Raw genomic sequence first — 144,179 nt, 5'->3', positions numbered from 1 at the left:
AGCTGTGTTTCATCTGTGTATTAGTGTATCTTGATGTTACTGCTGACGAGGAACTCCCACTTGAGTTCTATGTACAATTTGAAGATTACATGAGACAGCTCATAGCCATGTTGCAGGTTATTGTGTGGTGTCAGGATCTGTTGGGACCCATTTAAATGGTTTGGTCTCTGTTGGAGATATATGAGATGAACCTGTAATGAGGATGTTGAGGAAGCATACATGGCCAATAGTGTCAAAAGAAGCAGAGAGGTTGACGAGGATGGTTTGTCATGTGTCTCCTTTGTCCAGGATGTGTAGCGCATCATTGATTACTTAGATGTTGCGGTCTCTGTGCTGCAGCATGGTTGGGAACTGAATTGGTAGTCCTATGGAAGAATGTGCTGTGTTATCCTTTGTGCAACTGGATGTCGATGGTCTTTTCGATCTCTTTGCTGAGAAAGGGTAGATACATGATCGGTGATCATTAGCAGAGGTAGGATCTGTCCCATGTTCAGTGCTTATGGGAAGGTACCTTGGGTGAGGAATTCAATGAAGGCATTGAGAAGTGGTGTGAGTGCTTCACCTTTGATGACCTTCACAATGTAGAAGAGGCATATATTGTTTTTGTAGTTGAAGGGTTTGAGGGCCGAGAGTGGTGGCCAGTTCTTCTGGAGTAATGGTCTATCTTAATATGTTGCAGGCTGGTGTGGGTTGGATGTCTGTGGTTTGCGTGGAGATGTCAATGTGTTGACTTATCTTGTCTGTGAAGAAGCTTTCGGTGGTGTTGCATTTGCAATTTGACTGCGCTATTGCGAGGGCTGGTAACTGGCAGCAGGTTGATGGAGTACTTCATGGCTTGATAGAGCACTCCTCTCTTGTCTGACGCTTTCATGATGTCTGATGTGTTATAGTTTGCTTTTGTTGTGGTGATGGGTATCCTATAAGCTGATTGAAGGTTTCTATGGGTGATTTGGGTGATTTGGTGGGATTTTCCCCAGATCTTTTATTTTCTGTGGATAGATGGCCTGCTTCTGTGTGTACAAAGGTGTGTCAGGCTTATGTTTGTAGAGTCATGGGTTCAGTGGTGAATGAATGTTGTGGTCTCAATTAGGGTGTAGTTGTGTAGTTGAGTGCAATTAGCTAGGTGTTAACATTCTCCAAGCGGTCCGACGTGGAGGCCAAGATGATGAGGTTAACTTCCAATGAGTCCATGTGCAAGGTCTTGATAGATTGGTGAGATATCTTAATATGATCGGGTTAGCCCCAATGGGGAGAGGTGTGTGATGGAACTGGATAGGTGTGTGGTCTGTCCTATCCACAGGTAGGGGAGAAGACATGCAATGACTGGAGAGGTGGTGAATATCAGGGTGGGTTCGTTTCCTTTGTTGTAAGTTGGTTCTGTGATTAATTGCTTGATATCCATGGGGTCAAGTCTCTCCGGTTTTCCTTGAAACTTGGCTCCAAGGCAGGCTGAAGTCTCTGAGGAACTTGTTAATTTTGTTGTTGACAGATGAAGTTATGATGATGTCTGTGATTTGAAGGAAGGCCTTGTTGGTATGGGCTGGCCGGTAAATCAGTTGAAAGGTACTTTTCTCAGTGTGGGTGAGTGAGAGGTGGCATGTGAGGAGTTCTATTGGTGTAAGTATAGTGTGCATCTGGAGGGTGCATCTCCATGAGAACTTGTGGATAAATGCAAGCCTCTCCAAGTTTTCCTATAACCGTACATGTGTTGGATGGTGCAAAAACATGCAGGATGTGTGTGTGTGTGTGTGTGTGTGAGTGTGTGTGTGTGTTTATTTGTGTGTGTCTGTGTGTGATCCATGTCACTGTGATAAACAGTAAGGGCCTCATTACGACCCTGGCGGTAAGGGGTTTACGCCAGCGTTAGCTGCGCCGACCCCTTACCGCCAATTACGAGGTCCCTTAGCGCCATGAGGTTTTAACACCCGCTTTTGGCGGGTGTTAAAATCCATGGCGCTAAGGGACCATGGAGTTAATTACGCCACCGTAATTTACGGTGGCGTACTTAACGCCTTCCCCACTCCCATTATGCCCTATGGGGCAAAAATGGGAATGGGGAAGGGTAAATGGGGATTGGGGACTTACCGCCCCGCCAAGGTCGGAATGGGGCGGTAAGTCCGCCAACCACCATGGCGTAAACATAGTTTACGCCATGGTGGTAAAGTCACGGCCCAGGCGGTAACTTACCGCCTGGGTCGTAATGAGGCCCTAAGTCTATATTGTGAGTGATGATGATGTCAGAAATGTCTGCCGCATGTAGTGCTGTGGGACAAGCATAGATAAGCATGCATTTGCATTTGTGTTTTGGATGAGGCAGATGAGTGGTGATGCGAGGGATGTGGATGAGGTCCTGTGGATTGGGAAGGTGTGGGAGTGGGGTGCGGACTGTGTGTTTCTATGTATGGATGAGGGCGCACATGAGAGGGCTGAGTGGTGTGTGATGAACATGCTGCTAGCTTTCAGGGCCCTAAGAGGACTAAACAGGAATTTCCCTTTCCCTCATCTGTCCTTCAGTTCAGATGCCTGGGCAAGATATGTCCTGTGATTTAATAGTTAACAATGGACAGAGATGTAAATAAGACCAACAAGTGTAAGATTAGCTTGTGGGTGGGACAGAGGTCATGTGACCCAGATCCACTTTAACCAACTGACCAACATCAGATAAAAAAGGCTTGAAGGCAGCTTAAAAAGGGAAAGAAAGTGTGCTGATTAAAAAAGGGTTCTGAAAAGTTCACAAAAGAATAGTAAAGGTTAGCCGGTAGGTGGGACAGAGGTCACGTGACCTAATTCCACTTTAACCAGCTGACCAATTGAAAAGGAACACTGGCAAGAAGTGTAAGAAGAGGGAGAAAAGGGTGGGGCTAAGAGAAATTAGAACCCAGAAGTGCACTGAACGATTAGCAGTGATTAGAAGGTGAATGGGACAGAGGTAAGGCACAGCCATAATTGAACTACATAAGAACACAGCCAGTGGAGAAAGCCCATCGTGTGAATTAATGGATGTTGAGTGCAAAGGGTAATATCATCAGTGGTAGCGTTGGAGTGCAAAAGTGTAGAGGGGCAGCCGCATGGCTCTGTATGAAGTCCTGCCCCCTTGCTGTCTGTATGTTGGAAGGCTGAAACTGTACCATGTTTGACACCAGTAGTTGTGCCTATTCCAAGGAGAGTCTTTGAGAAAAGGTATCCATTAAGAAAGCCATACCTGATGTATCCCCGTAGAGATGACAATCCCCGAAGGAATATGAAGACAAAAGAAAGAGAAGCTGATGAAGTCACACGAGATGATCGTGACGCACTGAGAAGAATGGCTGAAGAAGAGAATGTATGGACCTTATAGAAACTGATGATGAAATAAGGAATTGAGTGAACATCCTTATGTAGAAATGAAGATTGCACGTGTAAAGAGCACTGCAGAAAATCCAACCAGTTTAATATCTGTACAGATGCAGCAACGCAAGTAGATCAAGCAATCTTAGAAACTAGCTATATGTAGTGAATAGGCTGCAGACGAAGCCGCCATTATATAGTGTCTGGACATCGGTGTCATCATTTTAGTAAATTGAAATCCACAGAGAAAGAAGGATCGAGAGCTGTGTGTGTCGCAGTGAAGAATTAGCTCAAGATTGCAGACTTGAAGGGTGAAGCTATTTGGCCTGGTGTCAAAGCTGAAGTAGCCAAGAACTGGTTATCTATATATAAAGAACAGAAATCATGAGACATTGAATCATCTCGTGTTGAGGTGCAAAGAAAGAACACCACACGTGTCAAGTTTATTAATTAAAGACAATTAAATGTTGCAAAACAGTCTGAAATACGGTCTCCTGTCATGTGAGCCAAGGATGGAAATAGGAGTTGAGCATGCAGACAGAACTGTGATAAGCATGTGCCTGTATTCCCTTTTATTCTCAAGAGAAGAGAATCTACTGCAAGGCCAAGTTCAAAGACAGTCTGCATGGCAGAAGGCATGGGTGATGAGAGATGCTGGTATAATTGGGTGGGAAGCAAAAGTCATGCCCACTTCCCGGCACCTGGTTATGAGCTTACCTGCTGCTAAGGAGTCGAATGTTCCATACATGCACAAGAGTGCCAACCAGTTATAGAAGGCCGTATAACAAAGGGCCTTATAGTTTAATAGCCAATAGTATTCTATGTTCTAAATAAGTATTGAAGATGACTTGCTCTAGGGGTGGGCATAAAATGTCCACCTGGCTGTAGAGACCCAATCACAACCCGTTCCTATATAGAAAGTATTCTTAGATGTTCCCCTTAATCCAACCACAACACCCCGTGGGTTTCTCTTATTTGCCACATAGTATGACGTCACTTACGACGAATTTTCAGTACTTAAGTGTATTTTATGTGATTTGCGTTGAGAGCTCGAGCAAACATCCATTGTAACTCCCTGTTTTTAGACAATTGATATTAAAACAGTCATATGAGACTTTTGCCAACTTCCTGAGTCGGTCTGATTATTTGGTGTAAGGGTTATTCTGCATCCCATACATGCATGACATATTGCTGAATAAGGACTTTGTCTTCAAAAGCATCTGGAGAGCCTAGATGGGGAGTTACCCATACAGGCTGGCTCTGGTTAGGCAGTCAGCAGAGGAGGTGGGTGTTTCCATGAGGAGTGATATAGAACCCCTTGGCCATATTTTCTGGGACAGTATAGGTTTTTTTCTAATGCCGCCATAGCCACACACTCCCTGGGAAATGCTAGGGACACATGATTAATCCTCATCTCTGGTCATGGTTAATCCAAGTGGAGCACAGATGTCCTGTTAGTGGGACCCATCTATGCTGAAGTTGTGCCCTACAATATTCATGCCTTTCTCCTGAGAACAAAGGGATGGGTAAATGGCACTATATATGTATATTCATGTGTACAACCCTAATTACTGTGAGTTATGTATCGCATGCGGGATTATGCAGGTGATATTGTGTAATGAATGTGACCCTTTGCTCCAACATGGGAGCACAGAGAGATGCCCATGCTAGATGCTGCACCTGAGATGGGAACCTATATGCAGTTTGGTCCCTGGTATTGGCCTAGTCACCTCCTGCAATGAAAGTGAGGATGGACTAGGTCTGGGAGAGTCAGTGAAATATAAGACAGAGATCTTTCCCATTGGCCATTCATGTCAGGTGGTCTATGACCTCATTCCTATTGGTTATTTTCACTTCAGGTCTTATTTTTATTAATTATCTTGTGAGAAATTGGGAGGATGAGCATCTCTGAGAGGATGGGAAGAGCTCAGACTTCCAGAGGGGAAGAGTATTGCTGTTTTTCTCTTTATCTGCTCAAGAGACAGCTTTGTTATCTCTAAAAGGAGGGACTTGTACTTTCCCACTCAGAATTAAGGATGCCATCATGCAGTTTACACACCACAAGCTATATTAGACACCTGTTTAGCCAGTAACTAGCTTGAGCCAGTAACACTGCCAATATTTGGAGAGTCATTCCACCCTGAGAAAAAGGGGATCTCTGGGCCAAGGAGTTCCAGGTCAGAAGTACTGCTTATTCCATTCCCTGTGCAGTGATTGTTTTTTCCTGGGGAATAGGGAAACAAAATGTGGGTGCTCACCTGGCAGAGTACATAATTCCCTCATAGGCCGAACCTTTATTTGTTTGTTCTGCTAAGAGTTCTTGAGCGTGAGTGCAAATATGTCTCCAAATGCTAAGGAAGATTATGTTTAGATGAATCCCACCCCTGGATTTTACTACCTCACCGGGTACTGGATGACATTTATGCCTGGAGTTGTAAGGGGATATTCCATACCCACCCATTTGAGTGGATAACCTGCATAGCATCCTCTCTTAGAGCCTACATTGACACCTCAGCTGCATGAGACTGCCCATCTACCAACCTTACTTCCTTTTTTCGGGTGTTGTTGCTTGCCACACTGCTTGCACCCTGCTCTGGTACTGAGTCATTCCTGTATTTTACTTGTTTGCTATTGACTAACATCTAGCAAGCTACACCTACTTGATTCTTTAACGCTCAACTCGCCAATCGATTTGCCTTTAGTTTCAACAACATGTAAAGCACATCAACGGGTCTTGCATTGGGGAACTGAGGGTTTGATCTCTATGAGGGAATGGTAGCATTTAAGCTACCTACCATATTGCTACAACTTCCTTTATGCAATGCTCATATTGTTGGCACCTGGACACAAATGTTTATGTTTGATATTTATTTTGCCCAAATTAACGCATGCTTACACTGTGTTTATCTCAGTTCATTGTCTGCTTATGAAACATGGTTTATCTATGGGGAAGCATGCCCAGTGAGTGTTAGTTCCTGTGTCCTGCTCTATTCTCCTGAGTCTCAGTGATAGGTGTGTCTTTATAGAGCAGATGAGATGCACTTTCCTACTAGACGTAAACCACTGGGGAGCGCCATCTATAAATATTGCTAATTGGCCACTGTGCATTTTGCTACTGTGCCACACACCCACTACACTGGTGCTAGCATACATATGGTGTGTTGCCAGATTAGGTGGGTGTAGAGAGCACCACACACCCACTACACTGGTGCTAGCATACGTATGGTGTGTTGTCCGATTAGGTGGGTGTAGAGAGTGCCACACACCCACTACACTGGTGGCAGCATACATAGGGTGTATTGCCGGATTAGGTGGGTGTAGAGTGCCACACACCCACTACGCTGGTGGGAACATGCATAGGATGAATGGTCAGATTAGGTGGGTGTAGAGGGTGCCACACACCCACTACACTGGTGGGAACATGCAAAGATTGTATTGTCAGATTATGTCAGTGATGAGAGCGCCATGCACCCTCTACACTGGTGGGAGCATACACAGTGTGTATTGTCATTTTAGGTGGGTGTAGAGAGCCCACACACCCAATACACTGGTGGGAGCATACATAGGGTGTTTTTTTTTCCGATAAAGTGGGTGTAGATAGCGCCACATACCCACTGCACTGGTGGCAGCATGCATAGTGTGTATTGTCAGATTAGGTGAGTGTAGAGAGTGCCACACACCCACTACACTGGTGGGAGCATGCATGGGTTGTATTGTCAGATTAGGTGGGTGTAGAGGGTACCACACATCCATTACACTGGTGGGAGCATGTATAGAGTATATTGTCAGATTAGGTGGCTGTAGAGAGCACCACACAGCCACTACACCGGTGGGAGAATACATAGGATGTGGTGTCAGATTAGGTGGGTGTAGAGAGCGCCATATACCCACTACACTGGTGGGAACATGCATAGAGCGTATTGTCAAATTAGGTCGGTGAAGAGAGTACCACGCACCCTCTACACTGGTGGGAACATGCATAGAGTGTACTGTCAGAATAGGTGGGTGTAGAGAGCGCCACACAGCCACTGCACTGGTGGGAACATGCATAGAGTGTACTGTCAGAATAGGTGGGTGTAGAGAGCGCCACACAGCCACTGCACTGGTGGGAGCATGCATAGGGTGTACTGTCAGATTAGGTGGGTGTAGAGAGCGCCACACACCCACTACACTGGTGGGAACATGCATAGAGTGTACTGTCAGAATAGGTGGGTGTAGAGAGCGCCACACACCCACTACACTGGTGGGAACATGCATAGAGTGTACTGTCAGAATAGGTGGGTGTAGAGAGCGCCACACAGCCACTGCACTGGTGGGAACATGCATAGAGTGTACTGTCAGAATAGGTGGGTGTAGAGAGCGCCACACAGCCACTGCACTGGTGGGAGCATGCATAGGGTGTACTGTCAGATTAGGTGGGTGTAGAGAGCGCCACACACCCACTACACTGGTGGGAACATGCATAGAGTGTACTGTCAGAATAGGTGGGTGTAGAGAGCGCCACACAGCCACTGCACTGGTGGGAGCATACATAGGGCGTATTGTCAGATTAGGTGGGTGTAGAGAGCGCCACCCAGCCACTGCACTGGTGTGAGCATACATAGGTTCTATTACGGAAAGGTTGAGGAGGAGTAGAGGGGTGGCAGTAGATAAGGACAAATCTCTGGGCCCATCATATTTATTTATCTTTTATTTGCATTTATAAACACAATCACACAACCCAGGGGCATTGAGGCGCTGTTACAGGAATACGTCTAGGTATCATTCAGGAATACGTCTTAGTTTCAACACAGAGATGGGCGAATTAGGTTACATTAGCCCGCAGATAAAAAACATGCTCCGTTAACAAATGTTAAGGAGAATGGCCTGGTTACAGTTGCCTTCATTGGTTAGGTCAGCGTGAGAAGTTCTGTCATTACTGTGTGTGAGCCTGGTTACATTGATGAACATGTGTAGGAAGAAGCAGGGTTGCATTTGATATTCGATAGTACAGAGAATATTTTAGACAGTCTGGTTTTGATGGCCTTGCGGAAGGCGAGATGAGAACGTTCAATTCTGATGGCATAAGGTAGTGAGTTCCAGTGATGCCCGAATGTCTCAAATGGTGTGGGTTTATAGGTGGGCGTGAACTGGCCACGGTCAAATGTGGCGTACGAGGCGAGTGGAGACTCTCGCCACAGACCCAGTACATGGTCGCTTTCAAACATGCATTTGTATCGCAGTACGTGCCAGCTAGCTCGCTTTCAGATGCTGTTGGAGAGCATGTGAGGAAACAAAATTACCATGGAACCTGGTGCAACCCATAACAAGTTTTGGCAAAGCCAGCGATTTTGGCTTTTGTGTAGGCATGGCAAAATCATTGCCAGGCACTGCCTTAATGGTACTACCTGGCCATGAGAAGGCAACAGGTGGAACATTGTGTGATTACTTGGGCATGTGATAGCATTTTCTGGCAAATGCTAATACATATACACAAATCAAAACTGTTGGCTTTATCAATGCTTGTTTTTCACAGGACTTCCATGCACAGGCCAGATCTAAATCGAGGGGAAAGATAAGAGTGTGGAATAGCCATATGGAGTAGCATGGCCATGGGCAGTCAATGGGTGTGTAAATAACCAAATAACACAGACAAGCTGTGTGTCCCTCTTTTCATTTCATCTCCCACCTAGATTTACTCCAATGCAATAGTGTCAGCGTATAGATGGCACTTAAGTGTCACCAAATAACAAAACTAAAAATGGCCCGCACACTGGAGACCAGCCACATCACTGCCACCTTCTTGCATTTATCCCATTAAAAACGGGGGTACGTAGTCCTCAGAATTGTATGAAGAGGGTAGTGTGCACTGTCACACTACCTAACAGTTTACTATCCAGTCCCATGACTGGGATCCTTGCTGAATTCTTCAACTCTCGAATTAATTACTCCACCTTCTCTCTTACTGTTCGCTCTCCATTCTTTCCTGCTCTCCCATTTACCTGTGTTCACAACCCTTACGATTCCCTATCCCCTCCCCACATTTTCTCCCCATTTCTGCTTCCATCTTCCACACACCTGCCATACCTCCCATATTCCTTTGTTTTCTTCAACCCCCTCTTACCACTGGAATTGCCCTGAAACCCTTGCTGTAATAATCTAGTGGCATCCTCCACGTACCTCCTGCTGCCTCTGCCCAAGCTACTCTTGTTCTTCTGTGCTAGCACGTCTATTTTCTCTACTCCTTTTTTCCACGTTGGTTAGGCTCTGAGCTTATTTTTTGGCATCTGAATCCCCAGCTAATTATAGATTTTGCCTACCCCCATATGATACCTCACCCTCCCCTCTCTTACATTCCATGCTACCAAACTACTAATTTCCTCGCTCATTTTTTCCCGCCTCTTTTACTGCTCCTCTCTATTCTTCGGACTTCCCTCTTCTCAGCTTGCCCCTCTTAAATCCATATACCACTCTGCCATTCGTACCCTTTGTCTCCTTACCTCCCGCGACTCCATCTCCTCTTTGCTCTCTCACCTTGGCTGGCTACCTTTCCACCTACAACTAAAATTCCACTTTCTCAGCCTTGTTTTCAAATCCCTCCATGGACTTGCTCCTCCTTATCTCTCCTCCCTTCTCTCCTTCTACTCCCCCTCTCGCTCCCTTCGTTCCGCTGACTGCTTCCTTCTCACTGTACCTCCTTGCCCCTGTGCTTCCTCCCGGTTCCGCTCCTTCCAACTTCTTGCTCCTCTGCACTGGAACTCTCTCCCCCTCCCAATCCGCTCTTCCTCTACCTTCACCTCATTTCGCACTTCCCTTAAGTCCCTCCTTCTCCATTCCCCACCTTGAAGCCCCCCCACCCTGTCCATTCCCCCCCTGTTTCTCCCCTCTTGTAATTCCTCTCTCCCCTCTCATTCTTTCTCCCTTTCTTCTACACTTATTCTATCCTTCTCCTGCCCCCTCAACACTCCTATCCCGACTCCTCTTCCCCCCCTCTCAGTTAATTGCTCCTTGCACTGTTTTGAAGAATGATTCAAGTTATACTCTTTCTCACAATGTTAATTGTTGTTATTTCTCTGTATTTGTTGCTCCATTGTACAGCGCCTTGGTGTAAGGCGCTCAATAAATCAATAAAACTAGACTGCCAGGACTCCCCTGGTGCTACACATAACTCCATACAGTGCTGATTATAATTGTTGTTTTGTAACTTAATACCAGGGAGTGTTTTCTAAGCGTGGGATCGGGATTCGAACCTGTGTTGTGCTGTGTTGTCTTGCTGCTACGACGAACGCGTTTCTCCTGAGCTATCCTTCCACAGCCAGCGCATTGCTGCATCATACGCCATGCCAGGCATCTAGTGTCAGACTAACAGTACTACACAGCCTAGTCTGGTAGGCTCTTAGGTAGCAGGACCTTGACTGCAAAGTGCCCACATACTAGTTGTGCTGAATTTCTTCTGAAGCTCACTACTACTGCTCCTGGAGAAGAACAGTGTTGCTCTCAGGCCCGGATCTATCTAAGTGCCAGTTGAACCTCTGGAAGGACACACCGGTAGCAAGCAAGGATGTTGGGTCTTTAGGAGCGCCATCAGTCCAAGAAGGGGGTGTGTCACTAGGGGATAGGATGTACCTATTGTTTTAATTCACACCTATCAGTGATAAATCACTGTTGGTGCCGAGAAGGATGCCGTTTCGCGTGTCCCTCGCCTGTAGTCATTGGCAATCCTTTGGCTGGGTGAAGCTAAGTGTTGGACCACAGAATGGAGGACCACTACAACGAAAACGTCAGACCACATTCTGTTCGGAGGCGGATGGTTGCTTGTGATTTGGCACAGGCGTACATGGGATCAGGAGAGGGTTACAATATTGCGTAATGTAAATTTAATCGGAATCTGCAAATATGGAACGCATGGTTTATGTTTCATGAACATCGGTAGTATTTTCTAGCAAAAAGCGACTCTTGATAGGCTCGGAGGCAGCGTTAGGGTGCAGCCGGCCATGCCACTCTGTGGCAAGGCAGCCCGAGGACTGTTAGAAGGGTTGAGAGGGGATTGTCCATATTGTCGGTGAGTGCAGAGAGCATGTCCCAAAGCGCCAAGGGAGCATAAAAAATGGCAGCAGCGCACTGTGGAAAACCCAGTGACGTAACATACATATATACAGTCGCAAAAATGGTATTGCCAGATTAAAAGGCCTCAGGACATTATAGAGGCCGCTAGTCCCAGTCAAATGAACTGTGATTGGAAGGTTTTACTTGAAATGCATATCCGTTTGCCATATTTGACAAGTTAGTTTGTGAGGGGATGGAACGGCAAGGATGGGATTTTTTCTAAACTCAGACCACTTGCTTTTGCATAAAGTCAAGGCTGTATCTGAGCTGCGTCACACCATCTTTTCCCAAAGATATAGGGAGCCACTCTTATGGGCAAAATGGATGAACTACCAAAAGAGGAGAGAAAGAGACTCTAATCCCGCATGACATGGCTGTTAAACATGGTTATAATTCCTCTGGTGTCTTGTAAGGTAGAATAGGCCGTCTTCATCACAAAGATCACGTGACCAGAACCTTCTCTGAACCCCCATTCTTCCAAAGCATAAACAGAGGTTATTTACAGCTCCCACACTTGGCCATTGCCTACTTTGTGGGCCTTCATGCAGCCTGGTCCACATGCCAGGGAAGAGTGGATGTTCAAGGCAACATAACTCCTAGACAGTCAGACTGGTGCCAGGCAACCTCCTGCAGTTAGCATGTATGTCACACTGACATTACTTCCAAGGTAGGAAAACAAACAGACGAATGGAAAGTGAAGTGGGAGGGTTGTAGGGGGCTTGGGGGGGATCACAGTTCACAGACTTCAGCAAGAAATTCAGCCATGGGAAACCTCTCATGTCAAGGGAGGCAGAAGTCTTCAAAGAGAGCCGTTCTTTACACTTAAATTTGGAAGGACGTGCTTTATGCGATTCTTATCTTGAAAGAGACAGATTTATTCTGAAGAGAAATGCCTAACATTTCTGGGAGTGATTCATCAAAGAAGAAAAAAATCTACGAGAAAGCTGGCAAATCCCGGTATTAACAGTTCTTTTGTGCAGGCTCACATTCCAAGGAGGGTCCGTGCTTTGCCTACCTTGCAGGCCACTGAGACACTCCGCTGCCACCAACAATGTCCCTCTTGTCCATGGCATCAGAGAAGAAACTCCGGGCAGACATTTGTCTCAGGTTAATCTTCTGAAGAGACCATTTTATTAAAACAAACAAAAACAAAAAACGTCCTGAAACGTACCCCCGCCAGCCCAACCCTTCTGGCTAGGGAGGCGACACAGAGCACCACATGTTCGATCCCCGGGTCCGCCCTTAGAAACCTCTGGGTATTAAATGTGTTATAAACAACCTATCATATCACTTCTTGCCTTTCAGGTATTTTCTTCCTACACCCTTTCACTTCATTTTGTCAAAGTTCAAAAGACAGGCCCTTTAATAAAGAAAGCCACTTTCTCCTAAAATGAGTAGCAGTGGCTATGTTATGCAACGGAATCCGAATGAGAGTAAAGACATTGATAAGAGAATGTTTTAGATAAGACAGATAAGTGCTTTAAAACTGTACTGCTGTGATCCTTTTCTTCTACAATGTCCTTACATGAACTCTCTTCGAAACCAGGCTCGACCTGTCCTCTAGAGCAATGGGGCAAAATACTGTTGTGAGCCAGTGTTTGGGTCAATGTGGGACAGTTTGATGAGTTACTTCACTATGCGGCTAGTAGTTTTGACCAGTGTTGCTGAATAAATATTCTTCAAAATGCACTATTTGCATCAAATTTGAACAACTGTGGGCCTCTTTTTCATTGTTGCCTGAGACAATGTTATGCCCCAGTCCGACCCAGCTCGAAACCATCTCCCCTAAACTCCTCTAGGGCACCCCTGTTGGGCCAGGTAAAGTGTCCAGAGTTTGTAACCCGTGCTACATGTGGAAGTTGTATCCAGAAGCGGTAGTTGTCTGTTGCAAGGAATGACTGGGGATACCCAGGCCCTCTCCCAGCCTCTGCCGGTGTCATGCTCGCAATTCTGCAATGAAGTATAACTGGTTGCATAAGGAAGCACAGAAGGCCTTGCTGTCTGCACGGCTTTAGACATGTTTGGGTTTTAGGATTATAGTCGTGTGCAGTCCACCAACATGTGTATCGCATGTTAACCCAAAAGACACCACTGTCAAGGCACAGATGGCATTTAAAGGTTCAGCTGAGGGGTTGACCTTGCCACCTTTCCTCATATACCTTTCGTCTCAGGAGGATAGCTTAGGGCAACATGCTTGCCTTGGAAGCAAAACGACACAGAGCAACACAGGTTCGATCCCCGGGTCCGCGCTCAGAAACCTCTGGGTATTAAGTGCGTTATAAATAACCTATTCTATCATACATCCCCCATTTCACATAACTTGGGCCATTGTACTTGGCTAGGCACCACCATTGAAGGCAATTAGGCACACAAGGATTATTCAGCCATAAAGAAGTGGCAAAAAACATACAGTGAACAGGGAGAGTTTTGAAAAAGGTGCCAACATGTACTCCGAATATACATTTATATATATTTTATTTATTTATTGGATATTCATAAGGCGTTTATACAACAAGATAGTATTTCAAAGAGCCACAAGCCGCAAGGCAGAATGGAAGGGAACAAGGGAGAAAACAAAACAATTTAAATGACAATTAATAAATAGAAACCAGCGGCGGTCCTACTAGGCCTTGTGACATTCGGAGCGTGCAAGTGCAGTGAAAAGAAGAAGGAAAAAATATATAACCAAACATGTCTAAAGCAATACAAACAACAGTGTGTCCATGGCGTCCACACCCCGAGCAGCCAGTCATGCTTCCACTGCAAAATGTCAAGCATGACACAGGAAAAGGGCTCAATAGGGCTTCAGCACCCAATTCTTCCACTAGCTATAGTACTGTCTAACCCCATTGTATCTGCCCAATTTGCTCTGTTCAATCTTAGCCCCTGCTAAATTCACTTCACTTTTGCCCTTTCTCTTTATCTCCTCGACTGTGGTCTGTTTACCACGGGCGGGGCACAATATTGGAACATCTCAGAGTTTACTAGCAGATGGTAGCGAAATGTGGTCCCTCCTCAATCCTTCAGCAATTAATATCTCTGCAAATGAGACAATCCAGTATATTATTGCTCAGAACAAAATGAAGGAGGCAATCGTTCAGGATGCAGCGTTTGCCTTGATCCATGCCCAAATTCACGCACCACATAGCAACGGACGTGAAAGGCCATCCCCTCCCATACATTTTTTTTAGAACTACGACCTATCTATGCAGAACCGTTTCTTAGGCAACCAGGAGAACATTGTGCAGGTACGTTCCGATGAGACCACCCCTGAAACATAAAATCGTTCTATCTCTGATGTATCTATGATGGCGCCCGCTGTCATGGCAGAGCTGGGAAAACATACACGGCTCTCTCTCGGACCTTCCACTCCAGCTAATGGAATTAAAGGAGGGATTGAAGATGTGCATTGATATAGCAACAGACATACAGAGGGCGCTAATGCATCTAACACTCTGCATGGCGGGACAGGCAGCTCAATGCATCCGTCTGCATCTTTACGTAAATGTACCCTTTCCAATGAACTACAAGGATCCAATGTAAACTCTGAGTTGGCACAGACTCTGCGAGCCTGCTCGAGTCCTGCGCATCCTAAACAGCTGGCTTGGCTTTAACCACTCATGAAGCCTCACATTTTGCTTTTCCAGGCCATTCACCAGCAATGCATAACATCGAAAATGCTGAGTTATCTTATCTGGTAGTGACTCGCTTTTTAAATGTATTAGATAAGGGGCACCTTGAAATTAAAGACCTAAAACGCATTTCATCAGACATAGTTGTCAAAATCAACAAATTGGAAGGCTTTGTGTGTGGAAAGGCTTCTGTTCCGGTGCCCAAGGTTGACAATGAAGCAGAGCTTATCACTAAGTCTCAGAGAACCCAGGGATCACAGACCAACGATCACTCTACAAGTCCCAAACACGCAGAATTAAATCTGCTTGCGAAAGAAAGTATGCCCCCTAAGCGACCTTACGCACAAGCTGTGATTACATCTACGCACACAAACCAATCTAATAATGATACTGAAATCATAAAACTAACACAAAATGTTGATGGCATATATGAAAAAATAGTCAAGCTAGAAGAAGTGATTTTCTGAATATACTGGAATCCCTTAAGAGTAGGGGGAACCAGCATAAAGCTGCAGCAGGAACGCCCTCCACTGAGACTCCTGACAGCCCCTCTACTCTAACAACCTGATTGATCAGGAAGGAATGGTTCCATGTAATAATGTCGCCACAAAAATATCGCCATACAAAAATATTGCCGAAAAATGCCCGTTTTTTGTGGCGACATTATTGCATGGAACATGCAGGGACACCCCCGAAACCCCCAATATTTTTTTTAATTTATTTTTTAAAAATGTTGGTTTTTTTGTTGTCCCTATCGCCACATATATGGTCACCCAAATAATATCGCCACAACATTTTCACGGCAATATTATTTACGGTGACCATATATGTGGCGATATTAATACCTGATACCGAAGGAATAGAGATTGGGGAAGCTGAAGCGGCGCAAGAAACCGCAAATGATTACACCAAAAACATCTCCTCGAGTGTTTCTTATCTCGGAGAGAAAAACAGCTTCATTTAAAAGCAAGTAAGAGAAGAGCCCATAGGAAATCCCAGCAAAAGGAAGGCGCTAAAAAAACAAAATATATTTTTATTCCTAAATTAAAGGGACATCATTCTAATATGTAAAATATTTCTAATCTTTCAAATGAAGACGCCATATTAGATCGCAAGCAGCTAGATGAAGAAAACAGAAAGGCCTTTCAGGTGCATGATAACTTACCTAAATCTGCTCTCATCCTCAAAAAAAAAGAAAAAAAAAAGGAAAAACTCCCAGTAGGGATGCCAATAAGGCCCGCTCAACGGGAATTAACCTCACTGCTGAACTAGATCGCAGTAATAACTCTGCTGCTGAGCCAATACACAGCGGGCACACTAGTGAGCCCATAGACCTTAAATAGTCACAACTCCCTTCCTTCTACCGAGTGGTAGGGAAAACCAAAAAAGATTCAGAGAACATTCCTCTGAAGGGATCCTCTCCAAATGATACCACAGCTCTCCCTCCTCCAGCCATGGCAAAAGATGGTACCAAAAGTAACTTGCAACACCTTTGAGCCCACAAGCAGTGGCAAGCGATACTGCCAGCAAGGCTAAAAAAAACCTTAAAACTGAAAATATACCTGTACAGAATGAATCTCGGACCCTATGTGAAGCGGAAAAGGTGAATCTGCCATGAGTTCCTGTCCCAGAGTTTAACCCAGATACTATTAACATTCTGGGTTGGTTGAGTGATGCCACTGTAAATGGCAGGAAACGAGTCAACTGCTCCTACATTCTGGAAATATTCAATCTGATTCCTGCACTGAGAATCTTTCAATCCGAGGATATTAATTGGATAAAACTAAACAACATCAATAATAATCTAATGCTATGTCAGCTACAATTGACAATCATAACAAACATAATATGGGAGCATAAAACAGACTTCGAACAACTAGTATTAACCTTACATCGCTTCCAGTCGTTCGAAGCAGGAGATAGCTGTCTGGAATATCTAGAAACACCACAAAAAGAAACAATGGAAACCTTGAAAACCAACTCAACCCTGAATGCCACAAATGTCACTGCACTTTCACAGTTTGCCTCTCTAACATAGGTCATCAAAGACTGGTCTTGGCTCATTCCCCCGGTCAACAGCTTAAAGGAAGCAAAGGATGCTCCCTCCTCCACGCAGTAACCAAACTCTTTTAATAACATCATGAAACTCATTCGGATATCACAACTTGAACCCATGGTTCAACTGCTTCTCTTCCATTGATCAGACATCAGTAAGTGTCAAGAATCCATGAAGCGCCCAAAAATGTAGTTACATGGATTTACATCCTATTGTGTTGAAGAAAAAGGAGGCCACACCGGTTGACCTTATGGAGGAAGAGCAATCTTCAATAATAACAATCTGAATATATCCTCCAAAGTTATGGCACTAAGTTTTAAAGACGCAAATAGTGATCCATACTTAACAATATCTCTATATTCGAATCCCGCACACAAACCCCTCATTCAAATATTTGACCAGTTAAACACTATTTTTGAAGATGCCTACTCCATTAACCCCCAGTATTACATCCTAATAGGAGGTGACTTTAATGCATGCTATCTCCCACAAATTGCATCCAGGACAAATAAGGACAAATAAGGCATATTCTGCCCATGACTTGTCAGCATTAAATCAAGGAAAAAGATGGAAAGATTTCCTCGATCACTGGGACATTCACTTTCTATAATTCAATCCTTTAGCCTTACCATTTACGTGGCATAGTGGAATTAAATCTTTGCGTATTGATTATTTCGCAGCCTCAGTGCAACTTTCACCTCTCTGCAATTCTGTAACTACCATCAACCCAAATCTAGGTGATTATATAATTGTCTCAGTCAGCATTGATATACGGAGGGGTCCCAGCTCAAGATAGAACCTAAGCTGAAATTCCTAGAGATTGATCGCCCTAAACTGTCGATTAGATGGACAACTTATTTATGTAAAAAACGAATTGCCATGATCTCTAAAGAGAACATAGATTATCATCACAGAATCATGTGCAACATATCTATTAAAAAAAAAAGGTATGGGATAACAAAGGGATGACAAACATGCTAGCAAAACTTGGGGAAGACCATATACACAAACGTCCAGACCAATCATTAGGTTACAACCACTCGATTGGTGCATCGAAACTACTCAAATACAAGCGATTGCGAGATCTGAAGAAACTCTAACTACCCTTTGAGGAATATCTAACCAGAAAGAAAGCAATATGTAACACATATAAAAATAAATGTCATAATGTGACACATATGCTTCAGCTAGCAGGCAACCAAAAGATCATTGCTAATCTCTGCGCTAACAATAGAAGATCTGTATGGGCTACATTAAAACTGGTCTCATCCAGTCATTCAAACCACCTAACATCTTCTATAGCATCAGAGAAATGGTCCGTCTTCTTTTGGGACTAATACAATCTACCCCCCATATTTACTAGTGCAATGGCACCTGATTATATTCACCTAAAAGCTACTACATCCCCTTGGACCATCCCCGACATTGAATGGGCTATATCCCTGCTTGTGTGATCAAACATGATCCTAGATTCTGAGCACCGATTTTGAAAATAAAATTCGATGATATTCACATCTCTAATAACATTCCTCAATCATGGCACCCTTGAATTATAGTGCCCATATTTGAAAAGGGTAACCATGCTGAACCAAAAAAGTATTGCGCAATTGCGCTTCTTGATGTCTCTGAAAAGATATTTTCTATCCTAATTCTCAGAGAATTTGAACCTTATATAACACAGAATAGCATTCAGATGAGAACCCCCATTATTACAACTATATTAGCACACCTTCTGGAAAGGAGCAAGATCTGCGACACAGGACCCACATATATGGCGTCCCTCGATCTAACTGCGGCTTTTGATTGTGTTGTTCGTAATATGCTCTGGGTAAAATGATTCAAATGGGTTTCCCAGTACACATGGTGTCTCTATTAGCTAAGCTTTAGGAAAATACAATCTTTCAAGTGAGAACCACCCAATTGGGAGCACTGACTGAATTTATTCTGACCCACATCGGAGTAAAACAAGGATGCAACCTGGCCGGCATACTCTTTAATCTGCATCTATCCGATATGGATACCATATGGTCGCAGAAGCCAACTTTTCTGGATAGGCTAGGCAAGCTAAACATCCACTGCCTAGCCTTCACCAATGATGGTCTGCTGTTCGATAAGACTCCGTTTGGATTGCAGGCCAAATTATAGCTTTTTGCCAGCTATGCAAACGATCACAATCTGCAATCAAACGCCAGGAAATTGTACATTGTTATCTTCAACAACTGTAAAAATAAAACAGTGGCATTTAAGTGGCCCATTGATGGCCTCAAAATTGAACACGCTCTCTCAGTAAAATACTTAGGCTACAACCTTTGCAACATCGCGTCATTTATGATGTGGAAAAAAACACTTACAGAGAAAGTTAATCCACTGCTTTTGCAAATGAAAATCATCTACAGTAGATACTGCACATGTTCAATGTCTCTCTTATTGATTACTACACCCTGAAAGGAGAGGAAGTAATACTATACGGCTTGGACATGTGCCTGACAAACATATAAACTATCCTAAATCAGGCACAAGGGAAATTATGGAAAAAAACCTTGAGGCTCTCCAACGCCTTACCCAATGCAATACTACGACACAGGTTGAGGATAATATCACTATCAGCGAGAAACAACTGGCGATTATTAGATACCTTTGCTAACATGCTATCTTCACCTAGCAACTCCCTGTACTAAGATATTGCTACCATGATAACAGAGGGCAACCCAGTAATGTTTAAGATCTATTACGATAAGATGTATGCTCTGCTAAAGACCATCAATCTAAAACCGGACGATCTGCGGGAAAGACCCATATACGTAACAAAAAATTATTTGAATATGACTGGCTTCTGACTATAGAGTCCCTCTCAAAATGCAAACAATACAAAGAAATAGCATGTTACCCCACCAAAAGAGTCCCACACCAAGTATATCTTACACAATTTCCTTGCAACAGGGTGCAAGACACCTACTAACGCTTTAAACTGAATCAATTTCAAACCATGGAGAAAACACACCATTGGTGAGCTTGGCTCAAGAGGAGATTAACGCAGCATGTTGTTTTTGCAGAGATGGTACTGGGACTGAAACCCTAAAATATTGAACTATGTACTGCATCTATTTTGAGAAGCACAGAATTACCATCTTTCGCAAAGAAAATGTGGGCACCCACATTTGTGGAAGAGATTGGCTTTAGACACGATGCATGTTGGGGACGAGTACAACCTTTGTACTATCATTGACACGTCTTCCAAATATAATTAATAACGAGATTCAGAGCAAAAGATAAAAAGAATAACAACGTCTAACTTGTAGCCGTTTGGTTGGCATTTGCCATCTCTGCCTTTGTTATAAAGCCAAAGCTCTTGGTAACACAGAAAGATAACCAGATAAATGACATGCAGCTCCGGAATTTGTAAGGTAGTAAGGTAGTGCCATATTTGCATTAAAAGCATGACACCTCAATGAAATGCAAACTGTGCTTTTACAATGTATTGCATATGATGGTGTGTCCAAAATACAATCTTTATCTGATGCTGTGTAGTTCCATAGTACGAACGATTTCACTTTTTGTTAATAGACATATACCATTCAAATGAAAGAAGAAATGTGCCATCTAAAATTATCTTTGTATATGACGCTATAAATATGAAATATGTCCTTTCTTCTGATATAACTCACAGTACTGAAAATGTATTTTATATTCCTTCTTGAGCTCTGTGTATGGATCCCCGATTATATGAAGATGAAGTCTAAGTATACTTTCGGATATATGCTTCAATAACATCGTGTTAGAAAGTAAAGACTGTTCATTTGCTCATGCAACTATTTGCATATTTTGGTACACAATGAACACTGATCGCTTACTAATAGAATTGGGGCCAAAATATTCTCTTTTGAAACCAGTCCGGTCTCGAAAATATTAGTGAAGGCATAATGATACCTTCATTCATTGACACAAACCGGTATGCAATACCATGGCGTGACAATTTCAGAGATTTGTGATTGAGAAAATATACATTTGAAGTTATGAAAACAGATTTTGGATTGAAAATAGAATTGTTTATGCAAATATTTGCACAATTTGGTATACAATGAAAGGGATTGTCTACTTGAAACATTGACCTGGGATGGGGAAATCTGTACTTTTATTCATCATTATTATTCTCTGTATACTTGCATAATCAGACACTGGCACAAACAAGATGTAAATTCCGGGGGTATAACACCCACAGTAATCTGTGATTAGGATACATTTATCTGCCAATGTAGTCCTTTAACTTCCCTGGCAGGAGTATACCAGAGTGCATATTTGCACATGCAACATTTAGCACAGATCTGCACCAAAATTACTCCATTGAAAATCATTTTGTATCCTACACATTTTTAACTTTTGTTTTATATATTAATTGAAACTGCAATGAAATTTAGCATGTCAAAAGTTTATGGCCCTCATTCCGAGGTTGGAGCTAGTCATGGCGCTATTAGCGCCATGACTAGCACCGATACCGGTACCGCCACTGACTTGGTGGTATGGAGACTTACCAGTCTATTCCGACCTTTGCAGGACTGGTAAGTCCCCATTTGAAAAGCCATTCCCCATTCCCACTTGAGCCCCCATAGGGCTCAATGGGAAGAGGGAAGGCATCAATAACGGTACCGCAAATTGCGGTACTGTTTTTGACCCTGGTATCCCTTTGCGGGTCCCATCCATAACAGCTGGTAAAACCAGGCATTAAGGGAGGGACCTGCAAAATGACCTCGAAATAGGGCGCAAAGGGATTACCGGCACCACCGTCATTACCGGTGCCCGGTATCCCTTTGCGCCCAGGTCGTAATGACCCCCTATGTGTTGGAAAATTGTTAGTTTGTTTGTCTGTCCATTTTTATTTTCTACTGATGTAACAAATGTACTGACAAGAAGAAATGTGGTAAAAGTGGTAAAAGTTTGTAAATCAAGCTAAAAACAACAATAAAAAAAAGAAACATCTCGGACAAGGTATCGGCACCCTAATACCAATATGGTGGTGATTGGTGTGGAATAATAGACTAATAACATAACATAGGAAGCAACCCAACCTGGTTACCTTCCAGCAACTAGTCGGAGAGTTCTCCCTGTGGGTCACATTGTCGAATTCTAAAGTTTAAAAATTGAGATCCACCTCAGAGAAAATAACACCTTTTACAGGTGTTACAACAGCTAGTGAATTTTAGTATTCTAGCTGTCAGTGAACAAAACCACCTGTCTAGATATTTCAGTGAACAAAAACAAGTGGGCCAGATATGTGATGTCATCAGTGATGTCATCAATGACATTTGTGATGTCATCTTTGATGTCCTGGGTGTTAGTCTTAGCAGTGCACGCTGGTGGGGCAAATTATGGTTGCTTAGTTTACCATAACTGGAAAATTTCTGAGGTTTTTCGGTTTTACTTTATTTATTTTTTCTTTGCATTTGTATAGCTTACTTACAGCCCAGGAGCATCGAGGCACTGTTACATGAGGTGTGTAAGAAATTTTGATTAAGTGGATACAGGTGACTGAGGAGGTCCATAACGTCCCTTTAACAAAGTTTTTCACTGAATTTCATAGGTTTTATTAGTAAAACTTAACCATAACGTCCCATTAACAATGTTTCTTTATTGAATTTCATAGGTTTTTATTAGTACAACTTAACCATAACATCCCTTTAACAAAGTTTTTCCATGAATTGTATAGGTTTTTAGTAGTGCAACTTAAACATAACGTCCCTTTAACCACATTGTATCATTGAATTTCATAGGTTTTTATTGGTGCAACTTAACAATAACGTCTCTTTAACGTTTTTTTGAGAGAATTTCATGGGTTTTTACCATTGCATGCTATTTTCCTACAAATTGCTAATATAATACGTATCCCAATACAGCAGCATTTGTGTCCAATTTAAAAGATTTCACCTTAAAACTCTGTCATTTCCCACCTTCTAGCATAATTTTTACCACTTCCATACTTTTGTCACTGTTTTTGCTTCCGTCGACATACACAAATGTCTGATGTCATTTTGGACCTTCCGGACTGTGCCACGTGACCATGTGCTTGTGCGCAGCATGATGACGTGTCCATTAACGCATTTGCACTTCGCATATAGGTCCTGCTTCGAGGACAGTTTGGAACTGCATTTTCTACTGATCTAGGAACTTTCAAACTCAAAATGTACCCTTGCACAGCTCCTACACCTTTCCTTACTCATTGTCCACTACCAATCTGGTACATAGCACATACTTGGAAGAATAGTAGCAAACTGCTATTTATCTTAAAAATGGCATCAGCTGTTGCCATCCCTCCTCCCCAAAAGCCACCACCACCACCAGCTGGAGGAAAAGCGCAGTATTTCCAAAGACAATGAAGAAGATGAGGTAGAGGAAGTGCCTACCTCTAGCACCCACAGAGAATCATGGTTGGGGCAGTTCTTTACAACTGTTGGGAATGTACCAAAGGCTAAAGCTATAAAAGTGAAATGCAGTACAGTAGACTACCTGGACATTTCTCTTACGGGACCAGCTCCATGCGCTGCCAAACCGAATCCAACGATGGCATGCTCTCAGAAAGTTTGTTCCTTTCTTAGCAAGTAGTAGGCTTTCTTCCTCCACATCATCTTCCTCAACCAATACTGTAACCACACAGCCTACTTCTTACTTCTGTGGGACACAAAATCTCAACAACCACCTTGCAAGCAAAAAAAGGGGCTCTTGATCTATATCTTTGGAAGGCAACAGTCCTCCTTATATACTGCAAAACACCACTCTGCAGGGGGGTGCAATTTCAACGTGCGTTTGAAGCTGTAATCAAAGAGCATGAGAAACACTGCCCACTACCTCAGAAGTAACACACAAGCAACATCATCTCCTGTCCACCTGCCCCTCCATATTAGTGCTTGGTGCCTCTTCCCTCATTTCCCTCCTCACCTTACGTTATAACCTCTCCTGCAATTATTTTTTAAAACAACAAACGAAAAGTTCCTTTAGGAACCACCTTTCACAGTTAAAAAATAAAAATAAAAAAATAAAAATCTTACAGACTACATTTCTCAGTAAACTACATAGACTCAATACGTTTTTCCAACATTTCCATTAGCATTTTTGTGTTATGCTAATGGGAATAATGTGATGTGCATCCCCGTTCCAGACACCGAAATGGGGGATAACAGCCCGGCAGCCCAAGTTATCGGCCCAATCGAAGTGTGTCTGTGTGCGCCCTGATGCCTGCGGGCTTTGACATGTTATAAATAAATAGATAAATAATGAGGGCTCTGGACCATTATCCTCCATTGCAGCCCCTGCATTGGGGGATAAAGGCCATTAGCACCCCTGGTTTCCAAAGCAGGAACCAGGGGTGCTAAAAAATAGATGTTTCTTCCTACAGCGGTACGCTTGGGGCATCCCGCTGCAGGAAGGAAAATATTTGTTCAAGATGGACACCCATACAGAGCACCTCTTCCCTTTCCGTGGCAGCCTGCAGAAGGCGAAGTCAGAACCCTATGACCATATCACCACAACCACATCTTTTCCCCTTTCAAACCTATCCTACTTTTTCAAATAACTTTACCACATAGCCGGTCCCAGGTGGACATGGACACTTTAACACAATCTTTTGTCCCTCACGGTCATGGCCAGTAGCCAGATTGTCCGGGTTATGACTTTATACCATGACCCGGACAATCTGACCACTGCCTATGGTCACAGGCTATACCTTAGTCACCAAAGGTATATCACTATTTTAGTACCTAAATTCTGACACTTGTCAAAAAATAAAACACAGGCTCATTTGCAAAACCATGCTTTAAAGTCCTTGCCAATGCTTCTTACACGAGTTTGCTTCAAATCTGCCCATGTTTTATTTTTTCAAAAGTGTCAAAATATATGTACATACAATAGTCATGTAACTTAGCCCCCACTTGACAAAATCCATTCAGTCTTTACTGAAACATTGAAGGTTGGGTCTAAAATCTTTCTGAAAACTTTTGTCCACATTTGTTAAAAGGCAACAAAGTTATAAGCCATTTAAAAATGTTGAGACCCCTTCTCTTATTTAGCCCCCTCTTGAGAAAATCCCACCAAACTTTACAAAAACATGTATTTCTAGATTAGAAATTGTTTTGCAAACTTTTGTGCATATTCGTCAAATGGCATCACATTTAGAAGTCTTTTACAATATTTTGGGACCCCCTACAACTTTATCCACACTTGACGAAACCTCACCAAACTTCCCCAAAACATTCAGAGGTGGACATATACTGTTTTTGCAAAGTTTGGTAAGGATTCGTCCAGGTGGAGTGAAGTTATAAGCTGCCCCCAAAAAGTGCTCTTCCTATGAGTTGAGAAACTTAACCATGACTACACGGATGCTACCGCAGGCCATGTAATAGGGCAGTGATAGCTGCCCTATAGTTAAGGTGAGTCGGACTTGCATGGGAACTGCTCAAAATTCTATTGTTAATAGCTTTTGATTCGAGTAACGGATTTGACCAGAATTTTGAAAGTGATTAGGGACTAGCGGCACCCTCAGACTGCAAAGTTTTGTAAAGTTACGTTAAAAAATAAGAAAGTTATTAAGAAGAAAAAATTGCGGCCTACTTCCCATTCACTTTCCCATAGACAAACAAGGTAAATATTTGCCAAAGCACACAGCCCAAACCACAGGACGGATTTGGACCAGGTCCGAAATAACTTGGGTACGAAGCGTTAATGCGCGATGCATGCATGGTTTGGTGTTATTGCATGCAGAAGTTATTAAAATATTCCAAATGCATAGTTATATCTCCCATGGTGCATTGCAGGATCATGGTTTTCAGAAATGAAAAAGCTGCTATTTTGTTTTTCTCTCGATGCAAGAGATATTCAAGATTATTGCCAAGAGTATGGGAAAATAGAACGCAGGAAAAAGCTGTTTGCCGGTAAAAAACATGTACATGCCATCACCCTAGAGGTGGGGGGTGGGTAGGGGGCCCCAAGTGAAATTTGGGAGTTGAAGGGGGTCTAGGGACTGCATTTGCTACACAAAGCTTTCGGTAGCCTTGGCCATAGCTGTGAATAGCCATCATCTCAAAGCAAACTGCATCACAGAAACAGCGTGTGTTGTGTGGGAAAGAGGGAGGGCAGGGGAGGTGAGGAACCATCTGGGGGGTGGGGGGACTTGGGACAGATGAGGGGGGCACTTGGTGAGGGCAGGAAAGCATTTTTCTTTTATGGCTATTTATTAATCACTGCCCATGACCTTGGCCAGTGATACTATTGCCATCCAGGTCCCCCATCCAAACAGTAACCAGGAGAGACACTGCTTAGCTTTAATGTGTGGAAGGTGCTAGCTTCCTCAGGCCATGTTGCCCAATAAATGAGCTAAAGCTACAAGACCAATTAGAGAAATGTGGGGGCTGGGGGCAGTGGGGCTTTCCTTGCTTTAGAGCTAAGCAGGGTCAGTCTCGGTTACTGCATTGATTGGGGACCGAATGGGCATCAGAATTTTTGTTTTTTTAAACCGTGCTACTATCAATACTTGAAAGGTTTGCACTCAGAGACCATTTTTTTATCTTTTGCTGAATTTCATTGTGCTATTTGTAGTGAATAATTATTTTTAAAATATATATTTTTACAGCAACATGGAGTTTCCCATCCCTGCATTAACAGGGCCGAACCCTGCTTATCTTCAAAACGAGGAAGGGGTCAGCCCCCTAAGGCCATGGTGCCTAATAAATGATCCCACCTAACTTACAAGACTACTTAGAGATACATGGCCTAAGGTGGCTGGATCCTTCCTCGCTTTTAAACTAAGCAGGGTCGGTCCCGGTTACTGCATGGATTGGAGACAGTCTACAGTCCCAAATGCTGTGTGTTTTCTTAGTTTTAAATATCTCATAACACACGGCATCCACATTATTTTAATTTTAAACCACGCTACTATCAGTCTTTGAAAGTTTTGCTCTCAGAGACCATTTTTTTATCTTTTGCTGAATTGCATTCTGGCATTTGTAGTCAAGAGGGGGGGGGAATAATGCCACAATTGTACAAATTTTGCCTAATATAGTTCTATAAGGATTTATATATTTGAGTAATGTAATTTCACATAAATAGATTTGCACAGCACAAACAAATGGCCCAAAGGCATCAAGGCACTAGTACAGACTGATCAGGGTGAGGAGTGCAAGGGGGAGAACAATCAACCTTGAAAGAGAAGGGTTTGCAGGTTCTTCTGTTGCTCTATGGTGTAAAGAGCAGCGAAAGATAGTCCTCCTGCTCGTACTCTTTGATAGCAAGGGATTTTTAGCACATTTTGGGAGGATGACTTTATAGTTAATGAAGTTTTATTTCAAATTCTGAATCTGTGATCTGTGTCTTACTCAGGATCTATTTTCAATAAAGGTGAAGTAGAGAGACTTATATAGGTGGGATATTCTGATTCAATTTTGATTAATCAAATGAAAGCATTATCTGGAGTCATTATTCATTTTTCAATTCATAGTGGTAAACCCCCTGTATAGATATGTATGGGTGTGTGCACAAAAATGGATTCAAGTGAATGTACCACAAGAAAATTATGCAACAAATGTGTTGATCAGTCTACATTGTCGTAAAAATGGATCTCAGGATTTCATAGATGCATAACTTGTTTATATTTAACTTGATGTACTGTTCTCTATTCTATTAATAAATAGACCTCCTGTGCAACCTTGTGTGTTTCTTGTCCTGAACGGGGAGGGAGGCTGTAGGGTATCAATATTGTTAACATTGGGTCCAAGGGCCATAAAAAGACCTTTAATAAAATGAAAACTGTGCGCACCTGATTTGTAGTGGGTAGGAAATTCCCCCAAATTAGGTGTTACCCAATTAAAACATCCTATGACCTTTAGTTGGCCTACATGTTGTCAGGTGTATTGACCCACGTTTGAGTCATTATGCTGCAACATTTGGTGCTGTGGGCTTAGAAAATCCAAGATGGCCAAAAAGCCCACATGTGCGCCAGAATCCAGGAGAACCGCGCAGTTTGTGCGCACACCAAAATGGTTGCCTAACCTTCCACCCACCAGTGCGAGCGTGATCGGCCAGGGGCGCCATGAGTGGAATGTGTGCCAAAGGAAAAACAGCAGTGCCCGTTAGCTTAAAAAGCCCTTTGAAATCACCTTGGTTTCTCTGAATGCAGGCTCAAAATGCCTATTTCAAACATTGCAGGATATTCAAAAATCTCACTGAACACCAGCAGACATTTGGCAGAAGGAAGTTTTGTGTGCATACAAAATCTGGAAAGAAAAAGAGCCCAAAACAATGTTCATAACAAAACTGGCTGAGCTGTGGAGGTCAGCAGCTTAAGTAAAACTGAACTGAAAACCACTAAAATCGAAATGTTTAAATTAAATGAGGGACCTACCTTTGAGTGTCACATAGTTTGTAACTGTTGAAATGCCATAGAACTTAGAATCAGCATTCTAGCTGCATGTGTAAATATTGTCAGTTTGATTTGAATGTAGAAAACTGGGAACAAAAAGTGACATTTAGCTGAAACCTGGCTTAATGAAACTGTATTCTGCCTGACAACTACCCCCGACAGGAGTTGAAACTGGATCAACAGCTGTGTTCCCAGGTCTGGCTGCATTCTGCTGCCCCCACAAAAAGGAGGTGACACCTCTCTGATTGAATTACCTGGGGACTGCAGGAAACTGAACAATGGACTCAGGCAAATGTTATATTGGGGGGACTGTAAAGTGGCTTCCTCTTGGGAGAAGTGGGAGGAGAAGTGCCTGTGAGAGCCAGCTGAGCTTGGGCGAAGTGGCTAAACCAGTTATTCCACCATGTGATGTGGGAAGCCACACCCCTTTTTGACCAGGGCATAAGTTAAAAAGATAGATAACTCATAGTGCAGACTGGTCAAAATGATATAAGTAATATCATTATTCTTGTGATTTTTCTGTGCAGGTTTTAAGAGGCGTTAGGACCCTGTGGTGTATTCTGGGGGGTTGCTAGCGGAAAATAGGGTCTCACTCCAAATGTCTGCATGTTAAAAATCGGACACATTATCAATTAATGTCCATACTCCTTGCGCACATGTGTGTAATTTTTGGTAAATGTCTGATATTGGTAAACCAGTCAAAAAGCGCAAAATGTTGTCATTTTTGAATGCAAGCCCCCAGGAAGATCAGAGGCGGACAAGCATGGACCATAAGGAATATATAATGTGTACATGTAATTTCAACAAATTGTGTATCTGGGAAATATGTATTTGAATCAAATATAGATTTGTGGGCAAATTGACCAGGGGAGGATCCTCTGACCCATAAACAGACCTCATCATGATGACAATCCATTTCCTTCCCCCAGTCATGGGAGAGGGGAGAATTGGGCCAATGACAAGTAGAGAGGGGCAGGCTTAGCTAGGCCCAGGCACACACCCATTTTCAAAACACATAAAAAGGGCCACCGAAACCCAGGTAGAGGATTCAATTCCATTTTCTGCGGGACGCTCTGCCGGGAGACTCCAGACTTCACATCCATCAATCTCCAGAGACCAGAAATTTACTTCAGAACTTAAAAGAAGGGCCTAAACCAACAAACTGAGAACTCTTCTCAGCAGGCCTCAGCATCCTTAAAATCATTTGCAAACTATTCCACAGCCGGGCGAGCTGTCTGAATTATTTTGCCAAGAACTTTTGCCAGTACCCAGAAAGCAGTGTTACATCCAGAATCCACTTGATCCGGACCGGAAAGCAGAGCAGTATCCAGAACCAGAGGCCGCTGTATCCAGAGAGGTTAGACCAGCAGAGCAGAGCTGACCCAGACTGCTGTGAGCAGAACCAGAGATCCGGATCGCTGTGAGCAGAACCGGTGCCTGATTGACCCGCCGAGCAGACAGAACCACCGCTGGACGTGTTGACCAGACCCGTGACGAGGCCTATTTCAAATTTATATTGTGAGTACCTAGCAGAACTGTGCAGAACCAATCTCTTAGTTAAAATAATCTAATCCAAAATATTTTAACCTAAGTAGAACTGCCTCCTAGTAATCCTGTCATCTGTCATTCTAAAGCTGCGAGCTGTCATCTGTCATTCTAAAGCTGCAAGCTGTCACCTGTCATTTTGAGTTTTACTTTAAATCCGAAAATCTACCTTTATTAAATCGTCCGTATCTCTGGAACCGTTTGGGCTAGGAACGAAATTTCATTTTAAAGCTGTGATTCTAGGCTTTCCAACGAACCTAGAACCGACTTCCTACTCCCTATACTGTTTCCGCAATCGCGATTTACGCACTTGCAAAATTTACCGCGATTTGCGATTTAGGCTCAATTTCTCCACTTGTCAAAATAGCAGCTCCATTCTTTCCTTTGTTAAAAATCTGTTTGCAACATGGTAATAACTCATAGAGCATTGCTAAAGTGAGCCTGAACTAATACCAACAAGCATCTCTCACTCACCCTGAATCTCTAGAGGGAATTAAAATCAGTTAGCACATTTTCCCATCCATTGCCATCACATTTAAAAGCATTTTGGGCCTGTGTTTCAAACTTCTACCTGTTTCCTCTAAGCTTGCTGGGGGGGAACTAAATTTCGTATTGTATTTGATTGCATTCCTGAGAACTGTGTGCTCCTCTTTCCATCTCCTTCCATTTCTTACATTGCATAGGGGGGGAGGGTGAATTGCCAGAGAAAAAGTGATTACATTGTTGTTGGTTGAGATCATATCAAGTTTATTTGTTGTACTGCATTTCATTCATCATTGCGTTTCCTTAAACCATATAAAGCATTCTTTCCCACCTTATTCTTCTGTTCCTATTCATAAGTTACCTCTTGCTGATTACTGCTCATATTCACAAGTGTAATATCCATTATCAATTTATTTATAGAAGTGTGATATATGTATTGTTTATATTTCTCAAATAAACCTTTTAAATTTGCAAAACAGACCTACTTCTTGGCTCAGTGGGGTCAGGGAGAGTCTAAGAGAGGGGTGTTATATAAGGGCTGTCATCCAGAGTACATGAACTGGACCTAGAAATATATCAATAAGGGTTTCCCTCAGCATCCCAGACTAGGCATTGACTTTGCTGTAGTGTTGAAGTGAAGCCGCTTAACAATGTACATAGTTTTATTTCAATATTTTGTTTTATATCTCCAAGGTGTGAAGATCCTATAGTGAACAGGGGGCCGGCAAAATTCAATTGAATTGAACGCTCAGGCATTTGACCCAAGGTATATTATAAATGAGCAGATAGTGGAAACAGTGAGGGAGGAGGAACATGAAATGGGATATTGTGTACTATTTTACAGTAGACAATGAACATCCGGTGGAAGCTGGGGCAACGTACACATGCAGTTGTTGAGTGGTCAACAGTGATTGAAGCATTTACACAATGTTCGATAAGCTGTCTGGAGGAAAATGAGGGGAAGAGGGATGTTCCAGTAGCAAGCTATATGTATAGTGCACATATGAGGCATCATAATGATTACAGAAGACTCACAATTAATATCTGATGTTGTATATGCATCCTAAACTGCAATACTGGCATAGTGTTAAAACCCTGAATATAGGAAACTGTAACACTTTAACAGGATTGAATAGTGAAAGAAAGATGAACCACAGGAGTAAGCAGAACATCGAACATGGATGGAAAGTAATCCATGGGAAATCCAGCCAAAAAATCTGCCTTCCGATTGAGAACCAGAATACTCACGTTTAGCTAAAACAGCAAGTACCTTTTCACTGCTAGTTACCTTAACACAGCGGAACACTGCAGATGTGCACCTACCCACATTTGCAGATCGAAAATGGCATATACCACACAGCCCTTTTTTTACAGCTCAGAGCCGGTTGTTAAAGGATTTACACATCAATTAAGACACGACCAAAGCCATAAACTAAGTAACAACACGCTTACATTTCGAATTAAGCATCCTGAGACAGGCCTGGAGGATAGCTCAGGGGCAATGCACTCGTCTTGGAAGCAAGATGGTGCAGAGCAACACAGGTTCGATCCCCGAGTCCACGCTTAGGAACCTATGGGTATTAAGTGCATTATAAATAACCAATTACAATATAAATCAGGACACATAAAATAACACACAAAAGGGAAAAACAAATATTGGACCGGCTTTGGAAAGCAGCCGACAGCCCAGCATCATAAAAGAAGATGGGAAATGCCAGAAATGGGCACAGACTTGGTGGATGCAGGCGTGCTTTTACTTTTTTCCTGAATACACATTGAGGACCCTTTCAGGGGAAAGGTAGCTTGTTTGCTTGTTTACTATCAGTTGTGCAGGTGTTGCTCTAGTTCCAAGTGGTATATAGAAAAAAGACCAAGGAACAGGTTCCAATCAGCAGACTTGGTAGCAGAAGGACGACCTCCAATGGGGTGCTTCTTTCAAGAACCCCGGCAGGAGATTGAAAATTGTCTGCCTGAAAAGGACCCTGAATGAGGGGTGCAAAATACACTTCATTGTCAACCGTAATCTTCTGACAGAATCCAATGTCATTGAGTCTGAGAGAATCAAGGTCATGGAAAGATGTGAGAGAAGACTGAGAGAATTCAAGGTCATGTTGAGACCTGACAGAGGTTTGAGAGCATCAAAGGTCATGGGGAGACCTGAGAGAGGTCTGAGAGAATCCTAGGTTGTGATGATGGTTGAGGAAAACCGAATATCATGGAGAGAACTGAGAGAAAACTGATAGAGGTCATATAAGAACTTGAGAGAAATCTAGAGAACCAGGGGTCATGGTGAGACCTAAAATGGTTGATGTGCTCACGGAACAAGAGGTTGATGAGAGCCCGAAATGGTGTGTGCTGACCAGCAATCCTGTATAAAGCAGAACTGTGAGTAATCCCAAGAGGGTACGGCTCAGGAAAGCATCTGGTGTATGTTTGTTTTCTATAATAGGGAGAAGATTTGGAAGGATAGGTTCATAAACAATTTGGAGAATTATTTAGTTGTAGCTTAAGGTTAGCCTCAAGGCAAATGACTCATAAAGGATAGGTTTGAATTGTCTGTTCTTTGAACTTTGGTTGATGGAATGGGGCGTCCCTGTAGTTACAGACATATAAGAATTGGTGAAATCTTTTGAGATCTCATTATCCACAGCTGTAGGTAGTGCCTAGAGCACCACACTTAAAGTTATCCCATCCATGACACTAGTATATTCAGGGTATCATAATTTTTGTTTAGAACCTTACACTAGTATCCATGGACATTCATCCAAACAATGACCATGTAATGTGAATCATAATAAAACATAGTTAAAACATAGTTAAACAAAGCTTGTGTTGTACATTGTGGTGTTGCTCAAAACCACTACAGAGGGCAGAGATCACCCACAAAGAAGGAATGGAATAATAGAGCTCTACGGCACATATCCATACAGGTGTAGAAATGCCTAATTCAGCTAATGTGGCAACTCTCAGCGATAGAGTCGATTCTGCACCTTAGAACATAAAGAGCCCCCTTGTTATTACTGGTAAATGATTTCACTGCATGTATACACAATGATAAAGAGATAGACAGGGCCCTGGGTACTGTTGAGGGTGTATTGTTAAATGGCCCTAAGACAATTAACCTACAATGTAAGTGTTTAGTGATAATTCACCATCTGTCAGCCACAGTGCAGAAGAGGCTGCAGTGGGCTAGAATGGTAGTACTGGAATCATTGGTGGACATAACCAACTTTCTTGAGTGGGCCAAGGAGAAGGCCTTTCACCTACAAGTCTATGATTTGCAATTGGCTGAGCTTCACATACTGCCTCAGGATACATGTTACCCCAATGTTCTGCGAGCACTATGGAATGAACAACCTGAAGAGGCTCTGCTACTGTGCCACCTGAGATTTTTGGAGCCCACTGCCACATCCTACTGGAACAATACAACTAGCCTCCCCATGCATAGGGAACATACAAACAGAACTATATCAGATAAGTATTATGTTGAAAGGAGCTGCACCTACCTGTACACCTGCTCCCTTACGGAACATGATTGAGGGATGAATGATTACATCCTGCTCACCCATGCAAAACCCCAGTCTATTTTCAGGGATTTACAGTGGCCAACAGTGATAGAAACCATCACAATTAGCGCCTCAGGTCAATAGGTAATTTTGTAAAAAGGCAGTATATTCAGATAATATCTCACTGTATCAGAGGAGTCGACTTGCAGACACTTATCACTCAACACAAGTAGGGCACCTTGTTCCGGGTTGACTACTGCCCTTCAGCAGTTCTGAGATGATAACTCCTACACAGCCCAACTCTACTACTAAACAAGCAGTGATCTGAATCATAAAGGTGAACAGGCACAACAAGAATGGTAGACCTCTTTCACTTCTTTATGAGCATGGGCAGAGGGCAGGCTCTTATCTTAAATATGGATGTAAGTTAGCAAAGAAGCAGCCATATAACAACAGTTATGTGGTACCAAAATAAAAGAAATGTCTAATCAAGGTTCTATTCAAATAGGAGACTTACAGTTAACTAATTAACACAAAAAATACAAACACACCATTAAAACATACTAATGACCCTCCCTATAAGCAGATACACAAAATATACAGACTTTGGACAAAGGAGGTATTTTGGGTATGAATACTGTGTGTCTGCAGGCAATTGTCTTTGCAGCAGTGTCAAGTTGTAAGGCTATGGCTTTAACAAGGTTTGCAGTGGGGTCTTAAATTGTCACTACGACCCTTCAAACCAGCCCCAGGGGACAGTGCCACTGTGAATACATTATATATTTACCTGCGGAATTGAGGGCTCGACCGCAGAGAGCCAGACTTCTTGGTACTTTCCAATGGGTTGGGACAGAATCAAGGCAGTTGAGTCAGGCACTTCCTATGGATCAAATCGTCATTGAGATGGTTGAGTCTAGTCCACGTGGACAAGCGATGTGATGCAGTTCTGCAGCAGTGATGATCTCGAATTAGCAGCAAGCAGGCATGCAATGGTCGAGTTAGCCCCTCAAAAGGGTTAAGTCAGTTAGATGCGGTCGAGTTGTGTAGTGCAGTCCTGCATCAGTGATCGGCTTGAGACAGCTGTAGAAAAAGGAAGATGGTAGTGGATTCAACGGCTCAATTACTCCAAGCGATTTTAAAGCCTCTGAGTGTCAAAGGCAGCTCCAGGGGTCTTGCAGTGGTTTGAAAACAACTTGAAAGTGGTCCAGTTGCCACAAAATCAAAAAATCAGTTTGAGGTAGGAAACAGAGCATGGCGCTGTTCTTTTGCTTCTGGGTCACTGTGGGAACTTATCTAGCATTTCAGTGATGAGGTAATTCATTCTTCAGACCTTTCTGACCAGGAAGGTTACCACAGGTGCTTGCAGGGTTGCCACTTCCAGGGTACTAGTCCATTTGCTTGCAGGCCCATTTGTTCGAGGCCGATTTGCTTGAGTTTCATTATAAACATTTCGCTGCAAAAGTTGATTGGGGTTAGGTTTAAGGATATAATAAGGTGGGAGGATTTCAGAGGGTAGCAGTGACATTTGTAAACATAAAAAGAATTTTAGCAAATGGGCATCAACCTAATTTTCTCGAGCAAACATTGTAGAACCCACTTCCAGTAGGCAGAGCCCAAGTTGCCAGTGTCCAGGCATCAGACACATACTGTCAAAACAACACTCCAATGGTCTGCTGAAATGGGAGATGGGAGTTGTCAGGGGTCAGGCATGCCATTTTCTTAACAGAAAGGGGTTTAGATCAATGCCTAGCTTTCCTTATCCTAAAGCAAATGCCCCTTCCTCTGAAAGTAAAACTGAACAGGCAGACCTTGTGTCCAAACTCAATCTAACTCTCACAGTAATGCATGCAAAACTAAAGAGGTTATGGCTGGAAGGTTTGGAATTAATCTCAAGCTCTAGCATTGCTCTGGGCAACCCTCCAGCCCATCGTTTTTTTCAACCTTCAAAGCCATTATAGAAGGTGGACAGACCATATGCAGATCAGGCTTAATCCCATCCCAAAATAAGCATCTCAACCCAAACTGCTGGGTCACATCCCTTCTGCACTACACCACAAGCATCCCCAGACATGTTTCGCAATGGCACAGATGGGATAAAAAACTGTGGTGTGGAAGGTTTCCCAGAGCAGTGCCAGTGGTTCAGATTAATAGATTCATTCAAAACCATCCACCTATCACTTTTTTGGTTTCAGTTTGTCTCTCTAGGTGAGAGAGGGTATGCCCAGATGTGGGTCCCTTGCTCGCTGCGCCATAGGGAACCAAGATGCACCTCACTGATGAACACCAATAAGGCTGAAACATATCTGGGATTGCTTGTGTTTCTGTGCAGAGGGGACCTGACCTGGCAGTTTGGGTAGAGCTTCTCCCATTGGTGGCAGTACGTTACTGATTTGCATATATACCCCTTTTGCAATGGCATAGATTGGCTAGAAAAGAGTGGTGTGGAACGTTGCTCAGAGCAGTGCCAGTCGTTCAGATTAATTCAAAACCTTCCACCGATCACTTTTTTGGCCTCACATTAATATACACAAACAAAAGGTCCAAGGTAAATTATTTGAATTTTCAATTTAACAAAGATGTGCAAAATCGTAAGCACATAACTTCAACAAAAACAATCCTTGTGTACAGGGTTCGGTTCCCTTCCCCTGGATTATTTCAGGAACATGGTTCAAAATGTTCTTCTTCAACAATAGCGTCCTAAAGGAATGAAAATGTCTCTGTCACCTGATACTTTATTTAGGATAGCAAAACAAATGCCTCTTAAACAACCCTGGTTGGAATGTAACAAAAACAAAGTCTCTCCTAGTCTTTCAGGATGGTTAAACAAATATCTTTTCTCCAGTATTGGTTAAAGTGTGCCAAAAGGCAAGTCTTTTCTCTGGCTGACAAAATATTCAATTTAAACGACAACTTGGTATGACACAGTTTATTTTTAACACACCAGTTCAAAATGGATTTCCTGGTATAATCTCCTGCCAGTAAACTTCTCACTGAATCTCTTGATATGCTGGTTTACTCTCCTGCCAGGAATATCTCCCTTTTAGCTGATGCAGATCCCCTCGTGTACTCTCCTGCCAGGTATCTCTTTCAAAAAAAGGTTCACTACCTGATGCTCTTATCATGTGTCTCTGCAACATTCCCATTCCTTTTCGGTATTACACAACTGTACTTCTTAAATTCCACAACTTTGTTGACTTCTGTTATTACTTGTACCAAATTCCCCCATGCTTACATCCCATATATGAGGAGTTGTTCAAGCTCTGTCTGTCAACCTTTCTTTCAACACTTCTTGGCTCTAGGCAATGCTTGTTCCAGGTTTCCCCGAATTGACAAATCATATCAGGAGAATTGTTGAACTATTGCCTCTTTGTTTCTTTTAAAATGTCTCATTGCATATGACAATGCTGGTTCTTGGTTTTCCCCAACTGACTTCTCATATCAGGAGAATTGTACCATATTTGCCTTTGCTGTTCAATTCTATTTGGTCGGTGTTTAACAATGCTTCCCAAATGTTTGTTAATGTGTTTGCACATCCTGGGGCCCTGTACTCGCTTAAGTTGACTCACAGGTTTACTGTGCGGCTGCTGCGAGGAGGTACCATCCGGAAAGCTTTCCCTTCTTGGAAGAGTCTCTTCTGAGCCCTTCGTCGGCATGTCAGTTCTTTGCCGATAGAATTACTGCTGCTCTGCAGGACCGCATCTCTCTTGTGCACAGAACACCAGAGTTCCTCCTCTCCATTCCTGAACGCCTCCAGTACATTACCGGCAGGCTGACTCTGGACTTGCTTCCCGCTCCACGCACTCTGCAGCCTTTCTCATCTCTACCTATCTGTTCTGTCAGCTACGGGTAATGTTCAGGTTTAAATGTCCCACGCAGCTCACTTGGATCTAGACAACTAGACTGCATGCTGCACTTGGTGTCATATTCCATACACATTGACTCCTTGCTCCTCTTCCTCGTCTCAGTACTTGAGGCTTTCTGGGACTTTGAGTCCAAGGATGTTTCAAATAATTTTAAGTTACATTGTTATACAGTTTTGTTTAAATAACAATCACCATAAACTTCAGATGTTACGAAGACTCTGGAATTAGGGCTTCCTCCTTACAGAAAGGGGAAGAATACTGTGTCTCTCCTGACGGTGTCACCACCTCCCCCGGTATTCATCTCCTCCCCCATGATCCTCCCTCCTGACACCACCCCCAGGGTCAGGATCAGGTAGCGGCTGTGGAAAGAGACATAACTGGGGACTCAGTGATGACTCTGCATGATTCATCACAGAGGGCCTTGCAACCTCCTTTGAAATGTGTATCTTACGTCTTTCGTAGAGGACTTTGGGCAGAACGTACCCCAAAACAGTTGCAGACTAAACCAGTGTAGAGGAGGAGCCAAGTACCTCTAGCAGAAGTCCCATATGTTGGCAGCTGGACATTGTGATATGCGCAAAGCCAATAATGGTACCTATACCCCAAAGAGTCCTTGAATAAGATATCCATTGAAAAAACACTATATGTATCCACAAAGAAATGACGGTCTTCTGAAAGAAGTTTCAGAAGAAGTGTGAAAATGAATGAAAGAAAAACCTGGTGATGTCACGTGAAGCAGAAAATGGCGCACCCAGAAGAGATGCTAATGAAGACAGAATATACACCTTACACAATCTGAAGACGAAGTAGCAAAGTAAGCAACATTTTGGGAGCTAAATGAAGATTGCACGTACAGAGAAGCACTGAAGAAAATGTACAGACGCAGTAACGCAAGTAGACAATGTGATCGTGAGGCTTTCTATGTAGTGAATATATTGCAGACGGTGCAACTAATTTATATATATATAGGAATGTATACAATCTGGATGTTCCACAACGCATTTTAGCCAACATGGACCCCATGAATGAAAGGAGCGGATATGTGGCGCAGCAGGATAAAACAAGCTGAAGGCGAAGGAAGATTCAAGAAGGCTTGTCTGGCCCAGTGTCAAAAGTCAGAGCCACCAAAAACCTGGTTATCTACTCTAGAAGATTCAGTTAAACGTGAGAAGCGAACTGAGCAACTGTTTCAGGTGTAATGGAAAAAGACTAGAATTGCCAAGGTTTCTTCATTTAATAGTATTAAATACAACAAAGGAATTCAAAACGTGGTCTCTAATGACATGGTCAGATGAAAATAGACTTTGGGACGAGCGACACAAGACCATAAAACAAGGCCATTCCTCCCCTCCCTTTTATTCTCAGACACAGTGAGACTTCGCAAGGCAGAGTTCAAACAAAGTAATTGAATGGCAGACCTCAGGAGTGAAGATGGATGTTGGGCTAATTGGGTGGGGAGGCATGACCAAAGCCAACCCCCCAGCACCTGGGGTACCAGCCGGCGTGTTGTTAGCAAGTGGAATATTCCAGAAGGGTACAAGCGTGTCAACCAATTGTAGAGGGCCACATAGTAAGGAGCCCAATAGTTTGAGAAGTCAATAGGACATTGTGTATTAGTCTGACATGGAAGATGACCTACACTTGGGATGGGCTTAGTTGTCCACCTCACATGAGATACAATCACGATCCCCACCCCTACAGAAAGTATACTTAGATGTTCCCTTTAAGCCTATCACATCCCCTTGTAGGTTTTCTTATTTTGCCACGTAGTATGATGTCACTTATGACGAATCTTTAGTATAAAGATGTGCTTTTTTATGAAATGTTCGAGAGACTTCAGTGAACGTCCGTTGATGTCCTGTGTACTCCCTGTTTTAGATAATTGTTAATAAAACAGCTGGGATTTTTGCCAAACTCTCCTGAGTCGGTCTGATTATTGATGTATGAGTAAGATCTGCTTCCCCATCCATCTCAAATACTGTTACCTTGTCTTAAAGGACCCTAATGGGTTCACCTTCCTCTTCTGTAGTCCAGATAGTTATTTTGCCACTGTGACTTGGTGAATTCATTGACTGATAACAAGGAGCAAGCAATTGGTGCAAAAGAATAACCACACATTGCCATCCTCACAGACCCCTTGCCAAGTCCATAGATGTAGAGTTTGTTTAAAATTGCAACTGTTACCCTGTCTGTAGCTTAAGAAAGAGCAGACACTGTTGGATAATCTCGTGTGAGCAACTCTGGCACAGTTGTTAGAGAACAAAAGTGCAGCTGGTATGTAGAAATATCACAGAATATGTTTTGTATGGGAGTCCTCAAAACAGCCACACCAGTGATACAAGCCCTCATGACCGTTGTAGACAGATGCAACTGACATGAGCATGTTCCCTCTACCAGAGAAAGGCTCAGTATGTTTTCCTTGAGTTTGATTGCAACAGGGTTGAGGTGCCCTCTCTCCAGCTAATGGCCAAATTACAATCCCTAAAAGAAGCATTCCATAAGCATGAGGTGCACACTACGAAGGATGGAAAATCCCAAGCTTCAAACCCATGGTGGAGTAGCTGATGGCTAATCATGAAGGTTAAGAGTGATCAGTCCAAGGAAGCAAGGGCTGGCAAAAAACAGACACCTGGCTGACATTACCTTATGGGATTTTTCTTGCTCCCAAAAACAATTATTCATGTGCCAAGAGAATTATATCACAGGTGTACCTTACACCATTGTACCAGATTAAGCCACATGGAGTGGAAAAGTAAAATAATGATTGCTTCACTGATGACTGGTAAATCTGGCATTTGGTGTGATTTGTTCTACTGTGTGCCTCACCCACAGACTCTCTTCCTTTTCTAAGGATACATTATGTATTGTTCCTTTATTGGTGAGGTTTACCGTTCCTCCCATTGGCCCAGCCTAGTGCAGGAGCAGGGCCCATCAGAACTGCCCAGGGGTCTGGAGGGAAGGAGACTGTTACATAAAAGTCAAGCCGTGCACAAATCTGATGTAAGGAGATATCTTCCCCATACGTGCTGGGCCACGTGCAAAAAGGCATCAATTCCTACCCGTAAGGAATCTTCTTATATGCAATGAGCATCGGCCAGATCCTTCCCATACTGAAGAAACTTGAGCTTGAATCAAAATTCCAACACACACATTTCGTAAATCTGAAAGACCATTGAAAAAGGAGTTCTCTTTCAGTGGTACAATAAGATCACTGAGCACAGTCTCCTACAGTATTTTAAATCTGGATTCCCGTCTGGATGCAGCACAGAGACCACCATCAACCAGGTCATTGATTATGCTCTCTCCATAATGGATGAATTTGACCACGGCCTACTTCTTCTTCCTGACCTGCCCCTATGCCTTTGATACAGTTGACCAGAAAGTGCTTCTCAACATAATTACTAACCACTTGGATTTCAACCACACAGTTCTATGATGGTTCGCCTCTTACCTCACAGACCGACATCTGCCCATCCATTGACTAATCCCAAATCATCCATAAACTGCAGAAACTAACAAGGGTCCATCCAGTACCCAGTCATCTTCAACCTCTACATTGAACAATTTGGGAACTTCCCACTAACGACCAATATGCTAATGGCACCCAACTCTATCTTAAAGTCAATTCTATCAGTGAAATGTATTGGATTCTTTTTTTTTACCGAAGTCCAAAGAATCGCTACGGAAATTACTGTAGTGGATTTTCTGGCAATTCCTTTTTTACTGTATTGCATTCAAATAACCAAAAAACACTTTTTACATCATAGCGTAACCGGCCCCAGCACCCTTACTTACCTCTTCCCTGACTCTCTTGTACCCCTCTGACGTTGGTTTTGTCCCTCTAATGCGGGTAGGAGCTGATGCTGCAGGGTCTATTTTTCTTTTTTGTTCAGCAATATTTTTCCTTTTTTGAGTCCTCCTCTTTGAATATCAAGGAAGCGTGGGACACCCCCACAATCTCTGAAGCCTATAATACGGAACATGGTGAGCGGGGGACACCCCCGCAACCCCTGCTCCACATGTTCGGTATTTTGGACTTCGATTTTTTAGTACTGGCCAAATTTGGCCAAATGGTCCATACAACCATTTTATTCGAACTTTTGGGGCGTTTATTATTTATCAATTAATACTTGGCCTCTCACACATTCAAGCATGGATGTGAAGGACCTTCTTGAAACTGAACCACAAAATGACAGCATTCGTACTCCTTTGAGTTTCCACCACACAACCACAAATGCAGAACAGGCTGATGGAAATTAAACTTATTGTCATTGCTCCTTAGCTCACATCCAAAGCACATTTCTGTCCCACCTTGCAAAGAAATTCCAGACAGCCTTCTATCTGCTCTATCTTTTTTGGCAAATCTAGCCATTTACTCTGCCCCAAAATTCAGAACAATTGTTCAGTCCCAATTTTTGCCTTACTTGGACAGGGGTAGTGCTCTCCACACCGGGCGTACGCCCTCCTTCCTTGCTAAACTAAAAGTTGTTCAGAATGATGCAGCATATCTCTCCAGAAGACTGAAGAAAAGCAACCATATCACCACAAACCTCAGAGAGCCACTCTAGCTACTCCTCTAAGACCATATCACCTTTAAATATTGCCCTGCCTTGTTGAGAAACTCACCAACTCTAGAGGGCTCAACAGCAACGGAAGCCACAACATCACCAGACAAGTGCCTAGGAGATACAAGAAAGGAAGAACTAGAAAACAGGCATTCTCCTACTTTGCACTTGAACTCTGAAGCCTGTACGATGGAAAGATATTGAAGACAATCCTCTTCAAGTACAAGTTATTGTTCGTTGACCCCTTGTAGCACCTCTGTCTTGTCTAGCCGATTTTCTCCCCTGGTCCTTCTTATCCTACTCTCTAAAATCTCCACCTTTTGGTTCATGATTCCATTCTTTGCTACCTAGTATTGAGTTATCCAAAAAGTAAATGCATACACCGGGCAGTTTTTGAGCCCATTCTATTATTCTGGTATAGTTGAGGCAGATGTCCTATTTCAACATATGAGTCTATTGCCCGGCATAACTGTTTTGTTGTGTGTATAATTAAATCTCCACCTGCAAGAGAATGACTTCACAGTAAGCTTCTAATTATAACATGGTGGCATATGACCAAGGAGGAAAACCCTTTTCCAACATGTGTTTACCATTTATGACACCCATTCAAGGTGATTTATATGCTTGTCAAAACCAATGCTTATTATTTTCTGAATAACACCAAAAGTCAAAAGCCTGCTTAAAATCCTCCAACAATCCTAGCCCCTTTTGGTGGACACTCCTTTGCTGTAGTTTCTTGTAACCTCCGTAACTTTCTTCCCCATATACAAAGCACAAATCAATGTCAAAATGTGGGTCTTCAAACCTCCACCTCCTCTTCCTCATCAATCTCTAGCACTACATTCCAGGCTAGTCACTGGAAGGCAGTGGTGGCTGTCTACCCCATTGCTTACTATGAAGGGGCAAAGTGCTTCCATAATCTGGCTTTGTGATACATAGTTCTGACTCCATGTTGGGAGCACTTTGCAGGCAATGCTAGTCTCTGTGTGCACACATTTCAGTGGCCTATAGGTTCACATGTGTGGTGGTTTGCAATGATTGATCAGTCACACATGGGAACCTGCAGTGCCGCTAAGTCACAAGGTTGCAGTCACAACAGAGATTCAGAACGTTGTGTTGGGAATAGAGCATTACCCGTATCGGACCGCTCAACACTCTTGTGGCCTTTCTGTTGCAAGGACAGATGCAGGATCCAGAGAGAGGAATTTGCCACTCAAACCTGTCACTGCTTCCTTTTTCTGAGCTTGTCGCACCAGGTAGCCAGCACCAGAAGATCTGAGCAAGGGTCTGAGGGGTACAAAATGTTTATTTAAAAAAATATGTGTTGGGGCGGTGTTGACATAGGGCAAAATTAGGGGCAATGTTAGTAATGTGACCAGACTTGGGGCAATAGGCAGTTCTGCTGTATCGTAGAAGGTGTGAAGCAGGTGATCCTTGGAGAGGACGGTCTTGATCTGTTCCATCACACTTGTTACCAATCTTCTATCTTGCTAATTCTGGATTTGATTTTTATTATTTTTATCATTATCATTATTATTATGAGGAGATTCATAGAACACGTACTTAGCTTTGGGAAACAATGGCACACGTTGCAAGTCACAGGGAAAAGTACACAGAGGATCAATACAAGGGAATGGGGAACTAACAATGGGGGAGTAGGAGGTTGGCCAATTTGACAGCAAGTGATCTGCAAGCAACCTGGGGAGGAAGCAAGAGGGGAGCAGATCACCAGTCTCATGTGCGGTGGGGAGTGCCGGGTGTGTTGACCAAGGTGTTAGGGAGGAGCCATTCCTTGAGGAGGAGGGTCCTGAGATACTTCCTTAAAATGCAGAAGCGAGGGGTTGAGTCTGGTGTTGATGGGAGGATCTTGTTGTATCTTTGGATAGAGTTGATCCTTCTATTTTCCTGCCTTTACTGTCTTCGGTGGACATTTCTGGTACCACACTGGCTTGGTTGTCCCCTTTTTTAAAGCATCATTCTTTGTGCATTTCCTGTCATATCTGGCACGTGTTTTTCCATACATCCCTCTTCTTAGACCTCTTCATTTCACTTTTCATGATCCTAATTTCCACTTGCTTTGCCGATTTTAAGTGCACTTCTATGTCAGTAATGGACAGATCTTCCTTCTCCATCCATACATCACTTTACTCTCTCCTGCCTAACCACTTGTATGTAGACCTTCTAATGCTGGACAATGCATTACCCCCTTTTCTTCCATATTCCTGTCCATCTATTATCCTCCATCATTTATTTGCTCTACCATATTTGCTCGCAATCGTGGTTATGTGTATAACTCATCACTGGTCTTCTCAGAACAAAGCATATCTGCTACTTGTCTACACCTATTTCAATAATTAAATTCCGTGATCAAAATGGCATCAAGTTATTTCTCCTCAGTCACACTTCTGTTGCAGACGTTTTGCCAATCTCAAGTAAACTACTGCTGTCCTCTCAGCTTTGATTTACCCAAATACACACTTCTTTCCATCCAATCTATTCCTCACTCTGTGGTTTAAAATTCAGGTTCTATAGAAGGCGCAAACCGATGTGGTTACTCCTCGCTCAAAGGACTGAATTTAATTAAATATTTTTGTAAATTTTCATTGTCTCATTTTCAAGAAATGTAATCTTTCTTTTTATAAAGCGTTGCAGTAAAAACAGTTTTAAAAATGAAATAAGATGACAGAAATGAAAAATGACTGTAATTTACTGGCCTTCTGATTAAGATCATATGATTGATGTGGCAGAATGTTGGCCAGTTTGCCATCCTCGAGAATTTTTTTTATGAAAATCAAGGCTTTTAACACTAAAACTGAACTACTGAGACTGGCACTTGGCAATGCAATGCTGTTTGGACTTGTATCAATTACGCGCGAAACAAGAGCGGTTTTTGGTACCTTTGCTGTTTCAGGTGTCTCAGAAAGGATTGGCTCCTGGCAGCAAAGTTGCCACAGAGGCCCAAATCAGCACTTGCACTCCTTACAGTAGCCTACAAATTAGTTGGGGCTCCACAAGGCAACCAAGAGAAAGTTGTTTTCCGCCTGACAAGATCTTCTGGAACATCTTTTGTTTTGCATACCACGGTTAAGCAACAAATGATGTCGCACATTTTGTACTATCCCAGTCACACTGGTGGTAGAACCCAAGCTGGTAATTTTGACCTGGTCAATCCTCAAGTAGCTAAATGGTTGAACTGAACTAAACTTTGCAGAAAAATTGGTGAGTCTGTTTATGTCAGATGGAGCTTCCAGGAAAACTCTTGGACCCACATTATTTTGCCCATCCCCCTGATCCACTTCCTGTTAACTGGAGCTCCAGGAATGTCCCCTCTATACAAAGTACTGTTGATGTACAGCTTTATAAATGCCACACATAAACATGCATACATATATAGTTATGTGGAGTCAACATCTTAACATGCAATGAAAGAAGTCCCCATTGCTGCTGCATTGTCTAGGTTCAGAAGGAATGTATGTACTGAAAAACCTTTTTGAGCCAAGCCTGGATGAGGATTGTGATGCATTTCATGAGTATGATGTCTGGCTGGAGAAACTCGACAAACTCTAGAATCGCAAAGGGAGCATCATTTTACAGAAATATAATTTAGTCATGCTTCAGCAGTTCCAGAGTGTATCATGGCTCATTGGAGTTAGATGTGATGTCTGACTATGATGTTGAGCATATGGAGGAAAAAAGACAGTCTGCATATGTTTCATTCCCAAAATATTTAAAGTGCACAATTTGATCATGCTAAATTTATCACCTGAGGTTAGTCGGGTAATGTGCAGGGATGACACATGTGGGATATTTCAACCCATGCCAATGCACCCTACTACACCCCTTTGCCAATGCGGAAAGAAAACTGCTATAAATGGAGGCAATAACCCTGTGCGTGCCAAATCTGCAAGACTGTGCATGGTTCATAAACCACAAAAGAGCTGCACCCTGCCACAAAGGAAAAGTTGGTGTAAAAACAGGAGTCACCTGTCACCTGTCACAAGGCCACAGACGACTAAAAATCCGAAAATGCCCTTAAATGCAGCTCTCTAATCAATGGCAACCTTCAAAGTGCTGTTTTGGCGCTACATTTTGTCATCTTTCCCGTGATTTATTGGAAGGAAAAGTGTGCTGAAATTAAAGATTCTCCAGGCAGTCAGAGGAATCCAGCCATCAATGCCTGACAGCTGCTTAAGGAAATTACCTGTCAAGTTCAGTTTAAATGTGTTTTCTTTTTCCTGAAGAAGTGAAAAATCTGCCTGTTTAAAGCATTTTTCTGTGAAGGGCTTAATTCCTTTAAAATGTCAAAATCCAATATAAACTCTGTTCATTTTATATCTTTTAAAAACAAGATTGTAGGTGAATTTTACAGTAACCCAATGGAAGTAACTGCTAAATTCTGATTGGGCAGTGCATGGCCTGGGAAAGTTGACATCTCAGCTTGACACTCCTTTGAAAACAGGAAGCCTAATGGTACCCGCATAATGACAACAAGCAATGGGACCTTAGTAGACTTTTGTCTGGGGCTGAGCCAAGGACAATGGCAAGCTGCCCAACTGATCTCTACAGGGGAGCTTCCCTCCAGGAAGTGGACACGCCTCCCTGATCAAAGGACTGGACAGTTGCTGCCTGGGAAGGGGAGGTTACAAAGGAGAACTTTGTTGTTAAATCCTTATTTGGGATTAAATTTAAAACTCTTTAACTGAGCAACCTCAAGAGGCATAAATCTGAAAATTGGTAGACATTAACCTAATTTCAGGCTCTTGATTTGAAGACATTGGTGAAACTTGTACCATTTAAGGAACCAAAGTTATGAAAAAAGTCTCATTATAGCAGAATGATTAATGTTGCAAACCCAAGATTGTATGTACATGGTCCACTGATAAATGCCCAGAGATGTACCGAGTTAGAAATGATGAATCCCAACCGTTCTGTTTAAAATTGGTAAAAATCCATAGAATGAGAAAGACAGCTCGCTCAAAGATGGGGTTTGAATGTGAATATAGACAATCAAATATGAAATGCATGTGTCTGATTTTAGTAGAGGACATAATTGTAAAAATGTGTATTCATGGGAAAGCTAAATTGTGGTCAAAATCAATGTGGGAGTTCCTAAATCGCATCATAAAGATGACAGCTCTGTTCAGACCGCCAACCAGGACAAAAAATGTGCCTGCAGCCACTCACAGCCGTGGGGGTGTGTAAAGACTGGTAGGGGGTGTCTGTACTTCTGCTCTCTATATGGTAGAGGAGAGGCCCAGAAGACCCCAGCCAAGATTCTCTATAAGGTAGCAATGGACGAGCAATCAAGGCCTAGCTTCTCAGGAGGTGATGCGGGCTGGTTCTTAAGTACAGTGTAGTCCCCGAACCCCCACAAAGGAATGTCCACACACTGTATTACTGAAAACACAGTCTTTATATAATTAATATTCAAGGGCATGTACACGATCACAATAACGCACTTTGCACTCGGAGTCAATAATGATAAATATATACAATTCTAAAGTGGTACCACTAATGTTATTGAATCTCATTAAAGTGCATCAACTGTACGGTCAAAATGTCACACAGATTAATAACGAGGAAACCAGCCATAGAGATAGGAAGGAACGCAAGATGGTTGAAACAGTAGGCAGAATACTGACCCCTACCACGAGGCACAGTTCTGAGTAGAGATCCTCCCACCTGGGCAACCTGTAAAATAAAGATATATAGCACAAGCCCAGTCCAAATGTTCATTAGTCTTACTTCTTCCTATTACGGTTTTACCCCCCCAATGTACCTGGTGGAGTAGAGTTCTCCAACGATGCTTCGACCAATCCTTCTTGAGTGACTCCCTTTCAGACAGGAGCCACGGATCGTCGAGAGGTGTCAGGGAACTTGGCGTTCGGTGTCGGGGAATCGGCAGCCCTTCTTGAGTGCCCTCCCTTTAAGGCGGGAGTCACGGGTCGTCGAACGTCCGATGGTGAACAGATGGAACTACGGCAGAGAAGTGACAGCTTCATTCCTAGCGGTGCTCGTCGACGACAGAGTGTTGGCGTCCTGCAAGGAAGAGGAGTGCGGGGCACCTCGGTGACTATAGTTCTGGACCGCAAAGAGATGATGAAGAACTGTGGCCCAGCAAGGGCGTCGAGTCGTCAGCATCTCTGTGGTCTTTAGGTCGCGGGAAACCCACCAGTGTATGCTCCTCGGCGCGTCGACGGTCCAGCGGGAGACAAGCGGGTGACGATGCAGACGAGAGCGTCCGATGATCAATTGAACTTCTTAGGCAAACGGGAGCACGGAGGCTCCGGTCGGCGACGGCGGTCGTCGACAGTGGCGGACAATAGTCTGAGTGCTTCTCCTTGGAGTTCCGCAGCAGTCCCCGTATCGGGTCGGCAGCCTGTCAAAGGTCTGTCTACCAGGGAGCGTTGGCAAAGATCAGCTGTGCACGATGGTCCCTTGTATCTCGGGAAGAGGGCGCCTTACCAGGTCCTCTCTGGGTCAGTCCTTGGAAACACAGCAGCTTTCAGATTGCAAAGGAGAGCAACAGCACTTCTTCTCGTCCAGCGGGGCTTCAAGGTCAAGCGTCAGTTACTCCAGTTACTCGTCGTAGTGGACTTAAGCTTCTGAACACGATTCCTAGCAGTGAGACGTCCCCAGATATACTGTTGATCTCCCATTCATTCCGCTGGGTCACACTCAAGCATCCAATCACGACAACGGGCATTCATGCAGGCAGGCAGCCAATCAGGCACATCAGGTATTCAGGCCATTCACTTCTCTCCAGACACTCACAACAAGTTATGTGTATTGGGACAAGTACCGAGCCATTCAACACTCCAAGCCGCATTCATACCAGTTTCGAGCAGGGTTGTCTCAGTCATTGTGTCAACCACCAGGTACTAGACACCCACAACACAGAATGCATATTCGTCACACACCCTATTCACCCAGGTCCCCCCCACAGGAGGTACCCACAACATACATCACCGGGAAGGCTCCAGCTAGTCTGGCCGGGCCTTCACAACAACACCATATATCGCATTTCCACCCAACAGCCATTCAGGGGGAAGGGACAGAGTCAGGGCTCCCCAGGACATTGGGAAAACAAGGTAATGGGTAATAGAAAGCAAGAGACCACAGGGGCCATCTTGTTTTCCATCAGGAATCAACTGCTCCAAATGGCAGGGCCGGGGCATCCCAAAATGGAGGATACTACGCACACCTGTCAAATTCAGCATGGAGCTGCCACCAGCCCATACCCTGCTCTGCGGGCCACCCACAGGTGCCCAAAAACATACACTAGGGGCACAGGGTTGTACCCCCACCCATGGGTGCCATAAGGGTATCCCACAGTTCCATTCACCAAACCAAAAGAAAGAGAGCTGCACTGCCAGGAGTCCCACCTGAACTCCTGCGCGGAAAACATGACACAACACACGATAAATAGCAGTAAAGGACAAGGATACGGAGGCCCTGTCCCTCCGAAGCATTTCCAGCATCACAGTCGCCCCCCCCCCCAGACTGAGGTGGAGGGTCCATAATCTCCCACGGGATAGACACCCTCATCCAGACGGTCAACATACCTTCTGGAAAGGCCATCTGCATTATCGTGACTCTTCCCTGGTCTGTGCTCTATGGTGAAGTCTAGCCCTTGCAGGCTAATGGACCACCTGAGCAGTTTCGGGTTCTCACCCTTCATCTGCATATGCCACTTCAGGGGCTTATGATCTGTTTGGACCTTGAAGCGAGACCCCGTAAGGTAGGGCCTAAAACGCCTAAGGCTCCAAACTATACTAAAACATTCCTTTTCAACAGTTGCCCACCTAGGTTCTCTACCCTTGAGTTGTCTACTGATGAATATGATAGGATGTTCTCTCCCTTTGTCATCTAACTGGGACAAGACAGCTCCAATTCCGGTGTCGCAGGCATCCGTCTGGACGATAAAGGGTCGGCTGTAGTCAGGCGCACACAACACGGGTGCTCGACACAGACTTTCTTTCAAGCCATCAAAGGCCCTCTGACAGTCTTCAGTCCAATTGACCTTCCTAGGCTGCTTGGGTGAAGTCAGAGCTGTCAGTGGTGCAGCTATGGTTCCATAGTCCACCATGAAATTGTGATAATACCCGGTGAGGCCCAAAAAGGCTCTCACCTGGGTTTGAGTAGTGGGAGTCTCCCAGTCCTGTACGCCCTGTACTTTACTGGGGAGAGGTTGGATTTGACCCCCTCCTACCTCATGACCAAGATACGTGACTTTCCCCTGAGCTATCTGGCACTTGGTGGCCTTGATAGTGAGGTTAGCCCTTTTTAAGGCCTGCAACACTCTACCCAGATGTGTCAAGTGCTCTTCCCAAGTAGAACTGTAGACGACAATGTCGTCTAAATAAGCCACGCAAAAGGCTTCCAGCCCACTGAGAGCATGATTGACCAATCTCTGGAAGGTGGCAGGGGCATTCTTCAACCCAAAAGGCATGACCCTAAACTGGTAGAGTCCCTCTGGTGTTGAGAACCCCTTTCTTTTCCTTGGCATGGTCCGTCAGAGCTATTTGCCACTAGCCTGAGGTGAGGTCAAAGGTGCTCACAAATTTGGCAGCACCTATGGTGTCCACAAGCTCATCAGCCCTGGGCAATGGGTGCGCATCAGTTTTGGTGACGGCATTGATTCCTCAGTAGTCCACACAGAACCTCCAATCCTTGGTACCTGCCTGGGAACTTGCCTTGGGGACAAGGACCACAGGACTGGACCAGGGACTGGTTGAGGGTTCAATAACACCCAGATCCAACATATTAGCGACCTCAGCCTGGATGTGGTTCTTAACCATATCTGACATTCGGTAGCCCCTGCTCTTGACAGGCATGCTGTCACCAGTGTCAATCTCGTGCTTACACCACGGTGTAAGGCCTGGCGTCAGCGAAAACAGAGAGGCATACTGCTGGAGCAAAGTCCTGCAGGCCCTCTGCTGCTCGGTTGTCAAATCTGGAGAGAGCTGCACTCCCTCCACTGAGCCATCATGAGGGTTGCTATGTAGCAAATCAGGAAGGGGCTCACTCTCATCCTCTTCTTGCTCTGATGCTAGCAGGAGACTTGAGACTTGTGCTCGCCGGTGGAAAGGCTTGAGCCTATTAACATGGAATACCTGAGGTGCTACCCCTGGGATTCCCATGTCAACCAGATAATTGAGCTTGCCCATCTTGGAGATTATCCGGAAGGGTCCAGTCCATTTATCTGCCAATGCCCGAGGCTTGGTAGACTCCATCACGAGGACCTCCTGTCCCGGAGTCCAATCCACTTGCGATGCTTTAAAGTCATGCCAGTATTTGTTCAATTCCTGGCTGGCCTTGAGATTCGCCGTTGCTTGACCCATCATCTGTGTCATCCTCCGTCTGAGGCCTAACACATAGTCCCCCACTTGCTTGGCGGGACCGGGAGGGGTGGCTTCCAAACCTTCTCCGATCAAGGCGAGGGGCCCCCTCACGGAATGTCCAAAGAGTAACTCAAAGGGGCTGAAACCAACACCCTTTTGAGGTACCTCTCTGTAAGCAAACAGCAGGCATGGCAGGAGGAGATCCCATTTCCTCCTTAGGGGCTCTTCCAAAGCACCTAGCATGCCCTTGAGAGTTTTATTAAATCTCTCAACCAGACCATTGGTCTGGGGGTGGTAAGAAGTGGAGAACTTGTAGGTTACCCCGCACTCTTTCCACATGGTTTTCATGTAACTAGACATGAAGTTGGATCCTCGGTCAGAGACAACCTCCTTGGTGAATCCAACACGGGTGAAAATGCCCAGGAGGGCTCGGGCATCCACCTTAGCAGTAACAGTCCGAAGGGGTATAGCCTCAGGGTACCTGGTGGCATGATCTACCAAAACCAGGATGAACCGATGTCCACCTGAAGTGGGAGGGTCAAGGGGACCGACAATGTCGATGCCCACCCTCTCAAACGGTGTGCCAACCAGTGGCAATGGCTGCAGTGGGGCAATGATATTGCCTCCAGTCTTGCCAGACAACTGACAAGTTGGGCAGGTCTTGCAGTGGGACTCCACTTCTACTCCCATCCGGGGCCAGTAGAAATGGGCAGAGAGCCTCTGCTTAGTCTTCTTGGTACCAAGATGACCTGCCAAGGGCACCTCATGCGCCAACTGCAGTAGGAAGGGCCTGTAAACCTGGGGTACCACCAACCTCTTGAGGGCACCAGGTTCAGGCTTAGTGGGCTCACTAACAAGGAGTTCACCATCCCAATTAATCCGGAAAGTCCTAGGCACTTCTCCTCGTGCCTGGGACAGTGCCTGTTTCCTCAGACCCTCGAGAGAGGGACACTCTCTCTGTCCTTTACAGAAGTCCGCCCGGGAGGGTCCCCCTTCAGCTAACAAGCATTGAAGGTCGGGATGATCCTCTGGGTTGAGAACCTCTCCCACAGGAGAGTCTTCTGGCTCTTCTCCCACAGGAGTTGAGACAGGGTTTACCACTGGACCCAGCCCGTCCCGAGCATGGATCCCAATGGGTGCTGTAGGAACAGCAGGAAGAGAAGGAGCTCCCTCCACAGAGGTGGCCTTCTTGCTCTTCCTTCGTCGTGCCTTAGGCCGCGCCTTTGGCTCGGGTACCTGACTCACAGCCAGACCCGGTGTCACCTGTGACCTAGTGACCGCAGCAGCAGTCATGGGAAGACCATCTGCGATCAATCCCAACTCGACTAGATCGTTACCTAACAGAATGTTAGCAGGGACGTTGTCCTGAACCAGGACAGGAAGCTTTGTTGTCTTGTCTCCAATTACGAGTGTGACTCGGGCTACAGGCGATAATTTGGGAGGCCCACCAGCTAACCTGGTGATTCTCAGAGGAGCATCTACATAGTCCTCTGGCTTGAGCAGGGTCCTGTCCACCACTGTCATGCTTGCCCCAGTGTCTCTCAAACCAGTAGAAGGCTGGCCATTCAGGAGGACACTTCTCAAAAATATATAGGTATTCTGTGGGATAGTCGCAGTACTTCCGCATACTGGTCCCAGGCCCCAAGGGACACTAAGGAAATCTCTACGGGAGCACCAAAAGTGATTCCTGTAGAGGAGGGGAGGACAGTGGCCTCCACCTCAGACATGGGGTAAGGGTAGGTCAGGCTGACAGCCTGTACTCCGAGTGCCTAACCTTTACACTTGGAGTCACCCCTTTTGTGATCCAGAGCCCCACAGTCCCAACAAGTTCCGGGAGTGCGGGGTACGGTACTGGAACCACTGGGTGCCTGCTTTGCAGCAGGTGGACCACTACTCTTATTCCCACCCACAGATGACTTATCCCCACTAGATTTTTGGGTTTTAGGAGAGGAGGGTTTAGGTTTATTCGACTGTGACTGCTTTTGGGACTCCTCAGCTTTCTGAGAAGCCCCTTTTTCTTTGTCCTTGTCCTTCCCACTGGAGTCCTTAGGTGACACCCGGTGGGAGACCCACTTGTCAGCCAACCTAGCCAGCTTAAAGGGATCCAAAATGTTCTGGTCAGCAACATAATGACGCAGCTCTGGTGAACAGGCTTCAGAAAAATGCTCAAAAAACAACAGGTGGGACAATTCAACAAAAGTTTTCACCTTGTAACCATCAATCCACCCCATCATATTCATGTGCGCAGCACTCACCCAGTCAACCCAAGACACATTCTCTCTTTTCTTAAAATCCCTGAACCTTTTAAGGTATTGGGTAGGCGTCTTGCCAAACTTGGCAATCAAAGAAGATTTCATACACTCATACTGACCCCTTTCTTCCACACCCATCTTCAGAATACAGTCATATCCAGTTTGAGGCACTCTGCTTAGCAAACACTTAGCCCAATCCCTTTTGTCAACATCATGAATTGCACAAGCTATTTCAAACGCTTCAATGCATTGGAGGATATCAGAACCCTCCGAAAAACACACCAACCAAATCCTTCATAAATTTAGTTGCTGGGGACCTGACACCCTCACTGGGTTATGCTGAAGTCTCCACTCGAGCTTTCTGTAGCTGGATTCTCTGACATTCAGTGTCCTTGTCTTTGAGTTCAAGATCCCTATTCTTGAGTTCAAGATCCCTATTCTTGAGCTCCACTTGTTGAGCCAACTCATCCTTCTTAAATTCAGCATCTATTTCCAATTTGCGATATACAAAGGCCAATTTCATCCTTAATAACTCAAGTTCCAAGGTATTGTTGGGTTCGGAACAGAGGCAGCAGGAATGGCGGCATTCCCAGAAACAGATTCAGTAGAAACCCCAGGGGCAGAATCCTCATTGGTTGCATTCCCCCCCTCATCAAGAGTTTCACCATCGATCTGGTAGTCCACCAGGGCAGCTATCAGCTCAGCCCTAGACTTATCCACAAAGTCTAACTCCCTGGCTTCACAAGCACTCTGGAGAGCCTCTAAGCTCATCCGAGTCAATTTACCATTCACAATAGACTCCATTGCTTGTAATACAGTTATTTTGTACACACCCAAACCTTAATCTAATAAAGTGCGGATATTTTTTAAGTGGCACGGTTATACACTGAGTCTTAAAACCATAAGCATCCCACAGCGGCCACCAGTGTAAATGCTGGTAGGGGGTGTCTGTACTTCTGCTCTCTATATGGTAGAGGAGAGGCCCAGAAGACCACAGCCAAGATTCTCTACAAGGTAGAAATGGACGAGCAATCAAGGCCTAGCTTCTCAGGAGGTGATGCAGGCTGGCTCTTAAGTATAGTGTAATCCCCGAACCCCCACAAAGGAATGTCCACACACTGTATTACTGAAAACACAGTCTTTATATAATTAATATTCAAGGGCATGTACACGATCACAATAACGCACTTTGTACTCGGGAGTCAATAATGAAAAATATATACAATTCTAAAGTGGTACCACTAATGTTATTGAATCTCATTAAAGTGCATCAACTGTACAGTTAAAATGTCACACAGATTAATAACGAGGAAACCAGCCATAGAGATAGGAAGGAATGCAAGATGGTTGAAACAGTAGGCAGAATACTGACCCCTACCACGAGGCACAGTTCTGAGTGAAGATCCCCCCACCTGGGCAACCTGTAAAATAAAGATATATAGCACAAGCCCAGTCCAAATGTTCAATAGTCTTACTTCTTCTTATTACGGTTTTACCCCCCCCAATGTACCTGGTGGAGAAGAGTTCTCCGACGATGCGTCGACTGATCCTTCTTGAGTGACTCCCTTTCAGGCAGCAGCCACGGATCGTCGAGAGGTGTCGGGGAACTTGGCGTTCGGTGTCGGGGAATCACGGCCCTTCTTGAGTGCCCTCCCTTTAAGGCGGAAGTCAAGGGTCGTCAAACATCCGACGGTGAACAGGTCGAACTACGGCAGAGAAGTGACAGCTTTGTTCCTAGCGATGCTCGTCGACGACAGAGCGTTGGCGTCCTGCAAGGAAGAGGCGTGCGGGGCACCTCAGTGATGATAGTTCTGGACCGCAAAGAGATGATGAAGAACTGTGGCCCAGCAAGGGTGTCGAGTCGTCGGCGTCTCTGTGGTCTTTAGGTGGCGGGAAACCCACCGGTGGATGCTCCACGGCGCGTCGACTGTCGGGCCTTCTCCAGCCGGAGACAAGCGCGTGACGATGCAGACGAGATCGTCCGATGATCAATTGAAGTTCTTAGGCAAACGGGAGCACGGCGGCTCCGGTCGGCCACGGCGGTCGTCGACAGTGGCGGACAACAGTCCGAGTGCTTCTCCTTGGAGTTCCGCAGCAGTCCCCGTATCGGGTCGGCAGCCTTCGAAGGTCTGTCTACCAGGGAGCGTTGGCAAAGATCAGCTGTGCACGATGGTCCCTCGTAGCTCGGGAAGAGGGAGCCTTACCAGGTCCTCTCTGGGTCAGTCCTTGGAAACACAGCAGCTTTCAGATTGCAAAGGAGAGCAACAGCACTTCTTCTCGTCCAGCGGGGCTTCAAGGTCAAGCGTCAGTTATTCCAGTTACTCGTCTTAGTGGACTTCAGCTTCTGAACACGATTCCTAGCAGTGAGAGGTCCCCAGATATACTGTTGATCTCCTATTCATTCCGCTGGGTCACACTCAAGCATCCAATCACGACTACGGGCATTCATGCAGATGCAGGCAGGCAGCCAATCAGGCACACAAGGTATTCAGGCCATTCACTTCTCTCCAGACACTCACAACAAGTTATGTGTATTGGGACAAGTACCGAGCCATTCAACACTCCAAGCCGCATTCATACCGGTTTCGGGCAGGGTTGTCTCAGTCATTGTGTCAACCACCAGGTACTAGACACCCACAACACAGAATGCATATTCGTCACACAATCTATTCACCCAGGTCCCACCCACAGGAGGTACCCACAACATACATCACCGGGAAGGCTCCAGCTAATCTGGCCGGGCCTTCACAACAACACCATATATGGCATTTCCACCCAACAGCCAGTCAGGGGGAAGGGACAGAGTCAGGGCTTCCCAGGACTTTGGGAAAACAAGGTAATGGGTAATAGAAAACAAGAGGCCACAGGGGCCATCTTGTTTTCCATCAGGAATCAACTGATCCCAATGGCAGGGCCGGGGCATCCCAAAATGGAGGATACTCCGCACACCTGTCAAATTCAGCATGGAGCTGCCACCAGCCCATACCCTGCTCTGCGGGCCACCCACAGGTGCCCAGAAACATACACTAGGGGCACAGGGTTGTACCCCCCCCCATGGGTGCCATAAGGGTACCCCAAGTGTCCATTCACCAAACCAAAAGAAAGAGAGCTGCATTGCCAGGAGTCCCACCTGAACTCCTGCACGGAAAACACGACAGAACACACGATAAAAAGCAGTAAAGGACAAGGATACGGAGGTCCTGTCCCTCCGATGCATTTCCAGCATCACAGGTTGTGTTTTCGAAATTCTGCCCACACCATAAACTGGGGGATGGCATTTGACAGTATAAATATAGGAACTTCACTGCACATAGGACACACTGCTTCCAGAACCCATCCAGATTTCAGCGCAGCACCTTGGTCCAGAACTCTTCATCTTGTAGCTGACTCCAGAATTCTTTGAAGATCCAGATTTCTTTGCAGAATTCAGACTTAGCATTGCTGAACTCTTGCTAGCTTGACCCAATTGCAAACCTCCAAAACTTAAAAGAATAATTCTGATTCAGCTTGGCTTGCTATCATTAAGGCTTGCCCGCTGAAACTTGCAGCCTGTAATCTGCCATGTCCAGTGACCAGAAGAGCCCATCCTAATCCAGCCTGAGGCGCAGTCCAACATTGACCAGAACTGCGCCGCTGATCCAAATCCCTCCAGAGGTGCCCTGCTGCCGGTAGACCTGATCCAATCCAATGACCAGAACTGACTGTCCAATTTAATTACAAGGGACTGTAAGTATGAATAGGAAGAACAGTGACCTATAGTATACCTGCATTATATCATCCCAATCTCAACCCATCCCATCTTTAACTTCAGAACCCTAGTATTGTTAGAATCCTTCTTGCGCTGATTTTCTCACCTATATTGCAAAACCATAACTCCTTAGTGATTTTGCTTAATGAAAGTAATTACCATACAGAACGGAAACTAGAGTATCACACATGAAGAGTTATGAGCGGCCGTGAATAACTGATTCCTGTGTGGCATTCTCTTTTTCATAGTCCTTAATATAGTATAAGAAAACCTATCTGTCATTTTTAAAATCAAAATTCTGTTTTCTATTTCGCGCCTATTTTGCAAAAACGCCTTTCACTAAAACCTCCACAACTTCTTCATTTTAAAGATAAAAACAAAATGTCAACTCTCACTGATACCTAAGACCTTTAGCTACATCCACAGCTACAGACTGCATTGCGGTACAGTGTATTTGGCCCGTTTTTCTCCAATATCGCATGGTAAAAGTTTGCCACGAATTTGCAAAGCTCAAAACTTTACAGGTGTCTCTTTCCCATTCTAATGTAAAGTGTGTACTGTTGTTTATATTATAGCTCATGTGTGTTAAGACCTGTTTAGTGTTGCTTTCCTCAGAAATTCTATCCATTTAAGCATTTTTGCACCCTTTTGCATTATTTTATAAAGCAATTCTCACCTATCAGTGAGGCGCAGTGAGGGTGCTAAATAGCACGACTCACTGAGCCATTTCTTAATATTATTTTATTATTTATTATTTATATATTTATAACGCGGCGAAGCTCGCAAGCATCAGGGCGCGACAAGCACACGAGGGGACAAATCACGGGACAACATAAAAAGAGAGGACGGGGGACTCAAGGGAGTCCGTGCTGAATATGTAATGAATTATCGAAAAAGTAACGTTTTCAACTGCTTCCTAAATAGCGAGTAGCTACTTTCCAATCTGAGATTGTCAGGAAGCTCGTTCCAGAGCGCAATAGCTTTGGTGGGGAAAGCTCTCCCGAATCCAGTAGCTTTGACTCTAGTGTGGCTAACTTTGAGTAGCCCTTTTTTTGCTGATCTAAGACAGCGGCTTGGTTCATACCAAATAAATTCCTTCTCTAGGTATGATGGAGCCGTGCCAAAAAGACAGCGGTGAACAAGTGTCAGAGATTTGAATTTAATACGCTCCTCAATGGCGAGCCAGTGAAGGCCTATTCGGTCATGGGTGATGTGCTCGTGCTTGGACTTCCCGGTAATAGTTCTAACAGCGTTATTCTGGATAATCTGGCATTGTTTAATGCAAGAGATACTTGCACCGAGCATCAGCGCATTCCCATAATCCAGTCGGGACAAAATTGTAGCTCTAGCAATGGTGGCGCAATTTGTGACGTTGAGATATGGCCTAATATGGCGTAGTAGTCTCTGGTAGTATTGGCAGTTTTTTTTAAGAAAAGTGACTGGAGCATCTGCTCCTAATGAGGATTGCAGGTATATGCCAAGTGTTTCACCTTACTTGAGACTGTGATGCTAGAGTCCTTGATAAGAAATGATGAGTAGGCTGGGCCTAGACTGGATAAGGCTTTTGAAGATCCGAATGTCATAAGTTCTGTTTTTGAACTATTCAGACACATCCAGTGGGCTTTCATCCAGCTTTCCATAGTATTATAGATTGTTGAGAGTCTGTTGTTGTCTGTGGTGTGGTCTCCGCTGAGTTCTATAATCAGTTGAGTATCATCTGCGAAATTGGTAAAGTAAATATCCAACTGTGAAAGGAGGGCGCAGAGACAACGTATATATAGATTGAATAGGAGAGGGGAGAAGCTAGCACCTTGTGGGACACCACAATCCACTGGATTCGTGCCAGAGGAATGTCCACCCCAGGTGATTTTGGATTTTCTGTCCTCCAAAAAAGAGGATATCCAATTGATGGCTTCCTCTGCACAGTTACCTGCTTTTCCCAGAGATCGAGTAATGCTGATTCCGTGCTATGTGCACTTCTGAATCCAGATTGCTGGGGATGTAGCAGGTCGTGCTTGTCCACGTATTCTTGGAGTTGATGAGTGGCCACCTTATCAAGAATTTTCAACAAGAAGTTGCAATTCGTGATAGGGCGGAGATTGGCTGGATTTTGCTGGTCGAGGCCGGGTTTTTTAACCAATGGTGTAACAGTAACTGTTTTTAGGCTGATGGGAACGGTATGGTCTCTGAAAGACGAGTTTGTCATGCGGCAAAGAAAGGGTGAGAAAGTGTCTACATTATCTAGAATGAACTTGGGGGGCAATATGTTTTCAGGGCATGAGGTGCAATTCATGTTAGAGAGAGTCTCCGCCATGATTTCTGGTGTTATTGGTGTGAATTGGAATTTAGGTACTTTAATCTCGAGATCAGCCTTGTTGTGAGTCATTGGGGTGTCAGTAGTATTACAATTTAGAATGGTGTCTCTAGCTTTTAGAATCTTTAGAGAAAAAGCAGTTTGGACCTTTTCGCAGTCCAGCAAAGTTGGCTGGAAGGGAGGGGTGAGAGTAGGTGGCTTTTCAAAGGATTTTAAGATTTGAAACAACTTTCCCGTGGAGTTGGATGCACCTGAAATTTGCTCGTTATAATAGTTTTTTTTTGTTTCAATAACTTTATTTTTGTATAGGATGTCCGATTTCTTCCATGTATCTTTATTGAGTACTGTGGGGTTTTTGAGCCACTGTCTTTCAAGTTTCCTTTTGGCAGTCTTTAGGGTGCCTAATTCCGTAGAGTACCAACTTTGGTGGTTGAGGTTGGGGCGCACTAGTTTGTTTTTCAGTGGGGCATTCTTATCTAGAAGATCTTGGAAGTAGTTGTTATAAGTGGTGATAATAGTGTCACAGGGGTCATCGTCTGTGGTGTTGTCCATGATGTGTGAGATCCCCCTCGAGAGCATATCTGGCGTGATTTTCTACTCTGGGTAGTTTTGGGTAAATTGTCGGGATGGGTTTTTTTGAAGGGCAAGGATAGTATAGCTTCGATTTTATAATGATCGCTCCAAATACAGGGCTGTATGTTTGTTACAGTAAGGTCAATGTTATTGGAAACAATCCAATCAAGTTGGTTGTTGGAACCGATAGTGCGACCATTATTAGCGATCGAATAGCTAATGTTAGAGAGATTTTTTTCTAGGCTAATAGCCTCTTTGTCGGTGGGGTTTCCCCTCCATCTATTGAGGTCACCCAGGAGAAGTGTGCCTGTGTTCTTTCCTTTGAGGTTGTTAAGAATATGGCAGAGATCGTCGTTAAAGTCTGATATAAGTGATGGGGGTCTGTAAATTACAATGAAATTGATACAATTATTTTGAGAAGGGGTGAATTTGAGGTGGAGAACTTCACACCCCGAGCATTGAATGGGCGAAGGAAAAAGATGTATGTCTTGTCTGACTATTATGGCGACTCCGCCTCCCTTTCCTATTGCTCTATTTTCGAAGTGAATGCTATAATTAGAGGGAACAGCTATGCTAATGGTTGGACCGGTGGGTTCTTGTAGCCAGGTCTCGGTAAGGAAGAGGATGTCTAAATTCTCTTCAAGGATATAATCGTGAACGTTTTGCGCATGTTTGTTAAGGGACCTCGTGTTAAGTAGTGCTATTTTAAGGACCTCTGGTTTAGAAGGAGTCTTGGGTTGTTCTGGAATTATGGTCCTACTACGACTTGAGAGTTGTGTAGCATCAGGGTGCGGCACTTCCTTTGAGTTGATGTAATGCTTGACAAGTTGCTCATTTTCTAAGCGCTTTGCGTCAGTTAGTAAGTGTAGGAAGTTAAAGAAACCCATCTTTTACCTTGTTTACTGATTGCGAAGGGCAGGAAAACGGGCACCGGCACCGTCTCAGAAGCGCCTGACGTTTCTTTTTCAGCAGCGCTAGTGCTGCTGGGACTTGTGGTTCGGAGTAGTTTGCAGGTAAGTAAAGTGTAAATGCAGCAATCAGGCACACTTGGGCATACAATCCAAACACTCCAAACAAATATGAGCATTACTAAAGCGCTTTGTAGTAGAATGATGCTGAGCTTGCTGGAGTGCTCAGTTGCATATATTCACTTCAACACGTTCTTAGCACGTTACACGTTGTTAATGCAAAATAGCCAAATCTAGGTACAAGATGTTGAGCAACCAACAGTTGGCAAGTCACGTTGTGAACAAAAAGCACAATTTCGAGATTTTAAGGCAAATAGAAATTTACTAGGTTTTCAAACTGACAGAAAACTTTTTAACGATTTCAAAGCCAACAATTTTCAGATTTCTCTAGTTTCTCAAGATTTTCAAATTTCTTGACGGCCAGGCACCACTGCTATTCTCATGTGGGCCTGGGCGTCTTCGCAAAGCACGACAGTGCTTTAGTGCTTTCCCTGTAATCCGCCTTTTTCTAATGGAAACAGGTGGATTGCAGAATCTCAGCAGCATTTTTGTTAAATAACGAGGGAATCATTATTTAATGAAAATGCTGCCGAGATGAAAACAAAAAAGCACATGCTGTTTGGGTGTGCAGATCGTGAAAGGTGGATCCTGCACTGCATTTATTTATCTTTGTTTGCAGACGAGTGCATGCTGCCATCCATAGTAGAACCATGGATGGCAGTATGCACTCTTCTGCAAACTAAGATGCAGTCCAGGACCCTCCTGTCACCATCTGCACACCCAAACAGTTGTGTGCTTCTTGTGGCACTCCTCCTGTGCATGTGCTTCTTGTGGCACTCCTCCAGTACGCAACCAACTTAGTACTGTACTTCGGCGCCAATTTCAGGCAGTTCTGATATTGGAGGAGTGCCACAAGAATACCCATGCAAAAGGAGAGATAACGAAAGTGCTGGTTGCTATGTCGGTTTTCAGCCCTTCCTAGCAACCAGCACCCATATTCCGAAAGTGGCGCAATCAGTCCAACTTCGGAAGATTGCGCCACCTTCAGAATAGGTCGTAATTACCGAAAATGTTGATAGCACTTTTTACGACGTTTTCGGTAATTAACACCAACTTGAGAATCGGGCCCTAGGTTTTTCCTCTAAATGAATAGAGGTAGAGATTCTGAAGGAGCTCGCCATTTAGTCATTCCAATTTCTGGTTTTCATGAGAGAAGGTTACCCAAGCAAAATAATTACACATACTGATGTACAGCGAGCATTGAAAGAAAATGAGAATTGTGTCAGTGAGTCCATTTACTGAGCACTCAACATTCTTGCTTTTTGTGTGGTTTGTTGTTGTATTCTCATAGCACCTTGAAACTAGTTTTTCGGGTAACTGTTGATTTGAGCTGAACAAGCACCTTTTACTACCGCTACTTGCTCTCAAATAGGTATTTTGGATGCCTTCACAGCTCCTAAGCATTTAACACGGCTTCTGTTTGAGCTGTTCTGTTTGTGCTCCCATTTCGTCTAAGCACTCCCTTCTGTTGTTGGCTATGATCAGTGTCGCTGTTTGCCTTGGGTTTGGTGGCACATTCATTGCCTTGAAGAAACAGTTTGCACATGCCCAGTGCTCAACCACAATTACAGAATGGTAAATTTAATTGCAGACAAAATACCAAAAAACACCAGTTTTCTTTTTTATTTTTATTTGAGGGGGGTCCGTTCCAACAAGCCACCTTGTTTTTTACCCTTAAAATGCCACCCCAAACCCATCCAGACCCATTTTAACCCCTCTACCCCACTACCGGTAAGATAGCTCAGTGGGTTGAGCGCTCGCTGCTAAGATCTGAACGTGATCTGCAGGTTCGAATGCCGGCAATGCCAACTCAGCCTTTCATCTTTCTGAGGTTGATAAATGACTACCAATTTCGGTTGGGTGAAATTGTATGTAAATATGTGCTCTGTAAAAGTGCTTTGGATAAAGGCGCTATATAAATAACACATCATTATCATTACCCTTTATGGATTCAATTAATGTTTGTGGTGCTGTCCGGTGTTATGGACCACTCTGTAATGTTTTAGATATATTGGGCCTCATTACGACTTTGGAGGTAGCAATGGCACTATTAGCGCCATGGCTGCCTCTAAAATCGTGTCCGGGTCCAGTCTGGTGCAGAGGGGATTTACCGGGACATTCCACCCTAGATGGACCCGGTAAGTCCCCATTCCAAATGCCATTCTCCATTCCCATTTGAGCCCCCATAGGGCTCAATGGAAAGGGGGAAGGGGCTAATAACAGGGCCGCTAATTGCGGGCCCGTTATTAGCTCCAAGGTCCCTTAACGTGTCCCGTAAAGAACGTGTGGTCAGACCACACGTCCTTTACGGTCCCCGCCAAGGGAACTTGGAATTGGGCGGTAAGGGATTACCAGCACCGGTCTCCTTACTGGTGCCCGGTATCCCTTACCGCCCAGCTCGGAATGAGGCCCATTGACTGGATACCGAGAGCTGCCTATATTCCTAATTTTGTCACTGGATCCATTTTGATCCATTCCTTTTTGGGATCCTCACAAGTAAAAGGTGTGGGGTAGAGCAGTTGAGATCCCATGAAGACCATTCCCTGACGGCATCCAACACCAGCAGCACACCTGAAATCAAATGTCGAAACAGGGCGATAGCAGGGACTAGCGGCATCCCATGCTCACTTCTGAGTCTTGGAGCGAGTACCATCAAAGCAATCATTCTGGGACAGTTTTCAGTGCATTTGTAGACAGTATTACTAGCTGCAGTAGTACAGCTTGGCAGCTTGGCCTAAACAGTAGTGTGCAATATTCGTTGCCATTCCACAGGCACTAACATGATTTGTGTTTCTGGCATTCATGATCCCTTTGAACTTCACGTGCACCTTCTCGTGGTCAGGCTGACGGCTTATGCTGGCTCTTTTTAGACTAGCGCCACTTTTCCTTTGCTTGTGCCAGACCCTAGAACACCATGCCAGCGTCCTAGAGTGAGCTGGAAAAAAAATGAAAACAGAAAGAAATGTGTCAGCTGGAGAAAAATCAAACGTGTTCAGAATTGAGTAATTATTTGCTGTCTAAAAGCATGCTTAACAGTGTCATTATAGAGACAAAAGCAAATGTATTTGCCTGAAGTTTAACCTTGACATGTAATTGCCTAGCGCAGCTTTTCAATCTGTTTGACAATGTGGCTAATCCTGGCTCTGCCATCACCTGGGCTGACTCATGCAGCTCCCTGCTATGATCTTACCTCATACTAGATGACCTCAGAGGTAGAACATTTCCAGTATTGGCAGCATTTACCGAAAGCCCTAAGAATTCAGGCTTTACTCTCTGGAAGTCCATGTAGCTACTTTCACTTTCTGATCATGTAAAGCATCAGTAGAATTTACTGTGAAACCAATGACCATATGTGAAGGAAAATGAAGGACCAGGAAGTAGGTTAGGGGGTCTTCCATCTAGGGATAAAACATTTTAATCGACTCCCGTTCTGCTAAGCAAGATTGGTTTATAGTGCTATGCTTTAACATGACTGCCTTATCATAAATCTTTTTACAGCCCTTTGTTGTATCCAGATAGGTTTGTGCTATAGAAAACCCCATAGATGGACATATACATACATGCATAGAAATCTTACGTCTGTGTGTGACAATTTGAAAACTGATGTTTATGATGGTGGTGTTCCAGGAACTGCAAGGCGCGCTCAGGTGCAGGGCAAAATTTAACTCTGGCCCTCAGCCTTGAGTTGGTCGCAGTTTCTGGACGTGGAGATGAATCCCGCACTACTCTGATCACTGTACTTAGAATTGCTATCACAGAGAGCCATTCAAGCTCATTGTGTATAGGTGCCTTATAAATATGCAATAAATAAATAAAGCTGTTGAAATAATAGGTTTGTGGCAAACTCCCCATAATAACGTGGCATTCTTAAGGTGAGTGGTGGGGGGTTTATATTTGATTTGCTGCCCTGCCTGCTGACTTTATGATAAACTAGCTGATATATACGTCATTGGCCATGACTGTGGGTGCTGAGAAACTGTATTTGCTTCCTGTATAAGCAACTAACAAGTGAACAATAAATAAATAAATACATTTAATTTCTTCATAGGGACTATTTCTTAGAAATCCCTTAAGGTAGATTTATGCTTATCGGATGGTGAAAAGAAAAATTCACTACACTAGCCATTCCTGGCATTAACATATGCCATTCTAGCATATCTTAAAGGTCAACATTGTTTGGTAATTACAGAGTCCCTGTAATGGCATAAGATTGCGTAGTAGCATAATTATGGTACCTACTTTCGGTTCTAGCTCATGTGGAGGCATTCGTCCAACAGCGTTTTGCTCTTTAGAGGCTGAAATGTTGAAATGTTGAACCGGTAATAAACTGTTCATTGACACGGTAACCACTGTGCCCTGAGTGAAGAGAAGTGGGGGGTGGAAAGAAGTAATATGAAATTATTCTGAATGTTTGGGATAGTGGAAGGTGAAGGTGACCGCATAGAACCGTGCTCATTCTGTTTGTTAACATAATAGCTGTTGTTGAATTGGAAGGGCACAAAGAGGTGCACTTTGCCGTCTGGACAGCAGAGGGCAATCTAACACTGATCAATTGCATCAGCTGAGTACGGAAATATACCTAAGCATTTTATATATAGAGATCTCCCGATTACTTCATATTTTTAAAATGTTTCTTGGAAAGAGTACACAACTCAATTTTTTGTTCTTTTTAAAAACTCATTCTGAAATGTAAAACTGTACACGAGCACAGCGGTTTATAGTCATTTTTTTGAATGCAAAAATGTCGAAAGTCATTTTTTCGAAAAAAATAATGTCGAACAAAAAAAAAGTCGATTTTTTTTAACACGTTTTTTATTCGAAATGGGGGGGTTCCCCCAACCCCTCTTTTTTAAAAAATGTTTTTTGTTTTACCCATTTTTTTTACTCCCGGACCCCAAAATAAATATATAATTTAAAAAAACGGAATTAAAAAAAATGACTGACCACCGAGCACAGCACAGAGATTCCTGAGCAGCACGATGGGTGACATGATGCCTACGGTGCCACCAAATATGGACCTAAAGTTTGATATTACCAAAGTACATGTTCATTGTAAGGCTTGTTTATAAAGAACATTTTTTGTTTTGCCAGTTGGAGCGAAGATATACAACTGATTCAGGTAACCCACTCTAGAACACGCAACGTATATGTTGAGTGTTCGAGAGTGGGAGAAACATTGAGATACAAAGATGGTACCAGTGCACTTGATTGACTGGCCCTGTGCCTTGTTGATCGTGATACCGAATGCCAGCCTGACATGGAAGTGTAGGCCCTTGAAACTAAATGGCATGTCTGTCAGAATGAGTGAAACGCAGGGATGAATACATTTTCTCTTTTTCCCTTCCCGGTCAACACTGTTGCTTCAAGTACATTGGACAGTAATTTTATGACACACAGCCTTGTGCCATTACACAGCCTATGTGGGTCAAGATTGCTAAGCAGCATGATGGGTGCCCATCTTTCAGTCAAAGGTGATGTGGTGGCATTCCTAGGGGGTCGAGTGAGTTGAGGAATTCTGGTGGATAGTTTACAGCTTTGTTGGTATCCACCACCATATTGATTGAGTTGTACTCATTAACTGTGCCAGGAAGCATATCCTGAATCTGATTATGAATTTCATTGACAGAATATTTCTTCAGCAGCAAGGATGGCTCATTCACATAGCCACTCGTGAAATAACCCATTAGCACAATTCATAAAAGAGTATAAGAAATGCCTATCGCACCTCTTTATATAGCAACAATTTGGAAACTTCTAGAATGCTACCTGCCTTCACTTCTGCCTCTCAGTTCCATTCGCCTCTCATACGCCTCACCTTCGCCTCCCATACCCCTTCATCCTACACCTCTCATATGCCTTTCTCTACCATACACCAACATTTCACCAAGCCACAAACCCACCAAGAAAATATTTTTGAACTTTTATATATAAATATAGGCTAGGCCACCTCCTACAGAGACAGGGTGGCAATTGGGGCAGGTATCTTGAATCCCAATCAGTGAATAAATTAGGCCACCTCTAGGGTGGGATCCTGAATTTACCTATTTGAAAGGAAGTGTACAGTTACCGGCTGGTATAGACTTTGATCCTCAAATAGGATCTGGAAAATGAATGGGAAATAAATGAAAAAGAAGTTGCCATGAGTAAACAAAGAGACAATTAAACTTTGCCATGTACTAAATACTAATGATCACTGTTGTTTTATTATGTGGAGCAATACTACTGAGACTTTGTTGACCTTGCATACATTGTGAACTGAATCCCTTCTAGAGACTTTTGTCACACAAGGTACAACGAGGTAAAATAGTTTGGCCAGGCTGGCACACTTTGGTAAAGTGGTGAAGCTGAGATTTGAGACAAGCCTGCAGCTTAGGCAATGTACTACATATCTTCTTAGCTCTTGTTAGAAGAGAGATTTGTTCTCTGGCTTTCAAGAATACTGTGTTTAGTGGTGACTACCAGATGAAAACAAATCATAATAAATCTGAATCATTATTGAAATATGTTAGTGTGACAGGGACCTGGCCATGTCAAGAGGAGATGGGGAACCCACTCAACCTGAATTGGGAGGCTTACTAGGGTATTTACCAGGCCAGTCCTGGCCCAAAGGTGATGTGTGGGAGTTAGGAAGGCCCTAGTCATTGTCCCTTCTTCCTGTGCCTGCATTTCTTGCACCATATCTGTGGAGCACATTGCTGGCCTTCCTTCTTCTGTTTTTCCACAGGACTGACTTGGCAATGGCAGAGGGAGTGAGAAGCCTGATGGAGAGAGGGAAGGCAAAGAACTACGATACCGTGACTAGCAGCACAAATGGTCTAGATGACCTAAACTGTAAACTTAGTTGGGTTAAAGCCATTATACGTGACTGCATTTCCATAACACAATGCCTGGAGATAAAGAAACTTTGGTTGGCCCGGGATCTAGCTTTGGGAGAGAACCAATGGAGAGGGTAATATGGAGGGTAAACAGGAGCACAGGAAACAAGAAGGCATAGGTTGTTCAGATGAAGTAAAAGGAGAGGAAGGAGGACCTAAAACCCAAAGCAGATGATGGCTAGTGCCAAGGAGCATGGAGCAAGGAGAAGAATTGCTAAAGAGTGTGCAAGGTGGGTATTGGTTGGTGGGAGAACATGGTGCTTTGGCGTGAGAGTGTGTGCTAGGTCTATGAGTGTGGCTACTATTGGGAAACTAAGGGGTGAATTAGAGTGACTGGGAAGGTGAGTGGGAGGGAGTTAAAGGAAGGTGAATGGCAGAGAAGGTGTGGGCAGAGTGTAGTGTACAGTAGCGTAAAGAGTAGTAGTGTGGGGAAAGTGAGAGTAGTAGGCAGAAGAGGGGAGACTGGAAGTGTGGAGAGGAGGGTGGCAGTATGGAGTAGAGGAGAGTAGGAATACGGTAGTGAACATGAGAGGAGCAAAGGAGTGAGAGATGGAGAGACCAATGATAGTTGGAGCAAGGGAGTGGAATAAAGGGGAAGGAAGGGAGAGGAATGATAGAACATCAGGGCAAGGAATACAAGACCATGAAAGGATAAAACAAGGTGAACTTGGGTGAGTGGAAGGCACTTCTGCTTGATAACATTGCTATTCTGAGCCCCGGCTAGGATGTACCTAGATTATTCCCAGATGGAGTGAGAGAGTAAGGGTGTATGGAGTGAGAGAGTAAGGGTGTTTGCCCGTAGGTCATCACAACCAGTCAGTCAAGTATTAGTCAGTAGGAGCTACTGATCTCTAGTAGCCATCTTGAGGTTTAGGAACTCCTGGCCTACGGAGGTAACCAGCAAAGGAGGGAGAAACTGTCTTTGTGAGTTGGTGTGTTCTTCCGGTCATCTATGATATTAGGCAAACAGAACACGATTGTAGCTTTATTTTCAATAGCAAAATAAAATGGTCAGAGAAAGACTGAAGAAACCTATTTAGCTGGACATAATACAAATGCCATATTCACTCCTTTGAATCTTGTTGCACCCCTACCTTTACTGAGGTTACACAGGGCAGACAATTCTGCTCTTCCAATCACAATCCTCCCTGCCATACACTTAGAATCTGAAAAATCCTCAAATCTACGGATAACTCACCTTGCTGTTGACATCTAGACCAGAGCACAGGAGAGCCTGCAAACATATCTGGTTTAAAGAGGAACTGAAAAAAATCCAAACTCATCATTAGATCCATTAATAAGAAATCGAGATGCAATAAAAAGAAAAACACTCAAAAAGTTCAGCATTTCTTTCATAGAGAAGGTTACCATTCTGACTTTAAAAAATATAAATTCAGATTCTGTTTGACCAGAATAGCAAAAACACTGAGCCACAGAGAGAGGGGTTAAAAATAAAGTCTCAGAATTTCACAATCCCTTCACCCTCATAAGCAATATTACCATTTTACTCCCTCTTTAACTCCTTAGCCACTCTCTGTTTCCTTAAATAATTAACTATTGACACCTGGATGAAGCATAACCCACCAAGAGGGTCTTTGGCCAGCTCGATTTATGACCCATGTCCACCTTTCTCTTTCAAAGAGGTTCTCCGGGTCCCCTTATCAGAGAATTGTCAGAGCCACTGACAGTACATCATTTTCTTCTGGGATAATACCCAGTGAAGTCAAGGAAGCATATTGCAAATCATTCATTAAAATATCTTTGACTAGACTCAGCAAACTGCAATAATTTCAGAGAAAAATTCAATTGCAGTTTTTAGCAAAATAGTTTAAGCTGTGTATCATCAGCTCTTGCGATTTAGTGCAGAAAAATCACTTGATAGAGCCAACACAAGTGCTGTTCAAGTTAGTCCTTCTATATGATTTGGATAACCGTAAATCAAGCAGAGATCAGGATAATGAGGCTACTTGCATGCTCATTTATCATCTTAGATATCAGTGAAGAGCTACTGTGGGCCCAGGATAACTAACCTGCTGCATGAACTCCCCATATAGCTCTCCACAGCGTTTGACAAAGTAGACCACTCTCAAAGCTATAGCACCAGACTAGACTGCCTCCTTCCTAAATGAACTCATCAGGGGAACTCACTCTCACACATCCTGTTCAAAGCATGTATGGTTTATCAGCACAGTTATTGATATCCTGCAACATATATTTCCACATATTCGCCAACAACCTCCAACTTCTTGCCGACCTTGATGGAAAGAATCCAGAATCCCACCTAACTGCCCTGCTTAGATTAATAATTGGATGGATGGAAGCTTTCTAAGTGCAGATGGTGAAAATAAAACCCTTCTTTGTGGAATGGGCATTCAACCTTCCCTCCCTTTTGTGTTACCTGCCTATTTAGGTCTATCCCCCCACACAAGAAAAGTACAAAGTCCTGGCATCATTCTCAACTCGAGTTACGATTGAGACTTTTTCAGGAAATGTATTAAACACCATGGCTGGGTGCCCGATGATTGCTGAGCATGGTTGCTAGGCTTAGCAATCTATGCCAGGCATAGGTTTGATCCGCAGAAAAAAACGGGTGGCAAACACTGAGAATAGTTTGCACAAGGGGTTATTGTCGGATATTCTGTACTGATCCGGACCAACGAGGGAGCGTCCAAACAATTTCGCTCCTGGGGGAAGCATGACTTGATCACTGAAAGGACGTGGTTTGCAGAAGATACAAAGTAATATTGACACAGGTTCTCAGGAATCCAAGTGAAGGAGACAATATCGCCCTGATTCTTTTTGACTAGTGACGTGAGGTCCAAGTATGTGGAATCAGTAATTATTTCTCCAATGAAATAATTCAAGAATCTGGCACCATTTTTCTTGATAGCAGCTGTAGAGGAGATGTAGCATGAAATACAGAAGAAACAACAAAGTGGAACACCTCTTAACCAAATTCAATTAAACACCAACTTGAGTTATTCTTTGTTAATAAGTGTATTTTTATATCTACATGCCCTGATGAGGTGCACTGGTTGGAAATTGTCAACCAATCAGTTGCCCGAAACTCGAGTCGACACTACCACAGTTACTACTCCATTTAGGAGTGTATTATTACTTGGGTTATATATATATAAAAAATAACAAAAGAATGTGGCAATTATATTGAAATCAATTTGACAGTATATACCATCTCCAAAACGTATTTGATGCACTTAATGACTATAAATATTGGTCAGCATCCAGTAGTCTATGGGATAGACTGGTTGTTCTTTTCCTATTTTAGAGCATATGATAGAGATTGCAGTTTGTTTTGTACAAGTTTGAATGATATTGGTTTGAATGGGTATGAAAGGGTATGAGATGAATGTTTTTTTATACATATGGTCACTGGTTGGTGGGGAGTTTTTAGCATATTTCAGATTTTAATGATTGTTAATTAATCTTTTGCAATGGTGTTTGTATAGATATTTTTATGATGACATTGATGAGTTTACAGTAACAAGAAAATAAAATAAAATAGATGCACACATGTCTGTGTCTAGATTTACATTTTTTTTTAGCAATTGCTGTTTAGTGGAAGGGATTGTTGCTCCGCGTGTTGGGTGTTTTTGCACCATAAATGCTAAGAGGACTGGTATTTGTCAATTGACATTTATACCTTTTTTGTATGATCATTCTCAACTCTGAAATTTCCTTCAGACCCCCAAATATATGAACCTATGAGCGCATTCAACCATATGTTTCTGAATTTCAACAGTGCCTTTTTGGAGTACTTCCTGAAGATTTGCTCTCCCCAATTCTCTTTGTATCTCTTGCTTTCTATTCTCCCTGCATGCCTTAGTCCCTTAACCTATCTTGTCATAACTATGCTAAGGACATGCAACTAATCTTGAGACTTCGAACAACAAACATCATCGAAGCGCATACTTCAGATAAATATTTAGATGGCATCCAACCGCCTGTTCCTTAATTCCTCCCAGAAAACAGAGAACCATATTCCAGCAAACCCTTCCGATTGCACGTTAATCATATGTGACTTCAATAACCCAGTTCTTTCCCTTTCCCTTTCCTCTCTGATTAGGAATCTGGGAACAGACGAGGGGTGGACTCGGGAGGATAGCTCAAGGGCAATGTTCTCGGCTTAAAAGTAGAAGCGTAGCAACAGGTTCTATTCCCGATCCGCGCTTAGAAGCCTCTCTGCATTAAGCAGTTATAAATAACCATGTACCTGAAATAATAAATAACCTGAAAGGCCAAGGGACAGGCTCGCGTGGGCCAGTTTTATGACTTAATGCACTAAGAATTTTGTATTTTTAAACCCATGTTACCATATAATGTGCTTTCAATTGCACCATTAGCCACAACTTTAAGAATAATGCACCTCTTCCTACGATTTGAACAGGATGTCATGAATAGTAACGATTTGGAATAGGCGCATGTGGACCAATTTCTTTTCTGTGCCCCTTCAGATTTGGTTTATCTCATTTCAACGCTGTCTGGGAATTATAATGCACTCAAACGTAACCCTGGATCCATAGAGTTCAGTGGTGGCTCAGCAGACCTTTGTCCACATAAAAATGTTAAAATAACTCACTCACTCACTTTCTGTAAGAAATAGGCAGATATTACAGTAATTATTCTTTCCAGACTTGAATATGCAAATCAACTCTACTTGACTCCTGCATATTCAACCAAAAGACTTCAGAGGGAGCAAAATGTAGCGGCATAGCTACTATTGAGATTGGGGCGGAGAGAACATGTGTTTCAGACAGTTATACCCTTGCATTAGCTCCTTGTGAAGCAGACATAGGCCTTCAAGGTGCTCTCTGCCTAGCCCTATCACGGACATCACTCAAATTCACGTGTCCAAAAAAACTCATGAAACATGGATTAATGAAGGAATCTAGGAACTGCTATGAGGGCTCTTATTATAGGGACAATCTCTCCAGAGCAATATATTTCATGATTATTAATGAGCTCTTAATTAAATATGTTGGTTGCCAACTGTTCCGATATACTGTTTCCTAACATTTGGTATATATTCATACAGTTATATATCAAGCCAGCTATAGATATTTTCATTCAGGAACGTCAGGACTTATTTAGTTTGACACAGTGTTGTTTCACTCCCAGCCTCCAAGATTCCCAGTCCCAGATTAAATGGTGTGGGGTTTCAATGGTTTGCCTAAGTACATCTCGTATGTAAACATTACATCATGTACTATAGTCCTATTCACCAATCTGCCTGGAAACACAGTCCAATGGACCCACGTGCTTTGAGGCCTACCCGGCATGTCTGCACTGTAGAGCCTTGGTCCACCTAAGAGCATGACCCGTGCTATCCCACTGCACCCCTCGCCCCTTTAGGACGTTGCACATAATCCCCCTTCCCCATCCTTTTATCTTAGACTAAGGTTTGGATTGCCTGAGCAGGGGCACAATACATCAGATTAAGGATACATCAGGGTGCTCAAGGACTACAGGGGAGACCTGGTGCTGTACACACATGTCATAACATAGTAACATAACACAGGCACACTGCATGTATGATTTGCAGCAAAGGTGAAGTTTCACAGAATAGCAAATGTTTTTCGGGGACTCAAATAAACACACTGGAGAATAGTGCATCTCGTTTAAAAAGGGGTTTTGGGTGTGCCACATTTTATTAATTATCATGAAAGAAAGCACGGGTTTGGGTATGTAACTCTATATGTGTGGGCTTCCTTAGGAAAAGTGGCGGTTCTTACTAGACAGTGGAGAGGAAGAAGGGATTCACAGCAGGAAGCAACCCCTTCTGACCCAAACTCCCAAGGCCAGTTCGTTTGCAGGCAGCAGCTGCTATTTGCAAGGCCCCCTTCGCTACAAACCCTGGGCTGCATCATAGATTAACCTGGCCTAGCATTGGTCTGCCAGTGAGTGCTTGCCAGGCTAGAGAATTCCGTCAGGACGGAGGCAGCAAATGAAAGAGTGTGTGTATTTCCCCATTGCTGCTTTGCCGGAACACAGGATGCAGGTCACATTTCCCCTTGGCCGCAGATGCTTTGGAACTTGTTGTGAGGGAAAAGGTGCCATTGTTAGCTTCCGCTTTGTGATGACAAGTTGTTATTTGTTTAGACATGCATCTCGGTGAAAGGCCGGATTATTGTCAAACTTGGTCTGTGGGTCAAATATTCATATGACGTGGCAGTACATTACACTAGTTGTATTTCTACTCGATGAAATTGACTTGATTACTATGACAACAGTTCTGTACTGCCCAATACTGATATGGGGTTGGCTTCAGTGAGTGTCACGTGTACACATCAAACTATGGCTTTTGTGGCAGCAGTTTATCTCACTTTGATTAAGAATTACAAAAGTGTGGCTTTTATGATAGCAAACTCGACAAGTGAACGAGGACCTTTATGTATCTATAACAAATGTGAGAAGAGATTTGCTGTGTCAAGATTTTAGAGGAATAGGTGGTAGCATTATACGCATTTGACAAATAGTGTTAGATGTTTAGAAAACAATAAAGAATGAATGTAAGCCTAACATCAGCATCTGCACTAATGTTTCACCATTAGTGTTTTTTTTGTCTGTCCTGCATATTTGTGCATGTGGGTCCTTTCAGTGCAAAGGGGTCCTAATCTGTTTTGTGGGGCATTTTAAAGCAACTTCTTGACACAATGGTAAAACACAATTGCCTGTTTATCTCTCTTTCCCATCTGCAACAGGTGAAACCAACACCATTAAAGTTGGTTTCTATTCAGTGGCTCACTTTCAAAACATACTTGCCAACATTCTGTGATCAAAAAGATGTAGGAGTTTGAAAAATAATCAAGTCGCCTAAAAATGACATCAATGGAAAACACAAAACATACATTGTTGAAACCATTGAAGCATTCTAAAATACACAACCCAAGATGTTCAAATGTAAAAAAGATGTTCAAATGTAAAAAATGTATAATTCTGAATGGTAAGTTAACACCAAATTCAATTACCTAACTTCACAGAAGGTAATCACGCAGAGCTTGAAGGCAACGTTTGCCAGTGCTCTGTAGCAGCAGACTTGGCAATACGTATGTATTCCTGCAGTGCAAGTTGAACACTGAATGATGTGGAGACTGATAACCCCCTCAGTCTGATAAGCAGATGCTGTGTGATGGTGTTACACTCTGCCACTTGCCTTCACTTATGGTTCCCCTTAAGGGTTGTACCGGTAAGAGTGCAGGACAGAGTCGCGTAGCTGTCAGGTTAGTGGATTGGTTTGAGCCCAATCAAAGTAATCACCTACCAGCCCACTGCTTTGTCCTGCAGCCTGCCTTAGAGTCACATAAATTACCTGCCACTGTAAAAAGCAGTAGCCTACTGCCTAAATCTGTAGGGTTGGCAAGTATGTCAAAACACTAATAGATATGGTTTCTATTCATTGGCTCTCTTTCCATACACATTTAAAGCTGGTTTCTATTCATTGGCTCGCTTTCAAAATGGTATGCGATCAATAGACTGCATACAGGTCAATCTTGGTCCTCCACGTACACAGGAGTGAATTTTTCGAAAGTGGAAAATACAGTACTCTTTCAATATGTAGTTGCTCTGCATAGCAAAAAGACTCCACACTCATGCCAATGCCAACTTTATAGAGTCGGCACATAACACTTTCTTTGTAGGAAGCAGTAGAATCTGTGAAACTATGCTGTTTCTCCATCATGACGGGTCAATTTACTGGGTTTATATGTAAGGAATTGGCCTGTTAAATATAGGAATCTCACAACCCCAAAAGCCATGTTTGATTAAATGAATTGTGTGGCCAGAGCAACAGCGGCACATATTCACACCAGAAACACAGTGGAGATTGTTAGAAGGATTGTTACGCACTTATAATGCAAAGGATGACAGGACATGTCTTGCTCATAAAAACTTTATTCTCTAACTAACTCCTCTTCCTCTTCCAGGCTCCTCCTCTTTCTCCTCCTGCCTCTCGTTCTCGTTAACCTTCTCCATGCTGTTTCCTCCTTCCTCACAACACCTCCCCCTCACATATCTCCTTACGTTGTGGGATGTTTTTACCCATGCATCCAAGCCCTACAATAAAACTGTGCAGTACTGGCATGGAAAACATCATGATGGCCAGAACTCCCCAGAGAGTGCACAGGGAAAACATGAAGAATAGGCTGCCACCCATTTTTGCCTATGTTGTGAGCACAGGAGGGCACTGCCTAAAACCACCAGTGGGCTACACACACAGTAGCCTGAAACCATTGGGAATGGCAATGATGATTGCCAAAAAAGCAACTCAGAACTGTGGGGGAATTCATTTTCTTAATCCCAAAAATGGTTGCATTACCAGTACTCATCACTATCAGAAAGCCGGCGTTTTAAAACCACCAGACTTTTGTGTAAAACTGAACAAATGAAACAAAACCAGACTAAGGAAAGACTTGCTAAGAGGTGGATACAATGTAAAACTATATTCTGAAATGACTTGAAGGAAGTAATTATTTAATGTATATGTAAAAATTGTCAGTTTGATTTGAATGTAGAAAACTGGGAACAAAAAGTGACATTTAGCTGGAACCTGGCTTAAAGAAACTGGATTCTGCCTGACAACTACCCCCGACAGGAGTTGAAACCTGCGGAGGATTGGGCCAATGACAAGTAGAGAGGGGCAGGCTTAGCTAGGCTCAGGCACACACCCATTTTCAAAACACATAAAAAGAGACTGCTGGGACAGGTAGAGAGATTCAATTCCATTTGCTGCGGAGCATGCTGACCGACGACTTCACATCCAGAGATCCTACACTTAGACTTCCAAGCTAAACAGAGACTACAGAACTTTGAACCAAGAAGGCCCACTGCAAGCAAAAGTATTTGGCAGCAGGCCTCAGCAACCTTAAAATCATTTGCGAACTATTCCACAGCCGGGCGAGCTGTTTGAATTCTTTTGCCAAGAACAATTGCCAGAGACCAGACCAGAGATCCAGAGTGACCCAGACTGCTGTGAGCAGAACCAGAGAGCTGACCCAGATCACTGTGAAGTTCCGAGACCAGAACCGGAGTCCAGTCCAAAACCTGACCAGATCCGTGGCAAGGCCCATTCCTGCACAAAATATATTGTGAGTACCTAGCAGAACTGTGCAGAACCAATCTCTTAGTTAAAATAATCTAATCCAAACTATTTAACCTAAGTAGAACTGCCTCGTAGAAATCGTGTCATCTGTCATTTTAAAGCTGCACAACTGTCACCTGTCAATTCTGCAGCTGCAAGCTGTCACCTGTCATTTGAGTTTACTTTAAATCCAAAAAACTACCTTTATTTAATCGTCCGTATCTCTGGAACCGTTTGGGCTGAACGAAATTTAACTTTCATCTGAAAGCTTAGAATCTAAGCTTTCCAACAAACCTAAAACTGACTTGCTACTCCTTATACTTTTGCCATAATCGCGATTCACGCACTCGTGGATTTTGCGGTGATTTGCGATTTGGCCTGATTTCTTTACCTGTAAAAAGATAGCAGCTTTTTGCTTTCCTGTGCTAAAAATTAGTTTGTCTCTTAATAACCATCCCTGAATCATTGCTAAAGTGAGCCTGAGCTCATCCCAAGTATCTCTCACTCACCCTGAACCTCCTAAAGGGAATTAAAAGCATTTTCAGCATATTTCTCACTTCACTGCCACCACATTCAAAGCACTTGGGCCTGTGTTTCAAACTCCTACCTGTTTCCTCTAAGCTTGCTGGGGGGGAACTGAATTTCGTATTGTATTTGATTGCATTCCTGGGAACTGTGTGCTCCTCTTTCCATCTCCTTCCATTTCTTACATTGCATAGGGGAGGGGGGTGAATTGCCAGAGAAAAAGTGATTATTTTATCTTTTGCTAAAATCATATCAAGTATTTCTGTACTGCATTTTATTCCTCATTGCTTTTCCCTTGAAATCATAAAAGTATTTTTGCTACTTTATCCATCCTATACTAACTCCTCATTGATTATAAAGAAGTGTGCTAGTGTCAGATTAACATTATATTTATAAGGGCGATATCGATTATTAATTTATTATAAAAGCGTGGTATCTATATTTTGTTTTATTTCTCAAATAAACCTTTTAAACTTGCAAAACAGAACTACTTCTTGGCTCAGTGGGGTCAGGGGGATTCTAAGAGAGGGGTGTTATATAGGGGTAGTCATCCAGAACTCATGAACTGGACATAAAGATATATCAATAAGGGTTTCCATTCAGTATCCCAGACTAGGCATTGACTTAGCTGTAGTGTTGAATTGAATCCTCTTACAAAGTGGGGGCTCGTCCGGGATATTCTGGGTTAGATCTATCACTTGTGCAGATTAATACAGTGTGCTAACTGACGGGAGACATACATCCGGTCGGATCACCACGCTGTGTTACGCTGTAAAGCACTCCTCAAAGGAACGCTCTAAGGAAACGGTCTGTTTTGCAAAATAAAATACAAACTTCTGTAAGTCAGGAAGGAACTCAAATTCCAGAATGACGACCGCGGTAGACATGAAAATAGCGAGGGAGCACCTCTTACATAAGCTATTTGTGAGAGGTGAGTGGACTCATCAGGACCAAACGGTCTGGTTGCAGGCAATCGCGCAACAGGTCACTGAAACAGGGTCAGAGATATGGGGAGATCAGGGTCCCCTACATGTGGCCCTGAGTGAACTATATATGGCCCCTAAAGCCAAAGGTGAACATAATAAGATTGCCAGGATAGCGGCATATTTGTATCTATATATGGGAGCCATACAAGACAAATGTGCTGAAGGCCAAGATCTGGCAGATAGGCAACAGATGGCATTAGAGAAGGCCCAATCTGATCTGGACTCTTCTGAGCAGAGGCTGCTCAGGAGTCAGGAGTCAGAAAAGGACAGCAGACAGTACATCACTAAAATAAAGGAGGATATGGATGTGCTGCAACAGGAAAAGGGGGACCAGGATACCAGATTTCTGGCCTTGCATAAGGAGTACCAAGAAGGAAAAAGCTGGAGCAACAATTAGATTTCAATAGGGCATGTGCCGAGCGGTAGTCACCCTGCAAAGCCACCTAGATAGGGAGAAGGCAGAGAGCAATAAACTGATTTTGAAAGACCTGGATACCCAGGCAGAGTTTGACCAGGAGCACCAGAAAGCTGGTGCCTTCCAAAGGCAAAGGGACGACCTGGCGGTACAGATGCAGGCTCTTAATCAGGAAAGGGATACCTTAGGCCAGGAAGTCTGCCACTTAAAAAGGAAAATGGAAGAAAATCACCTGGCCCTCCAGGGACTGGGTGACCTCCAAAAAGAACACCAGAACTTGTTAGAGCACACCAGGAGGGTGGAGGAGGCTCTGGCAAGAAAGGAGCATGCCAGTAGGGATGGGACTGAGGAGGTAACCCTCCTGCAGCAGAGACTGGCCCAGTACTCCAGGACCAATCAGGAGGCACAGAGAGAAAATGAGGCTCGCTGTCAGCACAATGATAGGCTCCAGCAACAGGTAGGCATGCAGGAGAGACTGATAGAGTCTAGTAAGTCCTGAAAGCGCAGGCTCTTGCATTGCAACAGGAAGCAGGGGCGGATAGAGATGAGGTTCGCTGGGAAAGAGAAACTCCTGAGCATAACCTCAGGAGCCCTAGTACCAGAGGCCTTCATCTCTCCCAGTCCCTGGACCCTGCCACCCCCATGTCCTCTTGCGCACATGAGCCCAGGGCCACGGTGATGGCAGATTACTATCCAGCTAGAAGTATGGGGCTCATAGGCCAGTACCTCCCAGAATGGATGGGCGGGCATCCGGGTATGGGCACCCAAGCACAGTGCAATTTAGTGGGGAACCCCAGGAGAGTAGGCCCATTAAGGGCATCCTGAAAACCTCTGCCCAGTTAGGTCAGTGGGGGGGGTACCCATCAAATCCTGGCAGCAAGGAGGAGTCTGAAGACTCCTCTGAGCATTACAGGACACAGGAGACCAGGTCCCCACATTCTGCCAGCCATTCCCAGGCTCGCAGAATCCGGGAAAACCTGGAAGATCAGACGGGCACCTCTGGGAGCAGTGCTTCTGAGTCAGAGGATGAATGGACCAGGGTTACCCGAACCAAAAAGGCCAATAAGGCAAAAAGAGCCTTGCTTAAGGACCCATTGAAACAAATAAAGGCAATCAGGAGTGTCATCGCTCCTTATCATAAGAACGCCAAGTATTCCGTTTGGGAACACCTGGAGCTCTATGAGCAAATGATGGAGACTTTCCATTTGAAGGACATCTTGAAACATTTTTCTGTTCACAGAAATCCTCTAGAGGCTCGCAAGGCAGCCTACAATTTGTAATGTGGGGAGGATCAGGCCCCACAAGAGTTTGTGCAAGAATTAAATCGTGCTTTGGCGCAGACCACCAGAAGGGTGCGCACGGATAGCAGAGAATTTATCAATACGTTTTTCCATGCCTTACCCAAATACATAATGACCCAGCTCATGAGAGATTTTCATGAGAAAAGATCTTTAGCCTGGGTCATTGAACAGGCTACCCGGATCTATGAGGTGTAGATACCCATTGAAAATAAAAATAATGTGCCGAAAAACCCCAAAACCAACAGCACCCCTGCTGCTGCCAAGGTGGCAGAGGTAAAGGTTGTCCCCGATTTGGATTTGGAGATGGGGGGCCTAAAAACCTGCCTGCACCAAATAATTCACAGCCCAGAAGGCCCTCGGGCCAGTCACAGACAGGGAGTCGAGGAGGTAGTCCCACAAATGGGGTCCCCCGCTCCCCTGACTATGTAAGTCCCCGCTACAAGGGAAACCGACCAATCCGGGTTATGTGTGGACTCCTCCAGCCCAAGGGGGGGGATCTAGCCAAGCACCTGACCCGGGGAACTTCCCTCCTAACTTCCCCCAGGAGGGCAGAAATTCACCAAATCCTGGGCAGAACTTTTTCCCCAGGTATCCACCCAATTTCCAGCCCCAAAATCATCCATCCTTCTTTCCCCAATTCCGGGAGAGGGGAGGCCAAGGGTGGAGGGGTACCAAAATCTTCCCAACCAGGGGTACTACCAGAGAAGGGATAGCTACCCTTCCCGGGATCAGCCCAGGGGAGAAAATAGAGCCCCGTATCAGCCTGAGCGGGTTTCACAACTTGAGCGCCAGGTCCAAAATATGGCACGAGATCTGGGTCACATACTGAGGGCTCAACAGAACCCTCAGATGAGCATGCCACCGCAGAATGCCCCAAACTCTGGACCTGGTGCTCCAGAACAATGACGGGGGCAGCACCCCGATAAACCACAGGTTCCCAGGGAGGAGGCACAAGGGGAAGGGGGGTGTAAAGCCTTGGAGGAAGCTTCCTTCCCAACTTGTAAACAGCCCCTGGAAAACCAGGAACCGGAAACAAAATCTCCTGCCCCTGAAAGCCTGCCTCCCAAGGAGCAGAGGGGGGGTAGGAGAAACAAAGGACCCAAATGGACCCACTTTGTGGAGGAGGTACAGATCTTCCAATTTGAGGGAGAGGGATCCTCAGAGGATCCTGGTGAAAGGATCTTCTCCTTTAGAGATGGGGGAACTCCTCCCAAGGAAAAATGGGTCCCAAAGGATGCCAATTCAGACTGGGGAGATATGGAGACTGAGCTACCACCGCCCATCATCTCATCCCAGAACCCACAATACCGAAATCCCCTCGTTCAAACCCATCCTGATGACTGCCTCCAAAAAGGGCGGGGCAGCCCAGAACCAGAACCAGGGGAACCCACAATGGCTCTGATCTCCAGTTGCCAACTTTTTCTTTCAGATTCCCAAGGCTCTCCACATAATTCTGCCCAAATCTCTTCGCTAGCAATGTCCAAAACCAGAAAGTTAGCCCACCAGTTGTCCAAAAATGTGCATTATCTGTGCCCCCTTGAGGAGAAGGAGGGAAGATACTATGCCCCGGTACAAGTACAGGGGCAGGGTACAATTTTGGCACTGGTGGACACTGGATCCCAAGTTACCCTTCTGTCCAAAAGGGCCTTTGATGAACTAAATGCAGGAAGGGGGGAGAATTACCGTATTCCTCTCACCTGGACAACTGCAGAACTTTGACGGGAAGGAAATTCCTGTCGAGGGGACTGCAGATTTGGACATCAAAATTGGGCGACACCAGGTGAAACACCCGGTCATAGTAGTGACTCCAGAGGGCACCCCTTGTTTACTAGGGAATGACCTCCTGAGAAGGTTGTCACCCCTAATAGATTGCGTAAACAAGGACCTCTGGACCCAGACTAGCCGACCAATAAAATTACAAATGAGTGTCAACCATGTTAGTTTAAACGGCACCTGCCGCATGGTTGAACAAAAATCTGACCAAGTAGAATTTCACTTCCAGAACAACCAGATTCCAGACGTGACAGTAATAGCAGTAGGACAACAGACTGGTGATGGGGGGTCCTCTCTATTTCTGAAAATCAACCTTCCTTCCAGTTTAAGGTGGTATTCCACACTGGAAGGAAACACTCTGAAATTCTTCACCAATCCACAATCAGACACTCCCACTCCTATAGTCCAGAAAGATGTGAAATCAGCTCAGAGCCTGGCTGATATTCAGCAAATTGGAGAGCAGTTGTTCATCCGTGTTCACTTAAATGATGGGAAGGATTCTGTTCTCGCTCGAGTGTGTGTGAACAACGGTAAGAGCTTCATCAGCGAAGCCATGTTCCGCCAACTCCCAAAAGATCCTGCCATTCCCACATTCAAACTGCTAGACAAATGGGAAATGGACCTGGAAGCACCTAATTTCAAACATCTTCTGCCAAGCAGGTGTATGCTCAAAATCTCCATTGGCAACAAGAGCATAGTCCATAATTGTTGGGTCGTGCGAGACGTCACTGCCGCCTTTTACTTAGGCAGTGACATTCTCAATCGCTTTGCCATTAGTTTGGACCTAATAAACTTCAAAGCTTGGTCCCGATTAGCGGATAATCCCATGGGCTTTGATGATCCAGAAAAAGCATTTAGGTCAGCTCAATTGCTACCTTATGCAGTTGAAATTCAGCTCAAAGAGGAAGTCACCATCCCAGATAGGACCCGACAATTCTCCCTGGAAGTGAAAGTTAAAAGAGGACAAAAATTGCAAAACCCTGATGCTTATATACATCTAAATGCTTCTCTTCAACAGCAAGGATTAGGGGTAAACCCAACACCATTAGTCAACATAGAACATGACACCATTCCAATAGAGGTGGATAACAGTGACTTAAAGAGTATTACTCTAGCCGCAGGCACCATTATTGGAATGGCGGTTGATGACCGACATTTTTCCATTGATCTAGGAAATTAACTGTTAGGACCAATCCCCAAGGACTGTTTTGACAGTGACAGTGATGACAACACAACAGCAGACAAGATTTTCACCCGGCATGGGGGGAGCTTCCTGGTGTACACTTCTTGCCCTTATGGTAAGGAAGATGTGACTTGTGACTTCAGGAGGGATGAGGTGATTTTCCAGGTCCATGAGGGCTGCCTTTCCCACCTGAAGCCTCCAGTCCAAATCAGCACTCTGACCAGGGACTTCTCCACCCAGCTGGAGGAGGCCGCGGAGATAGCCAAACCAGAAGTCTTTCCAGGCTTCAGGCAGATGGTGGAAGAGAGAGCCAACCTAGCAGATGCCTGTGTGACTCTGGAACAGAAGCAAAAGTTGAAACAAGTTTTCTTGGATTTCCAAGATCTCTTTGCGGTAGACTCATATGACTGTGGTCGCACCGACATCCACACAACAACAATTCCCACGGACCCTGGAATGACTCCAGTGTTTGTGAAGCAATATTGTTTGCCTCTCGCATCCATGGAGTCCCTTACTGAAATAATTAAGAACCTTGAGTCCCGGGGAATAATACGTCCAGTACACAGAACCTTCAATAATCCGGTGCTGGGAATATTGAAGCCAAACGGCCAGTGGAGACTCTGCGCCGACCTTAGGGAGCTCAACAAACGGGTCCATACTTCCCGATGGCCTCTGCCCTACATTGACCAAGGGCTGGCCCAGATTCAGGGGTCACAGGTATTCACAGCAATAGACCTGACCAATGGATACTGGACCGTGACTGTCAGTAGGGAGGACCAATACAAACTGGCTTTTACCTTTGGGGGCCAGCAGTACACCTGGACCCGTACTCCCTTCGGATACCTCAACTCCGGCAATTAATTCAACATTTTCATACATAAGGCCATGCCCGACCTGGGTGCGAGGGGTAACCTGGCTTATGTAGATGATGTCCTCATCAAAAGTTCATCTGTGGAGGAACACATAGCGGAGATCCGTTATGTTCTGACACAGTTGAGGGCCGCCGGAGCAAAACTTTCCTTTCAGAAAGCACAGTGGTGTAGAACCCATGTTAATTTCTTGGGGCATGAGATTACTCCTCAGGGTCTCTGTCCCCAGGAAAAGAAAGTGGAAGCACTCCAGAAACTGAAAGACCCCACAACTCTGCGGGAACTAAGGAGCCTCCTTGGACTGACTAATTACAGCAGAAAGTTCATTGAAGGCTACGCAGAGATCACTAGACCCCTGATTCATCTCTTGAAGGGGGGGGTCAAGTGGGAATGGGGTTCAGAACAATCCGAGCGGTAAGACAACTCAAAAGAAGCCTCTCACAAGCGCCCTGCCTAGCTTACCCTGTCAGAAACAAGGAGTTCTTCCTGGCAACAGGGTTCTCTAATACGTGCTTGACGGCGGTATTATACCAAAAGCATGACTCTGTGGAGGAAAAATTCAACGATTGTGAGAAGGCACTCCTGGCAACGGTGTGGGCATTGAAGAATTACCACCCGTTTATCCAGGGGGAACACATCATAGTGGAGACTCCACACCAGCCTCTGCAATATCTCCAAAGTGACAGAATCCGGGCCGGAAATGTGAGTAATTCCCGAATTACTTCCTGGATTCTGTCAATGCAAGGCTTTCCTGTGGAGGTCAGATATGGCCAAAACAAGAAGAGTCCCCTCGCGCAAGGTCTGGCTGACTTGCATGATTGTGCCAGAGAAAACTGTCTCAAGGACGAAAGTCTAAAAACCAAGGACAACATGGAGGCATACCTTAATTCCCCACACAAAGTCTTTGAAGAAGACAAGTGTGAGGGAATGCCCACTGTCTATGTGGATGGATGCTCTTACCATGTTGACAACAACGGGGTGAAAGAACTGGTGGCAGGTGTAGGGAATGCATGGGTGAAGGAGTTTCCAGAACCCTCCGCTGGATACAAAATTGGTCCCCGAAGTAGTCAGGTGGCAGAATTGATGGCTGTGCATCAGGCCATCCTCACTGCTGTCCAACATCAACTTCACGAGCTGGTCATAATCACAGATTCGGATTATGTACGGAACGGGTTCGTGGAGCACCTGGTTAATTGGAAAACCAGAGGCATGTTATGTGCTAATAACAAACCCCTGAAACATGGAAAGTTAATTCAAAACATTGATGATCTGGTCACATCGAATGGGATGACCATCTGCTGGAGAAAGATCAAGGGTCATTCCAAAGTAGAGGGACCAGACAAAACTGGAAATGACTTAGCTGATCAGCTCGCCAAAACCGGGGCCATCCAAGGGGATCTAATAGAAATAGAGTCCCTGTTGTGGGAAATCCAGGTCACTGCTATCACTAGATCCCAGACAAATGCTCACAATGATCTTTCAACTGCACAATGGAGTAAGGAGACCCCTGATGCTGATTTAATTACAGCTCAGAAGGGGGATCCAATTATTGGTAAGTTTTACCAACACCTTGAGGACCCTGAGAACTTTCCCCTGATGGATACCGATTACATTGGGAAAGATGACCTAAGAGTGTTGATGAAATGTCCAAAAATGTTCAGAATCCAAGACGGTTTGCTGGTAAGGAAATCCAAAGCTGGCGACGATCAGTGGGTGGTTCTTACCTCATTCCGAAGCCTGATGTTAAGTCACGCCCATGATGCGGCCACCGCCGGTCATAGGGGGTTTCACACAACACTGGAAATCTTAAGAGAGGTTGCATACTGGCCACATATGGGGCAGGACCTCGACCAATACTTGTAGGGGTGTCTTGTGTGTGCACAATTTCAGCCATAATCCCTCACACACCGTGCGCCTCTCCAAAAGAGGGGGATGACACTGCCATGGTCAGATTTGCAAATCGACTTTGTAGGCCCTGTAATCCGCTCGTCTAGAGGAAACAAGTACATGTTGACCGTTACATGCTTGTTTACCAAGTGGGTGGAATGTCTCCCGGCACCAAACTGCAAGGCAGAAACAGCAGCTGCCCTGATGATTAACCACATCTTTTCCCGTTTTGGTCTACCTCAAAGGATTGAGTCAGACAGAGGTAGCCACTTCACCAGTGAAGTAATGAGAAAGATGTGGGAGATACTGGGGGTCAAAAGGAAGCTACACATTGCTTACAGGCCAGCTTCTTCTGGAGCAGTGGAGAGATATAACCGAACCATTGTGAGCATCTTAAAAAAGTTTGTGGCAGATTCTGGGCCAAGTTGGGATATCCGATTACCTCTGGTCCTAATGGCCATCAGATCTACCCCTTCATCTGCAACCAAAATGTCACCATTTGACTTGATTACCGGACGCAAGATGGTGCTTCCCCAGCATCTGCTCTACAGGACCCAAGAGCAGACACTGATAAATGCCTCCACAACTCATGAGTATGTGGAGAATTTAAGGAAACACCTTCAGTATGCTTTTGCCTATGCTCAGCGGAATCTAGAAAGATCAGCCGAGAGCATGAAGACCCACTATGATTTAAAAACTACCCGAAAGGAATATAAGGTGGTTGATCAGGTCTATCTATACATTTTCCAAAGGAACCAGGCCAAACAGCGAAAATGTTTGCCTACATGGAAGGGACCGTTTGAAATTATAGACAAAATCTCCCCTGTGGCCTACAAGATCCGCATCCCCAAAGACGGTTTGGCAGAGGGGGAAGACAAGTGGGTACATATAAATCAGCTAAAGTGTTGCCATCCCAGGCACACTCTGCAACAATTGGAGGAATCCACTGGAATCCCAGAGGGGGCCGCTCCAGAGTAATTCAGTTCCAACCCTAAAATATTCCACATATAGCATATAAAATTCTGTGATCCTTGTATATATATATATATATATATGTTCTTGTCTCCTAAGTTAAAAAAGAAAATGTATATGTTCATATCTTCTGATTCATAAAATGTATATGTTCGCAACACCATTAATAGTGGTGGAAAAATGTCTAGGAATGTGTATTGCCGCTTTGCTTTATCATGCTAGGAGAGATGAAACCATGAAGACTGACCAAGGAGGACGACAGGGGTATGGGAGCAGAGACCCGAGGGGCCCGGGGTGCCGCCCAATATTCCCATCAGGACCGGCGAGGAGAACCGATCGATCCAACTGGATGGGGGGAAAGATGCTGTGCCATCTACCGGAAGAAGATGAGGCGAACATCCCAGATCTTGCGAGTTCCATCAGTGAAAAGACAGAATGGCCATCGCAAGAGGGGGGGCTTGTGCGATGTTTTTACCCATGCATCCAAGCCCTACAATAAAACTGTGCAGTACTGGCATGGAAAACATCATGATGGCCAGAACTCCCCAGAGAGTGCACAGGGAAAACATGAAGAATAGGCTGCCACCCATTTTTGCCTATGTTGTGAACACAGGAGGGCACTGCCTAAAACCACCAGTGGGCTACACACACAGTAGCCTGAAACCATTGGGAATGGCAATGCTGATTGCCAAAAAAGCAACTCAGAACTGTGGGGGAATTCATTTCCTTAATCCCACTATCAGAAAGCCGGCGTTTTAAAACCACCAGACTTTTGTGTACAACTGAACAAATAAAACAAAACCAGACCAAGGAAAGACTTGCTAAGAGGTGGATACAATGTAAAACTATATTCTGAAATGACTTGAAGGAAGTAATTATTTAATGTATATGTAAAAATTGTCAGTTTGATTTGAATGTAGAAAACTGGGAACAAAAAGTGACATTTAGCTGAAACCTGGCTTAATGAAACTGGATTCTGCCTGACAACTACCCCCGACAGGTGTTGAAACCTGCTCAGCCACTCCCCTTGCCAAAAGGAGTTGTCACCTCTCTGATTAGATTACGGGTGGAGCAGATGGGGACTACAGGGAGTTGAACAAAGGCCTGTCCTGGACTCAGGCAAATGTTATATTGGGGGGCCGTAAAGTGGCTTCCTCTTAGGGGAAACTGGGAGGAGCAGTGCCTCTGCTAGCAGCTGAGCTTGGGGGAAGTGGATAAACCAGTTATTCCACCCTGTGATGTGGGAAGCCACACCCCTTTTTGACCAGGGCATAATTTTGAAAAGATAGATAACTCATAGTGCGGACTTGTCAGAATTATATAAGTAATATCATTATTTTTGTGATTTTTCTGTGAACATTTTGAGAGGCGTTAGGACCCTGTGGTGTATTCTGGGGGGTTGCTAGCGGAAAATAGGGTCTCACTCCTAATGTCTGCATGTTAAAAATCTGACACTTCATCAATTAATGTCCATACTCCTTGCGCACATGTTTGTAATTTTGGGTAAATGTCTGATATTGCAAAACCAGTTAAAAAGCGCAAAATGTTGTCATTTTTGAATGCAAGCCTCCAGGAAGATCAGAGGTGGACAAGCATGGACCATAAGGAATATATAATGTGCACATGTAATTTAAACAAATTGTATATCTGGGAAGGATGTATTTGAATCAAATATAGATTTGTGGGCAAACTGACCAGGGGAGGATCCTCTGACCCATAAACAGACTTCATCATGGGAGAGGGGAGAATTGGGCCAATGACAAGTAGAGAGGCGCAGGCTTAGCTAGGCCCAGGCACACACCCATTTTCAAAACACATAAAAAGAGACTGCTGGGACAGGTAGAGACATTCAATTCCATTTGCTGCGGAGCATGCTGACCGACGACTTCACATCCAGAGATCCTACACTTAGACTTCCAAGCTAAACAGAGACTACAGAACTTTGAACCAAGAAGGCCCACTGCAAGCAAAAGTATTTGTCAGCAGGCCTCAGCAACCTTAAAATCATTTGCGAACTATTCCACAGCCGGGCGAGCTGTTTGAATTCTTTTGCCAAGAGCAATTGCCAGAGACCAGACCAGAGATCCAGAGTGACCCAGACCGCTGTGAGCAGAACCAGAGAGCTGACCCAGATCACTGTTAAGTGCCGAGACCAGAACCGGAGTCCAGTCCAAAACCTGACCAGATCCGTGGCGAGGCCCATTCCTGCACAAAATATATTGTGAGTACCTAGCAGAACTGTGCAGAACCAATCTCTTAGTTAAAATAATCTAATCCAAACTATTTTAACCTAAGTAGAACTGCCTCCTAGAAATCGTGTCATCTGTCATTTTAAAGCTGCACAACTGTCACCTTTCAATTCTGCAGCTGCAAGCTGTCACCTGTCATTTGAGTTTACATTAAATCTGAAAAACTACCTTTATTTAATCGTCCGTATCTCTGGAACCATCTGGGCTAGGAACGAAATTTAACTTTCATCTGAAAGCTTAGAATCTAAGCTTTCCAACGAACCTAAAACTTGCTACTCCTTCTGCTTTTGCCGTAATCGCGATTCACGCACTCGCGAATTTTGCCGCGATTTGCGATTTGGCCTGATTTCTTTACCTGTAAAAAGATAGCAGCTTTTTGCTTTCCTGTGCTAAAAATTAGTTTGTCTCTTAATAACCATCCCTGAATCATTGCTAAAGTGAGCCTGAGCTCATCCCAAGTATCTCTCACTCACCCTGAACCTCCTAAAGGGAATTAAAAGCATTTTCAGCATATTTCTCACTTCACTGCCACCACATTCAAAGCACTTGGGCCTGTGTTTCAAACTCCTACCTGTTTCCTCTAAGCTTGCTGGGGGGGAACTGAATTTCGTATTGTATTTGATTGCATTCCTGGGAACTGTGTGCTCCTCTTTCCATCTCCTTCCATTTCTTACATTGCATAGGGGAGGGAGGTGAATTGCCAGAGAAAAAGTGATTATCTTATCTTTTGCTAAAATCATATCAAGTATTTCTGTACTGCATTTTATTCCTCATTGCTTTTCCCTTGAAATCATAAAAGTATTTTTGCTACTTTATCCATCCTATACTAACTCCTCATTGATTATAAAGAAGTGTGCTAGTGTCAGATTACCCATTGTTGATTAACATTATGTTTATAAGGGCGATATCGATTATTAATTTATTATAAAAGCGTGGTATCTATATTTTGTTTTATTTCTCAAATAAACCTTTTAAACTCGCAACACAGAACTAGTTCTTGGCTCAGTGGGGTCAGGGGGATTCTAAGAGAGGGGTGTTATATAGGGGTAGTCATCCAGAACTCATGAACTGGACATAAAGATATATCAATAAGGGTTTCCATTCAGTATCCCAGACTAGGCATTGACTTAGCTGTAGTGTTGAATTGAATCCTCTTACAATGTCCATGTTACACTTCCTTAATAAGTCTGCATTGCCTCTTGATGGTTCGCTGGGGTCGACCCTCTGGAAAGTTTCCATCCCCTACTCTTGCTGGGGTCAAGGGATTTTCCTCGCTCTCCTCTGCTTCTCCTTCGGACGTCCTCATCTCTTGTCCAATATCTTCCTCTGGTTGTAAGCACTTGAAAAATGACACGTTGCTTGCGACGGCCATTTGCGCGTTGGCACCCGTTATCATGGTCCCTTTTATCTCAGTCATTCTGTGGGGGTTGCTGTCATATCGGGCATCTGTCTTTCTCTGTACCCGTTGATTTACCAGCACCTCTTCTCCCTCTCCAAACTCCTTATCTCTCTCTCGCTCTCCTGGTCCAATCTGTCTTTTCCATGGCAGCTTTTTTTACCGCTGTATCCCGTGCTCTCACCTCATCCTCCAACACTGCTCAGTCTTCCGGCTCCCTCTGGGTCATGGTGGTCCCTTGGGGTAGGCGTGTATTAGCTTGGTACGCCCTCATCAAGTTCCCGGGTGGTACTGCGGTCACTGAGTGTGGTGTATTCCGGTAGTGGCGGAGCATGCGGCATAGGGCCTGCTGGATCGGCATTTCTTTGATGGTCCCCTTCTGCATGGTTCTTTTGATGGATGTCATGAACCACTGCGCCATACCGTTGCCTTGTGGCCACGGCGGCGTTATCCGCTAATGATTGAAACCTAGGTGTTTCGCAAGTCTCTGGAACTCGTGTCTGTCTTCACAGTGGTGGGGATGCCCCACTCGCTGAGCACTTTGTCTATAACACCGGCAATCTAGGTGAAGGCTGTGGACTGTGTGTGTTTGACAATGGGGAACCTGGAGGATTTATTAATGATTACCAACAGATAGTCCCCTGTTTCGAGTGTCCCGTAGAAGTACATTGCAACCCCTTTCCACACATCTTCAGAGATGCATGTCAGTTGTAGAGGGAGTGGCAGGTTGCTTCTGGCTGTGCATTGACATGGGAGGCAGATTCTCACTGTCTCTTCCACCATGGCGTCCATGAGTGGGAACCATGCCAATTTCCTGAGCAGCTTCTTGGTTGCCTCTACCCCACAGTGTCCTTCGTGGGTCATCTGTACCAGCCATCTGCAAAGAGATGACGGGATGACTTTCTGTCATCCTCTCAGCAGTATCCCCTGTTCGGACACCACTAGTTGTGTGCTGACCTTTGCATAGGGATTCTTTCGTAGGTATTCCTGTCTTAAGGCAGGATGGTCTTTATGATGCTGTTTATCTCTATCCCTGCTAAATCCGTGAAGATGTCTTTCAATACCAATACTTTTCTTTGACCAAGACGTCAATCTGGGTGCTCTGTCTGTCTGCGGCTGGAGGCTGAATGGGGAAGGTTTCCTCAGAAATGCTACCCTGCTTGCGGTCTGTAGGCGTGTGTCTTGTTCTCCTGCCTGGTCTACCATGGTCGTTGGTGTTTAGGCGCCTTGGTGGGTGTAGGGACAGCTGTACGCCTCTGTATTGGATGGGGATGCATGTGGAAGTGTCTGCCCTTTGGTTCAGGGTTTCCATCGGGCCCGAGTATTATGGACCTGTGGTTTACCTTGTTGCTGCATCAGGCCTGCGTGGGGGAGGTCCGTCATTCCTTGTGTTATTCCTTGTGTGTTGCCCTTAATTTCAGCCCCTCTTTACTGCGTTGTGGGGGTGTGGGCCTGCTGGGTATTTATTGGTGTCAGCGATGGGTATATTTGCAGCATCTACCTATTCTTGTTGGTGTGGGTGGCACCAATGCTCGCCTTGGTGAATGGTGCCAGTGTTCCACTGGTTGCTGTGCAGCTCTTACTGCCTGTTCTTCTCTCTCCCCTGCGTTTGGAGCTGCGGTGGGCGGGGCTTGCTGCTGCGATGTTAACAGCGCCAGCGTTCGGGTAGAAGAGTGCAGGCCGTGTCCCACGGGCCTGATCCTTGCTTTGTTTGAACAGCGAGGGCACCTGGCTTCTCAGCAGTCTCTGTGACAGCATGGGTGACAGCACAGGGTACCATAAAGGACGCCAGCTAACATGCACAGCGAGGATGGCCCACTGGCTAAAGGACGCCGGATGACGGGTAGGGACACGTAACTCACATGGAAGGATGGTGTCTTGCTGCCAGAGCGAAGGAGGCTTGTTGGATACCATGTATCCTCCTCGGCAGTTGTTAGAAGGATCATCACGCACTTATGATGCAAAGGATGACAGTACATGTCTTGTTCATTCAAACTTTATTCTCTAACTTCCTCTTCCAGGATCCTCCTCTTCCTCCTCCTACCTCTCTTTCTCGTTAATCCTCTCCATGCTGTTCCTTCCTCCCTCACAACAGAGATGACTGAGGTCAGATTAAATGTCTGCAGATCTCAGATGGGGAATTACTCTACAGCCCTGGAAAAGAATGCTATCAAAAGACGCATTTCACTCCCACCTGAGTGTGACAGGCAGATTCACAACATAGCTGACAGAGTGAATTCTTTGGAGGTGGCGCTCTACAGTGGGGTTGATCGGAATGACGGCCATCTGTGTGGAAAGAGGTGACTTGCAACAGCTTTGGGGTGTTTACATTTTTGGTTACTTTTAAGGCATCCCATAGCTATGGTGACTAACACATTGATACATCATTACATGAAGTACTGATATTGCTAAAGAAATACTGCTTCTGTGTTGTTTTGTTTTAAAGTTAAACAAAACTATGCAATGACCCACTTTCGACAATTGCCACCTCAGAGTGTTTTATTAGTCAACCCATGAACATGTGAATGTGGTCAGTACTGTGATGGGATGCTTGTGAAATGAATGCATGTGACACACCTAAACAATGCAACATTTGGATAAACATGTGTGAGTAAAACTGCATAGCAGAACATTGTGACATAACCCAACTACTTGAAAACTAACAGTAAGGCCATACGATGTCGGAGTAAACACCCTCATTCTGTCCACGCCTCTCCCTGCTACCCCTTCTACACTCAATTACTTCTCCCTTACCTCTCCTACTGAATTATAACCCATCCTTTGCAGCGTCAACCCAAAAGGTGCTACTATCGACCTGTTGCTACTCAAATGGCCAAGAACTTAGTCCCAATCATCTGCCCTAATTACACTGAGCTCTTTAATCTCTCTCTCTCTCCCTCTCTCTCTCTCTCTCTCTCTCTCTTTCTCTGCCGGAGTCATTACTGACTCCTTCAAATCTTCTCCAATCCTACCGCTTTTGAAGTTATTTGCTGACCCGAACATCCTGTAAAACTATCAGTCAATTTCCCTCTTAACCCATTATTCGAAAGTCCTTGAGAGCTTGGTCTTCAACCGGATCACTAACCACCTTAAGGATAACAGACTTGGAGATCTACTTCAATCTGGCTACTGTAGTAGGAGCTACACGGAATCCCCACCCATGCATGTCTCCAACCTTCTCTCTGATGTTCACTGTGGCAGAATGCCATCTGTCAGGGTGTACTAGCCCAAACTAGTACATCCCGACAGATGATACTGGTAATTCTAAGAAAGTAAGACCTGCTACCCAGGCCTCACTTTCACAAAACACCTATGCTAAAAAATATGGTACACATAGGTGTTCTGTGTTGGTCTGTCTACTGATATCCCAGTAACTGCCATATAGTTTGGCAACATGGCAGCAATAGAGTAATGTGTACATTCCTGATAAACAGCTAAAACTAAATTCACCTGTGTCAGCATTGGGGTGGGACTTTCAAAAGTGCTTCAACTGACTAGTTCACGAGAAGGTGTAGTCCCAATTTTGATTGCCACATCTGCTACACAAGAGGTACAAATTGGAAGGACCAATCACGCCAACCTCACAAATAAGCTCTCTAAGGGTTTTCTTACTGGCATGTACAGAACCAAAGTTATTTGATGTCTCATTATCCAACTGCCATTGCAGTGACCCCTGTCACCTGTCTGAACTTTGTGTATCACCCTGTATGCGGCTGGGGGTCACTCAGGTTGTTAGGCCCAGCCACAGAGACTTATTTTGTTATTGGCTGGGAAGGTTTGACACTTTCCTAGGATAACAGGATCTGCCCCCATAGGGTATTTGTCACTGCTTCAAAGGAAACTTTCAGGAAAATAGGATGGTCAAACCAAGAGAATAACGACTGGAGTCTCTTTGATGTAAGGCAGACAGGTGAGGGGAAAGGACTGTGGGCCAGTAGAGAAGTTACCAACAAGAGAGGGGTTCCACTATATTGACAATTCTTAGGACATCCATTCTTCCTGTGCTTCCTCTCAACTTGCTGCAGACAGACCACTCTGGTTATGGCATCAGAAGGCAAATGCTCTCGTCACATCAGCCTGGATTGGCCCCTTACAGAAGGCTCGAAATGGACCGATCCACTGTGGTAAATTGACAATATAAGAAGGTGAAATCCTCCTGTAATTTAATCTTTGGACCAGAAGAAGAAGGATTTGACTGGATCCTTATTGGTGTATCAACCTAACCAAAGCTCTCAGCCATTGAGTGAAGATACGGATTTCCAAGGAAGGAGCAAGATCTTCCCACCACCCATCACATAGAACCATTTGAAGTGTCCTTCTATATGGGCAAGGCCTGCCTGCTCCCTAAATGCATGTAATCAGCACTCTGCTGACTAAAAGCGTCAGCCCCTGCAAGTGGTCTTTGGCAACCTTGCTGGGAAGGGCAGAAGAAGGAAAGACTTTATTCTTTGAGACCCTGGACTTGCTCTTACAACAACCCAGGGACAAAGGAACAGCTCTGGTTCCCAACTCAAAGCACTTGTGAACTGTGTAGATTCAGACATCGCCTGCCTGTCCCAAGTTGTTTTTTTCCAAGTGCTGTTGCCACTTGTTGAACCTCACCGTGCGTTGAGCCCGGTCGTCCCACTCACCAGCCAGACATTGAATTGCCACTTTAGAAAGCTACCAGAATCCAGGTTCAACACTGTCATGCCCAAAGAACGAGACTGAAAGGTAATCTGTATAGCTCTATCAACCTGACCTCTGTCTTCTAGTAATGTTTAAGTTCCCACTCTTTACATTTCTAAAAGACACATACTTGGAACTTAAACTTTGCTGCAGAGACTATTGCCTCTTTACCCGTGTCTTCGGACCAGAGTTCCCCTTTCATACACATGTCTGCATATTCTGTGTCTTTCTTCACAGGGGTGGGTAATTAGTCTTTTTATTAGAGTGTTTTTGTATTTTAGTTTGATTAACTTCTTTTTTATTGTAGAACCTTGTTTTAATATTTCGTTTATTTTGGTACCACAGTACTATTGTTCGGATGCTAGCACATACTTCTCTTGAAGCCTGACCTTGACCCATGTTACCATAAGAGGCAACGGCATTATACCTGTCAGATTGTGCCTTTTTCACCTTCATGATTGGGATCAGTGCTGGTTTAGTGTTAGTGTGGGGCTGAGTAGGAATTTAGAAACCACTGCTCATCCCTGTACTCCAATAGAGCAGTAGTCATTGTATCACACTCACTACTCCAAACTCTCCTCGTCAATCTCCAAGACACTGGTTTCACAAATATGCTCTAGTTTAAGGATTGTCACCTACTTGAAAGGTAACTTCTTCAAAATACCCTAAAACTTTCAAACCTCTGACCTCACCCCTCTCCCTGTCGGCGCCCCCCAGAGATTGGTCCTTGAACCTGTGCTCTTTCCCCTCTATACCTCTGCCCTAGCCAGACATATCTCCTCCTTTAGCTTTCAACACATCTTTATTGGCAACATGCACATCTTTTTATCCGTGTCCTCTTTCACCTCAGCCATCGCAGAATGGATTACCAATAATCCATTCAATCAATGGATGGCTCTTCAGTGCCTCATGCAGACATCTTCAACTCGGCTTTTACTTTAAAATAATTCTCTGCATCTATATTCCTTATTACAATCAATGAATGTATCAGCGCTTACTTGGAATATCCAGCAGCTGTTTTTCGTGTTAGACGTGCGCCCTTCGGAAAGAAACATGGAGTGCCTGAGGAGATGCGTTGTGTGGGGTGGGGCCTGTAAAGCAGCAGTGTTGCATCAGGCGGAAGTCGTACAAACACGTCGGCTGATTGGCGTGTGAAGCAGAGAGGCTCCGCTATTGTTAGGAAGCACGTTTGCTTCATAACATGGACAGTTGGCTCCTCACACAAGTAATTCAAGTCCACAACAAAGTTTAAGACACTAATACAAGTATTTTTTATACCAAAACAAGTTATATAAATAACTACGTACTATTTATGTAAGGCTAAAGAAAGGAAATAATGTTATTCAGTGCATTTATTTTCGAAATCCATATTGGAAGTGTCATTTGGGCCTTAATCTCACTGTTAAATAAGCATCTCTGGATAATAGTAAACAAGCAAAAATAAGAACTATAAAGTGGTGATAGAAAGTGCTGCGACTTTTCATGTGAGTTAAGCACCTGGAATACTGTTTTGCTGAAACATAATATGCAACACCCGGATTGCCCACATTAAAGAAAGTCACACATGTTTATCAGAATTAATGCATAGAACAAGTCATGACCACCTTGCTGATGCATACATGCTGAGTGGCTAATATAACTGCTATGTATCTATGTTCAACTCACATTGTGAATACTGAAGATTGAGGCTATTTATCAAACATAATCTTATCAAGATCCTTGTGGAGGAAGACTAAGTCTGGGGCAATAAAGAGCTCTTCTGAGCTATTAGCTCAATCACAGATAAATAACATTTTCAACACTCACAGAAGAAGCTGTTGTTTCATGTAATACTTGCAGTGCCCCAATATGGCCTCAGAAAAGGGGCAACTTAAGGAAAATGCATGGTTGTCTAATAGCAATGTCCCCAAAACACAGTAGAGTGATTCTCCTATGCCACGGGAAGACTTGCAGGATCCTGTTATGCAGGCTATTCTAATGGAAATGAAATCCCTTAAACCCTTCATGGAAGCCACTACAGCCAAATTACAAATGCTTGACGATAAGTGGTCTACATGTGACACCAGGATAAACAAAGTGGAAAGAAGGGTGAGTGACCCCGAAGATGTTGCAGGAAGGGTGCAGTCCCTGGAAAACACAGTTCTAACCCTGTGGAAGCAAACAGAGAACCTAGAAAATAGGAATAGAAGGAACAATATACGTATAGGTCTTCCAGAAAATATTGAATATAACAATCCAACTCAGTTCCTTTACCATATGCTTCCTATGCTTCTGGATCTTCCCAAACCTCTGCAGTTCAATATCCAGAGAGCACATTGCATTGGTCCAAGAAATTCATCTCGAAACACTCCAAGAACTATGATCTTCGCTGTACTTGATTATACCCATGTCATGCTCAGTTTGGAGAAAGCCAAACAGAAGAAATCTATGATATGGGAAAGTAACAAGATTTTCACAAATCAAGATGTCTCCAATACCACAGCAGCGAGATGGAAAGAACCTTTGATGTTCAGACCAGTGCTACGGCAGCTTAATGCCAGATATGGGATGATACACCAGACCAAATACTTGAGATGGAAGTTGCACACAGAATGTTGTGTTCTACAATATTTTTATTCTGTCGCAATGGGGCACAGTGTGGCCCATGCAGACCTGGATCACCACCCCCACCTTTAATAGACTTCATAGGAACATGGTTTGGAGTGGCTGTATCCAGTTAGCCACTACTTTTACATATACTAGTAGGATGTGATGCAAATTGCAAAACTCTGTGTTCTTCATGTTTGTCCCTCCCTTTTGCTTTTGTTCCATTCCCCAAAGTGTGTTACCTCATATGCCCATAACACAAATACAAGGTTGTTGATATATTGCTTTACAACTCCTGGCACTTAACGTCATACCATGGAATGTTAAACAATTACATAATCCTGTCAGGAGGCAAACAATATTGGCACACCTCAACAGAGCTAAACCATCTATTGCATGCCTACACGAATCCCACCTCTCACAGAATGAGGCGGCCAAATTGAAACGATTATGGGTGGGTCAAGTTTTCTCAAGCGCAGCACACAGGAAAAAGAATGGGGTTATCACCCTTATTAGCAAACATTTCCAATGTGAAGTAATATCTACAGAAACAGATGGTGTTGGTTGATGGGTTTTGGTGAAACTGCTGATTGACACCATTGAGTATTCCATTTTAAATGTATATGGCCCCACTAATGCAAACCCAGGATTTTTGACTCATTTAAGAAATCACATATCCAAGTTATGTCCCAACAACATAATAGTATGTGGGGATTTTAACGAAATCATTGATCCCATCCTTGATAAAAAAAAAAATGTAACATACAAAATCACCAAGTCCCACCTACAATTTGTCAAATTTGTCTCTGAGCTAAGGCTTGTTGATACCTGGCATAGTACCCATCCCTCGGATCTAAACTATACCTTCTTCTCTCCCCCATAACTCCTTCTCAAGGATAGATTACATCTTTATATCTAAACCTCTGACCAATGGCATATTAGATGCAAAGATATAACCTATTGTTGTATCCGACCATGCCCCTGTCTATATTGCATTGTCTAATAATCAAAACTCACACAAATATAATAGATGGAGATTCAATTCAGCCCTCTTGAAGGATGAGGAATTTGTTACATATATACACCAACAGCATTCATATTTCTCTACAAAAACCTCTCCTACATATACATCAGTACACAACCATTGGGACTGCTACAAAGCAGTATTAAAAAAGAAACAGAAGATATTCTCAAACAAATCAAACTACTACAAACACAATATATGCAAACTAACTCTACCCCTATTCAGCAAAAACTCATCAAACTCAAAATACAATACAATAAATTAACTACTGAATACTCATGCACACATCTTTTAAAATATAAGTCCAAGATATACCAGTTTTCTAACAAATCTGGCAAAGCATTGGCATCATACCTCAAATTTAATAAAGAAAAAGCAGGGATTATGGTCATATAAGTCCTCACTGACAAGCATTCTCAAAATTTTCTTAAAAAATTATATTTGTATGAAACCCCAACTAATTTTTTTATTTTTTTACTATTGTTTTGGTTTGTACAAACCTATACAAAATTTCAATTACAAAATTCATAACATAGACAACAGTGAAATTTCAATAAAACAATTTCACATTTTAAAACACCAATTCTAGCTATTACATTCTAGAACATGCTATTTACATACAATTGCAGTGTGCGAAAGCCTCTGTCACATTGAAACTGTGTATATATACTTAATTATACATTAAGTACCCTATGCCTCTGGGAAACTTAATATAACTTGAGTTGAACCGTCAGCAGCATAGTTGACAAGGGTCATTAGTGATCTTCCATTGTATGTGATTAACCCAGTTTATGGCAAATAAAAAGTCTCCACGGTGTTCATGCGAGGGAACATATATTTTGTAGAAATGCATTCACTTTCAATTTTAATGTAGTAGAAGAACCATGTAGCATTTTATGCCAGAATTTCTCTCTGTCAACATTTGATGTAGCATTTACAAACTTCGAGAAACTATCTAATCTGTTGTGCAATAAATTAGGGCAGACTAGTAGTAGGTGTTTCAGAGATTCTGTCACTCCTATTTGATTACAGAACCTACATTCATTGTTCCCCCCTGATACTCTTCCCACGGATTGTCAAAATCTCATTCGTGTTCAATACATTAAATCTAAACGCATCTGATAATTTTTCCTCACAGAGCATTTTCAGATTGTACATAAAGTTTCCATTAATATCATCTCTCATATAATGTTATAGTGAGTCACTCTCAGCCACCAAACATTTCCTTAGTAATGACAGATTTTTTATTATACATAATGCTAATAATTGAGTATAAACCCAATTCGTGATGAATCATCTCTAGCGGAATGCACTTTGGAATGGAAAATAGTATTTTTCGCCAAATCATAGCTTCCAGTTGCCGCAATAGACAAAGTATTGATTCCTGAAAGAATTCCCCAACTAATAGCATGCATGCATCAGACTTTCTTAAAAATATACATCATGATTCATATACTAATCCCTGCTTCCAATCTCTAAACAACCCCTTACCTTCAAGTGAAATTTCTAAAGCCATCAAAAATCTTAAAAAAGGCAAAGCCCCACGCACAGATGGTTTTTCTATTGATTATTTTGCCCATTTTAAAGAAATATTAGTTCCCAAGCTTAAGGAGTTATATATATATCTTTTATTATTAATAGAAAAGCCACTGGTTCCTTTTCTGAAGCAATGTTGATTGTATTTCCCAAACCTAATAAATGCTCTGAATTATCCCTGAATTATCCCACAAGTATAGACCTATATCCTTAATTAATACAGTTAGCAAGATATTTGCCAACATTTTAGCCAATAGACTAATTCCCCTCCTTCCAAATTTAATTAAGAATTATCAGGTGGGGTATGTCAATGGCAGAACGTCCTCAGCGAACATTAGACTACTCACAAATATCATTAGTACCATTCATAAATCTCCTAATCCCTACGCAGCCATAGCACTAGACACTGAAAAAGCATTTGATAGGGTGGAATGGGGTTATATGTTTCAAGCTCTAACCTGGCATGGGATCCCTGATTCATTTATATCAATGGCTAAGGTATTATATTCCAATCCTACAACATCAATCGTTATAAATAACCAAATTTCACCACTATTTCCTCTTCATAGAGGCACTCGTCGGGAATGCCCTTTCTCCCCTCTATTATTTATACTAGCATTAGAACCCTTTTTAGAAGCAATGAGACAGGAAAATAACATGATAGGTATTCAGTTTAAAGATATCAAGATTAAAACAATCACATATGTCGAAAATCTACTAGTTTTACTGAAGACAACAGATACTTGCCTACAACGTCTGAAACACATAATATCGCAATTTTCTAGAGCATCAGGGTACAAACTTAACACAGAAAAATCTGAGGTTTTACCGCTTGATATACACTGTTCAAGTCATCATTGTTTGGACCTTGGTATAAAATGGTGCCCAAAGGATATTAATTACATAGGGATCCAAATCTCATCTTCAATTAAGACCATTGCTAACCTAAATATGGCTAATATTATTGCTAAAGTAGAAGAACTAACAAACACATGGTCGCCCCTTTATCTTTCTTGGTAGGGGAGATTGGAGACTGTTAGGATGATGATCTCACATATTGTATTATATTTTCTTTATATGCTTCCAATTCCTTTCCCAGCACCGTTTTTCAAATCTTTAGACTCCTGTATCCTAAAATTTCTATGGGGGAAAAAGAAAAGAAGGACATCATTGTGTAAACTTGAGAAACCCAGATCTGAAGGTTGAGTGGGTTTTCCAGATTATAAAAAATATCTTGTTCCTTTTGTTCTAAAACAAACACAATTTTGGTTCTCTCCTAATGGTCCTGACCTACTGAAATGGCTGCTTATGGAGAGAGCGATGGTCTCCCCTCATGTTCTCCTTGATTGTCCATATATCAACAATAGGAATAAGTGTTTTATTAGCACAAGAATTAATATTGACATTAAGTATTTACGTGCATACCTATTCATACTCCATACAAGTAGCCCCAAGCCTATTGCAAGTATATTTGGATGGACCCCTAATAATAATTAATAAGAGAACGATTTGTTGGAGACCATGGCTATCTCTAGGCATTAAGTATATAGGACAGTTGTTTTTATAAGGTACTCCACTGACCTGTGAAGAATTTACAGCCCTATTTCTAGTGCTGAGGTGGTTCCTTCAGAAATACATTAGTCTAATTAATGCTATTATGGAAAACTATGAAGTGTTAGTTTTGAACTCTTACATCTATCAAACTAAAAGACTACTTGATGTATCCAATCCTAATGTAACAGCATCTATGTTTTATAAAGTTTGCTCCGCTACATCAACAGATTAAGTTCTGCTCGAATGCCAAGAAGATTGGAATCGTGATTGTTCCCCCAACATCACACAACTCAGATGGCCATGTATATTGTCCAATATCTCTAAAGTAATTGTCTCTGCCAGTCTACTTCAAACATTGTATTTTTTTCACCATAGGGCTTTCATTACCCCACGCATGCTTTTTAAAATGGGAAAATCTCAAAATGACAAATGTTGGAGCTGCCTAAACCATCAAGGATCTTTCAAGCATATGATTTTTTAATGTCATTATCTTAAAGCATATTGGAAAAAGATTGAATTACCTTTGATGTTCTATTCCAAGGTAGTGAAAAGATCCAACCCGCTATTGATATAAATGAAGGTTATTTGTTTCATTTATTTCTTGCCATAGCCATTCAGACCATTACATCACATTGGAAAAATCTTAAAGATGTACATTTTAAAATGTGGTGGAATTCAGTTTGTAATATTCATAGGATGGAAAAGTACAATGCTGTTTCCCCACTCTTATTGCAAAAATACGTAATAAAATGGAAATCTTTCCTAAAAGTCTTGAACAATGAAATATCCAGTTAAGATTAGAATAATATGATTAAGCCTTATTAGTTGTTTTGTTCTTTTACAATATTACCCCCTCCTACCCTCCTTATGTGTATGTTAGTCCTGTAAATCGTGTTTGTCCATATGTTCTGTCTTACAAATATGCTATATGACTATTAGATTATTAAAACTGCATTTTATGCATTAGAATACAATATTATACTAATTATATAACGTTCCACTGTTACTCTATGAAATGTTGATGAATGTTCCATACAATAGCCATGTGTGGCATTGCAATATTACATGTGCTGTTTAAATTGTTAAATAAATCTTATATATCTAATGGATTCAATAAAATACTTAAACACTATGAGGTATAGCCTGGCAGATATTCATTTTTGCGCAAAAAGAAATTAGCAGTGGCATACTTAAACAAACCGTTCCTGTGGAATTGATCAGTGTCGACTCAATTAAGCCCATCAGGGCTATCCAAATCCATAAGTTAAGTGTTGGTGGATCAATGTCTATTAACTTGAGTTCCACAGGGGGTCCACCACCAGTGAAAAGTGCAGCGTCCTGGGATTTATACATACTTTGCAGGTTCCTTGGACTTTGCATACTTTTCAGGAACATAACTACACAGATAATGCCTCCTTTTCATATGGTCATCTGCATCACCCTCTGGACCGGCAACTGTATTCACTTTAAGAAGATTGTCATCCCGTCTTTAACCAAACTCTGAAAGAGGATTAGCTCTTTTTTTAAATACTTTTACTGACTAATAAATCTAGTTTAGAGTCAATAGATTTGTGTTTCGTTATTACTGAAGATGCCGTTTCGCAAACATGAATTATGAGTAAAAGTGTATATAGAATTGCCAAACATAATCACCAATAAAAAGTAGATGCACCTTATAATATCTCAAAACCAGCAATAAGCACCCACAAAGTACCAACACGAGGAATAGCAAGCCTAATTAGATATATAACAGCACACAAGTACTAAGATGAAAAACAGGATAAAAGGCGACCAAATAAGATAAAAGGGGGGCAGAGGCTAAGGGGACACTAAATATGGACGCCTAAATTAGCTGCTCTGGCATCAAAGGGGGAAGGGGCACTGACTAGATGCATTTCCTGGCCTCGAACCTGCAGAAGAGAAATGGGAGCTGTTAACAGTTTTTCGTTGACATCAGCTGAGCGAGTCCTGTGAGTTTGGCCTACAGGACAGCAAGCCAGGCTGCTTTACCTTTCAAGGCCAGGAGAGGGCACAAGTTTTTGTTGGTCTGCCACGCGGCTTCGGAGAAGCTGTGGCCCTGTGCTCTCCGTGCCCGAGAGGATCCCGGTCATCCAGTGACTGCTGGAGCAATTTGCGACTTTGAATGTTGAAGGCAAGTGCAGCGCTTTGGGGGAGGTGGGGCTGGCGATATCTGCATGACCAAAAGCACCACCACCGCATCCGACCAACGTCATCTGACAGAGCCCAGCATTGTGGCACTGCACGGACTGTCTTCCCAAGCTTGATTCCCGGAGTGCACCAGAGCCATGCAGATTGTGGCAGTGTTGTGGAGGGGGTGGCCTGCCAAAGCCCTGAGGTAAGTGCTCCCTCTTAGGAGGTTGTGCGGGGAGTGCCCTTGAAACACCTGGCTAGCAATTACAATCTGGGAAAACAGAAGCAGGTGAACACAGGACAGACTTCACAAATCAACTGATAGAAGGAAACATTAAACACCTGTGCACAGACACCTTCTACAGCTTTGTCCCCAGTGGCATGCTCCTGTCTACAGCAGAGCTCCCACAGTGTAATAGAGCACACGATCTGCAGTGAGCGCTCCAGGAAGAACCCTAGCATGTGAAACCACCACATACACCATTCCTGAGCAAGTAGTAGCAGCTAATCCTATTAAGGAGCTTTACTAATGCGAGCAGGCCGTGCATCCACCCCTCCCCAGTTACAGCAAATTGGGGTGAGCACAAAGGCCTTCAGCAGCTTACACAATTATCCATCTACAGAGGCCTTGTTTGGCAGAAAAACCTGCATTGACACCCTGAGAGATGCAGTATTGTAGAGTTGGACAGAGTCCAGCAATCACTCATTTTTAACTGACAGTGGGCACCACTCAGGAGCAAAGTTGAAATAACGTGCAGTGGGCATAGGTTGCACCCAGAGGTGAATACATTAAGTGACTGCACAGAAGATCTGAAGCTAACAAACTGTGAGACACGTGTGATTTGACTTGGCATCGACAGGGGGAAATCCCAGAGATGACAGTCACTCACGTTGGAGCTTTGCAGAGGTGTGCATGACCAAACGTTGAGCACCCTATGGGCCACCCCACAACAGACAGCGACAGTGAAACAACCCACAAGAATGGCTTTGGAACCAACAAGGGTGGAAGGAGTGATGGAAGGATCTGGAGCCTTAACACTGAGCTGCAGGAAGAGCTCACGCAGTTCATATGGGCAGAGATCAAGTCCAGTACTGAGGAACTCAAAAAATCAATTGCTGATCTAGTTCAGGACAAGAAACAACTCAATGCAGAGTAGGAGACACAGAAACAACATTGCAATCAGGAAGATGTCCTTAATCTCCAGGGAGAACCTGCAAGCACTAAACAAGGCATGTCGCTTCTAGTGATGACCATAGAGGACTTGGAAAACAGACATCGACGGGAGAACCTCTGCATACAAGGTGCACCAGAAGGAGTGGAATGGTCTGACCTTCACGGTTGGGTGCAACAAGTTTTTCAAGCCATAATCCTGGTTTGGGCCACAGAGGGGATTACCTTGAACTGAGTGCATCGATTGGGCCCTCTGAGAAGAACCCCGAAGGCCCAGCTAAGAGACATCATTATGAAATTTCACTTGTATGGGACGCAAGAGGAGATCCTACACATGCCAAGAAGGATTGGCATCATAACTTATGAAGGTTTATCCTTACTTATATTCCAAGACATAGCAGCTCTCACCTTACAGAAGAGGCAGGCCTTCCAACAAGTCACATGCAATCTGCAGAAGGAAGGGGTCAGATACAAATGGACATTCCCATTCACAATGCCAGATGAGGCTGTCCAGATACTTGGGCTGCAACTAGGAAACAAACAAAATGAGGTGAGCAACAAGCAGTGGTCCAGAATCCCTCTGCACAGAAGATGGCGCAGACCACCTGATTCTGGAGGAGAGCAGGGTTCACAGCCATGCCATTCCTAATCTTTGGAAGCCCGATGAGGGCAATATTGTACGAGGCCTTTGACTTACCTTCGTAAGAGGCAGCGTCCCTCTTACGAAGGTATTGGATTGAAGGCCATAGTTCTACCCAATGACAAAGGGTTTACGGGAAAATGAGGAGGGTAGAACTCCTCTATTTCTCGCATTTGATTTTGGGTGGAGGGATGGGATGGGAAACTCTGATAAGGAGGAGAATAGGTGGAGGGAAATGCATAGAGATACAGCACAGGTACACACAAAGGGAGCAAGGGGGGGCAGGTCTGCGGATCTCAATCGAGCTTAAAATCTAATCTCGTAATAAAATGCCCTTCAAAGTCCTGACATACATTGTGAGGGGCCTAAATTTCCCACAGAAGAGAGGTGGTTTTTTTTCAGAGCTCTCCCACCAACAGATTGATGTATTGTGCCTATAAGAAACACACCTGGTGGGCAAAGACACAAGCAGGCTCAGCAGGAAAGATTTCCCACACCAGTTATTTTCCTGCGCAAAGAACAAGAGCAAGGGTGTTGGCATTCTAGTCAGTAAGAAAGTACAATTCAAACTGACCAAGACCAAATCTGACAAGGGAGGGAGATAGTTCTTTTGTTGAAGGATGGTTTAATGGAGCCCGCCTCACAACAGCATCGGTCTATGCGCTGAACACATGGCAAAAAAATTCTGCTGTGCAGTGTTAAGGGAGTTGGTTGGGTTTGCGTCTGGGGAGATATTACTGGCAGGAGATCTCAACCTGACCTTTGACCCTAATTGGAACATCTCCAGGGGCACGTACATGGGTACAACACAACCAACTAAGGCACTCATTAGGGGATTCGAGGAGTCTGGGATTGTAGATAGCTGGAGACACTTGAACCCCATTGGACGCGACTCCTCCTTTGATTCACAAGTGCACATGGTATACTCTAGGTTGGATTATATACTGGTGGGATTGAGCCATGCAGCTAGGGTGAAAGTGGCAGAGATAGGCACTATCACACACTTAGGTCCCGCCCCAGTCATCATCACATGGGACTTACAGCCAAGGGAACACAGGTCCTCCTACTGGAAGCTTAACACCACCCTACTTAATGACCCGGTGCGCAGAAAGAGATCGGCGAAGAAAGAGATCGCTCCTGGTACCTCGCAGCATAGATCATGTGGCCTATGGTGAAGGCAACTGGTCCCTGCTTTCTGATCTTTTTTTATCGATTGGGGGGTCTAACAGTTTTATGGTCAGAGGTTTGGGGGTGACCAGTACCTTGGAATGCTGGGGGTCATGGGATTGGGATTGGGGCATCATGGTGATATTACTTAGAGCTGGGACATGGAATGTCGGAGGCTCGGGCCCTCCTTCTCGTATGATTGCTTTTCACAGAGAGCTCTCAACCCCCTTGTGGCCTTGCAGGGCACATTCCTTTTGGGATATGAATGCTGGCAACATGAGCCAATGAAGGGTCTATGAATCTCTGCAGCTCTGGCCTTTCTAACTGGTGCCCAAGCTACAACCTATTCCTGCATGCTTGCACTTATTTCTATGTGTGTGGTTCAGGCCGGCGGCCCTGTCTGCAGCTTAAAGCTAGGCCTAGTTTCCAATATGGCTGCTACTATTCTAAGATGGTGTTCGATTCCCCATGTACACAGAACAAAAACATACACCACCATCCCGCACTGTACCTCCTGGAGACACCCCTCTCCCCACTGTAACCTCCCCAGGCCACTACTGCACACTCCCGGGCCTCTGCTGCATCTGAAAGTGCTGAGGGGCCTGGGACATGTGCCCCCCCTCCCCAACATCCCAAAGCAGGCAAAGCACTAGGGGCGGACGGGTCTGCCCCTGAATTTTATAAGGCCTACTGCAGCATGCTCCTGGGACTGACTGCTTCATGCATTATTTAACACAATATGGAGAAATGGACATGTCCCAAAATCAATATAAGAAGCAACATTTTCGGTGATTCTGAAGGAGGGCAAAGGCCCAAGCCAATGCTCGTCATACCGCCCTATATCGGGGCTAAACACTGATAGGAAACTATATGCCAAGGTACCTGCAACCAGGCTTGATCCGGTTCTCCCTCCTTGGTGACGATGTACCAGTCTGGATGCATGGTGGTGAGGCAGGAGGAAGATAACACTAGAAGGATCATTAATATCATTGACATTGCGCTCAAGAAAAAGATCCCAACCATGCTAATAGTGTTAGATGCCGAAAAGCATTTGACCGGGTGGAGTGGGGCTATCTACGCGCAGTGCTACGCAAATTAGCTCTAGGTGAGCAATTCCTTACTGGGGTGTTCACCTTATAGAATGCTCCCACAGGAAAGGTGGCAGTCAATGGTAAGCTATCTCAGGGCTTTCGGGTTAGCAGGGGTACAAGGCATGGGTGCCTGCTTTCATCCTTACTTTTTGCTCTCTCCGTGGAGCTACTAGCAGAACTTTTCAGATGTGAGAAAGGAATCCATGGGCTCAGTTATGAAGGGTCTGGAGTCAAAATAGTGCTGTATGTATACGATATTCTTCCAGCACTGTCTAAGCCGGAGGAATCATCCCACCAACACTTGAGCTCTTAGGAAATGGGTATCCAGGTTTAAAATAAACCTTGATAAATGCAAGTGCGCTAGATGTATCCCTGGGGCACAAGGGTTGCAGAGCCTGCTGGGTATCTCTATGTTTAAGTGGGCAATGAAGGGTATTCAATACCTAGTATGACAACATTGGTTCCAACACTGTGCATAGACTATTAATCAATCCTTTCCTTAATGTACAAGATTATCAATAGGTTTAGTATTATTTCCAGTTCTTTAAAAATGAATGTTTTCAATGTATTCTTCACGTTCAATTTTTTTATTTCAATTGGTGATTAATATGCTCCTGTCAACACATGTTTCGACCTTACAGAACACAGGTCTTCTTCAGGGCCAATGTATAACCTTTCTTCTGATTTTATATTCTAACTAAATAATAAATAATTCACAACGCTGGGGTAGTCATCTTAAAGCACTACAATGAATTTGAACTGCAATGATGACGAATACACTGTGGCCTACCTAGTTTTTTCTCAATGTCATTTATCATAAAATGCTCAGTTTACTTTACATAGTCACACAAATATCCACACAAATGACAAATGTAAGGGAAAAGTCTAGACAATATGCCCAGGTTTTTAACTCTATAATTCACATCTGAATATTGTTTTCAAAATAGAACATTGTATCTTTCTAAGTGTGTGCAAATCTAATATGCATCAGTTCTAAACAACAGTAAAACTAAAAGTAACATATCCCATCCATAATTAACTATGCTCAATACATTTGACATTGCAACATTGCGCTTAGTTCACTGCCACCCCCAGTCATTAATACGGCGTGCACAACATGAACACCTCAAAATTATGAAGAGTCTTCCTGTCCACGCCAACAAAAGGAAGGGATTAAGGAAAATTTCTCAAAGCAGGCATGTATAAGTGCAGTAAAATTAAGCAACTTAACTCTAAGAAGGCTGTATATAAAAAATGTTTGAAAACTCATTGTGCCCCGAGCATGCATGAATGCTGGAAAACACTTATTGAAGCAGTCAAGTCAAATCAGTCTAGATTGTTCTGCAAATTGGTCAATGGTGACAATACTGTGGGCAGCTTGGCTGTTAGGATATCGTTTGAGAGTTGGGTTGCACATATTACAGAAGACATAGGCAAGAAAACGGATAACACCCCACAGTTGAATTGAGCAATACCAGATGGACTTACAATGGCACATCATTAGGTATCGAGAAAATCATTAGTTCAATTAGTAATTCTCGAGCACCTGGACCTAATGGGGTATGTAATAAACTACTGAAAGAATGCAAGTCAATTTGGGGTAAAATATTACATATATTGTTCCAAAGCATCAGTCTCACTTGATTAATACCTGTGTCATGGAAACACAGTATTATTATAAAGGTATACAAATGTAGTCCACAAACATCACCTGCCAACTATAGGACTCTAGCCATGTTGGAGGCACCCGCTAGAATATTTGGGTGAGTTTTGTTGGGTGAAGTACAAGAATGAGCTTACATGCATAACATAATTCAGCACAATCAGGCCGGATTCAGGGGGAACAGTCCACTCTCCTCATCCTCATTGCTTTGGTCACTATTGTAGAACAGGGTAAAACCAGATACAAACAAACCACTTACACAGCATTTATAGACTTTAGTGCTGTATTCGACATTATCATCAATGGGGAAGTTCACCCCGGCTTATTCAAAATGATAATTGCCTCACAGGAGAACACCAAGGTGAGGGTCAGCTACTTACAGAATGGGACAATTAGTGGGGAAGTTAACACCACTACTGGTCTGAAATAGGCACTGAAACAAGGGTGCGTACACTCACCAGTATCTTCATTCTATACCTGGCTGACTTGAAAGACGTATTTAACTGCATCTACTCCTCACTGGTGATGCCCAACAAGACCTAAACATGCCTGGGATGCTTGTGATCTCGAACAGAAGGGATCAATCAGTTTGGGATGTACTGCCCCTTTTGGGGTGGGACCAAGCATGATTTGCATATGGTCTTTCCCCCTTTGTAATGGCTTAGCAGGTGAAGTGTGATGGTCTAGAGAGTTGCCAATAGCAATGCCAGACGTTAAGAATGATTTGAAACCTTCCAGCCATCACCTCTTTTGTTTTGCTTCATCACCCTGAGTGTGACAGGTATGCCCAGACACGGGTCCCGTGCATGATGTGCCTAGAAACCCAAGCTACTTCTCACTGATGATGCCCAACGAGGCCGCAACATGTCTGGGGATGCTTGTGGTCTTGTGCAGAAGGGATGTGATCAGGCAGTTTGAACTGGACTACTTCTTTTTTGGCTGGGAGCAAGCCTGATTTGCACATGGTCTTTCCCTTTTGTAATGGCTTGACAGGTGAAGAATGATGGTCTGGGGGGTTGTCCAGAGTAATGCCAGAAGTTAAGATTGATTCTAAACCTTCCAGCCATCACCTCTTTTATTTTGCTATAGTGTCTGCTCGCCAGATGAGAACCTCCAGCAACGCCTGTCGGGACTATACAGGGATTGTGGCAAGGAGGGAGGTATTGATTGGATCCCAGTTGTTTACAATGATGTAAATACGCCTCATAATGCTCTTATTGTAACCATTCTTCAGCTCCGACCAGCAAGAAGGAGTTGATGTACAGCTGCCAAAAAATTCCTTGGAAATTGGTTGTTGTCACTCTGGTATTTTAGTCGAAAGATGTGCACTGATGGAGAGAGGAACAATGATGGATTATCACCTATGTGTGCTTGTGTCCTGATGTAACAGGGATCTATGGGCTGCTCTGGCCCATCTAGACCTTTTTAAAGGTTCTCCAAGAGGAACTTTCAGTTGGTAGCCCAATCATACTTTTATGGCCATTAACTCTGATTGTATGAACTCTATGGTAGAGATCTTTCAACTAATGCTGGCCCTACTTCTCACTGCCCCTTTTCACTAATTGATTTATTTCCTTGCAATGGGGGAATGCTTACATCTGACAATGATATAATCCCGTTATATCAGCTAATGCATCCACTGAGTGGCCCTCTGTCTGAGGGAAGGGGCACCAATGTTCCGAAATTAACATGGAATATGGCAGGTATTGTCTCCAAGTTAGGACATGCAGACTCTATTGATTGTGTTTCTGAATTTGCAGTGTCCCTTCTGCAGTAAATAATGGTCTACTCCTAATGTAGTCAAGGTTTTTTTTTGGTTTTGAGTGAGGGCCAAACTAGGAAAAGGTCAAGGGATAGGCCAATGTAGCGACTGCTAACCTTGCTCAACACTAAACTCAAGGTTTTCTTTCCACTGGTCCCAACTGGATGCCACTATTTGCTGTGCATAAGACTGAGTGTTCCAGAGAGACTAGATGTATCCATCATAAAAATGTATAACAGTTCTCCTGAACTAATAGGGCAGTCCATGTGATGGATAAGTTGGATAGAGCGCTGCAGGAGGTTTGCTCAACTGAGTGAGTGAGAAAGTGAAATCTTTTAAAGAAATGCTGGAACTAAAGATGTTCATGTTGCTATCATAATGGTGCCATTAGTGCCAGGGATGAATCTTATGAGGAGGGCATTCGCCATTCTCTATACAGTCCCACATTGCTGAAGGGCTACAGTGCTACAGGTGTTAGGGAAATTATCCGCTCCTGCTCAAAGTGACAATTGACTCAACCCTCTTTGCTGTACCTGTCCCTTACATGTTCCTACGAGATGTTTGGCCTTCAAGCACTGTCTTTTTTCATGCAGGAACTGTGCTGGGGAATTGGCTTAAAGGTTGCAAGCAGGGTGGAGAGCGACAGCAGCGCTGCCATCCTGAAGTTACAGCCATGTATGTGCATTGGTGAGCGGGGCGGCAGGCAAGGAGAACTTCTTGCATACAGTCCTGTCTGCTAACCTGCCTTCGTTTAGATTGGTAGGAATGGCTACTGTGGCTTTGTCGGGGGACAGTACTGCTTTTACAACATATATATTTTGGAGTGGTCCTCGAGGGTGTATTAACAGAAGTAATACTTAGAGCAAGTTCTGCTTTTGGAGATTTGACAGGCCCCTCTTACTCTTTACTGCCCTGGTCAAGTTGCAAGGACAATGACATGCACTTCCTCAAGGATTGTGGGGAAGGCAACAGACAAAAAGTTGGGCGCGTGCGTTATGGAGCTGAATAAAGAGGATACGGATGAGTGTCAAGTCAAGCAACAGAGTCAGCATGACATGGTAATTGGCCTCGAGGTGTTTATGACAACTGAGGCGCGGGAATGATGCCTTTACCTTTGACAAAAATGTGTCTTCGGTCATGCCTTTGCAGGGACTTACAATGAAAATGAGCGGCCCACAGAAATTGAATTGAGCTCCAGGCTGGTGTCAGAAGCAGTTTCTGAGTTAGGGTGTAAAGGCTCTCACCCCCTGAACCCCCGCCCAAAGAAATCATGTTGGGAAGCTCCCGGACAAATGTATAATGTGTATTCTCAAGATGCATTAATTTAAGTTGAACATATGTTCTGCGTGTTTCCTAAACTGAGAAAATAGCTCAGTGAGTGAAAGCAGTCTTCCCAAGATCAGAAGATAGTGCAAATTCACTCCCGGGCAAGGGCGCTCAGCCAACTGGAAACGCAAGCCACCGGCCAGACAAGTACCTTCCACAGGAGTCGCCATTTTCTTTTTGAGGTGCTTTTGGTACCTCAGCCTACGGCTCGTCTGGCAGCCCCCACACCCAAATCCCTCAGCACACACATCACCTCCCAAAGTCCCTCCACCTCACCACTTACTGGCTCATCCTTGAGCTCCCAGCTCCCTTGCTCCTTAGAAAAGGGACTTGATCCCTTTTTGTAATGGGTTATTTATAATGCGCTTAGTACCCAGAGGTTTCTAAGCGTGGACCCGGGGGATCAAACCTGTGCTGCTCTTCATTGTCTTGCTTCCAAGACGAGCGCATTGCCCCTTAGCTATCCCACCTAGCCTTTAATATTCAGTATATCTGTAGCCACCCTGTTTTATTTATTTATTTTATTTTTTACTGGAGATAGGGCTCCCACAATACGTACAGAGATCTGTTCGCACCCAGACGGAGACCTGGTGTGTGAATAGCTATCAACTCGCTACACTCGGTCCAACCCCGGCTCAGGCTTTTGGGTCGTTACTGGCCCTGTCTGGCCCCAATGCGGGGGCAATAGCTTAAGTCACAGAATTGTTTATAATTGGGCTGTTTCATCTTAAAGAAATTAAAATGTCCAGGGTCATATTACAGAATTATTGCATCAGTGAAAGTGCAATTAGCAAAATTGGATTGAAAGAGTGTTTATTGCAGTAGATCACTTTTTTGCCCCAGTGCCAATTCGAATTGTACCAGTGCAAAGTTTTTATAATACCTCCCATTGAAGGAAATGCTTCTGCTAACTCTTATTAAACTCTGGCCACAACATGCTGTTCAACCCGGTTGTATATCGACTGCCCCATATATATGTAAATCAGCCTTGACAAAAGGAGCAGACCTCACCAAACTAATAATATATTATTAATGGAATCAATGCAATTATTTTGAATTAAACGCTTTGGTTTTGAAAATTAACACAAGTGCTTTCTCTATGGACATATGTTCAACACTACATCCATTTATGTATAGCACTTCATTCTTCACAAATAACACAACATCATTCTGGCATAGGTTCCACGCATCTGTGTTGCATTTATTATTTCAGAAAGGAAAGGCAAAATACACATACTTTCATGTTTTCAAACATAATTTCCTTTTTTTGACAAAAGACATCATGAATCAAATTAGATTGTTTTAGGAGTAACATCAAAGGATACACAATAATAACAAGGGACTCAGCACGCTAAATGTGTTAGCACTTTGTTGTAAATCTGTTTAAATACGTGACAGCGCAAAACTGCAATTAATAATGTCCACATTCTTAATTATCTTGGCTGACACAGCATCGACAACTGTTTCAGCGGTGTGAAATAGTAATCCGCAACTTTCCGTCTTCATCAGCACTATATCAATGAATTCATTTATTTACAGTGTGAGGAATCAGAGGGTATTCTCCCTTCTTTCCCTGGATTAGCCTTCAGCCAGGTGGCCAGGGAAAGGCTGAAGCTGTCGGATCCTAACCCTAGGGATGAATCTGTGAGGAAGTACTTCCTGGGGGGAGGTGACCTGGGGAGAGGAAGTGAGGTACCCAAGGAGGAGAGATGGTATCCCCCCTTTCCCTTTCATGATGTCCCTTCAAGCCCCGCCACGCCTTTGTTGGCTATTTCCTTGTTCTCTCATTTACTCTGATTTACATACACACTACTTTGGTACTGAGACGAGGAAGAGGCGAGCAAAACTGACAACAGACTTTGATGTAGCCAGTGAGTGGTCTAGTGTTTGGCAGGCCAATCAATTTGGCTAGAGGTTTAAAGCCCTGAGAACGGAGAAGAGGATGTCAGCTGCAGGAAAAGCGCGGATCCCATGCAAGGTGCTGGGTGGCAGGCGAGATGCTGGTGGAACCATGCTGTTTGCAGAGGACATGCGGCGAGAAGCAAAGCTGGTGGAATTGTAGAGGAGCAGCTGCATGCCTCAGCAGGAAATCGCACCCCACACCTCCTATATGTTGGAAAGCAGAGATAGTGCCATGTTGGACACTAGGAGATGTGCCAATACCGCAGTGAATATTCGAAAGAGGGTATCCACTGAGAAAACCCTATCAAATGTATCCCCAAAGAGACGACAATCTAAGGGAGGAAGTCCCTGAAGGAATATGAAACGGAGCAGAGTGAGAAGCGAGTGACTTCACAAGAAACATGCGTGATGCCCTGAGAATACTGGCTGAAGAGAAAGCATGGATTTTACAGAAACTGATGAAAAAGTTAAGAATTGAGTAAAATTTCATATGCAAAAAGAAGATCGCATGTGTGCGAAGTGCTGCAGAAAATCAACCGTTCCATAATTGTGAAGATGCTGAAACGCTAGTAGACCAAGTCATCATAGAAGCTGGCTATATGTAATGAACAGACTGCAGGCGAAACTACCATTGCATAGGAGCTGGACATCAGTGTCATGAATTTAGTAAGCCAAGACCCATGGAGAGGAAAGGTCGAGAATTGTGTCACAGCAAGAATAAGATGAGATCGTGGAAGCGCATGACGAGGCTGTCTGGCCTGGTATCAAAGCTGAAGCAGCCAAGGTCAGTTATCTATTCTTGAAAGCAGTGAACGTGCGAAAAATGAATCATCCCTTATTAAGGTGCAAAGAAAGAACACAGAGAGTGTCAAGTTTTATTCATTTAAGACATTTAAATGCTACAAAATGGACCAAATGGTGGTCTCCTGCACGTGAGCAAAGGATGGAAATAGAGTTGCGTTTGGAGTCCTAGAACAACGAAAGTGAGTGTTGCACTCCCATATATTCCCAGAGACAAGGATACTTTGCCAGGCCAAGTTCAAAGACAATCTTCATGACAAATGGCATGGGTGATGAGAGATGTTGGGCTAATTGGGTGGGGAGGTAGAGTCAAGTACACCTCTTGGCACCTGGGTCTGAGCTTACGTGCTGCTAAGTGATCCGAATGTTCCAGATATGGCACGACTGTGCCAACCAATTATAGAAGGCCATATAACAAAGGGCCAATGATAAACTGTGTACTTAATAGTGTTGAAGATGACATGTTTTAGAGGTAGGCATATATTGTCCACCTGACAGTGGGCAGCCAATCACAATCCTAGTCCCTATAGAAAGTATACTTAGAGGTTCCCCATGAACCAGTTACAATCCCTCGTAGGTTTTGCTTATTTGCCATGTAGTATGAAGTCACTTCTGATGTATTTTTGGTATAAAATCTATGTTTTATGACAAAACCTTTGAGAGCTGAGCGAACGTCCGTTGAAGTCTGTTGTAAAGTCCCTGTTTTAGATAATTGTTAATAAAACAGCTCCTTTGCCATCTTCCTGAGTTGGTTCAATTATTTGGAATCAGAGTTATTCTGCAACCCCATCCATCGCATGCACATTACTAAAGGGCCATAATCTCAGAATCCTGTTGAGAGCTGCCATAGGAAAGCTGAGCCAGCGCAGTGGAGTCATGCAGGAAGAAGAAGCCCTACGGAAGCAGACCAGGCTTGGCCAGGCAGCCGCAGAGATCAGCTAAGGAAGCAGGATGAGACACTGCATGCTGAAAGGAACGTGGCAGTCTAGAGAATTGCTACGGAGCTGTGGAAGTCCTCTAGACTCTAGAATTCCTTCGGCTTTGTGAAGCCTCATCAGTGAGTTGCAACTTCCCATTTTCCCAAGGTCCATAGTCATCAAAATGAGTTTTCCAACAGTATAAAGACAATTCACTTAGTAGTATTTACCATGCACATATGATCTGAGATTTTATTACATTTGTGTAGTGTGTCTGAATGTGAAAAATCCCCCAATCCTTTCTTCAGTTTAATGAATGTATTTTCTAATTTTGACTCTATTTTCTAAAGTGTCCCTTAACCTAAAAGTCAACTTGATGTCTTACCAGATACAAGTCTCTATTTCCCTTGCACCTGATACCACCTCTCAACTTTAGTGGTTTACATTTGTCACATGTTTATCACAAATAACCTTGGGCCTTACGTTAATTATTTCTTACCTGTTTTGCTCAGTGCTGCTTTTCTGCACTTAAACATGTCTAATGTTCGTTGTTCTTGATCTACGTATGTGCACCCATGTATTGTCTCCGGTGACTTCTCCACTTCCTCCCCTCTACAACCTGGTCAGAATATCACTCAAACTCACCCCATTGTAGGAGGCTCACTGCTTCCCGTCAAATCTGATTTCTTATCTATTGTACGTTCTTTTGTGATTATAAGAGCGTTGCTCGTCCCTGTATATAAATGAATACATTAATTAATACATTTACCATCTTAAATTATAAATGTTTTTACTTCACTCCTGGCACTTCCAGAAAGTTAAGTCTTGAGTTAGTTCACTATTACCTAATTGTGAGAAAACTGTGCCTCATGGAAACATTGGCTGGCTTCCATTTCTGAGCAGCTGAATTTAGATGCGATGGAAGCTCGGTCAGAGCTCATTAAGCCTCTAGCTTCTTTTTCACTTCTAGGTCAGTCTGTGTGTCAGTGGACTAATGCATCCACTATAGGATCTCTTTTTCAACTGAAGGCTACACACAAAATGAATATGACTGAGTTGAGTAACGAAACACATTTGTTATCTGTCAATAGTGCCACATACCTCTGTGGGGTGAGCAGAAGTAGTACAACGTCACCTTTTTTCGTTATCATGTTTGTGTTTTCTCAAACAGCCTTATCCCACGCCAGAGGAGGCTGGTGAGTGGTGCAGCAGAAGGCAGCTAGGATTGGGTAGTTTCTTTCCTCCCCTGTTGTTATAGTAGGTGAATGGGTTGAGGGAGAGTGGGTTGAGGAAGAGTACTTATGCTAAAGTGGCTAAGGTAAATGGGGTGAGCTATAGTGGTGAGTGAGATGAGCTAAAGTGGCAGACGGGGTGTGGGAGAGTTGGTGTGATAGAGGTGTTGAGTGCAGTGAGGTAGAGTGGCTGAGATGAGGTGGGTGAGATAGCGTGGCGTTAGGTAGAGTGGGATGAGGCAGAGTGGGCATGTAGAGTGGGGTGAGGTACTGTGGGTCATGGAAGCATGGCTCTGTGGGATGAGGTAGAGAGGGTGAGGTAGATTGGTTGAGCTAAAGTGAGTAAGGTACAGTGGGGTGATTTAGGGTGAGCTGAGTTCTCATGGATGAGTGCGGGAGACTGGGTTGAGGTAAAGTAGGTCAGCAGGGTCAGGTAGAGTGGTATGAGGTAGAGTGGGTGAGATAAATTACAGTGGGATTAAGTAGCATCAGGTGAGGTAGAATGGGTGATGAAGAGTGGTTGAGTAGGGTGAGGTAGGGTGGGTGAGTGGGTGAAGTAAAGTGTGGAGAGGTAGCACTAACTAGCATTGCAATCCTCCACCTCCAGCTGTGCAGACACTGATCCTGATATCACGCACCATGATTACCTTTACCTGCTGAACCATTTTCTCATTCTCTTGTGTTAGCAGTCTTTCTTTGATTTTGTACGCATGTCCAAAGTAAAGGATAGAAAAGTGGAATTTTGAGGGGCAGTATTGTAGGCTAAGATTAATATAATTTCATCAAGAAAATGTGGGACCCTCGTATCAATGTTGACCATGCTTATAGCGTTCTATGTACAGTAGTGTAGTACAACAATGATCAATGATACTGATCAGGCTTGGTTATAGTTTATCTTGTAGTTTATTGAGAGGAAGTCCCCAGCAGGCAACCTCCACCAACAGGCATCATCTCGTTCTGCTTGTCTCGCCCTGGAGCAGGTTCCAGAACCAGACAAGCAGAGCATTCCCAATAAAATCATAACACATAACACATTCTACATTATAACTCTCCTGGGTTCCCTTACTCTTACCCAGTCTCCATTCTCAATCTTGCTCTCTTTTGCATGCTTCTGTTTATCATAATATTTCTTGTATTGCTCTTGTCTCATCTTAACTCTCCTTATAATTTTCTGCATGTCAATATTCTTGCTCTTCTTCATAGTCATCCAGGCAGGTCTGAGCCTGTTGTTGGCAATTCTCCCTCTCATTAAAGTAAAAGGTTCCACTTCTGTCACAGAATGCAGAGTGACTTTGTATGTATTTAGTGCTTCCTTGAGTGTTTCTTTCCACAGCAAACTGTTTGCTATGGCCAATTGGATGGCTCCCTTTATGAAGCGATTCATCCTCTCCACTAACCCATTACTTATGGGATGGTACAACGCTGTCGTTGTGTTTGATGGCTTGTTCTTTCAAAAAGCACTGTACTTCTTGTGACATAAACTGAGCTCCATTGTCAGATATCAACTCCTGTGGATCACCTTCTCTACTAAAGATCTCTTCCAAGAACTTTGTTACTATGATGGCAGAAACAGACTCTTCAATGATTCCACACTCCACCCATTTTGACGTATAATCAACTAACACAATAAAATATATTTTGTGTGGCTCTAATACCTCATAGGGACCAGCTATGTCGATGGCCAGCTTTGTCCAAACTGAATCTGGCACAGTTATTGGTTGTAGCGGAGTAACTCTAGTTAACTTACCCTTGTCACTCACCGCACAGGCAGAGCATTCCTTGACCAGGGATTCTAATTCACCCCACATGTTGGGCCACCAATAAGTTTCTCTGACTCTTCTCTTTGTCAAACTCCTGCCTACATGTCCTTCATGGGCAATATCCATGATTCTCTTCCTTAATGTCACCGGAGGAACAATATGATCTCCTCGATAAACACATGCTTCATCACATGAAATTTCATCCTTTATCTTTTCCCAGCACTTAATATCAGTCTGTACATCTTTCCAGCCAGTTTCTACTGCTTTCCTTAAATGGTTTTGTTCTGGATCTAAATCCATTGCAGCAATCCATTCATCTCTTCCAAAACTAGGATTTATTTGCGCAATAATGCAATCTAAATTTTGATCTTCTACTAGATCTTCACCGCTAAATTGGTCATTTTCTTCATTGACACATGGTAAACAGGAAAAGCAATCAGCAACCATGTTTGTTCTCCCAGGAGTGTACTTTATGACCACATTATATTGCATGATAATTAACGTCCATCTCCTAATACGTGGAGACGTCAAATGGGGATTCTTCGGATTTAACACGTGTATAAGTGGTTTGTGATCGGTTTTGAGTTCAATTGATATCCCCCAAATCAGTCCTTTGAAATGTTTGAAAATCCACTTGACAGCCAATGCTTCCTTCTCAATGGTTGAATAGTTCTTTTCCGCCCCTTTTAAAGTCCTAGAGGCAAAAGCAATTGGGACCACAAAACCATTTTGTACTTGTTCCAGGACACCTCCCAGTCCCACATTGCTTGTATCCACTGATATCATGGTCTTGGCCCCACAATTGAACATCTTAAGAGCAGGTGCTTTGTTGAACAACTCTTTGATTTCATCCAATTCCTTCTTGCATTCTTCAGACCATTCAAATTTCGTGCCTTTGGTCATCAAACTTCTCATTTGACATGTTCTATCCGCACAATGGTCCACAAACTTAGAATAATATTCAGTGAGACCAAATAATCTCAGTAGTTGGTCCTTATTGACAGGATCTGGAACATTAAGAATGGTATTTATGAGAGCTTCCTTAGGTCTTATTCCTTCTTCATTGATGCAGTAACCCAAATATGTCACCTCCTTTTTTTTATACTGCACTTCTCTATCTTGAGAGTTAGTCCTTTCTGTTGTATAATCTGTAACACTCCTAATGGTTTAGCGTCATGGTCTTCTTCCGTCATGGCATACACTAATATGTCATCTTGAAAATAGTGTACCCCTTTTAAACCACTGAAGAGATGTTGCATCAGTCTCTGAAAGACAGCAGCCGCAGATGCTAAGCCGAATGACATTCTCTTGTATCAAAAAGCTCCCAATGGCGTTATGAAAGATGTAAGATGTCTGGACCCCTCTTCTAATATAACCTGATGATAGGCAGAAGACAAATCTAGCATGGAGAAAAACTTTGCTGGTTCCATGGTAGTGAGCATTTCTCCAATATTGGGTAATGGATGGCGATCAACCCAAATATTGTTGTTAAGATCTCTTAAGTCCACGCACATTCTAATTGCTCCTTCTGGTTTTCTCACTATAACAATGGGGGATAGCCACTCAGTGCTCTCTATTGGTTCGATGATGTCTTGTGAGCACAGTTTCTCCAGTTCTCTCTGTAGAGCTTCTCGAGTACCAATCGGGATGTTTCTCACTCTATGTACCACTGATCTTGCACCCCTCTTAAGTATTATATGATGGTTGAATCCCTTCAGAACACCAATATTGTCATTGAAAACTTTGGGAAAACTCCTCGCCAAATTTTCAGCAGAATCACAGCTACTATTCATTATACTCATAATTGGTACATTCTCACCAGGGTGTATTCTGATCTTCAATGATGCCTGTTCCCACCATCCAACTATTGAAAATCCATCTTTTGCTACATATAATTTACAGTATGTTTTCCTCCCTTCAAGGTCCAAATGCACCCAAGTATACCCTGCGATATGAATGGGTGTCTTGCCATATCCTGTTGCTCTAACTCTAGTCATTTGTAAGTCATTCATATCTTTCTTCAGTACATTCAGATATGTATCCATGTCCACCATAGTGTATGGTGACCCTGTATCGACCATTACCTGTAGTGTTATGCCATTAACGGCCATGGGCACCCACGGACCAACAGTGCCTGCAGTTGGAGTGAGGGCTAGAATGTGCACTTCATCTTCAAAACCACTAGTGATCGCCACCAAGTTATTCGATCCAACCACCTCTAATGCTCTCACACTTGTCATGGCTCCTCTTCCCAGGTGGTTGTTATTTCTTGTGGTATTGTAGCGTGGATCGAATCTGCCTCTTCCCCTAACATTGCGACAAACTTTTCCAAAATGGCCCACTTGTCCACATCTATAACATTCAGCTAAGTGAGCCGGACAATCCTTTTCCGCATTGCCATTCCTAAACCATCCACATTTAAAGCACCTGCCTTGTGATCACTGGGACCCCTCTCTGACTTGCCTGGAGTTTATGCTGAAGTCAGACTTTACCATTCTCTTCACAATGGCAACCAATGCCTCTTCATCTTTACTGGAGTTTCCTTCACTCATGTCCTGTACTGATTTTATGTCAACACATTCAGATTTATTTTGAAGTTCTTTCATACACTTCTCTCCCAGTTCAAATGATCTCGCTATCTCAATGGCTTGCTCCAAGCTCGGATTTTGTGCTTGCCAAAGTCATTGTTGAATTCAACTATCAGCCACATGTAAAACCAGTTGGTCTCTCAAATACTCATCTGCTACACCCGTGAATTCACACGTCTATATGAGACCTCTTAAGGCAGCAATGTAGTCATCTACTGATTCATTCTTGTACTGTTTTCTAGAAAGGAATCTGTACCGTTCCAGCACAATGTTCGTCTTATTGCCAAAATGTTTGTTCAATTTTACCAGTGCAGTCTCATATTACTTTGCACTGGCTGCTGAGTCCCCAGATCCTTCTTCCGTATCTCCAGGTTCCAGTAAAGTCCTGAATATTCTCAAAGCTTCTGCCCCTACACAATTGAGCATGGTGGCTTCCTTTATGTCATCGTTTTACTTAGCTCCACCAATTGCCCTTATATAAACTTGAAAGTTGTCCAGCCATTGTTCCCAGGGACACAAAGGATTACCAGGCAGAGCCAAAACTTTCACTGGAGCCACAATGTTCTGCATGATGATATTGCACGGCAATGACCGGCCCCGAGATGGTAATTATGCTTGTAAGTCCTTTTTTTTGTTTATACTTGTGGCACGTGATCCAATGGGGAAACGCTTATAATTGTTCAGAAGTCTAACTTCACTGCACTAACATGTATGTTGCAGGTAATACTTCAACAACAGTGTTCATTTACTCAAGAAATCATTCTCATTTCATCGTGCCTCTGTGCCTTTCCATTGCCTTATTAAAAGGTCTCTTTTATTTATTGATATATATATTTTTTATTTTGTCCATGAAACTGACTTGTCGTCAGACATTCGAGGAGCACTCGCCTTCAAGTGATGCTTCAGAAATTAAATCGCCACCAGCATATCTTTATAACCTCTTTATTGGTTAAAAGTTGGCATAAACATGTATCAGCCATCTTGCATCTCGGCCTTCCCAACAAAAAGTCATATTTTTTATTATCACTTAACAGTCAGCACGTAAACAATGTACTTTACTCTTACCCTTACTCATACCCGCGTTTCTTCCTGCTCATCGCGCAGCGTTCCGAGCACATTGAAATATTGTTGCAAGTGTCAGCAAATTACTCGCTGTTTCAGCGCTTCGCTTCTTCACGGCAGCGTAATTACAACGATGCAATGTTCGTAGTGTTTGCCATTGCTATGGCATTACAGTTTCCCAAAATGGGAAGAGCACGTATTAAGGTTCTTTACTCTAACTATCTTGTCCTACTCCTCACATTACAATGACGTCTTGACGTGCTGTACGCTCTGTGTAGCTTTCTTCGGTTGCCGCCTCGCGTACAGTTTTAAATGATGCACCTTCCCATTAAGTGATTATTTTCGGTGAGAACTAAAACTCCATTGCAGTACTGCATTTAATTGTTTAACCTTGCTTGTTTCTTTGAAAGCGTAGTTTGCGTGGGCTCAGCTGTTTTCTTCAGCGTCTCAATCCGAATATGTCACTGTACCTTGTAGATACGCCTCTGGGGACTTCCCAGTGTTTATGGACAGCTCCTCGTCGCCATTTGTACTACAACAATGATCAATGATACTGATCAGGCTTGGTTATAGTTTATCTTGTAGTTTATTGAGAGGAAGTCCCCAACAGGCAACCTCCACCAACAGGCATCATCTCGTTCTGCTTGTCTCGCCCTGGAGCAGGTTCCAGAACCAGACAAGCAGAGCATTCCCAATGGAATCATAACACATAACACATTCTACATTATAACATCTCCCTTCCCATAAATTAAGGAAATATAATATAACACATTCTACATTATAACAAGTAGTCACTGTTTCTTTTACATCTACAGTATGTCTATGACATACATTTGTCACAGAGGTCTACTAATCAGAGGCATTCTCCCCCTGACTAGAGCTTGAAGTGAACAAAATCAGAAGAAATATTACACCTAGAAACATACACTTCTACGTTCCTTCAGTGTTATTGCTCTGACCCGGGACGCGGGGGTTGATGATTTCCAATCTGCTGCATGTACTGTATCAGCAAATGTTAAGACACATATATACACTATCCGTTTAAACACATGGCACACCTTATCACATTTTGTATTTATTTAAACTAACGCAATGCAAGTCAAACACATTACATTACACTTTGATCTCTGACTAGAGCACAATACTTCCTTATCTTGCTGCTTGAATATCCTCTTCCTCCTGTGCACTTTCCTATTGGTGTGGTAATAAGTGACAGGACACACAAGGGAAATCCTGAGAGAGACGAGCCATTGGTGGTTATCCAGAATTTGATACTGAGTGCCATAATGCTGCCTGAAATTGTCACTCATCTCCGACCGATCACCGGGAAGACAGATGTAAAGGTAGCAGGTATAGCTAGGGCGGTTGCTCACTTTCCAAAATTGGGCAGTTTCAGTGGTCTTTTACAGTAGGTCGTTAAGTGCTCCACTTTGTTAAATATAGCCATCAAGCCATTGCTCCTTAATCGAAAATCTCTGTTTATCAGCCTGAGCGCTGTCTGCGCTCATCTAAGCAAAGACTTTTGAAGGTCCTCCATTCTAATTCTATTACTTGTGGTGACAGATGCTTTTCGCATGCAGGACCTAGAGCATGGAATGCCTTACCATATGCCCTCAGCGAAGTGGTTAAATCCCTGCTAGCGTTCAGAAAGAAATTAAACACTAAGATAGTAAAAAAAAACGAAATCTTAAAAATCATTCACCAATTACAAATGTGATTCTGGAGTTGTGTCAGAGACTGCAAAATCGAGGCCAGAGTATTAGAATCAAAGGATGATGGTTTATTAATAATATCATTATTATGTTCCTGAAATAAAGCTCCCTTTACTGCAATTTCAGACTGTCTGAAAGCTTTTGCTAATGTTGTGTTTTCTCATTTACTAATGCTGAGCATACATTCTGTCTCTAGTGATTTTGAAATGCATTATACCACCTTTTATAAATAGGCAGGTTGCCAGGTGCTCTACTGCAACTCTCTGGCAATTCTTACATTTATGGGATGAATTCAATAAAAGGGAAAACATTTAATTGGATTAATGCTAATCTGCACTTTGGATGGGGAATTTTATACATTTGTCAATCATCTTTAAAGTAACCACAATCATATTTCATTTTAACTTAATGAAATTAAATACTTTTCGTCTAAATTAATTTTAAGTACAATGTAGAACTACAAAAGCAGTGCATGGAAAGTAATGCTTAGCACATAATGCATCCCCTGGTTTGGAATTCCAAGTGTGCAAATAAACCTCCCATTGTTAGTATGAGCTGGCAAGCAAACAGAAATGTACACAGCAGACTAAGACTTCATTCCTTCTGGTTCGCATTAAGCACAGAGAGACATTCAGCTATTAATTCAGAGTCAGAATAAAACACTAAACAGATTTAACATTCCTTCAGATTTATTAATTTGGGTAATGGGTCTCGAGGGCAGCAAGACATTTTGAAGTGAAGGACACAGAAGGACAAGAGCTCAAGGGCTCCCACCACCTTCAATCACTCACCACTCAATTCAAATAAAATAAAATAAAAAGACCTCAGACTCCCTGGGCGTGCCTCTTTACTTCCCATGCCCCCTACACTCTGCTCTGCCCCTGCTAATTGTACCTGCCCACCCCCCTTGTCAGAGACAGTACCTCTGTGCCCCCATCCTGTGCCCAGGTTTGGTCTGGCCTGTAGGGCAAAGGGGCAATGCCCGTAGAAAAACGCAAAATGCTAGTGTGGGCCCGTTTTTTGGGGTTAAACTGGCCCACTATTTTGGCCAATGTGGCCAGGTTTCATTAGTTACTTCATTATGCAGCTAGCAGTTTTGGCCATTGTTGCTAAATAAATATTCTTTAAATTGCACAATTTGCATCACATTTTATTAAAAACCTCCCCCTTGGCTCTTATTCAAACAGTCTATCACAAAAATAATGAGTTGCCTTTTGCAACTATGGGATGCCCCAACTCGACCCTGCCTTTACCTGACCTCTACTAGCCCCTTGACCTTCTCACTGCTGTGCAAACCCCCTCACTCTTGTTACCAGCCCAGCTCCTGGCACAACCATCCAGCCATAGCTGCCTCCAACCTCCCTAGCTTGCCCTTGAATCTCATCATTATCATTCTCATCCAGCTCTGCTCCACAGAAGCGATTCCCCACTTCTGAGACGCAAACCTTTGACACACCCAGCACCTGGCCAGCTTGCCTCCTTCACTGGCCCGCTCCATCAGCCACCCAACAGGACCATGTGGTACCTGCCAAAGTTCATCGATGCGTTTTTTGGTCCTGGGCACCAGAAGTTGTTAGCCCACCAAGGCACTAGGATGTGTGAGTCCAAATGCACCCAGTCAGGGCGTCTCATCCACCTGACGCCCCCTGTTCCAGGTCTAGAAGTGCTTGCAGGACCTTCAGAGTCATATCCACACGCTGGTCGACAAACAACGCAGGCAGTTCCTGGCCACAGGAGGAAGTGCAGCTCCCCAGAGCTGGAGCAGCAGACATCGGAAGAACAGTCCATGAGGGTAAAGACCGTAGTGGCCTTGAGGGAATTAGAGGAGAGACTGGAGCCGAAAGTGAGCACATACACAGCCCCATGCCACATGGTGTCCGGTGGGATAAGGATGTATGTGCAGGGTTTCATCCCCAAATGTCACGGCCACATTCCCCGCCCCCATTCCTGCAGCAACATTGATGATTAATGGCATTGATTGTCGTACCGTGATAACCGCCATCTTGCTGTGAGATTACCTTATCCACAGTGAATCCACATCAACCGAGCACCTACTAAAGTGCAGGCGTATTGCATAGGAATCCAATAGCAAGTGGTAGACAATCGTACATACAAGACAGATCACAACATAAAGGAATGAAGCAGTAGTGCATGTCACAAACAAATGCAAGGCACCCAATGAACGGTGTTCTGCATGCAACAGTAAAGTACATGTGAAATGAGCACCTAAGTCTTCCATGTGGCCCATTCCCTTCGTGCACGGCATAGTTCAATGAACAAGGGCAAGCACATGAAACTTCTTTCTACAACAACTCCAAGATGTGTAGCTCAACCATAGGAATGGCATGTCTTCATGGCACACAGAATCTGAATACAGATGCACAGTACGAACATATTGCCATGGTTAAGTGACAGAAATGTGAGATATGCAATCTGACAACTTGCAAAGGAACAATGTGACTTATATGAACAGCCATAGACCTAACCCTCACACACACGTACACATGCACGCCTCAACACTTCAGCAACCCACAAATGAAGTCCCCTCAGGTCCATCACACCAAAAGTCTACATTCCGTGGCAGAGGCCAGTGCAGTTCCCTATCATACAGCATTAGCCACCCTTTAAATGATTAACTAATGCTGACATGCTAAGGCCAATGAATGGGAGTAGCATGTCGAATGTGGCTGTTCAAGTCTGTCCACTGCTCCATTCCGCAAAGTCATTGCCAGAGAATAAATAAAGGGGTGCATATGAATCATGCTGCCTAATACCTAGTAACCTTGGCAGGTGCATTGAGTGGCTCCCATTAATGAATCCCCAAAATTCACATCTGAACTGGCACATGGTGCCTCTGGAGTGGGATGAGCACATAGACCACAAATGGAACACAATTAAGTACACTTAATGACATGAAGTACAAATGCTACATGGACAATAGGACCACAACAACCAACCAATGAGTTGGCTATTTCACCTGGAAACACCAATGTGACTATACAAGGCGTGTGATGTCAGCAGATCCTGTTCCACACCCAACAGTAACCAGGACCTATGCCCATATGTACTGTGTGGCCACAACAGACACTTACAATGTGCATCGGATGATTAACATGCAAACACTAACCCACACATGCATACCCATTCTGTGATGGGGAGGCCTGATTACCAGTCATCAAGTAGCATCCCTTCACCGTCCAACAATAATCAAGTCTGAAGACATTCCCTCACAGCTCTCTCAACTGTATTGGCTCTACCAAACCAACATCCTAGTTGATGCCACAAAGCCAGGAAGGGGTGTGAGTATGGAAACAGAAATGTAGCCCACCAGCAACCCTGAAACAAGCCTACAGAATCACAAGGGAGAAAGACAAAGGAACACATTCCTTTATTTTCCGACCATCATCTACCATCAGTTAGACTTTTAATGAGTGACGAGCCCAGGCACCAAACTAAAGGGGACAAGCATTGCTCAGTCTGAGCCATTCATCATGTGAAATTACACATGCCAAGTGTGACTTTCCACCATCTTGTCAAAGTCAGACATTTGAGGGTATTTGCATCCAAGCCATGACGTACGGGCCATGCTAACCCATAGGGATGCATACATAGCACAAGCACACCACAACTATTGGCATGGAATGCAACATTTGCACCGATACACAGATGACTGATGCATCTGCCTAGAGGTGGTGCCCGGAACAAGTGTTTACAAAGTTCCCACATGCCATGCAGATGCCCCATGCCCAATAAGAAGGTGTAAATGTTTGCCATGTGAATATGTCCACAAAACAATTACAATGATATGATATGATATGATATGATATGATATGATATGGCATTTATAACGCACCTATACACAAGTGTTTCAAGGCATGACGAGTCAAGGGAGAGGGGGCAGAGGGAGGACAGACAACGATCCTTCTAGGTCAGGTATCATTCAGATCGCGCAAGTGCATGGGAAGGGGGAAAGGGGAAAGTGCGGGGGGGATAGGGGAAGGGAACAGTGCAGTACACGGGATAAAATAATAAATAACAATAAATAGAAGTACTGCCAGCAGGTGGCAAGTGCAAGGGTACGTGCAGACATCAGTGTAAGTGCTGATAGTGGGACTGTCGGGATGCAAAAATAGTCCCCAAGAGAGGGGGTTGCCAGGAAGGCAGAGCAGGTGTGTGTAACTGGAGTGCAGGGGACCTGGGCCCGAAACCAGATGGTAGCCAAATAACCAGTCTACTTTCAGTTTCAGCCAGGAAGTCAACAGGAGAGAGAAGGAGAAAAAGAAGAAGCAAAGAGAACAGTTTTGAGGTGTTTCCAGAAGCAGAGATGATTCTCCTCAAGTTTCAGGGAGGCAGGGAGGCTGTTCCAGAGGGAGGCCCCAGCCGAAGAAAATGATCTACCGCCAACTTGTTGCTTGGAGAAGCAACTGACCCTGAGGGAGTTGGAGGTGGATGAGCGAAGAGCTTGAGAAGGAAGATATTTGGGAAGAGATAGTTGCAGGTATTGAGACCCCAGGCCCCAGATAGCCTTGTGGACAATGCAGAGGGTTTTGAACTTAATCCTCCCAGCCACTGGGAGCCAGTGCAGAGATTTCAGTCCTGGAGAGATACAATCCTTGGGCTTGAGGCCAAGGACAAGTCTCGCAGTACTGTTCTGGATGAGTTGCAGAGGGGGGAGAGTAGAAGCAGGCAGATTTAGAAAGAGGCTGCTGCAAAAGTCCAGCCTAGAAAGAACCAGAGCTCTGGAGACAGTGAGCTTCTGGGGGAAGGAGAGGAAGCGAAGAATACCTCTGAGGAGGTGCGGTTGGTAGTGTGATTTCTTTGAGACCTAAGAGATGTGAGGAGAGAAGGAGATTGTGGAGTCAACAATGATGCCAAGGTTTTTAGCCTCACAGGTGGGAGCCGGGATAGGGCCAAGAGAGTACTCAATCTGGAGAATACAGGCCCTTCTATGTGATTCCTCCGCAGGATGTCTCACTGCTAGTAAGTATACAATTCCATAACACATCTCACACAATGACATGGGAATTCCTGTGGCCAAACGTTACTACTGCAAATACTGTGTCAGTGCATAAAATACACAATTAAGAAATGAGTGGCACATGTAGATCTGCATGTGCAATGCACCTTTAGAATACACAATCACTGAATGTGTAGGGGAGCATGTGGACACTCCCGAGGAGAGGGATGAAGAGGATGATGATGATGGTGGGCACATAGAGGCGGCAAGTGACTCCAAGATATATGTAGCAGAACCCCTTGAGTTCACCATCTGGAAGCCACATGTACATACAGCTCACAACCAGCAAAAGAAAGTAACTGAATAGCCTCAGGGACCGGGACACCCAACCAGGGTTACTGTGCCACAGGAGAGTGTCACTGTGGCCCAACAGGAGGACAGGGGACAGACATCATCACTCCCATGGAGGCAACCCTTCCTCACCCACTTCCAGGACTCATTGCACCTCCTCCAAAACAGTGTGAGCAGTCCCATAGCGAGGAACAGGCATCAGCTGTCACCCACTCTGCACATGCCCAAAGGATTTGTGGCTGATACCTTCTTGGCCAAACTAATTAAGACTGACTGGGCTGCTGACCCGTTGACCCACCAGGAGAAGTTGCTTGTCCTTATGCAGGAGTATGTGGGCCAAGATTCTTGTCCTGCTTCAACCTACACACTCTCTTCCTCGGCTCCCACTTCTGCACAGCAGAACCCCCATACCAGGAAGCAATTCCACTCACAACCACAAACCCCTACTCAATAGGGCCCTGTGGTCAAGCAGGAACCCAGGGGGAAATAGCGCCAACATCCCATCCTATGACTGTTCTACTCTCCCTTCCCTGTCAGGCGTGTCACATTGTTTGATTTCTGTTGGACTGCTCCTGCATTATGTGTCTCATACCTTGGACTTTTGTTTCTGTGGATGTCCCCTGTGCTTCATCATCATCCACAGTTCTGTATACTACATCTGGAACTGACTTCTCGCTTGACACAGCATGTGATGGGCAACAGACAGGGCATTTTTGTTTTGTCAATCCCCTCTGACCAAAAAAGGGCAGCAGCGCCGTTCTGATCCATCCTTTTTCAGAAAAGTTACATGTGGAACCACGTGTGTTGTGTACTGCCTGTTTGCCATTTGATTACTAGCCATCAAAGTGGCGTTTACGGAATGGAAGCATTACTTGTTTAGGAAGGACATACAGTAACAGTTTTAACCAAGCACCGCAACCTACAGTTTCTTAAGTCTACAAGGGCCCCCACACCAAGTTAACTACGATGGGCGTTGTACTTTGCTGATTTTTATTTTGTTGTCACCTATCACACGGGGCAGGAGAATAAGAAGGCGGACATGCTGTCCGGGTATCCAGAGATCCAAGCACCAGAGTCACCAACCCAGGGATACACTGAAACCCATTTTGCCCCTCGCTCAGGTCATCGTGGGAACAACCAGTGATTTGTTTGTGCAAGTGAGCAAAGCTGTATCAGCACAAGAAATGAGTCAGTGGAACGACTCAAAGAAACAGCAGTTTGCATGAAACAGGCTGCCATTCCACGGATCTGCTTTGTATCTACCCACTGCTGTCCTCCTCGAAACACAAGTCCTAGAATGGTGTCATGATTCGCCTTTAGCAGGGCACCCTGGGGCCAACAAGACTCAAGAAGTGGTCCACCGACATTATTGGTGGTGGCCAGCAATGAATAAAGACATCCAACAGTATGTGCAACGGTGTGATGTGTGCACTCGCAATGAGACAGATCACCAAAGGCCAACTCCAGAAAAATCGAGGCACACCATTTCTATGGATTTCACTGTGAAATTACCACCAGACCACTACCATTCTGGTAGTGGTCAACTTATTTAATAAAATTGCCTAGTTAATCCCTTGCAAAGCACTCCCATCGGCCAGCGGTCTAGTCGATTTGTTTCTGCAACATATAGTACGCCTCCATGGCATACCTCAGCACATAATCTCTGATTGCTGTACACAGTTTACCTCAATATTCTGGCGCATTTTCTGTAAACAAGTGGGAATTACCATGCAACTATCAACAAGCTACCACCGAGAAACCGACGGTCAGACAAAACGAGTCAATCAGACACTAGAGCAGTACTTGCAGTTCTTCACACATAGTGCCAAAGGAGCATGGTTGCATGCCGTCTGGCTTGCAGAACAGGCCTACAATAACTTTTGCCATGCATCTACTAAACATTCACCGTTCTTTAGTACTTACGGGCATAATCTACACATCCAACCAGCTATCAACCAACTCATTCATGCAAATACGCACAGAACACTTGACACAAGTATGGAAAGACGTGCAGTTAAACCTAGAAGCTGCAAAGGGCATGTACAAGACATACGCATATAAGCAATGTAGACCAGATCACAACTACAAGGTGGGTGATAATGCATGGCTTTGCGACCCGCCTCTTAAACCCACCTGGGCCACACAAACTACAACCACGTTTTATCTGTCCTTTTCTGGTTTCGTCCATAGTCAATCCAGTGGTGGTGCGGTTGAAACTACCTGATCATATGAAAGTATAACCAGAGTTCGAGGTGAAATAAATCCTCAATTCATGCTTCAGGGTGGCCAACTCTTTTACCTAGTGGATTGGGTGGGATTTTGCCTGGAAGATCGCTCCTATGAGCCATCCTCCAACATCCATGCTCCTCGGCTCTTGAGTGTCTTCAATAACAATTTCCCGGGAAAGCCTGGCCATTCTCTGGGGAGGGGGTGTACTGTCAGAAAGCAGGGCAGAGCATGGAGAGATACTGGTCAGCACACTGGAAGGGCCGAGGTGGTTCAATCTCACAGAAGGTGCCATGGGTGTCCCTCTTGTAGGTGTGCACTGCTCAAGGGCACTAGGAGACTCTTTGGAACTGTTGCCAGTAAACCCAGCAGAAGGAACACTTCTTGTGCATTCAGCCATGCATACATGCCAACATTCCGAGGCACCTAGGTGGGAGATTTCACGAGATAATTAGGGAGAAATTAATTTCCCCATAGGCATTGTTGTGGCCTGAAGGACGATAGGACGTCCAAGGTAGTTGCGACTGCTTTTATTTAATAACAGAACGTGGGTAGCAATAGTCCGGGAGATGGAGCAGGGCGAGTACTCACAGTCTTGGCTGGGCTTCCCAGTTAACTTCACTGGAAGTGGGTGTGCAGAGGACTGCATGCAGTGTACTTCCAGGGCCCTCAGGAGGCCTCCTATGGCATTGGACTTACGCCCTAGAGGTGAGCTGGTGTTGACTTGGGCCCTCAGTCACAATGGCCCCTCATAAGGAGCAGCGCTCTCCAGACCGACCTGTCTGGCGCTCCACCAGCCTCCTACTGGTGCCAAGAGTTCCGGCTCGCAGAGCGCGGGTCCGCGAGATCACGTTGGACGAGATCTCTCGAGACCGCGCTACCGCGATCACGTGATGTCCCCACACACCTCCTTTACTGGGAAAAAGGACAGGGAGTCATCCCATGACGAAGTCAGCAAACCTGCTGGGTTTTCTTTTCTCCCTTTGCGGTCTGCCCTGGTCTAAGCATGGAGCAGGGTTGTGGGGGTACTCCTGGGGAGGTACAGGTGATTTGGATCCTCCTTGTCTTGCTTGCCGCTGCAACTCTCTGAGTGAAGCAGGGGAGCTGCTGCTTGAGTGCTCACTGCTGTAGGGTGGCTCCAGGGTATTCCTTTTTGGCTGGCAGGGACTTTCAGGTGGCACTGGAGGGTCCTGGTCTTCTCCGGTTTCCCACGGTGGCTGTACGCAAGGTTCTTTGTGGCGGTACATGGCTACCCTTTCTAGGTTCCATTTTCTTCCGTCGCTGGTGCAGATGTGGTTGGGCTCTTTGGCTGCGACTTCTATGGGACTGCTGTACCTGGAGCCTGTCACTGTGTCCTTGTGGGGAAGCCGTATCTTGACCAGGTCGCCTTTGTTGACTGATGTGCGATGGGCAGCCCGCCGCATGTCTCCTTGCGTCCTCATGGCTTCCTTGCTCCGCTGCATGCAGAAGACTACATCTTCCATGTCCACTTCTTCGTCAGCTCTCACTTGCTGGATCCACGGTGGTACCAGTGTGGATGCTGCCCTTCTCCCCCTCAGCAGTTGGAAAGGTGACACGCCGGTGACAGCGTTTGGAGTGATGCGGTGGTCTGCGACGGCCTCTTTGACCGTCTTGTGTGGGTCCAAGCCCGAGGCATTCGCAAGTTGCAGTGCCCCTTTGATGAAGCAGTTCGCCCGCTCGACCGGCCATTGGCCTGCGGATGGTAGAGACTTGCTCTTCGCTGTTGGATGTTGTTGTGTTTGAGAAATGTTTCCATTTCACAGGAGGTAAGCTGCACCCCATTGTCCGTCACAATTTCTTCGGGTAGGCCCTCGCGCTGGAATATGGCAGTGAGTGCTTCAATGACGGTTTTGGTGTTGATGTCCGAAGTGAAATCGACTTCGACCCACTTAGAGAAGTAGTCAACCGTGACTATGCCGTATTTGTGTTCTGGGGGCATTCTATCCAGCGGTCTGATGAGGTCCAATCCCAGTTTCCGCCACACACACACCTTTGGGGACCTCAGTGGGTAGCATGGGGGCTTGCCTTACGGACAAGCGCTTATCACTGTTGGAGCACTCGTGGCACCTCTCAACCATTTGCCGTATGTCCTGATCCATGCCTGGCCACCAGTAGGCATCGTGTATTCTGCGACTGGTCATGTTGCACCCCAAATGGCCTGCATGCACTCTGCACAGTATCACTTTGCGAATTCCGTTGGGTGGGATCACTCGGTCGCCTCTCAAGATGAGTCCGTTCATGGCAGTGATTTCTTCGTTCACCTTCCAGTACGGGCATAGACCTTCGGGAATCGCCCTTTCGTCAGGCCATCCTCCGCGGACCCAGGCTGTTACGCACCTTAGGGCATCGTCTTGATCAATCTCCTCCTGCCAGTGGCGCTCACTCATGTCCATATACTCACTGTTCCTTAGGTTGCTTATTGAGGCTACGCCACATTCGTCTTCATGGAATGTAGTCCCTGGGGCATCGTGTTTAAGGAGTCTGGACATGCAGTCCGCTTGTGCGTTTCTCCAGCCCGCAATGTGGGCTATTTCATACGTGTATTCTTGCAGTTTTGTGGCAATTCTGGCCAGTCTCGGGGTGGCAGTCTTGGTGCCACCTGGGCTCAACATGTGGATGAGGGGCTTGTGGTAGGTGACCAGCCTGAACTTCGTGATCCAAACGTACGACCTGAAATAGTCGACGGCCCAGGCACACGCCAACATTTCTTTCTCCACGGTGGAGTAATTCTTCTCCGCTGGCGACAGGGCCTTGGATGCAAAAGCCACAATATTTTCAGTGTCGCCCTTTCTCTGGGTCAGAGTGGCCCCCAATCCGTATGAGCTGGCATCCGTGGTGATGCAAGTGTCCCTTTCGGGGTTGAAGGGCTTTAGGCACGGTGCGTGCAGAATTCTGCGTTTGATTTCAGAGAAGGCCCGGTCTTGCTCTGGGCCCCAAGAGTAGATTGCCCCTTTCTTCAAGAGATCCCTCATGGTGGAAGTGGTTTCGGAGAACCTAGGGACGAACTTCGCGTAGTACTCCGCTAGGCCCAGGAATGAGCGGAGTTCCTCTCTGGATCTCAGAGCTGGGGCATCTGCTATGGCCTCCATCAGGTTTTTCTTGGGGCTCACTCCTTCGCTCGAGATGCAGTACCCTAGGTATTCTACTTTCCTGACTCGGAAGACACATTTCTCGTGGCGAAGATGAACTCCTGCTTCCTGGAACCTGCTTAGGACTGCCTTGAGGGCCTGGTCATGAGTCTCGCTGTCTCTGGCATATACGAGGATGTCTTCCTGAAAGAATGAGACGTTTGTGAGGTCCTTGAGGAGGGCATTCATCATCCTTTGAAATGCTGACGCTGCCGAGGACAGCCCAAACGGCATGCGGGTGTATTGAAAGGTGCCGAAAGGAGTGATGAAAGCCGTTAGGGGGCGCAAAGACTTGTGCAACGGAATCTGGTGATAAGCGTCACGCATGTCAAGCTTTGAAAAAATTGTTGCTTCCTTCATCATCAAGACAATTTCGCTGATACTGGGGAGCGGGAAGCTATCGGTAACAACCTCTAGGTTTAGACTCTGCAAGTCGATGGATATTCTGAGGTCGCTGCTGGACTTCTTTTTGACTAGAACCACTGGACTCAGCCACTCTGAGGATTCCACGGTCTCAATGGTCTGTTCTTCGACCATCTTTCGGAGATGGGCCTCTAGTGCCGGTCTTGCTGTGGTGGGCACCGGTCTGACCTTGTGTTTCACAAGTACAGCATTTGGTTTCAGCCGAATCTTGTGGACGAAGTCTTTCACTTTCTCCGGTTTCTTGGAAAACAGGCTTGGGAACATCTCCTTGAAATTTAGCGCTGCTCCTGAGGAGACCATGAGTACCTGTTCCGGAGTGCTGGGGTCTAGTTTGATGCTGAGTCTTTGTTGATCGTCCCACCCGAGCAAAGCCGGCCAACTGGTCGAGAAGTACACTTTGGAGTTGGTAGACCTCCCTTTGAATTCAATTTGGGCCCTGATGTAGCCCAGTAGGTCGACGGTTGCGCCACTGAACACCTTCGGTTTTTGACGGGTTGATCTGATCTCCACCTTGTCCTTCCCCATCATCTCCTTGTATGTGTCTATTGGAAGGATGGTGAGGTCCGAACCGGTGTCCGCCATGACACGTGTTTCCATCCCATCGATTTTAATGGTGCAGTGGGGCTTTTCCCTCCTGGCGTGAAGGGCGTTGACCATGATGACCATCGGCCTGTCCTGTGACTCGTCCTCATCACTTGAAGCACGGTCACAATCGACGCGGGAAACAGTCTTTCCCCGCCACGTGCATGCAGGAGCCACGTGACCAATGCGCCCACACTTCGAGGATTCCTTGTTTCTGGCGGGGCAGTCGCGATCGTTCGCCATGTGTTTGGTACTGGCACACCTGTAGCATTTGAGAAAATCCCTTTGCTTGGGGCCCTTTTCTCTCAGGGGCTGTCGAGGGACTGCTTGTCTCTGCACCCTCTCCATTGCAGCGCCACCAATTCGGGTGCAGGTAGATGGCTTCCCGTCTCCTTGCGCCTGCTGGAGGTTTCTTCTTCCGCTCTGGCGATTTGGACAGCCTTGTCGAGGTTTACCTCCTTTTCTTGTATGAGCTTGTCTTGTACTTTTCTAGAGTTTGTGTGGACGACCAGCATGTCGCAGATGACCTGTTCCGTGTTTTCACCGAAAGCGCATAAGGACGGCAGCTCACTCATCCAGGTGATGTAGTCGTCCATGGGTTCGCTCCCTTCTTGTTTGCGGGTGTAGAACCTCAGCCTGTGTAAGACTATGTTCCTCTTGTTGGTGAACCTTATTACAATGCGACGGATTGCCTCTTTGTAGACGTTGTCGTCGTCGTCGTCCACTGGTATGGCTGACAAACTGGCAAAAATGCGCTGCCCTTCGACTCCCATTGCGTTCAGCAACATCGCCTTCTTCCTGGCGGGGGCGTATCCTGTGCCGCCTACAGCCTCAAGGTACGTGGAGAAAAGTGGCTCCCACTGCATCCACGGAATTGCTGGGGTTCTGGGCGAGGGGAGAAACGCCGGGGGCGGCGTGGTGCCTTGCATGGTGGGCCGTGGGTATTCAGGTATCCTCGTCGCCAGTTATGTTGTGGCCTGAAGGACGACAGGACGCCCAAGGTAGTTGCAACAGCTTTTATTCAATATCAGAACGCGGGTAGCAATAGTCCGGGAGATGGGGCAGGGCGAGTACTCACAGTCTTGGCTGGGCTTCCCAGTTAACTTCACTGGAAGCAGGTGTGCAGAGACTGCACGCAGTGTACTTCCAGGGCCCCCAGGAGGCCTCCTATGGCATTAGACTTACGCCCTTAAAGTGAGCTGGTGTTGACTTGGACTCTCAGTCACAATAGCCCCTCATAAGGAGCAGCGCTGTCTAGACCGACCTGTCTGGCGCTCCACAAGCCTCCTACTGGCGCCAAGAGTTCCCGCTCGCGGAGCGCGGGTCCACGAGATCACGATGGACGAGATCACGCGAGACCGCGCTCCCGCGATCACGTGATGTCCCCACAGGCACGCATTGGGGCTAGAATTATTTCAGGCGGGAGTACGTGAAAAATAGCAATATTTTTCTATACTATTCATTTTTAAATAGGGAATCTCCCGCCTAAATCGGGAGGGTTGGCATGTCTGGCCATGGCAGCGCCGGGGCCCAGAAGGGGAGAACCAGGAAAAGGAACTACATTCCCCAGCAGCCCTAGCGCTTTGCCTTTGCGCATCACATGCTTGTTCGTGCTTGAGACTTCAACCGGAACCGACGCACTGGAGGCTTCCCGGGAAAATCACCCTCGTCCTGGGGTCCTGAGAGTTTTTTTCATTTTAGAAACCCTGTCCGGGGTTTGCATGGTTTGGCGGCTATGGTAATTAAAATTGTTTATTTTTCACAAAACGTTCATAATGTTGGAGCCGGAGGATTGGCTCGAACCCCCAATCTTTCAGGTCCAAGTCACAACACTTACTGACTGTGCAACAGAGACTGGCTTGGAAATGATCCTACAGCAAGCCATGTAATGTCAAGAAGAGCAAACTTGTTTTGAATTAACATGCCAAGATTCACAGACAAAACTGCACAAATGATATCATATACAGTTTATAAAAAGGAGAAGTGCTGGAAATATGATTGGGTGGTGGTTATGGGGGCGTGTTGGGGGAGGGACGGTAATTGGTGGGCTGCAATGGGGTAGTCCCTCTTTTATGTTGTTTGCCGTCCCGGTTTTTCGTTTTGGAAATCTGGTCACCCTACCTCCAAGGCAAAAACTCACTGCTGGACCATGCCCTACCTGCAACTTGTTCAGGCTCTGCTCACCTGAAGATATGTGCGGTGGAACTCCCGCTTTTTATTAGCATCATAGAGCTATGCCACTAACTCATTAACCCACGAGAACAGGTCCCGACGTTACCGGGACGCGGCAGCGCACTAACCTGCATGAGTAAACTAGTGTAGGATGCCATAGCGAAACAAACACGTTCTGTGTACTAGTTTGATACGATCCATAGGATTCAAGTGTTTTTGGGGGCTATACCTAATTTGTGTATCTCTGACAGACTGCTGACGCTGCTATTATGGCTCACAGTAGCAGCTGAGAACACAGATGAGAACCAGAGACAGCTCAGAACCACACTAAGCACAACGGAGGTCACTAAGTATCGAAGCTAAGTATTTTGTCTTTTTATGTACTGTTATCAGCAGAACTGCATGACGTGTAATAACGTGATGTAATGCAAAGGTGGGCTCTCAGTCTACAGGGCCAAAACAATACCGTGGGCCTCATTACAACCCAGGCGGTAAGTTCCCTACTTTACCACCATGGTGTAAACTCCGTTTACACCATGGCGGATGGCGGATTTACTGCCCCATTCCAAGGTGAGTGGGGTGGTAAATCCCCATTCCCCATTTACCCTTCCCCATTCCCATTTTTGCCCCATAGGGCATAATCGGAGTGGGGAAGGCGCTAATTACGGCACCATAATTAGCACCAAGGCGGGTTAGCGCCTTGCATTTTAACGCCTGCTAAAAGCAGGCGTTAAAATGGTAATCAGGCGTTAAGGGTTAACAGTGCCAACGGTGCCGTTAAACCCTTAACGCCTGGGCTGTAATGAGGCCCCGTGCCTCAGTGGTGTGCTAATCACACATGGTTTATGCATTGTAGGGCTCTAAACTCAGTGAGACAACTGAGTACTGATTGAGCTCTACTCAATTTGGGGTCACTGGCCTAATGGGACAACAGAGTGATGAAGTAAGTAGTATTTGTGTCTGTGTGCGTGCATGCATGTAGGAGTATGTGTCAAAGCCAACCAGAACCAGACACCAGCAACAAGATTCAAGGAACATGTTCTTTCTCTAACACCGCCTACCTATCCACTACCTCTCCCTAAACCTCTACCCGGTTATCCTTAGCACCCCTTCCTATCCAACCCGTGGTCCCTTACCCTCTTTCCCTGTGGGAGTCGCGGCTTACCTGTGTTAATCCTAGTACAGGCGCAAAGACTCTCAAGAGGAGGAAGGAGTTTGTGCTGCCTCTGCATGAGAACCTGGGACCTGACATCTTCACACTGCAGCTCTTGGTTTGGTAGCCAATCTGTGGAGGTTCTCCAGCAGCTCCCTGCTAGCTTGAGCGCTGTCGCTAGGCCCTGGATAGCTCTCTCACTTATATCAGTCTGCTGTCCCATCTGGGTCAGATCTTCTTTAATTTCCCTAATGGATAGCTGGAGTTCTTCTTTAAATGACCCAAAATGCTCCCAGAGTTTTGTCATGAATTTGTTGTGGAAGGAATTTGCAGCATTCTCCTTTAGTTTGGGCTTAAGCATTTTGACCCCCAGCCTGGCTTACCACCAGGTGACGATGTGATCGCTTCTACTCTTCACTTGTCACAGATTATCTACTGTGGTCTGGGAACCAAGTGCCCTCAGGCCCCTATAGCCTCTATTTCTTTCCTTTCAGACCAGGCTGCCTTGACCCCGGATCCCACAGAACTGCTGCTTCTTCAACCTCCCAGCACAGACTCTCCTTATGTGTCCTCGAAGGATCTGTGCAAGACCCCCTAGTGCCTCTCCAGGGTCACGGCGTGCCTCTGTTGCCTCCCCCACTTTGGGCTGTTCTCGGGGAGCACTCTGCTGCTATTCTTGTTGCTCCTCTTAGGGCTCTGGGTTATTCCAGATGGCCCACGTTGAATCATTGTGGCTTCCTTTCCCTCGTCTCTGGTGCACCTGTCGAGCCAGATGGCTACTCTTGCCCTCAATGGCAAAATCCCAGATCCTGCTCTGGTCCTGCTAGTTACAATTGTTGAGCCTCTGTAGATCTGAGTGGGGGGTCCTGTCTCCTGGTCCCGCCACCTCCGAACTCCCCCCGTGCAGAAAGAGGCCAGATGGCAGTAATCCCTGCTTCTCTTCCACCTCTGGGATTCCTTCAACTCGCAGGGGGCCTATGCCGCCTGTTTCATGCAGCAGCTCGAGTCTGTGGTACACTGCCATCGGTCCACTGTGGCTCCTTGGCGACGCATCAGGCCTATGTCGGCTTGCCTCTGTATGTTCACCCTCACATTGAGAGGCACTGCCTCTGATTACCACTGCAGCTTCAGAAAAGCCCCCTCACCTCGGTTCCTGTGCCCCCACAGGGCACCCCTCCCACTAAGTGGTGAAATCTGTTAGCAGGGATGGAAACAAGTGTGCAGGTACGGTGGATTGTGTTGTAGTTTCATGTCTTCTCGCGGAGCAGTCTGCCTTACGTCTCCCAGAACACGGCCATCTTGGATCCGGACAGCAACATATTAGCAGATAAAGCCACTCAAGCAGACTTCACACAGTGCAGCAGACAACGTTTCTCCATAGCAGCCAAAAACTCTTTCAGAAAGACAAACTGTCACATTTCAAGCTTGCTGCAGAAGTAAAATTCGAATAAATCAGACATTCAGAACCAGGCATCACAATTATAGGGAGTCAACTGCATCATCACACGATCAGATCCATTGGCTGCAGATGCTCTGTCCAAGCCCAGCTTACAGCTTGGTGACATTTACCGCCTGCCACAGTTGAGAGGGCGTGGGCATGTTGCGAAGGTTGTGGCAGGAGTTTGGAGCAGGTTGTTGATTCAGGAAGGAGATTTAAAAAAGAGTTCAGGGAGAGTCCGGAGAGAAAAGAGGAGGCTAGAGACAAGATGTGGAAAGAAAAGATTAGGAAGTGGCAGGAGGGAAACATTAGGAGGGGATTGGTGATCGATATCAGGATCTGGTTGGTGATCAATATCAGGAGGCGATTGAACAGAGACATCAGCAGCTAGAAGGAAGAAAACAAAATAAGGGTGTTTGGTGAACGACATGATGAGCTGATAGTAAAAGAGACATCAGGAGTTGATAGGAGGAAATATGAGGGACTGCTTGCAAGGAGATCTCAGGGGAGGCTGTTGAAAAATATTAGGAGGTGGTTGGAGGAAAAGCAGGCAAAGTGATGGCTAGAGGGAACAGGAAGGAATGAGAGGGTATGTAATATCCAAGGGAAGTCTATGGGCGGGACCCTGATGAGAAATAGTAAAGCCCACATTGGGAGGAGGAAAGAACATGTGGTGGGAATTCAAAGAGGCGTAGGACCAGAACAAGAGTAGAGAAATGATGGTTGGAATCAGAGCCCTAGACAAGGGAGGCATACGGCTCACAAACACAATTGGCTCTGCATGACACTGTAAGAGACACTGTAGCTGTATTTGGGCTCATGCAGAGACTCAACAATGACCTGCAGGAGAGCTAAGAGTGGCGTACATACCCCTTTCAACAGGAGAATAGCCAGAGGCGTTTAGTAAGAAGAACCACAGACACTGTGAGTGACAGGGAGGTACCCCAAAACCTTATGGTCTCTAGGAGCGAGTGTTTGAACTGGTGGCCTTTTTGGGAAAAGAGTGCCCAGGCATGTTTGTGTTTAGGTTTGACCCAAGGAGGAGAGTTTTTGTGTTAGTAAAACCCTGTGTTTACCTGATTATATGATTGGACCCACTCAGTAATATGATAGACGTGTGCATTTAATTTTTAATTTTGTATAAACTCTTGGCCTTACAAATGAGAGGCTTTACTTATGACCTTCCTCCGATTTCCTTCGTTTTATAGTTCTTAGAAGGCATCATTGGGAGTGATGGTACATGTGCCACTCTTACAGAGGACCGACCCCCACTTGAATAAGCACACCATACAGTGCCGGATTCCCCATTAGGCCATTTTGGGGGCCCCACGACAACGGATCAAAATAAAGTGGTGCAGAAAATTAAAACGCGTATTAGGAGATCATTTCTGAGGGGGGGACATGACATTTGCACTGCCCAGGGTTTAATCCGGCACTGATACCATATAATTCACTGCAAGTAAATACAGAAGATTAAAACACAGAGAAATTCAAGTTTGGCTGCTTTACGCAATGGTCAGATTCCACTCCACTCCCATATGCATGCCATATACTTCACTGTGGTGAGTGGATACAAAACCTTGCCATGCACAGAACTAAAGGAGGATGCCTTGTTCAATGCCCCGATGTTACCCATATAAATAGAGCTTTATATTCAAGGAGTTGGTTTTATCCTACCCTGTTTTAATATCTGAATAGCTTTAGAATGCTTTATCCAGTTGAATGCCATTGGGATGGAAAGACTACCCACTATCACGTACTGCAAATAAATCAAATAACAATATTGAACATTGACACTATTGCCTATGCTAGGGGGAGCATAACCCTGCAATGTTTAATTTAGGTCTTATCCATATAAAAGGCAATAAGAATTATTTCAGAATTAGGGATAATATGACGTGTCCTCGTGTTTGCAGCAGGACAACCTTCCATCGCATGCTCGCCCCTCCCACTGATGCCGAAACATGTGCATCGACATACACAAACACATTTCATCTTTCAAAAAGTGCTAAATATGGGAACACCCTGGGCAGATTTGATGAATTTGGAAATTCTTTGACTTGACCCCCCCCCATTTCAAATTCCCATTTCTCCATCCTCTTCATTAAAAGTTGTCAGCAGAACTCACCACGGGTGTTGACCCACACTTAAGGCACTGCCTTTCTGCTGAA

Source organism: Ambystoma mexicanum, chromosome 1q, assembly GCF_040938575.1.
Source record: "Ambystoma mexicanum isolate Mex_15411 chromosome 1q, UKY_AmexF1_1, whole genome shotgun sequence".
Classification (NCBI taxonomy): domain Eukaryota; kingdom Metazoa; phylum Chordata; class Amphibia; order Caudata; family Ambystomatidae; genus Ambystoma; species Ambystoma mexicanum.
The sequence above is the reverse complement of the archived record's forward strand: the minus strand, read 5'-3'. Positions refer to the sequence as shown.